At 37.8% G+C, this 144179-nt stretch overlaps 3 protein-coding genes, 1 long non-coding RNA gene and 2 pseudogenes across 5 annotated transcripts; 5 read left to right on the plus strand and 1 right to left on the minus strand.

The window, feature by feature from the left end:
* Nucleotides 1-1120: 1120 nt before the first annotated feature.
* Nucleotides 1121-105679, minus strand: LOC129765452 (TWiK family of potassium channels protein 18-like). Its single transcript, XM_055765801.1, is given in 7 exon segments — nt 1121-2828; nt 36552-36681; nt 37840-37936; nt 44196-44352; nt 49602-50242; nt 104195-104375; nt 105090-105679. Coding segments are annotated over 5 exon segments (1647 nt in total). The 5' UTR covers nt 49777-50242; nt 104195-104375; nt 105090-105679; the 3' UTR covers nt 1121-1740.
* On the plus strand, nt 25080-44451 carry LOC129765456 (uncharacterized). 2 transcript variants are annotated; one of them, XR_008741436.1, is made up of 3 exons: nt 25080-25236; nt 43956-44051; nt 44212-44451. It is a non-coding gene; the product is annotated as an uncharacterized LOC129765456 (long non-coding RNA). The 2 variants fall into 2 exon arrangements; XR_008741437.1 differs by having other exon boundaries at nt 43956-44035.
* LOC129765453 (uncharacterized) lies at nt 52898-59658 on the plus strand. Its single transcript, XM_055765802.1, has 2 exons — nt 52898-53132; nt 57801-59658. Exon 2 carries the CDS (start codon nt 57834-57836, stop codon nt 58893-58895), a length of 1062 nt encoding a protein of 353 aa, XP_055621777.1. The 5' UTR covers nt 52898-53132; nt 57801-57833; the 3' UTR covers nt 58896-59658.
* On the plus strand, nt 77515-82725 carry LOC129766280 (uncharacterized). Its single transcript, XM_055766799.1, has one exon. It carries the CDS (start codon nt 77515-77517, stop codon nt 82723-82725), a length of 5211 nt encoding a protein of 1736 aa, XP_055622774.1.
* Nucleotides 97181-97257, plus strand: LOC129772296 (U4 spliceosomal RNA; annotated as a pseudogene).
* On the plus strand, nt 100829-100905 carry LOC129772297 (U4 spliceosomal RNA; annotated as a pseudogene).
* Nucleotides 105680-144179: the final 38500 nt, after the last annotated feature.

A 144179-nucleotide genomic window follows, 5' to 3' on the forward strand; every position in this document is an offset into this window, starting at 1 on the left:
TTCAGACTATTTGACATATTTAATTGACTTGAACCGTTGTCACGTCAAAAAATAGAGCATTTTTTTACATATCAGATGAACCTGATTCCAAACATGTTTATATTTGGCTTTCTCTTAACAAACAATGAGGGTCAACAAACCACAAAATTTGGCTATGATCGGACCACAAATAGCGAAGAAGTTGTCACGTCACGAAAAGTATACGATCTATTCCAGCGTGACGTGACAACATTTTGACTCACTACAAACAATTTTTTCAAGTTTTTATGTATAAATCACACAAAATTCAACGATGTTACAGGAAAATTGAGAAATTTTCCTACAGGAATCATCAGTTGGAGAATATTTATAGTTAGATTGGCTTGTTATCAATCAAATACTTTTGAGATGTGACAGCACCCAAATTTTTACAGTTTCGAACTGTTGAACATTAATGATTGATTTAATTAATTACAGTTCAAATCTAACAAAAAAAATTATATATAGCTTGCAATGATACGATTAAATTCATATTTAATATACTTCATTCATTTTGTGACGTAACAACGCCTTGTGGAGACTGTTCTACTCACAGAGCGCGTTGTTACGTCACAAAATTCATGCCGATTTTCGCAAGGTTCTTGCAAGTTTTTTTTTTTAAACTGAATATACATGACTTCCATCTTTTGTGGACAAATCATAGATCAAAGTTCATTTGTATGCTTTGAAACGGAACTGGAAATATAACATTGATGTTCAACGGTCGTAAATCGCAAAAAGTCAGGTGTTGTCACGTCACAAAAGTATTGCCAGTCCAACTGCGAATTAAACTATAAAATATTCTTGCCCTTTAGAAACACAATGATCTCGTCGGGCTCGTATCGGCTCTGTGGAGGGCTAACACAATTGTACAAATGGTATCACTTTCGTTGAAAAAAAACTATCCTATAGATACCTCGTCTTGCTCTAACCTCTCCCTAATCACAATAAAAAGCAAGGACAATAGAAAGTGCAGTTTGAACTATTTGCGCAAACGGATGTTTTTGCAAAGAAAAAAATAGAACCAAAGAAGCTGTATCGATTTGGGGTTCTCGGATATTGGATTGAAAATAACCTTTATTTATTCAAGGAAATTGTTCTCGACTATTTTATTTTATTTTTTTTTCATTCATACTGTATTCAGGATATCTTTCTTTCAGATCGTAACTTTTGAGTTTTTTTCTTGCCAACTTGGAAGTATCTGTTTTACATTGATCGATCTCACGGCATCTATCAACTGAACATAACGGAAAATGTTACACTTCCATATTTTCAGTTGACTGTTTCTATTTCGTTTATACATAATTTGTTCCGCCATTTCGTGTTATCTACATAATAAAATCGACAGAGATATCAAAACACCATGAACGATTTTATATTACTTAGAAAAAAAAATTAAAAAATGAAAGTTTTCTCGAATATATTTTTACGGTTATATTAATTGAATACACTTGTTTACAAATTTTCTTGCTCACAAAAAGATTGCTGCTCCATATTCTGGTACTCGTATCGCAGGGATCGTAGAGATTGCAGGTTCTTTCCATATTGCGATGTTCCTATTTTCGCTACAGAGTCTGCGAGCGAATTATCAAATACCTATCCTCAGAGGTGAAACGGGTTGATAGATGGAAAAGAACTTGTAGGAGACCGATGTAAAGTCTACTGTCAGACTTTGATTATCTCCCCGGGGCATTGAATAGTGTCGTCTCAGGAGCCCTCTCGTCACATGAACACATCGTTGGCGAGTGTTGACTTCCTTGGCGTCGTCGGTAATCCGTGAGGGCACTTGGATTCGTCCTCGAATGTTACCATTTTTTCTCGTGGCTTCGGTATCGTAATCATTGTAGAGCTGCCTGCATGTGTTACCATGCTACGTTTGGCTGGCGGGAGTGCCAAATCGCCCACGCCAGATAAGTTGAATTCGCTCACGCTCCTTGGTACAAAATATTCCACATGATTCTCCATTATGCCTGTTGATCGGCGAGCGGGCGTGTTTCGCTGGAACGCACTCGAACGTCGTGGTAATGAGTTATATTCGTTAGGTAGGATATCGCTAGGCCTTTGTCATGATTTTATTGGAGTCATTGCTACCGATACTAGTGCCACGTCTTCCGTAGTGGAAGGAAGTGATTCCGCCGTAGCAAATTTCTTCAGCCAAACTATCAATTCGGTTTGTATGAGGCTGAAGCACATCGCTACCACTGCCATTCCCACCACGATGTATGCCGAGGCAGCATACTGTGCGACGTTTCCTGTTGGCATTAGATCACCAAAGCCAATGGTACCGAGGGAGGTAAAGCAGAAGTATAAGCTCTCCAGAACTCCCCAGGGTTGGATTTTATGAAACAGAACGGCGCCCAGTGTTACGTAACAAATCAGTATCATAATACAGATTGAAATTGGTACGACTGATTGATTATGTTTGCCCGCATTGCCTCCTGTGGATGTGCCCCCTCCACCGCCCACGACACTGCCCACGCTGCTGCCACTCATCCCGTATCCCTGTGGTTCATGTATTCCACTCCATGTCTGATGATAATTGGCGCTTGGCTGTTGGGTCCGCTTTTGCAACTCGGAACTGGAAGATTTACTGTTTATTGCAGAGTTGCCGCTCAAGCTGGAACTCGTACTAGCGCTATTTGATGACGAGTGTGACGATGGTCGAATGCGGCGAAATAGGCAGCGCATGATTCCGGAGAGACCTTCTCCCATCGCCGAGAGGTACAGTAAAATAATCGGAATGCCAAACAAAGCATAAATTAACGCCGCTATTCTACCCCATTGCGTGCGCGGAGAGATACCACCATATCCTGCAAAAAAAGAAGAAAAATAGAGAAAAGGGTTTTACATATGCTAAAAAAAATGGCAAAAGCTTTTTCACGTTTTCAGTTTAATATGGTATCCTCATTAAAGTAAACCGAGATCCCAGTGGAGGAGGGAAGTTATTTGTTGTTGTTCTGCGTGCCAGGAAGGCCACTTAACTAGAAAAAAATATGATTTTTACAAAGCGTTTTATCCCGGTGGAGTTTATTCCGTTTTAATTGATCGAGAGCACTAGTAAAATTTTCGATGATTACTATAGATGTTTTTTTTCTTATGAATTTTCATTAGAGAGAATCCTTTATTTGCACCTAACAAATGAAGAGTTTTCCCGCGAATCTTTATGTATAGTATGGGGTGTTGTAAGTAAGCTTACTTACTTCTTCTGCAGGAGCATTGAACCACTGCGATCATTAGTTTGATCTATTGTGGGGGAAAGGCGTGCCATAGTGATTTTGAACGAAATTTAATAAAAACTACGAGATAAACGAGATAAAAACAAGAGATGGCTCAGATTCGTCAGCTTTGCTAAAAATGGCAACTCCATTTGTTGATAACCCTGATTTCATGTACTTGGGAGATTTTCGAGGGTCAAAAATCGAAACTTTGAGCGTTTTGAGGCACCGACTAAGCTTAAATTTTGCACAAATCACTTTTTTTTGCAGGTTCTGATAGAGTTATTTTTATCCTTTATAAATTAATCGTGTATGGTTTTATTCAAATTTTATTTCTAACTATCATCGTTCCAGATTCGTTCCTATGATTCAGCAGGTGGCTCTAAAAGTTATTTCTCTGCTCTCGCCCAATTTAGAAGCATCAACACCGACAAAGATATCTCATGAGTTCTTCATATGCTGTTCAAAATCTTCAAAGTAAATTAGGTTGTTTTAGTTTGTTTTGTTCAACTCAATAATCAATAACTAAACGTAGTTTAAAAAGCAGTTAAATAGGTTTGGTCATCGAGTCGTTCAAAGATCATTACCATGTTTGGTTTCGTTCGTAGCTGAAATTATTTAGGTTGCGTTTAACGACAGATTCCAGTGAGGGCCATCATGTTGCAGACGAATTTAGTAATGTGAATGAATTGTGCTTCAAAAATTCCCAAATTGAGTTAATCTCATTTGCTCACTTTGGGCTGGGCGAAAGATAACTCCAAATGTGTGAAACGCAATGGGTTTTCTAACAAGGACTAGACCGATTTTAATCTATGTTAGGGAAACACCTTGCGGTCTACACAAAATGGAAAATGTAATAGAAACAGTGATGCCAACCTTCCTGATTTTTCAGGATTTCCCACACTTTTAGGCACGCTCCCTGATATCCTGACGAACACTCAATTTATCCTGGTTTTTCTGAAATCATCCTGGTTTTTCCTGATTTTTGTACTCTTTACATTATTCGTAATAAATATACTGGTTTCCATGCCAAAGTTTTCCCTCTCGCTTCATCAGCTTTTAACTATTTTAGTTATGGATATTTTTTCTACGTTCAATTTTTGTTTTATTGTTCAAAGATTGAAGAATAAATAATGATACAATAGATAGTAAAAATATTTTTTGTTTTATTTTTACGGAGCTCGAAAAAACGTTCAAAGTTCGTGTCTCTATGCGAGAATACCCCCTTAAGTTAAATTCTCTAGACGCAAAGCTGTACTTAACTCCACAGTCAATATAAAAAGATTTTATATGTAATTTGTTCGTCTGATTCAAAGTAGGATCAACTTTAATGATGGGACTATGGTAAATATATCTAGAACCGTACAAAATATAATAATAATTAGGAAAAATTAAACAAGTCTTCCACTGCTGATATGCTTTCCTCATTTGTTGATTAAAGATTCATTCCAAAGCATGGATGATGAATTCAGTGAAAATTTGAATATCGATTTATCTGCAATTGACTGTAGGTTCAATCAATATGTTAGGCGAAACATTAGCATTTCCGCTTATGCGAGGATTTATACCATGTTTCTTTTACATATCCGGTCTTCGCCCGAAGGGAGATATACTCTGTTTCTGGTGGTATTTAGAATGGACTCTGTATTATGAGCTACTAGCAAGCAACCTGATTCTCACATGTATGGCTCGCAGCAGTTTTCAACGAAGAAACAAACATGTTCTGGGAGAATAGAATATTTAAGACGTGTGAAAGATTGTGGAACAGAATTATGAATATATAATTAAATTATAATGCTTTGATGTTTTTGTTGTCCCAAAAATCGACATTAACTTTTCAGACAACCCAACATGAGCTATCCTGATTTATCCTGATTTTTATTTTCATTCCTGATTTTTTAAAATTATACTTGGCAACCCTGAATAGAAATTAGAAGCTCTGTTTTCATCATATTTTCAACGCTATTTTAACGTAGTAACTATTGGTAATTTTATAATTATAATGCAATAGATTGTTAGGGAGTGTAGAAACTGATTGATATAAAAATATCGTGAATCCATTATGAAATGTCTGAACAAAACAATCTCAAAACTAGACAATGCTCGTGACGCGATCGATATCAATTTTTTTCAATTTTTACTTTTTATATGTGCCCGAAAACGCAATCCTACGTCAAAAAGTATTGATGGTTAGGATATTTTCACTCCTAAAATCAAGCACTTTCAAAGCATGATTTTTCACGACAGTAATACTAAAATTCACATTCACTGTGATTTAGTATGAAAAAGATAAACAGTGTTATTTATTTATTGAAACACTAACCAATGACACCGATTTGTATATCTTTTCGTCTCAGATCGAACACGAGGAAGCAGCACTTCACACTACATATGAATGGCAAAAAAAGAAATTATTCTTAAAGGAATATTAAATAAGAGGGGCTTAGAATGAAAGGGGTGTAAGTGATTTGATCGATTTCTCTACATCGACTCTCTCTTTTGGTCATAACTTAGCTGCAAATACATTCCTAGTTGTATTTGACAATGTGGACGATAGGTCAGAACCTCATCTATCGGATTATATAGCAAACTTAAATTGGAACGTTTTTGCAGTTGAGTTATTGACTGAATAAAAAGTTGATGAAGAGAAATCGATCAAGTCACTCACACCTCTTGCATTCTAAGCCCCTCATAAAATAGGTGAGAAGCGGAAAAATATTATTGACATGAATTTATAATGTTCTTTTAAAAAATCTGTATATTCTGTATGAAACTCAAAAAATCTGTAACTACCAGAGCTTGGAAACATTGAGCTTGTTAAATAATATTGAAAATAGAATTTTATCAGTGTATCGCAGTTAATTTGTTGTCGATGCTGCTGTCATTCATTCTCCCCACTCTAAACCCTTATGGTCCCTCAAAACTAGCTGACCCGACGAACTTCGTCCCGCCCAAAATATTTTTTTTTGATTTGAATACTTTCAAACATCCACGTTTTCTTACTAAGTGAACGTTAGTGAGTCCAATCACTGAAATCTTCATTAATTGACTACCCTTTGACCTTTTACAATTTCCTTTTACTATAAATTGTCTAGTACTTCTACAAAAATTCGTCCTTATAATATAAAATTATTTTCAGACAAAATTCTCGTTCAAGATTCTTCAAGCATTTGGAAATAACATGTTTCTCCGTTGCATGGAATATTACAAAATGAAGACAGCTCATATCGGACCATTTCTTCCTCGGGTTTGGGGCACACCAACACATTTGACCTTCCATTTTTGTTCATATAGATAGAAGATATAGGAATGCGTTATTCCGTCTGAAAATCCTTTTACACTTTCGAACAAAAATTAATTTCGTTAGCGCCAACATCAAATGGACTAACAACGCTTAGCTAATTGTAATGGGAATTCAATTTTCTGAATTTTCCGATTTTTCTCTCCGCCATATTGATCTACGGGAAGAGACGAATACAACGAAATATACATGACTCAAATTGAACCATTCCTTCCTCGGGTTTTGCGCTTACCAACACAGTTGACCTTCCATTTTTATTTATAGAAGAGAAAAAAGAGAGATCTAAATCTCTAGATTCCTCCCTTGTTCTTGTCAGGGGGCTCACGTGAAGGTGGTCTTTTATTGACTTCCACTGAAAAAGCGAATGCGTTGGCATCGTTGACCCATATGAGCAAGCTGTCGCTGAAGAGGTTGTCATGGTTAATCAATCTAGCAATTTAATTTCGAAGGAATCAATAATCACAGCTGATGTCACTGACCAAATCTTTGAAGGACATGAAGGACCCTGGTTTCGACAACACCTTCAATATCGAGCTCAAGCACCATCCATATACTCACTAGAGATACCAATATTATACAGCGGAATAAGTCGCTGTCCAAGATGGCACCAATGGTGCTCTTGGACATTGAAAAGGCCTTCGATAATGTGTGGAACGTTGGTCTGGTGTAGAAGCTGCATCGATTCCATCTTCCAATGTATCTTATTGAGATTATCTGAAATTATCTCTCTTAGGATTTCTTAGATCTTAGGACTTTTCGAGTATCCCTGCATAATGTATGCTCAGAGCATTTCTATATACAGGGTTTTCCAACTTTAAATTCCGAAAGTAAATTGAAATAAAACACACTTAGAATTCGAATTTCGATTAAACTTTTATTTCAAATTAAAGTTTGGTTTATGCCATTATCTGTGAAATACAACATCATTCAAATGTCCACCTAGGGCTTCCTCGCACGCCTTGATCCGGAACAGGTAATTTTCGATGACTTTTCGGCACATATGGGGCGGTATCTCGGTCATAACTTCACGAATGTTGTCTTTCAAATGTTCACGAGTTTGCGGAGAGTTGGCATAGACACGGTCTTTCGCATAACCCCACAAAAAAAGTCTAACGCGTTCAAATCGCATGATCTGGACGGCCAATTGGCATCACCAAAACGCGAAATTATGCGTCCCTCAAATTTCGTTCGCAATATGGCCATGTTCGGTCGTGTTGTGTGGCACGTGGCGCCGTCCTGCTGAAACCACATGTCATCCGTATCCATATCTTCAATTTGTGGCAAAAAAAAATCGGTTAACATGCGGCCATAGCGCTCACCATTCACAGTTACCGTCTCGCCGTGCTCATTTTCAAAGAAATACGGCCCGATGACTCCACCAGACCATAATGCGCACCAAACAGTGACTTTTGGCGGATGCAATGGCCTCTCAACAATCACGTGTGGATTTTCTGAGCCCCATATACGGAAATTTTGGGTGTTCACATAGCCACCGAGCTCGAAATGTGCCTCATCGCTGAAGAAAATTTGATGCGAAAATTCAGCATTTTGCTGCTGTTGTTCGTTCGTAACATTCAATATTAAAAGATTCATATCATATTTTGCTGTAACGTGCATTTCATAATACAATTTCTTTATCTAGAATAAAGATGCAAAGCATAAGCTGTTCACTTAACTCGTAAGAACCTTGTATGAAACAACCATGAACCTTGATGGGAGGCGATCTGGCGTAGTGGTAACATCCGTATTTCTCACGTTAAAGGTCACGAGTCCGATTCTCACTCCCGACATTTTTCCAAAAATGGAAGTAAAGTGACGAACCAGCCTAAAGTGTTGAAAGTCACTATAAAAAATCATTTTCAATACAGTGTATGGTCAACAAGGCTCCCAGTGAAGCTTTTTTAATTATGTTAGTTGAATTCTCATTGTGCATGCTGCATGTTACCGTTGGAATGGAATCATTCTTTGTACCTTAATAGTTTTTTTAAAATTATAGATGAATGTATGAGCATTCTGATGTCAGTTTGCATGATTATCTATCTTGTCAACGTTTTCAACTTTGGAAATTAGAGTTCACAGTTTCAACTCATCCGAACAATTTAATAATAAACAAAGCTAGATTTTTTTTCTCAACGCTCACAAAGCAGCATTCTCGCGATTAGAAGCAAGTGTGAATGTTTCGCTGGGAATTACAAGTGACGACAAGTACAATTTCATTAAGATTATCCATAGGTTATGCACAGACTCCGTTAATTGTGAGTACGAAAAGGAATCCTTTACGAACAACTTTCGCTTTGTTTCGTTCACAGCAAGCGCGTGGATGTGAAATAGTGTTTCAAAATTAAATGAAAACAATTCCGCTATCTTGCACATCTTTCTGTCGGGTTACATTTGTTTTCAATTATTCCATATTCTCTGCCAGAGCGACCCCTTCTGAACTTGTCAGACAAACCATGGTTTTCAAACCAACAAATGCGGAAGCAGTCGGAACGTTGGAATCCTCTCTTTGATATTCTTACAGTATGTGTGGGAATGCTGCTGTGCCGTAAAAAAAGCTATAAGGACTGAAAAAGCTTGGAGGTGAAGATGTGTGTAATATGCTGCTTTCACAATCGTCTCTCATTTACGACGTTCCCCGGGAAACATGAAAGCGGTGCCGTCGCTTTATAACAAGGTGAAATTGCAAACACAACACTACCGAATGTTAGCGTAAATAATCCCGTAATTCAGGGATTTTGAAAAATAGCTTCACTTCTGTAACACTACATGGGGAAACTGGCGTAATTTAGGGAACAATCTCCGAGAAAGGAATGGCTTTTTGCAACTTTGATTGTGATCAAACTGCTAGGTTTTTGAAAAGGACACGTATAACCTTATGAAACATCTGCAGAGCTTATCGAATGAAATTTATCACCTTATAATCAATTTATCAACATGATCGAAAATACCGTGAATATTCTATAATATTATAAACGATATGCACAATCATGAATAACTGACCCCTTCCGCGTCATAACCAGAAACAATTTCGAAACTAAAAAACAAAAATTGCTGTTAAGCTTGTTCCGTCCCTTGAGTCAGAGTCATTTTTGGTTGAGGATATTCTCTTCACATACTGAAACATTTATTCCTCCATATCGTTTTTGACGTAGGACTACGTCTTTCATTTATATACTGGGGTGTAAGTTCAATCTTTCAAAAACAAAATCGTTACGCCGGAGAACGAGATTTTGAGCGTTAATGGCTCCTAAACAACTGAACGAAATAGTATGATAAACACTTCATTCGAAAGATAAAATGTCTACGCGTTATATACTTGTTACATTTTGATCCAAAAATTTGTTTCAATAGCCCTAAAATTGCTTTCAAAACATGCTATTGAAATCACACCAATCGGTATATAAGCGAGTGTCGCTCGGGAATCCACTCAGTTATAATTGCGCAACGATTGAGGTACGATCGCTGGAATGGATGGATGTTTCTCTAACACAGACTTCAAAACCATGGAGCCAGGGGAACTCGGCATTGCAGAATAGATGTAAGCAACGGGTACTTTTGTACTCGCTTGCGTTTCTGGAAATCGGAATGCTTCCACAACACAGACTTCAAAACCATGGAGCCAGGGGAAATTGGCATAGCAAATTAGATGCAGGTAGCGGGTACTTTTGTACTCGTTTGCGTTTCTGCAAATTGAAATGTTTCCCTCACACAGACTTCAAAATCATGAAGCCTGGGAAAATCGGCATTGCAAAATAGATGTGAGCGGCGGGTACTTTTGTACTCGGATTGACTATGGATGATTATATATGGTATGATCGAAGTGGATATTATATTACATCACATTTATAAAAGCAGCGTTATAAAATTATTTGTTTACGAATGCTGCAATCGATCGTCGTTATTGGGAAGTTGGAATTGTTGGGAAGGGGGTCTTATTTTCGCTGTGTAATTCCGAGGAGGAATCCATTCGTTCTCAAGCATTAATAATCCTGCTCCGGATCAACTATGATTCCAAGTGTCGCGGCTTGGGGAGTGGGTACTATTTGCGCTGAGCATTTCCGAGGAGGAATCGATTCCCCCTTTGAACGTTAATAATTCTTTTCCGGCTAAACGAAGTGGTATGATAATGAAAATATGTGTGGTATGATGAAAATATTGCTTTCAATGTTTCATTGGATTTGATTAATTTTTCGCTTCTAAATAGATGAGTTACAAAAATTACATGACTTGTTCCGCGAATTCTTCCAGTATGAAACAACTCTATCCAGGTTGAATTTCATTTTCCCAGAGAAGATCACCTAATTAGCTTCCACATCAGTTTTTGGAGCCGCAACTTTGGAGATGGAATTTTGATAGTTTTGGGAGTTTTTACATCAACACGAATGAACACTCAGAAGTACAACGAAATACCTCAGAATCATTTGCTGTGGTTTTTGTAGCGAAATCACAGGTAATTTGGCATCTATTCCTATAATTCGGACGGACATGGAATAGTTAAAAAAAATATGGGCTTCTGTTTCTAGCCTGGTCAGCTTGTTTACTAAGTGATCAAAACCCAATCGAGAGTTCAGGAAGTGATCGTACGAAGACTAGATGCAGCCAACAAACAGTATGAGAGTTTTAAAGAGCTCAAACGATCAGTATAATGGCTAATTCAAAAGTAGCGAGACTAAATCATGGTTTGGACCACCTTGAGGTTCACTTTTCAAGCACATCTGACGATAGGGGTTTGAGTTGTTCAGCTGTGGTGGCTTCAAAACCATTTCTGTTATCCATCTGGGACAGCTATGTCCGACCGGAACACAGTATCTTCATCCTTATGGTATGAATGGTATGAATTATGCTTATGGTTATGGCATGGTTATGGGTATGAATTAGGGTCAAGGGGAAATGGAAGTGTGGATTGAAGTCAGTTGAATGAAGATTTGTATTCATTAGTCGAATCAGTTAAAATAACCACTGACTGGACTAGTTCACCAGTCATCCTCGCTAGTCAACGCTAGTCAATTCATTTTCTAGTCAAGTCACTTTTTGTTGGCAGCGACTGCCGAAGTAGTTCTAGTCGAAGCGTAGCTGCTGAGAGTAGAGTCGGTCCTCATTTCCTCATCACCTCATCACCTTCGAAGAATTCGGGCCCTGGTTGCCAGTAACACATTGCGGTCTGCATGAGTGCAAATTTTGTCTTAAGTGGGATACTGTTGTCTATGATTCTACACATACAATTTATTCTGTTTTGAACAGCGTTAGAGAGGGGAGACATGCCAAAAGTTAATTACCCAGAAGGAGCGGCTGAAGGTGCTGTTGCAAAAAAAAAAAACTTTCTGGCGAAACGCAAGGTCGTGGTCATACTGAATAACGAGTCCTACTTGACGGTGGGCGGTAACGTCTAGCAGGGGATCGGGTACTACACGTCACCCTCGTCCTCCAAGCGATGGCAAAGAAATTCATCTCCCACTCAAAGTTCCTGAAGAAGGTCTCTCTGTTGCTGACGATCAGCGAGGAGGGAAAATGGAAAAATGGCTTGCGGTGTATGGGGAAATATACAGTACTAAGTGCCTGCCGTTAGTTTCCGTCTTCACCAAGTAGTATCACGCGAAGGAGGATGTGGTCTTTTGTCTCGGCCCAGATCACTGGAGGAGATGGACCGACTGAAGATACACGTTGTACCGAAGACCTCCAAAGCTTCTAACATCCCCCATCTGGGACTGATGAAATTGAAATCTGGGCCCACTTCAAACGAATGATCTACTCCAATAATTTCGTGGCTGATACCCCACAATGTTGTCGACATACATCTTTTCATCGGCCATGGCCACAATTTGCAGGTGTTGTTCAGATGTCAATCTACGCATGATGAAATAGAAAATCAAATATACAAAACAAGTGACAAGTTGATGTTCAATTCAATGCTGATTTGAGAATATGTGTAAAAATATGTTATTTAATAAAATAACTCTACAACCTTTTCATCTTTTGTCCAACAACAAACAATTATAATGTAGTACGATACGATAAGTTAACCCCCTCATTGAGAAATAGATGCCGAACATTTTAACAAACTTTTCGATAACAAGCGAAGCGGAAGGTAAATGGATAAATAGCTTGAGCTAAAATCGAATGTTCAAAACGAGATTGAGTTCGGCAGGCTCTGCCTGCTATCTCATATTGATGACACATTCTCGGGCATGACCAGCTGGGTGATTGAGTTGTTCGGTGTCACCTGCTGGGGAAATGGGAAATGCCATGTGTGAGCTGGAAATATCCCGAGGCGGTATTTTTCTTGCTAAAATATGTTCACTGCCGGTGATCTACTGGTCCATAGCGGCTCATAAGGTATGTTACCACCATGTGCTGCTGATCGCTACAGTTAGTGCGTTTATGAACTGGCTGCCGAAGATAACTTTTCGGAAGCGGAATGTTGATTAAAATTTAATTCAATTCTCATTGGCTTTCCCCCTTTGCAATCAACCCCACTCATGCGCTCTGTAAGCCATCTTCTGCCTGACGGCGCATATGGTTGGGTATTTCGGAAAGCACTGAAAATTCTAACATTCACATGGGTTACCGTGGCCAACCGCAACTCTAAATGTTGTTTTAGTTTGCTGCTGCCTTATCGAGATGAAAATGTCGTTAGCAGTTGGTTATAAATTTTTGTAACGTCACCAAAAAAAATCACTCAATCGTTCCGATGTACGGATGATTTATTTTAAAGGGTAACACCATCATGAGATTGTCGTAAAATCGATTTCGATAAAATGCTATTGTAAATGTTCTGAACGTTCCATTTGAATCTGAATGTTTAGACCTACACCAACTACAGAATGATAATAAGTGGAAGTATGTACGTCATGAGGATGGCAAAAAACTTGAAAGCAAAAGTTACCACTTCTGAAAGTTGTAGCTCACAACAACTTTGCTACCGTTTGTTCACCCTAATACAGAATAATGAATCCACTGCATGTCCACGGTTCCCTGAAACGTGGAAGTCACTTTCAAATACTGCAGATAGGAGTGCAAACGAACTATGGCTATTAATCTTCCAATTTAATTAGGAACAATAGTACTTTTGTGCATCGAAGATCTACTTGAGTATAGAGGGGTAACGGTAGAACATGTGATTATTGTTGGTAATCGCATCTTAGACTGCAAACTAATATCGAGACGAAAGTTTGCTGTTAAAACACCTATTCAAGCTGTTTCATTCAAATTACTGTCCCCGTGAAGATATAGTGCAGTTGTTTCAATTTACGCGAAGCAAGAAGATGCGTTAAATTTTTGGTTTAGGGAAATTTATCTGAAAAGTTTATTTTCGATTCCCGTGCGACCTCATCAACCACTCTCCCAAAATGTTAAAAGTGGATTTCTTGATTAAAAGTTTTTATTATACCGTTTGTTCTCTTATTTGCCACCCGCGTTTTTCGTTTCCCACCAATGATCCTGTCGTAATAACAGAGGCAGACTCCCACATGTGAATTTCATTTTCATTCATTTTGTGCTCTTGATTAAGTTGTGGCAAATTGTTTCAATACTGTGAGTGAATTGAAGACTGAAATAACGGTTAGTATTGAATAGAATTTCAAGCGTTGGTGAGATATTTGAAAGATACAGACTGTGATAGCCAATTAAGTTGGCCAGATGTCAAAACCATTCTTTCATTTGTTTATAATTCTCTAGTGAATTTCTACTTTCGTCTACTATGAATTAGACCGGTTAGTTCTAAAGTACCCGTAGTTTGAGTACAGATTCACAGATTTCACAGATTCGCAGAGTAGAGTGATTTTATATTGAATTTGGATTTTCAAGTTTTCAGTAGAATCCATATTTCGAAAAATGGATCAAAATATACACTTTATTTCACTTTTTATGATAGTGTTGTGAGGGGCAAAAGTTCGCATTGGCCTTTTTGAAACTTTCAAGCCTGAAAATCTTGCAATACTTTATTCGTCCAACACGTTATTTCACCAGCAGCTACAAACAAGATACATTTCATAATAGTAGCGGAAATTTTGATCTAATTTATTCAATTTTCGCAAAAACGACTAGAATACTTAATAACTAGAAAGTCCAAAAATACAGTGTCAAAAATTCCGTCATTCTATAGTAGTATATAGTGCGTATTCGTTTTTGTGGAAAACTCCAAGAGTGTTTTTTTGTAGAAATCAGATTAGTTTAAAAATTGCTTGTGGGGCAAAAGTTCGCACCGTTTTGCCGCTAAAGTCATCTATCCGCCATTCCATGCCAAACCGATATAGCTCTCAGCTTTTCATTCAAATTGATAGTTTTGTCCCTTATCGAAAAATATTATTCCCGTATTTTTATTTTTTCATTAGGATGCACAGTTTTCCATATTAGAGTGGTCCAAAATTTTCTCTTTTTCCTTCAAAAAAATGATTTTTTTTCAAATATCTATAATTTTTGTACAACTAGACTAGTTCGGCTAGTCATTTTCATATATGTCACAAAAAGTATAAAAAATCGAGGTACCCAAAAATATCATTCTTTTCTACCTGTATCCGAGAATAAAGTAGCAGCAAAGTTGTATTCCAGTGTTGAAAAAAATCATTTTCGCTAAGCTCAAGTGCTTAGATTTTCGGGCAAGGTTGCATCGAAAACCTATATATTCCAAACGAGTATCAAAATGACAGATCCAGACAACCAGTGAATATGAGCAAATGAACTTTTGTTCTTCAATATGTTTTGAAGTTTATTTTCCACCCGGTGTCATATCCATCTTGATTATTGAAGATGTCATATTTTAACTTCATTTTAGCCAAATGAATATCAGGTGTTGTTTACTTTTAACCTGAGGCAGCTGTGTGCTGTGGGTTTATATTTAGTTCGGGTTATACTGCTGCCTTTCCCAATCAAAGCAGGCAACAGTAAGATTATGATATGTAATCCATTTGACCATCGAGTTTAGAAGTAATTGTTTATCAATTGTAATACGGCGTTTATGGATCGTGTGCGGTATTTTGCTTGTGACTATCCAAATGTTTTATGAGCCCTTGCTTCTTTACAGCTGTCGGATGCTGGGCTCGGAAATGCCTGATGAAATTCCCGATGTCGCAAATCACTTGGCGGTAGCTACAACCAATCGTTGTATCCATTCTGCATATTTCTTCGTTACCGTCTCGCCAAATAAAATTCTGACGATTTCTTGCAAAGTTCGTTTCATCGAACTCTGTCATTTTTTATCTCTAAATGATCCAACCTGACTATTTTTCATTTTTGAATTTTGACTCAAACTCACTGCCAGAACGAATATCGTTTCGAATGTGATGAATATCAATTTGTTGCTTTTGATATTCAAAATAAAAATAACAGCGAAGTTATGAACCCCACTCAATGCCGCAATGAACTCGTTTGATATTGTTATCAATATAATGAGTGCAGTGTGTTCTAAGCTGGGAAAATGTCATTTGAACTGAAATAAAATCATATTCGTTTCTCGTGAATATTTCGTGAATATCAGACAAACGAAACACAAACTTCTGCATAACTCGAAGTTTTTGGGTATGAGAAATGTTTCTATAATGGTATGACACCCCTCCCTCCTCTGGAATGGAGAGGGGGTCCCATAAAAATATTACATATATTTCAACCAAAAATATTCCAACCAAACATGACAATTGAAAATTTTCGGAAAACTCTGAAGGAGGAAGGGAAAATTCGGAAAATTATATTCCCATATGTTCTACAATTACAAAGTGACAAGTTCTGTTAGTCCATTTTATGTTTGCGCTAGCGAAATTGATCTTTATCGAAACTGGAAATGGATTTTAATGTGATGAAACGCACTCCTATATCTTCTTCGATCTGTACCAAAAAATGGGTCGCCGGATGTGTTGATAAGAGCAGAACTCGAGGAAGGAATTGTCCGATTTAGGGCTGTCTTTATTCTATCATATTTTCTATATAAAACATTTATTCCATGTAACAGAGAAACATGTTATTTGCGAGTGGTTGAAAACTCTTGAACTAGAATTATGTCTGAAAATAATCTGATATTATAATGATGAGTTTTGTTAGAAATACTAGGAATTTTATAGTAAAAGGTAAATTCAACGGAGTCGAATGGAAGATAATTAAAGTTGTTTCCGTAAATAAAAAAAGAGAACTATTTTTTTCTCAGAGTATATTTTTTCACGTTTGAACATCAATGCTTTATAACTCTTTCTAAGACACTGTTTCGGTACGACTCATAGTTTTTGAGATATAAATGATGAAAGATTACTCCCACTAAAATCGATACACTCTATTGAAAAGTTACACTTGAGTCAAAATATTCCCAATTGCTATGGAAAACTCATATTTACTCCAACCTAAACGGAACACAAACTTTCGTTCGAATCAAAAATACTCATGTTTTGTCATTTGTCGATTTCAAATATTGAAAAATATTCCAAGTACAGCGAAAAAAAAATTTTTTCGTGGGTGGCAATATAGCTGCCACGCCCTTATGAAGGGTCAAGTTTAAGAGTGCGCTGGAAGATGATGACTTTATATCATATTCAGCTAAATTAAATAAACGAAAGAAAAAAGGCGACCGATCGGTTAATATTTCTGTATGGCGAGTTTATTAATAAGGGATTCTACATTTATAAACATCGATAGAGGAAAATCAGAGAATGTTGAATTGTTCGACTTGATGTTGGATTTTCAATTTTTTCTTTTTTTCAGTTTACTATAGAAAATATTAATAAATAATGGTTCCGGATTCTTTCTACCACTATAACTACTACAATCCCTTCGATGTTCAGATCAGTTCATTTACCAACCTTTTTTTCCAAGGTCACCATTTAGAGCAGTGGTGGCCACCTTGCGGCCCTTCAGCGTTATTTATGCGGCCCGCAGCCTGATTTGAAAAAAAAATCATATGCGCGAAATTAAGAATATAGTTGAAAATGCTTCCATACAATTGAATAAAAATAACTTTGTGATTGTGTCCAATTTCTGACACAATTTCTCAAAAAGCTGTGACTTGTGAAACAATTTATTAGTACATTTATCAATAAGTTGTACAAGAAGTCACAACTTTTTAAGAAATTGTGTCATAATGTTCATAATGTTCATAATAATGAAATTGAAAAGCCGTCAAAATGGCTCGCTTAGGCAATCTAGTGTAAATCATGCTGATAATTATTGACTACGTCTTTCAGGAAGGGTGCCAAATCAGAAAACAGGTCAAGTTTTTATGAAATAAAGTTAACGTTAATAACTTTTTTCACTGTGAACTAATTCTCATGATTTGCATACCAATCGAATCGGAAACTCTCTAAGATTTTTTTGATATGCTATACATTACAACTCGCTGATCTCTAAACGGTTTAAATTCATGAAAACTGGAAGAACTTCCTTTTTTCCCATACATTTGTTCTGCCGATTCGTGTGCTAACCCTGCCCGTATTTTGAATGCTTAAAACTCGAGCATTACTTAATAGATCGGAAAGATGTTTTCATCAGTTGACAAGAAAAATTTCTCCGCGTTTATCACAATTATAAAATGTTATTTTTTATGAGATGAACAATTGAATAACTGTAAAATGTCAAGCGTTATCTAAACGCCCTAACTGTCATGTTTTGATTGGCTCGATTTACGGTTTCCCCAACACAGACTTCTAATTCGATGTACCTGGGGGAATCCGCTTTGCAAATATACATGTAAGTAGGGGGTATTTTTGTTCCCATAGAGCTGTGTTTCCCTAACACGGACTTCAAAATCAATGTGCCTGGGGGAATCCGCTTTGTCAAAACATGCAAGTCGGAGGTATTTTTTTCAAACTGAGCTGAGTTTTATTGTGCCTGGGGGAATCTGATTTGCAAATACATGCAAGTCGGGGGTATTTTTGGTGTTGAGTACTTTTGTACTCGCTTGTCGTTGTGCAGACCGGAATATGTTTCCTTAAAACGTACTTTTAAACTGAGAAGCTTGGGAAAATCGTCATTTCAGATACTAGAGGTGAATGAACTTTCGCGGTTCGAAAACAACGTAAACATGAGATGTGCAATAATTTCAGAGGGAAATGTAAAATACAATGATCGTTTGAAAATTCTTCCGTTCACATATTTTTGTAGTCCTAGGCATCATATCAAACGTAAAAGGACGTTCATCAAATTTATTTGTAACGAAGAACATAATATATTCCAAAAACTTCGATGCATTCTGAAATAATATTCGAAGTGGTAAACAAGTGGATTACATAATATAATTGCGTAGTTCTACGTCCAAAATATGCGGTCGTGTCCTAGATACAACCCCTTACAATTTTTTTTTCGTTTTCTTTTCTGTTTTTTCCGTGCTAATTCGACTTTTTCACGTTTTCGCACATAAATTCGTGCAAGTAACGGTAGTTGCGAGTTAACGTCAAACGATCCGAAGAATTACGAACGTACTCATACCATGAAATTTTACATTTGAATTGTATGTCTGGGGTAAATGAGCGAGTAGCCAAAAACTTTGAAGTGGCTCGGTTGCGAGTAGCTTCATACATGCGAATTAAATGTCAAATTTTGTGGTATGGGTATGTTCGTAATTCTTCGGATCGTTTGGCGTTTACTCGCAACCGAGTAACTGACTACGTATAGACCCGACTTAACTGCTGGAAACTTTTTCAAGAGTCTTATGAGAGAGAACGGGATGTACGTACGTGTGAGTACATAAGAGAGATAACGTTTGGGAGAAAAACCATTCGTTCTCTCGCCATTAGAGGGCAGTCGAAATCATTCGCCATTTAAGTGACTATTGACAATCGCTTTTTTTATCGCTGTGGTGTGTGTTGTGTAAATTGCAGCAAAATGGAAGCCTGTCTTGGTAAAAAAAGAAAAGTGGCTGACGAAGGACGTGCATTCCATGGAAAATTGTCTGAAATATATTTTTTTACGTATATAAATCAGAAAATGGATTTGATTTGTAATGAAGCTGCTGCTGTTTTGGAGGTTCGAAACGAAACGAAAATATGAGACAAGTTGGATAAGTTTGTTGCCACATCCAGTGCAGGAAAATTGAGTAAGTTAGGAGCGAAAATTTTTTGGTTGAAAATTTGAAATAACGAGCTGCCGACTATGTATTTTATTCAGTGATGATAGATGAGAGAAGGATTTCGAAGTTACCAAGGAATTGGCTTGTCTTTTTCCTATGAATGTAGGTTTCGAGGATGTCTTGAAGGATATCGTACAAAACTTCAATCATGCTCATTTTAATACTTCTTTGTTTGAATTCACAATTATTTGTGAGCATTTGTTTCAGTTATGAAAGAAGTGAAATCAAAGTCAAGGAACAAAATCACTGGGAGTCATTCGGAAAACACACTTCGCATCACTATCTTTAACACTCAAGCTTAGATAAAATAGCTTAAGAAAAGTAGTTCGAGTGAAATTAGGGACGAAAGACCATCGGACTAAAGTCTCTTAAAAAATGAAAACTGAAACTGAAACAGTTGTCGATGTCCCCTTTCGCTCTCACAAAGTTTCGTGGTCCTATCAGTACTTGTTACTTGCCTAGCAACGATAAAATTCGGTCTGTACGAGATGCGTGTGGCAACTGTCACGTTTTTTAAGTGCGGGAAAACAGCTAAACAGATTTACGAACTGTTCAAACCGTTTTCTATCAATGAACGATTCTTATTCCGTACACTACAACAGTACAAAGAAACAGGTGATGTGGGCGATAGGCCCAAATAGAGTCCGAGGTCGGTATGGCTGCCCAATATTATCAACGAGGGCAGTCCGAAAAGTACTTAGCCTACAAAAAAAATTGGAAAAGTGGCGATTTATTTCTCAACATAGTCTCCTTCTAGCTCGATGCACTTGACCCAGCGATGCTCCATTTTCTTTAATCCATCTGAAAAACACGTTTTCCATTTTTTCCATTTATCTAAAACCCGTTTACGAGAATGTACTACATGATAAGTAATCTCTTTTGCGATACTGACACCATCGGGCGATGAGGCTAAGTACTTATCGGACCGCAATCCTCTTCGCAAACGAAAGCGTTCATCAGCCGAAATGAATTGGATAAATTGATTGGTGCATACATCGATGTCATTTGATGTCCAGATTGGAGCGAATATGTTTGGAACGATACAAAAAATTCCCAGAACGTTAAAAAACGAGACTAGCAACAAACCTATCAGACTTCATCTCCGCAAATGATTGGTTATTTGCCGATCCATCGGATTATTCACTTTGGGTTAAGCTGAAGGTGTATGTTTGTGGACGTTATCTCATTTTGTTCTCGAGTTATGAACTTTACATGTATAGAACTAAATGTTTTTCAATTCAAAATAAAAAGTGAGTAAAAAAAGTTCAAGTTAAATACGTATATTATACCGTTCTGAATCATATTTCGGACGCTTAAGGCATATCATGCAGAAAACAGATCTAAGCTTTATGCACAGATATTATTTGGTTGATATTTTTAATAAATTAGTTCAATATGCTATTAAGCTTTCTACTTTGGTACCTATTTGATTGAAAATAAAAAAATCATCGAATAAAATGCTTTTCAAATGAAGCGAATAAGAATCAAACTTCGGACACTAAATCAAATTATTACATTGAACTTGATTATATTTTATAGTCAACTGCGAAACACTTACCAAGCAATCACATTAAACTGTTAACGATGATGAGAACTGATGAAACACGGGAGAAATTTAAATATTTATGAACGGTTAAATTCTACGTGCTCGCGCGAAGCACAAACGATAATGAGTAGTGCTATGAGATTTTTGCCGATTATGTTATGATTCAAATGTAGTTCTCATATGAAATGATAGTGAAACCAAGGGATTACTCTAAAGAAGCAAATGTGATATTAATTTTATAGTTATATCATCAGTGCATTAAGCATTTCAAGATATTAGAACATAGTGTCCGAAATATAATGTTGTCCGAAATATGATTCGGAACGGTACATTTCATTATAAAAAGTAGTGAGAAAAAAATCATTGCGGCTCGCGGGTACAATGAAAAATTCTAATTTGCCTGGCCACCACTGATTTGAAATTCGAAGTAGGCTGGTGGCGTCGACAGTAACCGCTGCGGAAAAACAATTCACCTCCAGTTTAAACCCAAGAACTCAGCTCTCACCACTGAAAAAATACCTTCTTCACATCCGGCTTGAAATGCGCTGAGCTTTGACGCCACCTTTATTTCAGAAACAATTCATCAAGAAAATTAGGTCTGAAAAACCCTCCATTATTCAAAACACATTACATTACATCAAGAAATCTCAACACAATCTTAAATTCAAGGAACTTCTCTTCCAGCAAAAAAATATACAAATCAATTCGCTTTTGATTACTCCAGATATTATTTTAGAATGCATCAAAAGTTCCGATGGGTTTGCGTGGTGTTGAAGAAGCAGTTGAAGATGTGTGATTCATGATTTATTCTTGTTAAATGAGATTCGCCAATGCGCATTAGTATGAATCGCGAATTTTCTTTTCTTGCTAGATATAGTGCGACCCGAGACGATTACATCTCTCACCACCGTTATCTATTTTACAACGAATAAAATAAATAACTCGTACGTGTGATACAACCAATCTGTTCATGATGATATGAGAACCGACGCGGTACGCTCTAATTAATATTTCTCTCTTGCTTTGCTTCTGTCTGTCAGTGCAAGCTCTGCACTATGCTTACTAGGTGCAAAGTCTAAGAGTTCTGAGGTGAAAAATTGTGCATGTCCTATCAATAAATAAAAATTGATGTTGGCCAGGGCGAGCACAACATTTATAGTGCTTTTACGGCCATTTGGCGACATGTATCAACCGCAAACACCGATAGACTTTCAAGCATGTTTATATAGATATGTGAATTCAGTAATATTTATTGATTGTTGCGATTTCAATAGTTTGTTTTTCGAAGAAAATTTCGAGCTATGGAAAAAAACATCACCCATACATCTTTTATCATTCGATAGCGATTATCATTCCTCTTCTTCAGCCAACAATGTGATATTTACGCTCAAATCCTTGCATCCCAAACGTAAGACTCAGATGCTGGTGCATAAATACAGAAGCACTCTCGACCAGGCGGCATGAAAATCGACACGGTGCATCCACCGAACGGAATTGCACCATTGCGTGCGATAGATATTTTCCATTCTTCCTCTGTATCGAGCAACCAGCCGTTTCTTGCTGTCAGTATTAACGCCGTTTAACATCAGCATTAACCCTCCTGTACTCGCGTGCAAAATCATAACACGTATACTCGAGCACGGTGTCACAGACCGAAAATTGAACTTCTCTGTAATGTTGCCATTGTGTATTTTTCAGGCTTAATTGGCTTTTATTTGAAAAAGAGGGTATGATTAAATGAAAAAGCTCCAAAAAAATATGTTTGCTTTGACTTTATTATGTTTTAATAGTCATCTAATTCAGCCTCCTCTAAACAGAGTAATTTTTGGTACTCCAACACAAATAACGAAATTCGAATTTTTCACTGTTATTAATTAAAAGTAAGCAACTGAATATAATTCATGGAAGTATAAAGAGCTATAAAATAACACAAAAATGTATTAATCGATTGTGGTTTCAATGGAGTAAGAATCAGAATATAGCATAACTGCATGTTAGAAACAAACATATTTTCTACATTTCATGCAGTTGTTGTGTGTTTTTCGGGTCTTTTATCGAAGAGAAGAATGTATTCTGGAATATAAAGTTTGCATATTTCTAATATTCTTTGTCTTTGTATTCTTGGTAAACTAAGAGTTAATGCCTTTTTTTAGATGGGGCTTAAAAAGATGATACAAAAGGATTTCTAGGGACTTCCTTTTCTTTTACTTGTTTTCTTGTCGATATTGTTTATTATGAAAAAATTTCCCCGAAACTGTAACTGTTAAAAATTTCCATAAGCCACCGATTAGTTTATATTTTACTGTTTACAATTCTTCCACAAGTGAAATTCTTTCACAAGTGTTTATATGTATGACCATTATATTTAGCGAATAACTATACGAAGGTCAAACATTTATATTTTGCTTTTGAACGTATGAATCTAACGACGAATAGTTAATATATGGATCCGTTCAATTCAGTTACAAAAGGGACTAAATAAAGTAATAATAGTCCGGTAATGATCTTATGTATTGTATTCAATAAATATTCCACGTCACTAACATTAATTTATACATTTCATTCAACAATATTCTAGAATATAAAAAAGGCACTTGTCCAAAAAAGTTACTCCTATACTCGCGTTGGTGTCTCAGACCGAAAGTGTGAAAAAAGTGACACAAGTCCCCTTCTTACCAACACATGCGATACACTAAACGATGACGAACGACGAATAACGAAGCTAGAGAGAATCGCAAAGTCGTAGTGTTGATATTTTCTGAGAAATGGACCAAACCATGAACATTATTTATTTCTCGGTCTGACAGACCAATGCGCGAGTATAGGAGTGTTAAGAACGACTCCAACGAATCTCTGACTAGAAAAATGATTGGAAACAAGCGACGCTTGAATTGCCATATTTTCGCTATCTAAATCGTTCGTAGAACGAACGCTGCATTTGCTATTTCTATTTCATAAAAACATGCCCTGTTTTCTGATTTGGATAAATACGGAGTCCTACGTCAAAAAATGATAATGATTGCTGAGGTTTTCGTTGTTGTTACATTCTCAAAATACAGTAGAACCCCGATTATCCGTGGAATAGTCGGGCTAGCTCACCGCGAATAACGAAAATCGCAGATAACGCAATGAAGGACTAAAAATAAGTTCCAAAAAAAGATATTTCAGCATGAAAACTATGTTTTATCAATACATAGATCATTAAATTATCCACTTACAATGTCGTTTACACCTGTGGTCAAATAATGTTAAAGGCATGACCATAACCAAAGAGCACGAGTCTATCATTCACTGACAAATTCCGGGAATGCCAACGAGCGGATTATTCGCGACAGCGAATTCCATAGTAAATCTGTCGCGAATAATCCGCTCGCGGATAATCGGGGTTCCACTGTAGTTCAAGAAATGGTGCTAAAGATGGGTCAACTAGAAGAGTTCGCTGGGCCACATGCGGCTCGCGGGACGGATGTTGAATATAGCCGATTCATGTCCGGTATAACATCTTCATTGAATTGCATTACGGAGATTAGCGTTCTTCGGGGAACACCAAGGGCATCTCATCATCACTGTGAGATCTAACATCTAGACTTTTACCCTTTGGGGCCAAACGGGATTTAACGGGTTATGGTAAGGACAAATTTGAGCATGAACCAGAAAGAAGAATTTCGAAAAGGATAATGAAAAATGATCTGTGTATGATGAAAAAAATAAAAATGTTATGCCGTGATTTCATTAGTAAAACCGGCATCGTGAAGTTTTACTGTATACGAATGATAGGAAAAAATAAGACACAGAAACACATCAATTGCGGGGCTTCGTTTCGATTTATTTGATCCCTAGTACTGGAGTTTTTTTTTGCTCTATTCAATTGAACCCGGAAACTGCTTTTACAGTGCTCAATCTCATTATGCATTAGCAATCCTGTCGCTCGATTTCATTGCGTTCGTTAGTTGGGAATTGAACAGCACGCATTGCGTATCGATTTTCACCCTCATCGCAAATGGTTCCTAGGTAGGAACCAGCAGGAATTGTAGTTGCTGCGTATCCTGTTGTGGCATTTGCTAGGCCTAGGCTGCTGTGCGTGTACATGAAAAACGGATGTGGACGCCCAACTGTGGTATTAGAGCTGTATTATATGTTAATTGTGTTCATTCATATGGGCGTATTTGCGACCTTTTTTCGAATAAAGTATCATGCGGGACTTTCGGTTTTGCAGCTAGTATAATTTATGCAGTGGCTTGGGTTGAAATTCGAAAAACTATTAACTCGCAAAGCAATTGTGTTCTATTTTTTCACTGAATAATTGTGGTCTGTCGCTTTTAAATGAGAAAGGGGAATGGTTTATAGAGAGATTTTCTCATGTGTTATTTGTTTTTGAAAAAGGGAAACTGATCGATTTCTTGCATAAAACTATCATTAGTTTTTGGAATTTATTATGGCTCAGTAGAAAACCAATTTCGATTTGAATAGATAGATTATGTTATTCTTCAATTAACGTTTTTGTTTTTTGAATACGATAGATGACTCTTTGAGGTAAGAATAGTTGAGATTGCGCAATTCTACTTCCAAATCAAATAGAGCCCCGAAAGCAAGGAACATTTATCATTTTAATATTTTTTGAAATGGTCTAATTTTCTAGTGAACGAACAAATGAAAGACTACAAGTATGCTTTTGACATTCTCGCATGAGAGCTACAGTCACCGTTAGTACCGACAAGGTGAAATAAAATGTCAAATGGCGTGAGTTGTACAAGAGATCTTAATTTCGCGTTGAAATCTTATTAGCTGAAGTAATTTTCAAGTAGTGTTCTGTGACAGCGAACTGTACTTTCTATTTATTTGCTGCCATACGCCTCCTCACTCGGAGAGAATCATGTCAAGTGACAGGGAAGACAATCGCGGACGCAAAACTACTGGCGAAAGGTCTAATTCAGCACGGCCGAGTGGGCCATGATGATCTTCCATAATTAATTTCTTTGCTATATCGTGTGTATTGTATTCCTGTAACGAGAAGAGAGTTGAAAGGTACGTGACTGTTGGCACCCACGGCAAAATTTGTTGCTTCGCACCCCCTACAATATACCTTATCGTCATGTGGGTGCGGAAGGTGGAAGGAACAACGCTACAGCCATTATCTTACTTGTTGTGTGTGTGTCTCGTACGAGGCAACTAGATATAAACAGCTTATAGAGGATGCTAGATATTGCTCCTTCATGCTTTCCGTTTCATTTGTAATGCTGCAGCGCGTTTCAGTACTTGTTCGCTCTTCGTCATTTTTTCTGCTTTTTCAATAGCGAGATATTTGTATCCATTGACGAAAAAATTGAAATAAAAGTGTTGCTGCCATGGGCGATAGCTTGGAAATTAACTCCTATCTGTGTGATTCTTTTTTTGCCGACGATTATTCTTTCGATTACTAACATGTTTGTATCTTTAAACTTGCTACAATTAAGGCATGTATATTATGCAAAGTTCCGATAAAAGTCATGCAAATTCTAATGTAAAGAAAAGATGAGATGCCTTTATTGCCAATAAAAATATAGACATACTAGCTGACCCGGCGAACTTCGTCCTACCTAAAATAGATTTTTGATATGAAAACATACGAACGATTTACGATCATGGACTCAATCCTAGAACTATTTATTGATTGGTCGTTTTAGAATTTTTCCTGTGATAATCCATCACCATTTACGCTTCACACCAACGCAACATTAATAACAATTCCGTCAACTCGAATTTCAATGGGACCAACATCGCCTTCAACGATGTTACTTCAGGACATATGAGAATTCAATTTTTCGAATTTTCCAATTTTAGCGATCAATTATAATTTATTTAAAACAGGGATGGCTTGGCAGTACTGCGGGCTACCTGTAATTTAAAAAAATAGACGGTGATGTGCCAATACAGTAACTTTTCATTTTAGGGAAATGTTTTCTAAAAAAAGAGTGCTCTCGTTAAACAGGAATATTTCAAGAAAAGAAAACTACATGTCAGATTAAATTTTCTGCAATAGCTACGCAGGCGACCAGTCACCTGTAGTCGGCACTTTAGCCACTCTTGAAAATCTTAGATATAGGATCGTGTTATTCCACTTGAAAATCCATAACCATTTCCGAACCAACATGAATTTCATATGAAATGAAAACATCAAATGGAAGAGCAACGCTTATCACGATGAAATTGTAGTACATATGGAAATTCAACTTTCCGAATTTTCCCATTTTCCTTCTAAGTTTTCCGAAAAAAATCTATTTTTCTCTCCTTAACATTGATCTATGGGCAGATACAAATACAAAATAAAATAAAGACGGCTCAAATCGGTCTATTCCTTCCTCGAATTTTGCGCTTGGTATCACATTTGTTGAATCTTTATTATTCACTAGTTGACCCGACGAACTTCGTCCCGTCCAAAATAGATTTTTTTTTATTTGAATACTTTCAAACATCCACGTTTTCTTACTAAGTGAACGTTAGTGAGTCCAATCACTGAACTCATCATTGATTGATTACCCTTTGACCCTTTACAATTTCCTTTTACTATAAATTGTCTAGTACTTTATTTGTATCCATTGACGAAAAAATTGAAATAAAAGTGTTGCTGCCATGGGCGATAGCTTGGAAATTAACTCCTATCTGTGTGATTCTTTTTTTGCCGACGATTATTCTTTCGATTACTAACATGTTTGTATCTTTAAACTTGCTACAATTAAGGCATGTATATTATGCAAAGTTCCGATAAAAGTCATGCAAATTCTAATGTAAAGAAAAGATGAGATGCCTTTATTGCCAATAAAAATATAGACATACTAGCTGACCCGGCGAACTTCGTCCTACCTAAAATAGATTTTTGATATGAAAACATACGAACGATTTACGATCATGGACTCAATCCTAGAACTATTTATTGATTGGTCGTTTTAGAATTTTTCCTGTGATAATCCATCACCATTTACGCTTCACACCAACGCAACATTAATAACAATTCCGTCAACTCGAATTTCAATGGGACCAACATCGCCTTCAACGATGTTACTTCAGGACATATGAGAATTCAATTTTTCGAATTTTCCAATTTTAGCGATCAATTATAATTTATTTAAAACAGGGATGGCTTGGCAGTACTGCGGGCTACCTGTAATTTAAAAAAATAGACGGTGATGTGCCAATACAGTAACTTTTCATTTTAGGGAAATGTTTTCTAAAAAAAGAGTGCTCTCGTTAAACAGGAATATTTCAAGAAAAGAAAACTACATGTCAGATTAAATTTTCTGCAATAGCTACGCAGGCGACCAGTCACCTGTAGTCGGCACTTTAGCCACTCTTGAAAATCTTAGATATAGGATCGTGTTATTCCACTTGAAAATCCATAACCATTTCCGAACCAACATGAATTTCATATGAAATGAAAACATCAAATGGAAGAGCAACGCTTATCACGATGAAATTGTAGTACATATGGAAATTCAACTTTCCGAATTTTCCCATTTTCCTTCTAAGTTTTCCGAAAAAAATCTATTTTTCTCTCCTTAACATTGATCTATGGGCAGATACAAATACAAAATAAAATAAAGACGGCTCAAATCGGTCTATTCCTTCCTCGAATTTTGCGCTTGGTATCACATTTGTTGAATCTTTATTATTCACTAGTTGACCCGACGAACTTCGTCCCGTCCAAAATAGATTTTTTTTTATTTGAATACTTTCAAACATCCACGTTTTCTTACTAAGTGAACGTTAGTGAGTCCAATCACTGAACTCATCATTGATTGATTACCCTTTGACCCTTTACAATTTCCTTTTACTATAAATTGTCTAGTACTTCTATAAAAAATCGTCCATATAATATAAAATTATCTTCAGACACAATTCTCGTTCAAGATTCTTCAAGCATTTGGAAATAACATGTTTCTTCGTCCATGCAACGAAGAAACATGTTATTTACATGTTTGATACAGAGAATATTACAAAATAAAGACAGCTCAAATCGGACTATTCCTTCCTCGGGTTTAGGGCACACCAACACATCTGGCCTTCCATTTTTGTTTATATAGATAGAAGATATAGGAATGCGTTATTCCGACTGAAAATCGTTTTTCACTTTCGAACAAAAATCAATTTCGTTAGCGCCAACATCAAATGGACTAACAACGCTTAGAACAAATGGGAATTAAGTTTTCCGAATTTTCCGATTTTTCTCTCCGCTATATTGATCTACGGGAAGAGACGAATACAAAGAAATATAGATGACTCAAATTGAACCATTCCTTCCTCGGGTTTTGCGCTTACCAACACATTAGGCCTTCCCTTTTTGTTTATATAGATATAAGATATGGAATTGCGTTATTTCGCCTGAAAATCCATTTCCACTTACGAACAAAGACAATTTCGATAATCCATTTCCACTTACGAACAAAGATCAATTTCGATAGCGCAAATATCGAATGGGCTAACAACGCTTATTATGATGTAATTTTCGAACATGTGGAAATTCAATTTTCCGAATTTTCCGACCTTCCTTCAGGATTTTCCGATTTTTCTCTCCACTATATTAATCTACGGGAAGAGACGAATACAACAGAATAAAGAAGGCTAAAATCGGACCATCTCTTCTTCGGGTTTTCCGCTTACCAACATATTTTGCCCTAATATTTTTTTTATATAGATATAAGGCATGGAAATGCGTTATTTCGCCAGATAATCCATTTCCACTCACGAACAAAGATCAATTTCGATAGCGCAAACATCGAATGGACTAACAACGCTTATTATGATGTAATTTTCGAACATGTTCAATTTTCCGAATTTTCCGACCTTCCTTCAGGATATTCCGAAAATTTTTCGATTTTTCTCTCCACTATATTGATCTACGGGAAAAGACGAATACAACAAACTACAGGAGGCTAAAATCGGACCATTCCTTCTTCTGGGTTTCCGCTTACCAACAGATTTTGCCTTACATTTTTATTTATATAGATATGGATATGAAATGATTAGCAGACACAATTTTTGTTCAAGATCTTACGCGATCTGCAGAAAATGTTGAAGAGTAAACCTTTTACACACAACACTTATTTGATAAGTTAGAGTTAATTTTAATATGTGATTTTGGTTTCAAAAACGTGCTTATTCCATCTGAAAATCCATTACCATTTTCACGAATACATGCTATAATATCATGAAAATGAATTGTGTTTTGACATGACAATAACAAAGACTGTGTCGGAGTCTCGCAAGAGAATGTATTCCTTCTTGAACCGCTTCTGTTGATTGTGTCGTAGGAATCGCATTCGCGTACATGTCGGCCATAAATTGTTGACACAGCTCTTGACAACGTAGAACGAAGTTCTCATGGCAGGACCTTGTCGCTAAATACTTGTGCAATATCCGTCTTGTTCTTTCAGAACAGCTGGAGGATTTTTCGTCAAAGAAATTTCTGCTGATTTGCACATTGGTCACACATATTTTAGAGCTTGTCACTCAGAATACATTCAAGGCGTGTTGCTTGGCATAAAAATCTCAACAAAAGTGACGCAAGTGATACTACGTTGAGTCGGCGAACGTTGGTAGCATTGAGAAAGACAATGGAGAGTGTCTTATGAACGGTGTGTGTCTTACCACATGCTCTCCAGTTGATATTGGTGTGCAATCCGTGTGATTTGATGAATTTCAATAATTCAGTGTGCTCATTCAATAAGGCTTCCTACTCGTCGGTGATCGGCGCTTCAGGCTAATTGAGATTACTTGGACATATGTGGATGGAAGATCGATGAAGCAGACGTAGCGTCATTTTCATTAACCAAGGTAAATGAATTCGTTTTGTTTGAAAAACGAGCGGCGGATGAATGTATTAATTAGACATTGTTTATAAAAATATTTAAATCACGATGAAAAAATAGGGGATGGGGGTTAGAGAGTGAAAATTTGTGGGTATGTATGTTTTGATGTCAAATTAAAAAAAAAATATTCAGAAAAAAATCTTTTTTTCTACATAGAGTCACACTAATGGGTACTGAATAAACGGTAATCGGTGTCCTAGCGGTATCATATAGAGTTTACTGTCAATTATCATGCCTAACAAATTTTTTGCGCTTTATTTCATTGAAATCGGTCGAGCCGTCTCGGAGGAGTTCGGCCACGAGCATCGCGACACGAGATTTTTATATATATAGACATTAGGGTGCCGATGAATGTATGATAAAAAATTGACCCTAAAATTTCAAAAAGCTACCCTATACAAAATGTTCATCACCTCGAAAAAACACCCTATGCCAAAATTCAGCTTAATCGGGCTTAAGGGAGAGTGGCGCAAAGCGGTCAAAGTTTGAGTTTTTTGAAAATCAAAAAATCACCCAAGGGGGGAGTAAAGGAAATCGGGGTTTTCGAAAAAATAAATTGATGCCAAATGTCTTAAAATGGCATGAAACGTCGAGTTCTAGTGTCATTCTAGTGTCATCTTCAAAAAAAAACTTTCGAGATGACACTAGGTCTCGACGTTTCATGCAATTTTAAGACATTTGGGATATATTTTTTTTCGAAAACCCGGATTTTCTTTACTCTCCCCTTGGGTGATTTTTCGATTTTCAAGAAACTCAACCTTTAACCGCTTTGCGCCACTTTCCCTTAAGCCCGATTGAGCTGATATTTTTATAGGGTGTTTTTTCGAGGTGGTGAATATTTTTTAGGGAGTAACTTTTTGAAATTTGAGATGACCATTTTCATTGTCACCCTAATAGACATATACGGATGAAAAAATGTGGAATCGGACGCAAAAAAGTATAGATAACTGGTCTCTGTTTATATAAAACTTGGTGACCCGGTGAACTTCGTCCCACCCAAAATTATTGTTTTGAAATGAATTCTTTAGAACAAATTTCTAAACTTTTTTTTTTTATCTGTATTATAGTGAGTTTCAACTCATTTTGGCGGGTTCGTCACTTGTACTTCCATATTTTTGGAAGAATGTCGGGAGTGAGAATTGAACTCGTGACCTTCAGCGTGAGAGGCATGGATGTTACCACTACGCCAGATCGCCTCCAAATTTCTAAACTTTTTCTCATCATAACATTGTTCTATTGACAGAATACAACAAATACAAAAAAATGAAGACGGCCTAAAAGGGACCTTTCCTTCTTTGGATTCTGCGATTAGCAACACATTTGGTCTTCCTTTTTTATTTATATAGATAGAAATGCGTTATTCCACTTGAAAATCCATTTCCACCTTCAAACAAAGATCAATTTCGTTAGCGCAAACATCGAATGGACTAACAACGTTTATCATGATGTTATTTTCGAACATATGGGTATTCAATTTACCGAATTTTCCGAACTTCATTCAGAGTTTTCCGAAAGTTTTCCGATTTTTCTTTCCATTATATTGATCTATGGGTCAAGATAAATACAGCAAAATAAAGACTACTCAAATCGAACGATTCCTTCCTCGGGTTTCGCGCTTAGCAACACATTTGGCCTTACATTTTTATTTATATAGATAGATATAGAAGATAGAAGATATAGGAGTGCGTTACTTCACCTGAAAATCCATTTCCACATTCAAACAAAGATCAATTTCGATAGCGCAAACATTGAATGGGAATTTTAAAATATATGGGAAATAAATTTTCCTAATTTTTCGACCTTCCTTTAGAGTTTTCCGAAAATTTTCCGATTTTCCTCTCCATAAGCTTACATTTTTATTTATATAGATTAGTTCCAGTTAGACTTTCTTCTTCCTAGTTACTGCAGCGTATCTGGTGCTAAGAAACTAATGACAGGGTTAGAAAAAAAGTGGAATTCAAGACATGAGAAAAAATGTGCACACTCATATTGAAAACCCAACGAGGTCAGGAGGAATGATTGCCAATGCTGTAAAATTTCTTCGACTGTAAATACCGTGCTCAAACGTTACCGGGTCACATTGGCGTTGAATCGGACAAACCAAATCAAACATAGAAGTGAAACATATGACCAGCAATTATGTACGGAGATCATCATGGGAGTCCGAAATATTCCTGAAAGCTCCAGATGTGATTCGACGAAAAGGTTCACTGTGGCGTACAGTACTGTTCAACGAATCTGTATCCGAGAAGGATTTCAGTCGTACCATGTCAGCGTACATTCCAACGGGACACTGAAACAGAACCTGGTTGCCAAAATCCGTGCAAGGAAAATATACGACCATGTTCTGACCAAGTACAACGGTTTAGTTTTGAAGGACGATGAAACATAATAGGAGTACCGGTAAGTTTCTTGTTTTTTTTTTCAAAAATTAATGCTTTATTCTACAAAAATGGCACGGAGGTCCCCTGTAATGGTTTCATTCGATCTTAGCAACTCATAGTACACCACACCCAGCTGGTCCTATCAAACAGACAGCATAACCTTCTGGTCTTGAATATCCCGCGCGACCGTCGATGTTGATGCATGGTCGGGGTATCCAAACGTTTCCCGACGTTTAGGATTGTCCGAATGGACCCACTTTTCATTGCCAGTAACGATTCGATGCAAAAAAAAACCCTTTCTTTTATGCCGTTGGAGCAGTTGTTCGCACGTGAAAAAACGACGTTTGACGTCTCGTGGCTTCAATTCATACGGCACCCAATGTCCTATCCTTCGGATCATTCCCATTGTTTTTAAACGATCGAATATGGTTTGCTGAGCTACTCCAAGTGTATTTGCAAGTTCTTGTTGCGTTTGTGACGGATCATGATCGAGTAAAGCCTCCAATACTTCATCTTCAAACTTTTTTGGCGGAACATTCTTCGTCTTCCAAGTCAAAATTACCACTTTTAAACCATACAAACCACGTCTGACACGTTCTCTCAGTTGGAGCATGGTCACCATAAACTTCCACCAAAATGCGATGGCTTTCCGCAGCGTTTTTCTTCATATTAAAGTAATGAAGTCCCCGCAAATACACTCTCGTTGGTACGAAATTCGAAGTGGCAAAAACTACTACATTTTGACATATACTGAAAAAGACGCGCAATGACAGTAGTCTTCCAACGAATGTCTGGAAATTTGATTCACTGGAATAATAATCAAGTTATGTCATCTGTCACCGAAGTCACATCTCCCATACAAATGAAACACAAATTTCTGCATAACTCGAGCATTAATCAAGTAAACGAAACCAAATTTAGCATGTGGAGGTTTTAGGGTGTAATAATTGTTTGTATGGTGGTTAGACACTCCACCCCCTCTCTAGGGTGGAGCTGCCATACAAATGAAAGACAAATTTCTGCATAACTCGAAAACTAATCAAGCAAATGGAGCCAAATTTGGGATGTGAGGGTATTTGGGTACGAGAAATGTTTCTGTGATGGTATGAGACCCCTCCCTTATCTGGAATGGAGAGGGGGTTCCATAAAAATAATACTCATATTCCAACCAAACCCAACCAAACAACTAAACCAGACAATTTAAAATTTCCGGAAAACTCTGAAGGAAAATGGGAAAATTCAATTCGCATGTGACCTACAATTATATATTATCAAGCGTTGTTAGTTCTATTGATGTTTGCGGTAACGAAATTGATCTTCGTTCGAAAGTGGAAATGGATTTTAATGTGGCAAAACTCGCTCCTATGTCGTCTTCTATTTATATAAATAAAAATGGATCGCCGAATGTGTTGATAAAACCAAAACTCGAGAAAGAAATTGTCCGATTTAGGGCTGTCTTCATTTTATCATATTTGCTGTATCAAACATTTATTCCATGTAACAGAGAAATATGTTATTTGCAATTGGATGAAAAATCTTGCACGAGAATTGTGTCTCAAAATTATTTGATATTATAATGATGAGTTTTGGTCGAAGCACTGAATTTTATAGTATAAAATAATTTTAAAGGGTAGATTAGAAGATCAATGAACGCGCGCTTAGTAAGAAAACGTGGATATGATAACCAAAAATAAATTTTGGGCGGAACGAAGTTTGCCGGGTCAGCTAGTTATAGATAAAAATAGTATTTCTCCTTCATTGCCACGTTGTCCGGACATTGTTTATAGGAGGTCAGGTGATGTACATTAAGCATCCTATGACCATTAGTGCTCTCTTGGGAAGTTCGTGTAGGTGCTGTAGTGAACTGATCTCATTAGGTGCTAAGTTTTGCTTATTTATAGGAAAGGGAAAGGAGAATGGGCGCGTGCAGGAAGTGAAGCGGGCATCTAAGGAAGACATACATATCTTAAGATCGCGACTACTCAAGCTATCATAATCTGATATGCGTGAGTATACCCTTTCGAACAAAATCAGCAGCCAGTTAAATTCTTTATTAGCATTTTTACATTACCAAACAACATGCTCGACATCATGATATTCTGGACCAACATTACATAAATTGTTAGTAGCAAGACCTACACGATAAAAACTTGAATTGAGCACGAATTGATTGGACAACATACAATACAACAACTGATAAATGCCTATTACCGGCAAATAGAAAATAATTCATAATACGCATTAACATTGTGAACTAACGCCAGAATGTAGGTAAAAAGATTGTTTGTTGCGTCAGAGTGGAAAGCGAAAGGTTAGTGCAATCGGAAAAACATACCCACTTTAATCGTCAAATTGTTTAACTTTTTTACTATATTTTCGGTTCATGTTTCAAGCAAAAAATTGCTGGATAAATTCCCTGTCTAATGGTATATAATACAACATATGTCGCATTAACGATTTTGACTAATATGCGTTTGAAAACTCTTAATGAATCGTTTCATTTTTCGTAGAGTGACCCCCTATATAGAAATCAAAGGCATAGTCCTATGTCAAAACATTTTGGACTAGCTGAATGAAAAATCATCTACCATCATGATGGTAACAGGGGAAATTGCTTGAATTAAAGTACGAACGCTTCAAATGTTAACCCCAATCGTCAGATCATGCTCCCTCCTTCATCTGTTCTGAACAATTCTCACATGGAAAGCGTTTTACTTGAAATGATAAACTCATTGCAATAGTAGATGGACATTTTAATGTCTTCTAGAAAATCGTTTTAGAGGTGGGATACATAACTTGGAGAATAACTGGCAAAAGTGTATTGAACTTGAAGGAGAACATACTGACGAATAAAGCAATTTTGAATCATAATAATAGTTTCTAAATTTTCGCTCAGCGAGCTATTCAACCAGCCTAGTACCTACTGTTCATATCAATAGGCAATAAATTATTAACTAAATTTATTTTATATCAATATCATATAACTTGTTCTTGAGGTATATTTCAGATCAACTCAAGGGTAGCTTGGTTAGAAATGGCTTTAACATTTTTTTGAAGTTTTTTTCTGGGAAGTGTAAAGAAGGGTACCATAAAAGCCGTTGTTTTTTTCTGGGTTGAACAATATAATCAACATACCACGAACAATCTGATTATTCCCTTATCATCGCTTCGCTTTCGCATATTCTAAAATTTTACAGTGAACCTACCGATAGTGGTGATGAGAGTCAGTGAATATAAAAAGGCTGAGGCGTATGTCCATTTGTATGGTTTGGTATTGTTCTGGACACTCGTAGCTTGTTGCGATCTGGATGCCCGTACCGCTCTCAAGATGGTGTCCTGAAAAAAAATGAATGTTTGAGAATGGGACGAAATTCGGTATGTATAGTGTTCTATCGTAACGGTTGAATCGTTTGGATGATATGGATAGCGTCGAAGTGGGAGATAAATTTATTGGAAAATTCCCCTTCTGTTCGTGGCAACATTGGATATGGTTGTTAACATTAGCTATAAAAAAAATAGGTCTGGCCATCGATTCTGGTTTCTCCCATTTTTTCTTGCTCTGCGGTCTTACATTTCGTCTTTGGATTAAGTTTATTGTTACTGTATATATGGATTATATAAAAAAGGCAGAGTTGAGTGAAATCATAGCATTTGTTATGTAGATAGCAATAAGGCTAAAAACTAGTAAATTTTGGCCGACAGAGGCGAAGTAGGGCAAACCAGTTAAAATTTATCGCGGTGAAACGGTCTCGTACGTAATTGTGAAAGGATTACATATTTTATGGACAGTAAAAATTATTTTATTTCATAAGTCATCACCAAGAAACCACTGTGTTTGTATGAATATTACTTGTATTATTACAGTAATACAGTACCGGATACTAAACCAAAATATTGGAAAATGTTCGGTAATTTGGCACATTATCATCTAAATTCGACATTGTGGAATCGTGAGTTATCGGGTAATGCAATTTGTACGACGTCTCTGTTGCACGTAAGACTTCTTATTTCTGACGTGCTATCTCGTATTAACATTAACACAACATTCAAGTGCAGCTTTAGAGATAGTTATCTTTATTATGGGAGCATCACTGGAGCATAACCTAGAATTTATTTTTATATCGAAATCGTGTTCAGGAAATAAAACACTGCAGTCCATGGGCGTATCATCGCCATTGGAGTACATTTCCAAAATTTTACGGTCATTCACATACTAATGATAGTGAGTCTTTGCGTGCAGAAAAAAAAACAAGGACATGGTAAGAGGACGAAAGCAATTGGGGAACAGAACGAAATGGACGGTCTAATAAAGAAATGAAGCCATTACCGGAAAGGAAATGGAAGGTGCTACGTGTTTTCTCCCTCGAGAGCAATTCACATCCATATATCCATATGATTCTTTACAGTATCCGGTTGAGGCTCAGTGTCCACCCGGAGTATGGTGGGAGCGCAAAATGAGATGTGGATTGTAGGTTAGATGTATTAAAATAGTACCTGGAAATGTTGCACTTCCTGGGCTGCTAGTCGCGTCCAGTTTTCCTTATATAATATATTAAGGTCCTCTGTGATGGACCATAGTCGATCTACAGTTCTGCAAAAAAGGGAAAGAATCGTTTGTAGAATAACATATTTCTTTTAAAAAATCTTGTTGTTGTGGTAAATATTCAAAATATATAGGGTTTAGCTGTTGTCAGAATTTATTAATATTATGTTTCGAGAAAGTGTGTTATCGTTGCTTTGCGGTTATTCGGTAGTCGATTCAACGATCCATCGTGTTAAGGATAATACATAACTAAAGGAGTTTAAAGGCACCCGTGGCAGAGTGGTTAGCGTCTGACATTATCATGCCGGGTGTTCGGGTTCGATTCCCGTTCTGGCCGGAGGATTTTTCGTCAGAGGAATTTCCTTCGACTTACATAGGGGTTTTCGAAAATTCGATGAATTGCCAAAATGGCGGCCAATTTTAATAAAAATAAGTTATTTTTCATGAAAAATAGCTGTTTGGAAGCTCATAAAAAATCGAAAAAATGGGATATAAAAAACAGCTATGTAGCGTTTTAGATAACTCATTTTAACATGTTGAAAAAAAATTAAGCCAAATCGGTTGAGTACATCCTGAGAAACATGGTTTCGAGAAAAATGCGTTTAAAGATTCGTACAGCATTACACCCATACCTCGCTATACGACCGCTCTTCATACGGCATTTCGCTATAACTTCAATTCAGACACGTTTTCGATTTATGGCCTAAAATGTTTCGTTATAACGGCAAAAAAAATTGAGGATTGATTCAAAATCACTTTTGTACAGAAGTGAAAAAATTATTGCGAGACAATGACTCAAGTAACAAAAAAATTAGGTATGTATACATATATATATATATTCCATGTAATATGAAGTTGTTTTATTTTTGTTTATAGAATATTGTTGGTTATTATGTATGTATGTTGTATGTAATTTTGATTCACACAAATGAAAATAAAAAGATAAAATGCATTTGGAATGATAAATCATGTTACATATTCAACAAATTTGGAACCGATCTGATTAAATTTGTATGAATTTGTATTAGAATAATTGATTCCTGATAGGGCTTTTCGCTTTGCGGCCAAATTTCGTGGGACGTATCTAGGCCGTAAAGCGAGGTATAGGTGTACTACAGGGTGGGCCATTTAAAGTGGAAGGATTTGTTTTTGCAATAGCAAAGTAAAGAGGTGGAATTTTTAAAATTTTGTTTTGAAATTCATTTATTTTGGTCCAAGGAGATTTGTTCTAACTACTTTTTGATTATGATATCTCGTAAATGACCGCCTCTGGCCTTGACCGCAAAATGTGCCCTTTTTTCGGTATTTTCCATCACTTTGCCCAATGTTTCGGCCGATATGGCAGCAATTTCTTGTCGGATATTGTCTTTCAGCGCAGCCAGGGTCCTTGGTTTACCAGTGTATACCTTGGATTTTAAATATCTCCATAAAAAAAAGTCAGGAGGCGTCAAATCAGGTGATCTCGGTGGCCAGTCATAATCGCCGTTTTTCGATATTAATCTTCCGGGGAACATTTCGCGCAATAATTTGGTCGTGGCAGCCGCTGTATGGCATGTAGCGCCGTCCTGTTGGAACCAGTAATTGTCCAATTCATTTTCACGAACATATGGCAATAAAAAATCGGTTATCATTGTCCGATAACGCTCCCCATTCACGGTTACCATTGCTCCATTTTCGTTTTCAAAAAAGTACGGACCGATGACTTTATCGGCATAAATGCCACACCACACAGTAACTTTTTGGTCGTAAAGAGGTTGCGTTTCGATGAATTGAGGGTTTTCAGTAGCATAAAACCGACAATTTTGTTTATTCACTCCTCAATTCAAGTTGAAATGCGCCTCATCAGACATTATGATTTTTTGCCAAAAGCCACAATTGAGAAGTTATTTTGAATGTACAGCTGAACAATTTCAGCGCGTTGTTTAGGTGTGTATTGTTCCATGGTTAAAATTGTACTGAAATGACGCTTCCAACGCGGTATGACACTTGTTAATCTGACATCTCTATCAAAAGTTATGGGGTTGTCAGATGCTTCCACTTTAAATGGCCCACCCTGTATATCCCATGAGATGACCTCATACTTTTGGCAGTAAATTTCCAACGAAACCAAATATATCAAATCCTTTTAGGACAACATTCCTGAGGGCATAAGCTTCCCAAAAATGCAAAACAAAAAAAAAACGAATTTTCCGACCCTCCAGACCGGGGTCCCCCCTTAACCATTCATGACAAATGACAATTGCATAATAATACGAAACAAAAACATATCGCTTTCAGGTGAAATTGGTGATGTTATTAATGGATTACAATTTTTTGAAAAACTTTTTTTTTATAGGATTAATAACTGTGGGTAAGAACTGCGTCACATTTACAGACAGTTACCCGAACGACAGCTACTCGAAAGACATCCTCCGGATTTCTACTCATCCAAATGTAACAAATACTCAAATGTGACAGGTACCCGAATGGAACATCTACTCGAATGAACATTTACCCGAATGCAACATATACCCGAATGCAACTCTCCAATCTTGTAAATAGAGAATAAAGTCCACTAGTACTAACAATCCAATTATTTCCACTTCATATCCCATCTATTAACCCCGAGTAAGCCACGGGTAATTTCGCCAAAGAAATTTCCTTCGACTTGCACTGTGGTCACGGGTATTCAAGAGCTTGCCCCTCGGAATACATTCATGGCGTGTTATTTGGCTTACGAAATCTCAACTAAGTATTAATAAATGACGCTAGTTAATGCATACGTTGAGACGGCAAAAGTTCCACAGGGAACGTTAACAGCATTCAAGAAGAAGCCACGGGTAAACGGCTCCTACCGATACTAACAAAATGCCTTCTAGAATCTTCTAGTCGCCTTTTGTCTCAATTTCCGGTAATATTCCTCATAACGTAATACTTACAGCTATATTTAATTAGAAAGTATTTTTATATTTAATCCTGATAATGTTTCGGATATCGTAACTAATGCACCAGGAAAGCGTATGTCGTCCGACGCTTGCTAACGCTCGATCGGATCTAACCAAAGGATCGTCTCTATGTTTTAAACTGACTGGGCAATCGGAGGAACAGAGGTTTGCTTGCGAGAAACCGCCGCTTCCGACGGTGGGTCGGCGGCCGAGTCGAATCCCCATCCTCGTTAGATTTCATCACGAAATAGTAGATTCATGGTAAAATGTCGCTGCGGTGGCGTAAGTAAAAAAAGCATGTTTTTGATTTTAATCCTGGGCTATTCTCTCGTTCTAAATGTTTTAATTGGAATCAATGAACGTAAATATCTTAATTCAATAATTACGAAAATTATTCCTCCTTTGACATTTTTTGTCGGGTGGTGTTCAACTGATTTTGATTTATCATCTGGATTATTAACAAAATTTAATTTCATTTTAATGTTTCTTTTTTTTCATTCGGGATTGTTTACTATCCGGGTAAAGGTTCTATCCATATAAATCGTATTCCAGTGACATTTTTTCTCGTAAATGCTTAAGTGCCATTTTTTTCTTACCAATTCTTTCCACATTTTCATGGCATTTACGTTTATATTTTTTATGTTAAAATTACCTTCTTAATTTTCGAAATACTCCATTACCCGTGTTCATTTCTGAATGATCTCTTAGCCATAAAGAGCAATATGGTAAGGAAAGAAGACGGAATGTTAATTGTGTCTCCATTAATTTCTAGAAATGATACAGCAAAGTCTCCAGCATCATTTTCGAATTTCCTCATTACAATTTTTCAGTTAACTTCGTATTTTGGTGATCTCACGTCTTGTTTCAATCTAATCTTATTTATCAATGGGAGATTCAACAAAACTCATAATCTGATTTGTCGGACGTTTTTCCTTCTTCATTCAAACGTTACATTCGGGTAAATGTCGCATTCGGGCATTTATCACATTCGGGTATTTGTAGCATTCGAATAAATGCCCATTCAGGTAAATGTGTTTCGGTTGTATGGTATTCGGGTGAATGTGATACAACCGATATAAATCATGGTTTTAATTCTTTGTGGTCGTTTGTCTGCTCTCAGCCACCACAGCAAGAAACCATGCTAATCACGAATCAATACGGTGCTCCTATGAGTAATAGATAACGGTACTCAGTATCAAACAAAGTAGTCACTCATACAAGACAATGTACGGTGCGTTGAATGCATAGGAATCAAAAATCATAACAGCAGAATTTAACCATTGTAACACTTTGGTGTGATGGAAAAGATTGTTCATAACTACTGTTTGCATCAATTGCTCATGTCATTTAAATAATTGCATAAGTGTCTCAAGCGACAAAATCTTTGTGCATCTAAAGTGAAAAGTTCTGATCATTTCGTCTCATATTCAACGGGTAATAAACATAAAATTATGTACTCATTATGCTTCATATGATTTATTCATGGAGACTGTTTAGACACGAAGATTTCACACGAAGACGAATATAATTTTTATACAAAAACATCACATTAAAATGATATCACAAAAAAATAAAAGAAATGTTTATTTTTCATAATCTTGTATATATCACTGCTTATTCAAGCGAAAATAATCCAGACTAGTACGACACCCATGCCCAAATTTAATACGACCGCAAAGGGTTAATTAGAAAAAAATAGTTGGTAGTGTTCCACACCAAATTCCTTTTACATTTACACGTTAACAGTCGACATTACCGGCCTCTTGAAACAAATTCTGCTTGAAGACGAAAATTAAATTGACGGCTATGTCCATCCATATCATCTCGGAACCACTCAAAAACTTTTAGATGGACAATTATTAACCAATACCTCCTGTGATTCAACTTTTTGGCAGCGTTACGATTTTTAAAACAAGTTGCAATATTGACAGATTTTTTAATTCTGTCCCGATCGATGCGTATACAGGGTGGTTCAATGAAACTCTTTTGTTCAAAATGGATGATTTCAATATTGATGGATTAGAGCAGGGGTTTTCGAATGGTGCTCCGCGCAAATTTAGTGCTCCAAGAAGTTATTTAGCAAATGCGCCCACTTGAAACCCCTCCTTGAAAAAAAAAATTTCATTTTATTTCACTGGGCACTGGGCATAGTAATAGACCTTGTCCACTTTGTGTCAGATGTCGTGTTTTATGCGACGCGCAACAGAAATTGAGTTGTTCCAGTTGAGTTGGGTCAATGTGAACACGATTTGTTTTATTGAATAAAAAAAAGCAGGTCTTCCGTCAAATATTTCCGCTATAAAAAATGCTCTGTCATAAAAAAAATCTGAAAACCCCGGGATTAGAGGATTCTACTTTTTGTACGTTAAGTTCTAGTGTGATATTTTTTTGAGTATGACGAAGGCATTCAAGGCCCAAAGTCCTTTGAAGCTGTTGAGACCGATAATGGCACATACTTTTGTTCTTTCACATACTTCTGTGAGATTTCTTTATAAACTAGTAGGGCAAGGTTGTTTTATCGCTCAAATATATTCCCCGAACTCGAAACTCTCAAATTATCACATGGTCGGGGTTCTGCCAAAACGAACCAAGTGTCATTCTGTTCAAATTTGAGTTACATACACCATTGGATGCAGAAAATATTAATCTATCGACTGTAAAATGAACATGTCATTCGGACTTTTGACAACGGCTCCAAAAATTTGTGTAGCAGACTGTAAAAAAAACGAAATTGCATTCAACCAAAGCGAAACATAAACCCACAATATGGCATTGGACGATAGTGATCGTTTTCTTCAAGAAGGCAGATCCGAATCTTTAACAGATTTTTTCTGTTTCGGACAGCTCCTAGAACAAAGAGAACGAAGTTTTGCGTGTCTAGCAACAACATAATTTTGTTTTTTTCTTATTTCTAATGGTTCTGAATCAAAAATTGACGACGATGTGTGCTTACAGCATGAAAGGGAGTATTATGTTTGACACCCTGTTTGTAACACGTGAGTGGTAAAATGATAGATTTGATCCGACACAGTCAATTAGTGGGAGCCCAAACTTATAATTGAAATATCTCAAAATAATGCATTTGACTCTTGGTTCGTTTTGGCATAACCCCGACCACATGTTCTGTTTCTTTCTATTTTCAGGAAAACTTGTAGCTCAAAGCTTTTATTTCTAGTGGTTGAGTAAGAAATTGAATAACAAAATCTCATCGCGCTGATATGAGGTAATAAATCATTAAGGTATGAACAATTAATTATTTTGATATATTCTAAAAAAACGGCTAAAACATTTCGGTTAACTCAATAAAATAATGAAGAAATAGAAACTCAATAACTGGAGAATTAATATTTGAATTAATTATAATTCTAAGTAAGCATACTTACTTTATTCTTATTTCAGAACTAACTACATCGTGTCTAGGATATGGTTTAGACGCAGCAACCGAACTTTCGATTATGTCACCGTCGTCGGCGTCTCCTTCCAATGTCACGAACAGCACGGAGCCAACCGCCGTGTATGCGAGGACCAATATAAGTACACCTATTCATTGATGATAACAAGAAAACGAAACGTTTTATAGCTATATAGTAGAATTGTCGTCAGAAAAGTTTACATTTGATGAGAAATAGAAAATTTGTATTAAGCAGTAGTACATACATATATTTTTTTAATTTAAAATGTGAAAAAAATTAAAAGTGAGAAGAAAGGTAGAAATTCATATCTAGCTGACCCTGCGAACTTCGTCCATAATTTTTATTTTCATTTAAATAATTTCGGGCACTCAAGTTCCCACAGAAATTATTTTTCTGTACATGTTCTGTATTCGTGGTATATAATTTCTTTTTAGGCATATAAACTTGATGTAGACTAAGACGCATCAAGCCTGATACTGACTGTTCGAATCCGTTGCTTCGTTCTCGAGTTAAATCCTGAGGAACGGACACAAAATCATTTTTGTTTATATAGCTCCGGAAGATGCACAAAATCTTTCGAGGAAAATCATGTAATGATGCATAATTTGGGAAAATGAATAGGAACGTCAATATCAAGGCACGACGCGGTATCTAAACATAACAGTAACGTAACGAGCGAACGCATACGACGAAGTTTGATGGTGGATGCGAAAATATTTGGCCATAAAGATTGAACACGTCAAATTTTTAAATGTATCGAGTAAACAGTTTAATGCTTATTGTATAATTTGTTTGATTGCTTCAGTTTTATTCTTTACTTTACTTTCTTACTTTTATTTGGAAGTTTAATTCATGTTTCGTCTGAACTCTCGTCGCTTCGATTTGCCCTTCTCAATCGATTAGTTTTCCTCAACGCCATCGACGTTGTACCGTTGGTCGAATATTGTATATAACAGTAGTAAACACTATATCATAATAATAGTGACATGTGAAATGAAATGGGTGAACCTTTCAATTGAAAGCTGTGAGCGCCCTTTCAGTACGCGTAGAGGCTATACCCATTGTTATGAGTTGAACTAATTTAATTAATACCCTTTCTCACCCATTTTTGAATTTTTGTACATGAAATGTAACGCTTAATTTCATTTTGACGTCCGCACGTTTCGTAAAAAAAATATTCGCTTGGCGCCGGCAGCGCTGATTCGGATTACTTGAGTTGTCGCCGCCCGTTCTTGACCTTATCGGAAAATTATAAATTGTTAGGTTTTGTTAATCTCATCATTAGTTTTCATAAGTTCTCAACCCTGTTCCCCTACTTTCGTGAAATTTCGGAAATATACATACGTAAATATTACAAACCTGTCCAAATTCACACCCACTATATGTTCATGCGGGTAATCGTCGAAAAAATGTTCTACTTTTCGGTCTGTTTCAATTTGAATTTTTTTTTACTCGATTATATACAGTCTTCGATTTCTTTTCCCTGTATATAATCGAATCCTGTATATAATCGAGTCAAAACAAATTTTTATTCGTTTCTATGCATATATTTTCATTCATTGAAAATAAAAGAATAATTTATTTTTTGATTCATCCCCTCAAGTCACCAAACACCTTTCTCATATGAAAATTTTTTTTCCAGAATCTCTCAGAAGGTGATAGATTCTTCTAAAATCCTTCTACGCATATGTTCGAATTGACAATTACACAGTTATAGAACTTTTTTTTTGTTTCGGACTCTGTTGCCTCAAACTGGCTCTACACTGAAGAGTACGCTGCGTAAGCCAATTCGTAAGCTTTCATTTGAAAGATGAAAAATTTAGTTCAGGATATAGTGGTGGAACATCTAAATTAGTAGATTTAAATAACTTTTTGGAAGTCAAAATTTCAAAGTTGATAATTTTTAATGTGTAATTATTGATTTTATCCCAAAAATTTATATTGAACTTGATTGTTTCTATCAATCAAATTAAAGCTCTCAAATTGCTCTACAATTTGTTCCTTGACACCCAACTTCTATCTTTCTTAATTTCGCTGAAATATCGATATAAACAATTCCTGGTGAAAATTCAAGCAAAATCTTCAAAAATCACGATTTTTACCCAACTGTACATATAATATCCACACCAATTCCACCTTAACGTTCAAAGGCTACATTTTTCCTCGAAATAAGTCAGACTTGAAATGTAAAAAATATATTTTTTTCGAAACGTGCATAATCGACTCCAAAATTGTATATAATCGAATCACATATAATCGAGCCTGTATATGATTGAGTCCGACCTGTATTCCTAAACCAGTTAAGTCCAGCGGTTTATCGCTGAGTTTGTCGTGAACACCTATTTCCCTTTACCCTGATAGATCAAAATGAATAAATCGAAAACGACTCTGGCAGATGTGAAAGAAACGATTGAGAAAATCGGCAAACTTTTTTGAATGTATTGCCTTTCATGAATGTGCAGCTACAGATTGCTTGTCAAACGAGGAACTATCTTGAGAGCTTCGACCTTTTTTCCGATCGAATATTTGAAAAAAGTATATGTTTTGAATGTGCTTTTAATTATGGGCGGTTCTTACATGTGAGACAAAAAAATAATATATAAAAAGTGAACATGTATGAACCAAATTAATAAACTAAAAATAATGGAAGACGAAAAAGATTAACTGATTATAGAGTAAAGGGTGTGTCACATCAAATTGCATCACGGAAAAAACGCTGTAGAAATTTTATTTTTAGGAATTATATCTTCAGCTTTCGCTTATAATCAGATAAGAGTGTATAGATCACGTTGGCCATGCTTCACTGTCAATTTTTCGTAAATATGGAAAAATGTCGTCGAACGAAAAAGAGCGTCGTGAATTAATCCTGTGCACTCATTTCGAGAATCCGGAGTTGTCACATCGGGACATCGGTAAGATGCTGGGAATCGTCCAATCCACGATCAGCAGAGTACTAAAACGATACTTCGAGAACCTAACCATCGACCGGAAGGTGAAGAACGGCAAAAATGGATGCTCTGTCAGTGAAAAAGATCACAAGCGCGTAGTTAAGCAGTTTAGACGTGATCCGAGAAGTTCGGTCCGGGATGTCGCCAATAAGCTGAATTTGTCAAGTTCATTCGTCCAGCGGACCAAGCAGCGGGAGGGCCTACGTGCATACAAGGTTCAGAAGGCTCCTAACCGCGACGAAAGGCAAAACATGGTGGGGAAGACGCGAGCCCGGAAGCTGTACACCGAAATGCTGACGAAGCCGCATTGCCTGGTAATGGACGACGAAACCTACGTCAAAGCGGACTTTCGTCAGCTGCCGGGCCTGTTGCTCTTCTCCGCAGAGGACAAATTCAGGGTTCCGGAGGAGATTCGCAAGCAGAAACTATCCAAGTTTGCCAAAAAGTACATGGTGTGGCAAGCGATCTGCTCTTGCGGAAAGCGGAGCGCCCCCTTCGTGATGACCGGCACGGTAAACGGGCAGGTTTACCTTAAGGAGTGCCTACAGAAGCGCTTACTACCACTATTGAAGCAGCACGAGGGCCCGACCATCTTCTGGCCGGATCTCGCTTCGTGCCACTTTTCAAAGGACGTGTTGGAGTGGTACGAAGCCAACGGGGTCACCTTCGTGCCAAAGGAAATGAACCCGCCCAACGCGCCGGAGCTTCGCCCAATAGAGAAATATTGGGCGATTATGAAGCAGGACCTCCGGAAGAACCCAAAAGTTGTCAAATCGGAGGCGGACTTCAAGAGAAAATGGATTTCTGTTCAAAAAAAACTACAACCTGACGTTGTACAGAACCTTATGGACGGGGTAAAGAGGAAGGTGCGAGCATACGGGCTTGGGCTCGAAGTATGAATAAAAAGAAAATGCCAAAAGTTGTTTAATAGTTTTTATTTTACTGTCTAAAATTTTCAAAAGGATCGGTCTACTGGGCGAATTTCTACAGCGTTTTTTCCGTGATGCAATTTGATGTGACACACCCTTTAATTCCAAATGAAATCGACAAATGACAAAACATAAGTATTTTTGATTCGAATGAAAGTATGTATTCCGTTTGAATTAGAGGGAATATGAGTTTTCCACAGCAATTGGGAATTTTTTGACTAAAGCGTAACTTTTGAAAAGGGCGTATCGATTTGAGTAAGAGAAATCTTTGATAATTTATATATCAAAAACTATGAGTCGTACCGAAATAGTGTCTTAGAAAGAGTTATAGAGTATTGATAATACAAATATTTTTTTAAATATCTCGAGAATGGCTACATTTAGAAGGAGATTGATAAAAACCTTTTTTGTTTTAAATAACATCAGGATTCATAATTTGTGATTAAAAATTACTGCTAACATACAAAAACTCGAAGTTTCGAATACTCCTAAAAATTCGATGTTCCACAAAGTTTGTCAAAAATAGTTTTACCATCTTGAGCCCATTTTTCGAATTTTCTACATGACTTCTATTTTATATGAAAAAATTGAAAAAAAATATTAAGAAATACATATTTTTTGATATCGCAAATTAAAATTTTATTTTGTAAATAAAAAAAAGAGTACTAATTTTTCTTCTCAGTGTATATATTTTTTAAACTAAGCCAACAATACTCTATAACTCTTTCTAAAACACTAATTCGGTACGACTCATATTTTTTGGGATATAAATTATCAAAGATTTCTCTTACTCAAATCGATATGCCCTTTTCAAAAGTTACGCTTGAGTCAAAAAATGAACCATGATGATGTATTTGGAAAAGACAATAAATTAGAATTTTTTTTAAATATTTCGAGAATGTCTACATTTAGAAGGAGATTGAATATAACCTTTTTTGTTTTAAATCACATCAGGATTCATAATTTGTGGCTAAAAATGATTGTTAACATACAAAAATTCAAAGTTTCAAAAATTCCTAAAAATTCGATGTTTCACAAAGTTTGTCAAAAAAAGTTTTACCATCTTGGGACCATTTTTTAAATTTTCTGCATGACTTCTATTTTGTATGAAAAAAAAAAAATTTATTCTGGATATTGCAAATTGAATTTTTATTTTATAAATAAAAAAAAGAGTACTATTTTTTTCTCAGTGTACATTTTTTTCATATTCAACAATCAATACTCTATAACTCTTTCTAAGACACTATTCCGGTACGACTGATAGTTTTTGAGATATAAATTATCAAAGATTTCTATTACTAAAATCGATACGCCCTTTTCAAAAGTTACGCATGAGTCAAAAAATTCCCAATTGATGTGAAAAACTCATATTTCCTCTCACCCAAACGGAATACACACTTTCATTGGAATCAAAAATACAAGTTTTCAAAATCTGCATTTTTAGGACGATTTCATTTGGAATTGCTGTATATCTGATTGCAATCGTGGTTCCAACTTACCGAACGCAGAGAAGCATTGCGACTTTGGAGCTCTGCGGCATCCACATAGGGTCACCGGTTCATTTTTGTCCACTTTTGATAAGGAGGTTGAGAAACACAGCGAGGGGCTTTGTGGTCTAGATGAAGTGTTACTACCGATAAAGTTAGGAACTTGGAGAGGTGACTTTGTGTTCATATTTGTCTGTGTAAGGTTTGGAACGAATTTTGGTTTCCGATTGCTTATGTTCTTCTGCCGAATTCACTCTTTTTCACGTTGTTTCTTCTAATCCTTCGTGCGACACGAATTATGTCGCGCCTGCAGGTGTAGGAAAAAAAGCGCACCGAAGGTCTTATCAGAGCAACATGTCCAATTCGATTAAATCAGCTGCATAACCCAATTACCACTAACTACTTTATATTCACAACCTCTCGTTTTCTGATGCGCTTGCTGATGAGTTCGGTAAAGCCGACGTTGTTGTTTCAGTTCAAATTTGGAATGACTCATCCTTCCGGTTTTTTCAGTTGCTCGAGCACACGGATAGAACGGGTGCGGTGACTAATTTCAATCTGCTCCCATTCGCTGATGAACCTTGTTCATACTAGTTAGCCGTCTATCTGCTTTGAATAATCATATTTGAAGCTGCAGCACCGATTCGAATGATCTGTGGAAAAGTAATAGAAAAGAACGGAGAGAAAATAAAAAATAATTAGTTGCTATGGTTTGTGTGAACAAAATTGTAGAATTATTTTTCCTATTAGGAACACAATATGATATGTTTCACGAATAAATCATTTACATAGATTAATATGTCTTGGCTTGCGCTTTTATGCCGTAACGAAACTTGATCACTAATATATAGAGGTTCAGAATTTAAGTAAAAGCTAATTGTGGTCTCGATGGGGTTTTTTCCCTATTAATGTTTGACGTGTGCTATTGAATGGAACTTAATTTTTGGTACATAATTTTCGACAAGAATCACAATTGATGTAATTTTTCTTTATATACGATTACATATACGATTGTTTAGTTGCCGGACAATATGGATTGTAAAGTGGCAAATCTGAAATCAAACAAATCACATGGTGAATGGCTCCATGTTCGAAAGCTGTAAAAATACAGCGCTATGTTCTCTGAGCCAAGAAACCCCTGTACACCATTATTTTTATGGACGACTACACATTGCATGCCAAATTAAATCTAAGGTATTCATTATTGATTCATCTCGTGCTGTTAGCGTTCCACAGTTCCACCCTCGTTTTGTTTTTCTTCACTGCATCGAAAACATTCCTACATCCATGCGAAAACACATATTTTTCATTTCCTCGGCTACAGAATGTAGACAAATATTTGTCCATCTTTCAGCGTGGAATAATAATAAAAGGTTTTGATTTCAAAGCGTGCCTCCGTTCGAATAAACATCGTATCCATTCAAAGTGTCAAGTCGCTTACTGGACTTACTGGACAACTGAAATTCATCTCTGGTAGATCATCAGTCAACCTGATTAATGATGTTTTGCAATTTTACGGACCGTTGTTATAAATTTTATATGTTACCAGTTACGTAGGTAAATTGTGTTCAAGATTTCTGGCTTTGAGTTTTTGTATCTAATTAGTTTTCCAATAGTTTTATTGTAATGTAATAATTTGTAGCAAATAATATTGTTTTCACTATCTCCAGAAGTGGAACATCCGATAATAACGGTCCATTTTCACTTCAAGTCAACTATTTTCTCTTGCTTTCATGTCAATGTTTGTTAATGATGCTGGTTTATTTGAAAATCATGTCTAAGGAGATTCATATTAAACAAATATTTAGGTTTGACATTATTAGACGTGCTATTTGACATGAAACTTTCAGTTGAGTACTAATGATGCAAATTATATCTCGTTGGGAAAACAAAGTCACTCTAGGAACATCGTTCAAGAACCAGAAGAGATTTAAAGTTAGAAATCATCAATACAATATGATTATTTGTGATATTCTAAACACCATCAATGAGAGCGAAATTTATGTGTTAACATCATCATCATCATCATCATTCGTGCTCTACTCACGATTGTAGTTTTAATTTTAGCTAATGAGTAATAGTTCCATTTCAAGAGAAAGTATTAACTTCATGTCATATTCATCCCATATTGCAGTTTGCCATCTTTCGGCTGTGAAATGCTTTCTTCTCCCACAAGACAGAAAGATCTGAAGTCGACCGCTGGCTGCATCTAACCCACCACATGACGGTAATGTTCCGTGCTTCGGAACCACAACCCCGTTACGGGATACATGTTATTTCCACAGAAGAGTTACTAAGCAATTTCTCACTCCTTATCGCAAATGTAGCAGCCGAAAAATACCACACCGTATGGCACGAAATTACTCCATGCTCTAGTTTCATCTGCTTCAAGCAAGCAAGTGCAAGGATATGTATAAAGGAGGGTAAATAAGTCTGTGGGATACAGTTTGAAACAAAAAGTAGATATCTATCAATATTGAATGATACACAATATGTCATGCTAGTAACCTCTCACGAATATACAACCAAACATGAGTGGATCATTCAGATACTTGTATGAATGACAGTACTCACTTGTGTTACTCTAAATGATTAAACAAAGAGAGGAACGAAGACTGTTGATTGCATATCCGAGCTGTACCAAACATCGCACACCATTTTCGAAGCCTGCATACAAGTTTGAACCGCATATATCGTCCCGTCCTACTATAACGCTGCACAGACAAGTGCAGAGCGATAAATGATACACGAAAAATAATGTCATCATTCGGTCACCATTTGCGAAGAGTAGCGAATGGGAAAAGAGCTAAAACGAGGGAGTTTTTGTTTCTTACTGGAGCGATGTTATATTCATATAGACTTTGCGGTCTATATGAATATATTGTATATATATATATATATATATATATATATATATATATATATATATATATATATATATATATATATATATATATATATATATATATTTAAAACCGAAACATCAGTCACTAACAAAGAAACATCACTCATATCGCACATCCAGCCGGACCCGATACCAAGGAAAGCGGAGACATCACTTTCTCGAGCATCGATCGTTCCCACAGCATCAGCACTTCAAGCCATACCAGCATCAACCCATAAACATAAGGAAGCGTACGAGAATAAACTCATAAATTATCCCGTCGCCCGATCGTCCGATCGGTCCTGAACAAACAACCATTGTTCTCCATCTAGCAACGCAGTTTAAGTCAGCATAATTCTAAGTGAGGAATAGGTTTCCCTCGAACATAGGAATGAGAATAAAGTTAGTTCTAGTTTAGCTCTTCCAGCAATAAGTTGTATTTTTTTAAAAAGATGAAAGAAATCCCGTAAAGTTTATCTGGCGCAGTCGTGTGGATCGGTTTCCGTCTAAGTGTTCGAAGTTTAAAAAATTTCCGCCTAAGTGCCACCGCGAGTGAATATTGTGTTGCAGTGATTTTTTTTAACATCAAAGAACACAGTGCGAGGAACCATCGACCACTAACGGAAAATCTCGAACGGACATCGAGATTGGAAGGACGCGTAAGTAAATAGTTTAAGTATTAATAATAATCGCGGACTTTGATTCTAACATCGAAGAGAAGTCACGCCAAAACAATAAACCTTTACTAATTCAGAGCGTTTAGCCCCCACCAGTGGTAAGCGACACGCTGACATATCACATAATCTTAAGTAATATTAACATAAAACCAACAAAAACTAAATCAAAAGAAAAAAGTGAAATAAAATAATACAGTTTAAGAGTGTTGAAAAATTTCAGTGTTTAAATTTTAAAAGTTTTTATTTTTTACAAAAAGTTCATAATTTAATTTGATCAAACATGGATCATTTTGAACAACAAATTGCTCATTTAAGGCAAGAAATAGAAGATAGGGATGATGTTATTCACCAGCTTCGACTGGAAGCTCAATGTGCAACAGCCGCTCAGCTAGCACAAGCAGCTGGCGTTAATATTGTCCCGGGCGCACATTTAGTTGCCCCAGCAGGAGCAGAAAACGCTCAAAATCATCAAGCTAGGGAAACAGAAGAAATTTTGAAATCGTTACAAACTCCTCAGATCATTCGGGATTTACCTTGTTTTGATGGTAATCCTGTAAAATTGCATTCATTTATTAGAGCAATCGACAAACTTATTCCTTTAATAAAACGTGCTCAAAATTCTCCTATACATGGCGTATATGCATACGATCAAAAATCATCGGCGATGCAGATAATATTTTAGAAATTTACGGTACTCCTGTTGAATGGAATGAAATTAAAAACACCCTCATAACTCATTATAGCGATAAACGAGATGAGGTTAGTTTGACTAGAGATCTTTTCAAAGTCTATCAAACAACAACTGTTGAGGAATTTTACTCGAAAGTATCGCATGTACTTTCTCTATTGGTCAATTTATTGAACATAAATGAGCCAAATGCAGCCGTACGAATAGCAAAAACCCAATTTTATCAAGACATGGGTTTAAAAGTATTCCTATCAGGATTGAAAGATCCTTTAGGCCCTATAATTAGAGCACAATCTCCTAAAACAATGAAGGAAGCATTGAGATTATGCTTAGAGGAAAATAATTATAACTATGGACGTACAAAGTCATTCAATTCATCTGTTCCACCACCAATCCCTTCGAAAAATGTGTTAGTACAAAAACAAATGATTCCTTTCACACCAAAACCAAATGCAAATGTCTATCAACCTAGACCACAATTTCCAAATAAACTATTTCCATATAAACCTAATCCATTTAACTTCCCAAGACCACAAAACTCATTCCGACCTTTCCAACCAAACCCATTTGCCAACAAAAACGCTTTCGCACCTAAGCCTACACCACAGCCAAAACCAGTTCCCATGGAAATAGATCTTTCCATACGATCAAGACAAGTCAATTATATGAACCGTAATTTCCGTCCAAATTACCATATGGAAGAATATGATCCAAATGAAATACTTTTCCCGGAGGACGATCCATCTTTTCAGTTTCCAGAGTCCATCTATAACATTACAAACCAAGAAAATTTAGAAGTTAAAGCAACTCAAGAAAAACCAGAATCTGAATCAGTTGATGATCTAAATTTTCAAGTGGTCGGCGAATCGGACCAAGTCACATGAATAATTTTATACCGTATATAACAGTTAAAACAAATAAAGGATTTCTAAAATTATTAATAGATTCAGGAAGTAATCGGAATTACATATCAAAAAAACATGTTAATTTACAAAATTGTAAGTACACTACCCCTTCAACTGTTCGAAATGTTGCAGGTTCACATATAGTTAATCAGTATGTTCAATTCAATCCTTTTCCTAATATCCCTGGAACGGAAAAACTAAATTTTCTTATTTTTGATTTCCACCCTTTTTTCGATGGCCTTATTGGTTACGAATCCCTGAAAAACTTAAAAGCAGACATTTTAACGGCGAGCAATGAACTCAAACTTCCAAAAGGACAAATTAAAATGCTCAGGAAATATCCCGACATTTCTTCAGTACACCTTAATTCACAAGAATCTAAAATTCTTCATTTCCCAACAAAAAAAGACAATGGTGACTTTTTGCTTGACGATGATTTCTACATTTCCACTCACGTAAGCATTCCTTCAGGTTTATACAAAGTAGAAGATAATTTCATTCATGTGATATTGACCAATCATGCAAACGAACCTTGCGATGTTAGTTTGAAAACAATCTTTCCTATTGAAGAACTTAATAATTTCGAATTGCAAATCCCAGAATATGGAACATCTGCCATTAAGAAATCTCTTTTCGATCAAATCAGCTTGTTATTGATTATAGAAAATTGAATGAGAAAACAATTGATGATCGTTATCCCATTCCAAATATTACAGATATTTTAAATAAATTAGGACGTTGTATGTATTTTACAACTCTTGATCTTGCTTCTGGCTTCCATCAAGTAGAAATCGATAAAGCCGATATTCCTAAAACTGCTTTTAGTGTTGAAAACGGCCATTATGAATTCTTGAGAATGCCGTTTGGACTTAAAAATGCACCATCTACGTTTCAACGTGTTATGGATAATGTTCTGAGAGAACATTTTGGTGTCATCTGTTTAGTTTACATGGACGATATAATTGTTTTTTCGACAAGTCTTACTGAACATTTGGATAATCTCAATAAAATCTTCACAACTTTGCAAAAACACAATCTGAAGATACAATTGGACAAAAGTGAGTTCCTGCGTAAAGAAGTAGGTTTTCTAGGTCACATTGTAACTCCAGAAGGTGTAAAACCAAATCCAGATAAAATTGAAATTATAAAAAATGGCTATTACCCTCTAATGAAAAAGAACTACGAGGATTTCTAGGTATCGTAGGTTATTATCGAAAATTTATTTTGCAAAAATCGCAAAACCTCTAACAAACGCTCTTCGTAAAAATGAAAACATAGTACACTCAAAAGAATTCATTGCCTCTTTCGAAAAATGCAAAGAAATCTTAATAGGGAGTAACATATTGCAATACCCTGATTTCTCAAAACCTTTTATACTAACCACGGACGCTTCAAACTTTGCCATAGGCGCTGTTCTATCACAAGGTACCATTGGTAGTGATAAGCCAATTGCCTTCGCCTCTCGAACATTGAACAAATCGGAAGAAAAATACTCTGCAATAGAAAAGGAATTACTTGCAGTAGTATGGGCTTGTAAATATTTTCGACCATATCTTTACGGTAGAAAATTTTCATTGTACACAGATCACAAACCTTTAACTTATGGTTTAAATTTAAAGGATACTAATAATCGGTTGGTACATTGGCGACTTTCTCTCAGCGAATTTGATTACGACATTCATTACCGTCCAGGAAAACAAAATGTTGTAGCTGACAGCCTTTCAAGAATTAAAAATGAACTGAACTTTAATGAAGAAGATGACGACGCATCATCTGATAATGTAACAGTACACTCAGCTGATACAGACGATTCCGAATTCATTAAATGTACAGAGAAACCTTTGAATGCATTCAACAATCAAATTGTTTTAAAAATTGGACCTGATGAAGAAAATATTTATGAAGAAATTTTTCCTAGAGTATTCCGAAGAACTATTACCAAACTTACTTTTTGTGTTCCAGTACTTTTTAACATGTTCAAAAACTACATGGATCCGAGACGTATAAACTGCATTCACTGTCCCGAAAAACTCATCAATACAATCCAACACACTTACAGAAATTACTTTAATAGAACAAAAACATTTAAAGTCTTCATCACTCAAAAAATATTAATTGATCTAAAAACTGCTGAAGAACAACATGCAAAAATAGAACAAACACATAGCAATGCTCATAGAGGAATCTGGGAGAACCAACAGCAGATTTCAAATAAATTCTATTTTCCTAAAATGAAATATGATCGTCATCCATATAAAATTACACTTGGCTCTACACCTAACCCTCAAAAACCAATGGATATCGTTCATATCGATATATTCATTATCCCTAACGAACTGTTCCTTACAGCAGTAGATAAATTCACCCGCTATGGAATGTTAATACCGATAAAATCCAGAAACATCGTTGATGTCCGGAAAGGTCTTACAAAACTTTTTGCAACTTTTGGTACCCCAAAACAAATAGTATGCGACAATGAACCCGCCATAAAATCAGTCGAAATCAGAGGACTTTTACAAGATCTAAATGTCGATATGTTTTTCACACCTCCGAACCATAGTAAGTCAAATGGTATAGTCGAAAGATTCCATTCCACCCTGGCTGAAATCTTTCGATGCCTGAAATCAAAATTTAATGACATTTCTCAAAAAGAATTATTTAGAATAGCTTGTACCCAATACAATAATTCAGTACATTTCGCAATAAAAATGAAACCGCGTGAAGCTTTCTATGGAGTAAAAGACGGAGAGGAAAGACCTCTTGACATAGACAAACTGATTGAAAATAGAAACAAGATTTATGATGAAATCATATTAGCTCATCAGAAAACAAAAAATAAAGCTTTAGATTACCATAATAAGCATAGAGAACCTGATCCCACTTTCGAAGAAGGACAAATAAAATACAACAAGGTTCAAGGAATAAAAAAGAAAACAAAATAAAAGTATTCACCAGTCATAGTCGTAGAAAACAAAGGAAGAATACTTGTTGACGACTCTGGCCGGGAAATACATAAAGAAAATTTAAAAAGAATATAACACCTTTTTCTCATTTCAGAAAGAAGAATCTATTCACCACTGACCTGATGAGATGAAGAAACATACCGGAACCTTCCTCTACCTCATTATATCTACATTCCTTACCATATCATATCCTCAAACCATTCAAATAAGCGAAATAACCAACAACGCAGGAGCGTTGATTCTTGAAAAGGGGGAGGGTAGAATAATAGCTGGCTACAGTAGAATTTTACATATAATCGAATTAACACAATTTGAAGTCTCAATAAAATTCATAGAAAATGTAATATCAATTCTCCCAAATACAAATGGTCCTTTCTCTGTATTAATAAAAGCAACATTAATCGATGTAAAACACCTTTATAATAATTTGCAACCCAGAAATATCAGAAGTAAAAGGTCAATCAATTTTCTAGGCAGTGTAATCAAATTAGTAACAGGAAACTTAGATGCAAACGACCTACAAATAATTAATTCGAATATGGAGAATTTGAAAACAACCGAAGAAAACCTTGTAAAACAAAACAATAATCAATTGAAAATAAATACCAGATTTGAAGACAGAATAAATTTTATAAACGATCAGTTCAGAAGCCAGCACAATTTATTAAAAGAATTATCATTACAGAATAACTACTTGCTTACCGAAGACGAAAAAATTTCCATTATCTTCAATTTGTACACATTGTTCGACATACTCAATTCCATAGAAAATGCAATAGTGTTAGCAAAACTCAATATTGTTAGTAGATTTATCCTCACTCAGAAAGAGTTAGAAATGATAGCTCAGGAAATCCAAAGTGACGGGTTGAACATCCAGAATTTAGACGACGCCTACAGCTACTTATCTCCAACTGTGTTCTACCGAGGATCATCTTTAATAATATGTGCGAATATCCCGAGATTGATACCGACCCACTTCAAGAAACTCAGCGTTGAACCATTACCATACAATAATCGAACCATCAAGATAAACTATAAAAACGTACTCCAACATGACAGCACAATTTTTGCCATCCGAACAAATTGCGAAGAACACAATGACGTTACTTTATGCGAGAGAAAACAATTAACAGATATCAGCAACGATCAATGCGAAAGTCGATTGATCCAAGGACAAACAGGCAAGTGACAGAAAAATACCCATCAACAGAAGTCATTCAGCTATCACATGGAACACTGCTAGTAAAAGCTATATCTGGAAATGCATCAATAAATAGCACCTGTGGAACACATCATAAAACCCTTAGAGGAATTTTCCAAATCACATTCCATAATTGTTCAATATACGTCAACAACGAGCTCTATGAAAACTACGAAATAGAATTTCATCATCCGATAATACTACCGCTACAACCACACAAAATTCAAACATTGCATATCGAACGTCACGTAAATTTATCAGAGCTGCAAGAACTTCACATTGAAAACAGAGAACATCTAAAAACATTAGACCTCAACCACCGCATAGGATTCGGCATCATCAGCACAACGATAATCATTATGATGATTGGTTCAACTTTATATTTCATTAAACGTCAACTGAAATCAATAAACAAACAAAATTGCTCGGGACGAGCAAAACTTGAGGGGGGACGAGTTAAAACCGAAACATCAGTCACTAACAAAGAAACATCACTCATATCGCACATCCAGCCGGACCCGATACCAAGGAAAGCGGAGACATCACTTTCTCGAGCATCGATCGTTCCCACAGCATCAGCACTTCAAGCCATGCCAGCATCAACCCATAAACATCAGGAAGCGTACGAGAATAAACTCATAAATTATCCCGTCGCCCGATCGTCCGATCGGTCCTGAACAAACAACCATTGTTCTCCATCTAGCAACCCAGTTTAAGTCAGCATAATTCTAAGTGAGGAATAGGTTTCCCTCGAACATAGGAATGAGAATAAAGTTAGTTCTAGTTTAGCTCTTCCAGCAATAAGTTGTATTTTTTTAAAAAGATGAAAGAAATCCCGTAAAGTTTATCTTATATATATATATATATATATATATATATATATATATATATTATTATATATATTGAATATATTGGAAAAGTGTGTACCGTGATCTTCAAAATGAAGGTAACAACTACGTCAGTACGTAGATTAGTTAACCCTCACATGTAATCGTTCTGTATTTTAGATACTGAATAACAAAAGAGCTACGAATTTTATTTTGTAAGGCGCCTAAATTTAAAATTTCCAATCATACGGTATTAAATGCAGTAAAATGAAAAAAAAAGGTATTTACGTATTAACTCAGTGCAGGGCAATTTTTTAATAAGTTACTTTTTTTATAATTATTTATAAAATTTGTTCTGAAGTCAATGTAATGCGGGCGAAGTCCCCATTTTACGAGGATAAGGAACTGAGCAAGTGGGCCTCTCGCAAGCAAACCTGTATTCCACCGATTGCCCGGTTAGTTTGAAACATAGGAGGCGATCCTTTAGTTAGGTCCGACCGAGCGTTAGTGAGCGTCCTTGGTAAGGCGTGATAAGATATTTTTGAGAATATTCTCCCCAAACCATAAAGGTCCCATCACCAAAGCTGCGGGTTCAAAAACTAATGTAGAAGGTAATCCCATGGGTTTCACTATTGCAGGAATTTTGGAACTTTACAGGCGGCAGTCTGATGGTTTGAGGAAAATCTTTTCCAAAGGCCAGGTTCAGATAGCTTTTCATCAATATGAATTCACACTCAAAAGTGCAATGAAATACATCGAAATCATTTACTTCTGTTTTTGCATCAAAAACAGCGTGATAATTGGGTAATTTGGCATCAATTCAAAAAATCCGAAAAGTCATGGTATGGCTTAATGTATAGAACTTATAAGAAGAGGTCGTACGAATAGCAGATGCAGCTTACAAGCAGAATAAATGGTTTGGCGAACGAGATACACACTAAAACATGGTAATTTTTTTTAAATGTTTCGCGCCTGGACACAACAATAAAATTCAAAAGGCCAGTCTTGTAAATGAAAATAGTTATTGTATTCTATACTATATACCTCAATACAACCGACTTCGTATATTTATATAGTTATGAACGCAGTGTATTATGTAATGATGAATTGATTGGTGTTCAAACCGGACCAAGTAACATTATTATGATTCCGAGCATATCGAGTTTAGATTTTGAAGCTGTGTAGTTTTAGTAGCTTTCAATCATTCTCTCCTATTGTGTTTTACAATTCTTAGTTATTCTTAACAAGGTCGCGTAAATATAGATTGTGTCACATTTACCTGAAAGAAAGTTATCCGAACGACAGCTACCCGAAAGACATTCAACCGAATTCCAATCACCCGAATGTAATAAATACCTAAACGCGACAGGTACACGAATGGAACATTTACCCGAATGAACATTTTTCCGAAAGTAACATTTACCTTTACCATAACATTTATCCGAATGTGTCGTTCTAAGCCTATACAAAAAAAATGGTTCCATGGCTTTGAACAGCATTTCAATTACAAAAAATAATCGATTAGTATGTAGGTATTTTCAAGCACAATTCTTTATTTTCTTAAAAAATATGTTTCAAAGGCAAACTCCACAATTGAGGACTCGGAAGCCATTCTTCACAAGAGGAATTGATTACATTTTGCGTGACTTTAATGGTGATTAATTGCAGTTTTGTTCGAACCCGATGACATCAAATAACCTTCATGTTCTTCATGTTCAACAACACATTTCTGATCAGAAGTTCACACGGTTTTTTTATTTACGTCTTCTCGAGCAATTTCTTCACCACTTCACTCATTTCTTTCGTCTATTCTTTCATTTGCATCGATCATCATAGCGTTTGAATCTGTTTGAATGAATATCATGACACATAATTCGATGTACAGAGACAATAGTTTTTGTGTGATTTTTTAATGTGATTTTTTGTGCAATTATCCAGTCTCATGCTTTGTTTTGCTTGTTTTGATATATAGCTAGAAGCTTATTGAAGACAGCAAAAGGTTGATTTTATGATCTACGCAATTGAGCAGACCGCTTATTAATGTTTTTGCACTAAGAGATAGCTTAATTTATTAGCTACCACTTACCATCGTTTTCATTCAATTTGGTGTAACTTTTTTGGCAATAAATTCGATTTAAAGCAAGTATGTTTGGAAGTTGTTTTCAATTTCAATTAAAAAACCCAATAAAATACAAAAATATGTGAACTTTTCTACAGTATTACTTTGACAATAGGACATACATTGTGATAGAGGACGAAACTCATTCGATTGAGCCTCCTTCAGGAAAGTAACAGTCGGGGGAATTGAGTGTTCGAAAAATCGAACGTTGGTCAAAACGAACAAGTTTTTCTGCTGAATCAACACCAACACATCTTACCTCCGCAGCGCACTTCGATTTGTTCATTTTGGAAGACGGAAGGTTTTTCATTTATTCTTGCGTTTTCAATTGTGAATGTTTGCAAATATCGATTATTTTGCAAATATTATTGAAAACCTGTATGATTTTTTGTCCGTAATAACCGTAGGTTATGGCGGCTCGTAGAATTTTGTGTGTGGGGGAGCTGGAGGGAATGATCAGTACGCGTAACGAGGATTCTAATGAGATTGTTGATGTGAATGTTCTTCCGCCATACCGAATAATAACCTCCCAACCCTCTATGCCATCGTTTTTTCGTATTATTTTGGTACTTTGCAGGTTATGGAAAATGTTCATTTTTTCGAGAAATGGATAATAGCGAAGAAATAATTTTTAAGCATTTACATTTCTCCACAACCCACAATAAAAAAATGCATATGCTTTCGTTTGAAAGAAATACCCTGACAGTAATAAGTTAAAATTACATGAAATAAGAAATTCCACATTTCACCTTAGGTGGATTAATTTGGGTTTTTACTTAGAGACATCCATTCTCCTGTGCTCGTTCTTCCCGGAATGTAAAATTGATGCATTTATGAATACCGTATATTTGCTAATTGAAGTGACTTTTTGTTCGTAGTATGTTTGTACTTGCCAAAAAAAAGTGCGGGTTTCGGCCAATGTTCGATTTTTCGAACAGTCATTTCCAGGAAAATGGAAGATGAGAAAAAAAATAATTCTTGAACATTGGTGTTCCTTTAGCGTTAATAATCGAAATTGCACCAATGGCTTTCGTCAGAAAAATAATTTTTACAGCTTGGTCGTTCATGGGTTAAAGTAAAAAAAACATAACGTATGTTCAATTTTTAAATTTCAGAATAATTGACGTCCAAGTTTCACTCTTTCACGATCCTAGGCCATTACTACAGGGTTTTCCATTTCGGGCTTCCGAAAGTATACAGCCTTGCGCTGACAACCGTTTGACATAGCTGTCAACCAAAGCGTCATATCGTTAGTTGAATGTCTGCCATTTTACAATATGGATCGTTTTAGCATCGCACAACGTGTTAACTTTGTTAAATTATACTATAAAAATGATGAAAAACTGGCAAATGTTTTTCGAGCATTACGGACGGACGTCATGGACGGCCTACAGAGCCACAATCGCTAATGTAGTGCGTAAATTCGAACAAACTGGATCCGTAGCGGATATTGTAAAACCAGTGCATCATCGTAATGTGCGTTCGACCGAAAATATTGCTGCTGTTGCTGCCAGTGTGGAGAATGACCCGAATGTTTTGATTCCACGGCGTGCTCAGCAATTGGGCTTATCAACCACATCATTGTGGCGAATTTTGCATTTGGACTTGCACCTACATCCATATAAAGTCCAACTGGTACAAAAATTAGAGCGTGGTGACCATGGAATGCGTCGGACATACGTCGATTGGGTGAACGAACAACAGCAGCAAAATGCTGAATTTTCGCATCAAATTTTCTTCAGCGATGAGGCACATTTTGAGCTCGGTGGCTATGTGAACACCCAAAATTTCCGTATATGGGGCTCAGAAAATCCACAAGTGATTGTTGAGAGGCCATTGCATCCGCCAAAAGTCACTGTTTGGTGCGCATTATGGTCTGGTGGAGTCATCGGGCCGTATTTCTTTGAAAATGAGCACGGCGAGACGGTAACTGTGAATGGTGAGCGCTATGGCCGCATGTTAACCGATTTTTTTTGCCACAAATTGAAGATATGGATACGGATGACATGTGGTTTCAGCAGGACGACGCCACGTGCCACACAACACGACCGAACATGGCCATATTGCGAACGAAATTTGAGGGACGCATAATTTCGCGTTTTGGAGATGCCAATTGGCCGTCCTGATCATGCGATTTGAACCCGTTAGACTTTTTTTGTGGGGTTATGCGAAAGACCGTGTCTATGCCAACTCTCCGCAAACTCTTGAACATTTGAAAGGCAACATTCGTGAAGTTATGACCGAGATACCGCCCCATATGTGCCGAAAAGTCATCGAAAATTACCTGTTCCGGATCAAGGTGTGCGAGGAAGTCCTAGGTGGACATTTGAATGATGTTGTATTTCACACATAATGGCATAAACCAAACTTTAATTTGAAATAAAGTTTCATCGAAATTTGAATTCTAATTGTGTTTTATTTCAATTTACTTTCGGAATTTAAAGTTGGAAAACCCTGTATAAGATTCATTTCAAAACATAAATTGTGTTATGACACGAAAGCCACACCCTTTAGTGGTAAAGTGTCACAAATCAATGAAAAAAAAAATAATAACAATAATAAATTGTAGTTTTTTCAAAACTGACAGCGCGAAAACAACAAGGATGCATTCAAATTTTCCACACCCGTTAAATCCTTCCATTAAATGCAATATATTGGTCATGACATGATTTCTAATAGCAACAAGTTCCAACGTTCAGCTAAAAGCACATCGACGTTCAGCTAAAAGTACATCTACAGCTACACGAAAACGAAAACGCAACATGTCCCAAGGTACAACAGGAATACAAAAGGAAATCGAACGGAATCATTAGGGTTTGAGATATTATTATTCTAGGGGGACCCTTTTTTTATGCGGGTCCTATCTGTCGTGACCAGGTTCGCAATACTTAGAGGCCATCTTGGTGTATTTTTCTTTTAGCTCGGGAGACACCTCTCGCTCCAGAAATCGTACACAGAATGAACTCGATACAATGCATTATCCAACATCTTACAGTTGTAGTTTTTTTTGAACAGAAATCCATTTTCTCTTGAAGTCCGCTTCCGATTTGACAACTTTTGGGTTCTACCGGAGGACCTGCTTCATAATCGCCCAATATTTCTCTATTGGGCGAAGCTCCGACGCGTTGGGCGGATTCATTTCCTTTGGCACGAAGGTTACCCCGTTGGCTTCGTACCACTCCAACACGTCCTTTGAATAGTGGCACGAAGCGAGATCCGGCCAGAAGATGGTCGGGCCCTCATGCTGCTTCAATAGTGGTATTAAGCGCTTCTGTAGGCACTCCTTAAGGTAAACCTGCCCGTTTACCGTGCTGGTCATCACGAAGGGGGCGCTCCGCTTTCCGCAAGAGCAGATCGCTTGTCACACCATGTACTTTTTGGCAAACTTGGATAGTTTCTGCTTGCGAATCTCCTCCGGAATGCTGAATTTGTCGTCTGCGGAGAAGAACAACAGGCCCGGCAGCTGACGAAAGTCCGCTTTGACGTAGGTTACGTCGCGACCCTTCATGACCTCTGACCTCTGAATGCTTTCTCACTCCTTCGTGTTTCCCCTTCAAACAATTTGGACCGATTCGTATACTTAAACGGAAGTCGTTGGAATGCTTCGGATCAACGAGCATTGACGAACAGTAGGAGATGGCCATCGGCTCCTTGTTGCGCTCGACAACTCCTACTGCTGTTAGTTCATCTAGTCGTTGGCCGACCTGGCACTGTGACGGAAATGTTCATAAAAATGACGAGACACAATCACATAGAACTTCTCTAAAAATACCTGCCGATCATTCGACACGTACAAGAATATCAATTCCCTGCTGAACATTCCATTATCCTTCACTGTACTGAACATTCGCAATCAACCGATCAAATACAAATCCGCTGACTGTGTTGACTTTGCACTGAAATTGATCAATCCTGGCACTCGAATCAATCGAAATCATGGTTCATTCCTGCAACACTAGCATTCACGACACCGTTATCACCTTGCGTACATATCGCAAAAATTTCAGTGTTCGAGCTGCACAAGTTGCAAACCTATTGAAGTTCACCTGGATGGGCCGAATGGCAAAGAATAATGAAATTATCAAACATATCCGCGAAGTAATTCCTTCAAACATATCCGCTTAATTGAATTTTAAAATACCGAGTGCAAGAAAACTTAATTCAAGTGAGAGATTCGGACTCAGTTCCATGACATGACAGGTCTCTCAGTGTTCTCCTTGTAGATATTGCATTTGGTTTGGTGTTGACTACCGCTACTTTTGACGATTCACTTAATCGCTTCCAGGAATCAGACAGTTGACTGGACACACTCTCAGTAAACGACCCTTGACGCCGCAATTGATACAGAACGTTTCGATTAAAAAACATAGTTCAACAGGATGGCAGGTGGTGCTGTTTCGCCGCGTCGGATTTATATTTTTTTTTCTTTGTACCTTACACATCAATTCTTCGGGTTCATACATATTTTCATTCGTTGTTAACGGCCATTTTGTGATTGCGGTGTACCATAGCAAATGCAGTTTCTTAAAAGGCTTTCCCATTTTTTTTTGCCATTTTCTCTTCCTGTTAGGCTTATCTTGTTTTTTTGCCTTCTATGCTATGCTGGTGAAACTGCTCTCTTTCGGCTTACCTCAATTTTTTTTGCCGACTACGATCTTGGCTTACCATTTTTTTTTGCCAACCTGTATTTTTTTATTAAACACAAAAATTGTTTATCTCATGCTCGTAAAAAAACTGCACCGCAATCATAACCGTGTCACATTTTCACTATTTAATTTCATTTCCTTCCTATACTTACTTCAGAGGAGCGTCGACCACGCCATTGTCGTGACCAGGTTCGCAATACTTAGAGGCCATCTTGGTGTATTTTTCTTTTAGCTCGGGAGACACCTCTCGCTCCAGAAATCGTACACAGAATGAACTCGATACAATGCATTATCCAACATCTTAATTGGAGAATCCCAATATCTACATTTCAATTCTCTCTCTGGCCTCTCATACTCTTGAAGTGATGCCATATTCATTTGCGTTTTCCGACACTGTTATGTAAAGTGCACCAGAACTGGGTTGATTTTAGTGCAAATTAAATGAATCGATAATTAAAACATAGCATATAGATGTATATATTCTCATGCCTGCTTTATATCCCACACTATCCACTGCATAAGAAAAGTATTTTTCAAATTGTGTACCGAACACTACGTTTTAAAGCTACTGGCGAAGTTTTATACGATTTGCTTTGTTTTGTACGATTTGTTTTATGCGATTCCTCGCACAAACTAAGCTTGCCTGTAATGTGAAAAAATGCATAAGTAAGCATTGTACAGGGAAACTTCGATATAACGTACATTTTACTTTCAAAATTGTACGTTGTATCGAATTGTACGTTATATCGAAGTATAATAAAGAATTCAAAAACGTAGCTCATATCAAGGTGAAGATGGAACGAAGCCATTGTAGTAGTATAGGTGAAACCACGTGTTTTCAAGGGGTAATAGTGTTTGTGAGTGAGCAAAGCATACCGTTTGTTTTGGTTTTGGTACGTAAATAGATCAATTTATTTATCAGACTGTGTGGTGCTTACCTGACACGAGTCTTGGAATACATTTGAAAAAAAAAAAAATAACAATTTAATATTGAATTTGAATTTTCAAGCTCATAATGCAAATCTTGAGAAACGCAGAACTCTTAAATCATTCAGCGCATTTATTTTATATACATACCTGTCGATGGCAAACATTCGGTATTAACAAGTTCTTCCGCACAGTAACTCGATGTTGATGATTCCTTAATATTTTCCTTCGTTGATCGTATTTTTTCACATATTTACGTTGGAGAGCTTTATTCCCTCTCTTCGTTGGCCGACACATTTTGATTGAATGTAATACTTTTCTGTTTACTATTTTTGATAGCAGAGGCAGCCGTGGCAGTGTTCCGAGCTCTGCAATACAATTTCCTTAACCAATGTTAAAGTTGTTAAAACTTACATTATAGACTTTTTAAACGTGAAAATAATACTTGTATTTATATCAACACAAATATATTTTATTGATTTTCATGACATGAAACGCTATGGCTCAAGAATAACATTTTATTGGGTGGTTTTTAAAGCAGTTTCGATGATGTTGTCTGGCATCAGTGTCGAAAAATAACGATGCCTTCACCAATACAGAAAAACCATTGCGGAAAGTTGAAAATGAAAATTTAACTTTCAGAGTACTAGCGAGTTTTCCGACGTTTTTCATTATACATTGCGACGGCAGATGAAAATTTAATATCTTGTGAGAGTCGATTAGAGTTTAGTTGATATTACTTGATGGGAAGTGTGCAAAAACGTTAACTGTTTCGCAAAATTATTGAATTGTTTTGCATATCGGACGAGGGGTGAGAGAGGGAGATGAAAGAAGTGAGCGCCATTGTGGCAGCCATTTTGTGGCTTCCTTCCTTAATTTATCACCACCTTAATGTATTGCGATACTGTTTGGGTAGAGTTAGTAAATAATGATGAAAAAATCCAACTAGAAGGTGAAGCCAACCTTTCATATGATGTTTCCCTTCATACTGTTGATTGAGGGTAAATAGATCAAATGACCGCTTGTTGTTTTTTAAATCTTTCTCCTTGTTACAGTGCCCTTCACCCGATGTTTGGGAGATTTGTTGGTAGTTGGTAGTCATATAATTTTCGTTCAGAATAAAAAAAATATTTTTTAGAAAAATGAATTTCAATATTTAAAATACATTTTTTATATTATTTCTTGTATTTTTTCTATGAAAGATTAAATTAGTTCCTATATTTCATTCTCTGACTAAATGGTGAAGGTCTTGAAGTTCTTAAAATATTTTTATCGAAAAAAGTTAAAAGAGCTAAAAATTAAAAAAAAAATCAAACTTAAATCTATAAGAACTACAGAATTTTGGTCAAACAATGGAAATTGTTCAATATAGGAAATTGTTCAAGCTTTCATTAAAAAATCGCAAACATTTTTTTTGCCACCACTGTTTGTATAATCTAACACAAGAAATGTTCCACTGGTTCCAAATGTTCAGGTTGCAGCATTGTGGGAAACAGCGAAAACCTCGAGGAAAGGCAGCACAATTCCATGTAAAATTTAGAAAGGTAATTTGTATGGATCCGTAGAACTCGTTTTTCCTCATGGAAATTCTCCGGACTCTAGCAGAGTCATGAACCTGCTGGCTGGGTGTTTGTTGCTACACACGGATTTCCTCCACTCCACTTCGGTTATTGAGGAAGGAAGGATGATAAATGCTTTCTGCTTCACAGCGGATAGTCCATCTTCTAACTTTCAGTCGTATGGAAACTGTTTTCCCTTTTGTTTTGTAATATGAGAATGGGCTGTGGACGAATATTTCGGAATCCAGTGTGTGCACGTATGGTTTAAAAATGGTCACAGCAATTATTTTTCACGGATGAGAGACTAATATAGCAGAAACGTCGGCGGGATATATGAAAGTCGCTTCTATAATTTACTGTGAATATTTTAAATACCTGTTGGTCGCATTTGGCTATTAGACTGGATGAGAACTGTTCGCAGCTCTGACGTCCGGAAAAATGGAGATGCGAGTTATGTATTATCTTGTTGATCAGCCGCTATTTCATTTAGATGAAATGTGATACTGTCAGAGGTGCAATTGAGCTTTAAGTATTTCGTATTTCATGCACTGTATTTCCAACTAACGTTTCGTTCTATGAAAAAAACTACATTTTCCAACTTTAAATAGGTGTTGGTGTCTCATGTTGATTTGCTCTTTCAAGTGTTGATTCCACCATAAAACTCACGAGTGCAGAGTTTCTTTTAATAATCCTGAGCTTCATAATAAAAAAAACGAGTTTGGAAGATTTACGTCCCTTCGTGGAATCTTATAATAACGACAGGATTTTACGACCAGAGTCGAAAGATTCGGTGGTGAATCCGCTGAGATATTAAGTGAGTAATACCACCAGATACTTACGAATGATAAAAGCATGCCGGTGAAACTTACACTGGGTGGTAATAAATTCTGCAGTAAATTGATCCCCTTTGCAATTCATACATTTCCTATCGTGATACCGGGATATTTTCTGCACATGCATTCAAGCTCGAGTATCATCAGCAGCACATGGTACAATGCGAGGAAAGAAAAATCTTCGACGTTTGGATGGATGCTGGTTACCGATAGCAGAGAAAACGCGAGCGATCCGGCCTGTGATTTAGAAAACAGAGTAGCAATATGGATGGTGCTGCTGTCAATGATGATGTTCGCAAATCGCGGAATGAAAATGCTAACGAACTGATTGATAATGGGAGTATACCGAGATCGTCGTTGAATTATTGGTTGTTTTTATTCGAAACAAGCAACCGTAGAAAACCAACTGCACGATAGTGTGTTAGGCAGGCACGCTAGTCAAACAGGTAACGAACAGCGGTAATTGATGATGTGTGGTATGCGATGTGAAGGGAACTCGGAATTATTAGTGTAACATCACGCAAGGATCGTTCAAGGATCGTATGGGAAATGGAACCCGAAAGCAAAACTAACGAGCACTCCCTCCCTCTAGGAAATCAATATTAAATATAAATCACGACAGGGATGAGTGTTCCGAAAACAATCGGTCCAATTCAGCTTTACAGCTTTAACTGTGGGGAGCATGGTTGCCATGATAAAACCTGTGTTTTAGTCTCTAAAATTATTTTTATTTTAGTTTTCTCAGAAAATCTGCATTGAAATCTGTATTAAATTTATAAGTCAAAATTAAAGTATAAGCTTAGCTTCAGTATCATTAAATGACATAGTTATTATGCATTCGACGATGTTGATGGTATCTTCGTAGATCTTATAGATGTGATAAAATTACAATGTTTCATTGAGGTTTAATGGAAGTTAACATAATTAACAGGACATGTTTGTTTACATTGCATTGTTACACAGCAGCTTTGTTATAACAAATACAATAACATAATCAGGTAACAATCCCAAAATGAGAGAACTTTCAACGCATGAAAATTTTTTCCTAAAGTTGTTTTGAACCCATATGTTTGGGATCCGGACAAGTTCTGATAGAATTTCCTCGTTCTAAACAAATTAATCGGACATGTTTTATTTAGATTTTTATTTTTCTGCTCTTGCATAGATCAAATGCTGTTAAAAAAACTTTAGTCGTTATTGAACCTCTCTAGGTTGCATTCAACGACGGATTCCAGTGAGAGCCATCTTCAGTATTTTCAATGGTTTGAGCCCCAATATTTTTTGGCCCTTTGGTTATCGTTAAGCTATATACATGAACACTGCAATGCGTTTTCCTAACACTGGCTAGATCGATTTTCTCTATTTTCAACGCATTTTAACATATAACTATTGAAAATTTTATAATTATATTACAATTGGTGGATCACACCATTGAGGAATATGGCGGTTCCTTCGGCTGAAGAAGGCCAGGATGATAGCTCATGATTTTTGGAATGTGGAATTAAAGAACACTAGGATAACTTCTAAAACACTCGGTTGATTTTATTCTCGCGATCTTGCACATTCAAGGGTTGGAAAAGGAATGGTGTATATTGGCAGGAATCGGTTTGTATGCACATATTTATTTGTGTGCGATCGGCTTGTGTTATGCTGTGTATCGAATTACTGTGCTGGTTGTGGATGTGTCATACATTGCATTTTGAATGGGAGGAAAGGATTTGCATAGGGATAAGGATAGGGTTAAATAAAGAGAATCTATTTTCACACTTGCTCAATATTCGCGCTGGTCGCAAACAACAATATATTGTTAGGAAGTGTCCAAATCGACTGGGGCTAATATATGAAATCCTCAAACAGAAAATCGCTCGAAATTGGATAATTTCCGTGACGCGACCGATATCTGGTTTTTTAATTTGTACTCGCTATATGTTCCCGCAAACGTAATCCTACGTCAACTGGCACCGTTGATTCTTTTGAATATTTCCAATACCAAGAGCAAGACACTTTCAAAGAAAAATGGATTTTGACGACAGTATGAGCGATTTTATAAAATTCACATTCACTGCGCTGAAGAAATAAAAAGATAACCAGTGTTATTTCATTTTAACGCCAATGAGACAGACTTTTGCATATTTTCGCGTTCGCATCGAAAATGAGAAAGCAGGACACCACGTTATATATGAATGCCGAAATGATTCCCATTCAGGCAAATGTTATATGAACAAAATTGGTGAGACAAGATGAAATACTATTATCATTATTATCATCATTGATATCATATCCTATTTGTCGTACCAAGTCTTGTTGATATTCGTTGTTTATGTTTTGCTTTGTATCTTCGTGCAAACAAGTGATATAAATCTGTATTTTGTTCGTGAGCTTCTGTTATTAAGTGCTTATGATAAAGTTGTTGAAGTTTTCGTCCTCTCAGTGCAATTCGTCATAAGCTCAAGCTACGTGAATTATATTGTTTTCGTTGTTAGACGATTGTTTATATCTGCATTCATCAACTAAATTTGTACACCAGCGCCATCTGTTCACGAGTTTTAATACTAGTGCGTTGCATGCAACATTGTCACCGCGCAGAGGATTGCATCGAATTTACAGTGATATTCCGATTTTTGAATCAGAATCACATAAAACAGTTGATTGGTTAAATTAGCTTTTTTTTTGAATATAACAAAACTCACTCACCGCAATGTCTTCAGTTTGCCATGCTTGTGCTATCGATGCTACGGATAATCAAGTCGTGTGTCAGGGGTTTTGTAACGCAATTTTTCATCCGAAATGTAGTGGTATTAATCCTCACATTATGGATGAAGTTTTGAAAAGTAGCCAGCTTTTTTGGTTGTGCCATTCATGTTCTAAGCTCATGAAGGACATGCGTCTGCGAAACACTGTACGTTCGGCATATGAGACCGGTCAAGAACAACTGATTGGAAAGCACAACGAAATCGTAGAATCTTTGAAATCAGAAATCTTAACCGAGCTTAAGGCGGAAATTAAATTAAATTTTACTGCCCTTATAAACTCGAGATCGCTCACGCCGAAATCCGTGAGACGTCCATCAATTGTCCCTGAGGTAGAAGCAGCGGAACTCTTCGCTACATTTTTTGAGAGTGTGTTCAGCAAAGTGTCGCCCGTTTGTCGTCGCAATTGCTTTGCTCACATACCATCATATGACATCACATTTCCAGTTCTTCAGTTCTCCTCTGAAGATGTGAAAAAAGAATTTAAGGAACTTGACACCAAGAAAGCATCGAGTGCAGATGGAATATCTCCCTTGCTTCTCAAAAACTGCTCTTCCACCTTGGCGGGGCCCATCGCTCTTATATTCAACCGCTCTCTGCGCGATCGATCATTCCCGGCTGCATGGAAACGTGCCTGTATTGTTCCGATCCATAAATCCGGAAACTGCGTTTATGTCAGCAATTATCGTGGAATATCAATACTGAGTTGTTTGAGCAAGGTCTTCGAAAAGTTAGTACACAAGGTGTTGTACAACGTGTCATCTTTGATCATCTCCGATAGCCAGCATGGCTTCATGAAACATCGGAGTACCACGACTAAACTCATGTGTTACGTCACCGCTCTATCTCGTGAAATAGAGCTCAGGCGACAAGTAGATTCGGTGTACATTGATTTCTCGAAGGCATTCGACACTGTTCCGCATATTACTGTTATCAACAAAATGAAGCACATGGGCTTTCCCGATTGGTTTATGGAGTGGTTATGGTCGTACTTGACGGATCGTTCCGCGTACGTAATGGTTAATTATACAAAATCTAGACCATTCAGTATCACGTCTGGCGTACCTCAGGGTAGCGTTCTTGGCCCTCTGATCTTCAACCTCTTTGTCAATGACCTGTCTTCACTGCTCTCTTCTTCTAAGCTTTCTTATGCCGACGATCTGAAATTTTATCGGTGCATCACCTCGCCCCTGGATCATGTCGCCTTGCAAGAAGATATAAACACAGTGCTGACATGGTGTGGCGATAACGGCATGCAGGTCAATAGTAATAAGTGTAAGATCATATCCTGATGGGGAGGTGTGTGGGTTATGCAAAGTTTTCGGAACAAATTTGACACTTTTAGCTGATTAAAAATAACAGAGAATGTTGTCTAGAAAATACGCTCTACTGGGTTCATGAAAGTCGTACAATATCAGAAGAACACGATGCCACAAAATCACATGAAATTCCGCAAATCTTACCATAATTCTAAAGATTTTCTCGGTGACAGGAAGTAAGATAAGATACGATAAGATCTGTTCGAAAGTGAAGACATTTTATAGCATTACACCGAGTACATGGGTCTTCAAGGTTCTCCCTTAGTTTTGGCCAGATTAACCGATCACAAGAAAAAACAAAATTTCATTTTCTAAGAGCATCATTGGTGGGCAAATGGAAGAATGAAACTTTTTACACAATATTGCCAATGAAACTGCTAATAGAACGAGGTAAGTTATTAGGCGTGGTGCACAAATTACGATACGCTAAAAATCCGGATTTTCGAAGCGCTCGCAGCTAATTGACATCGTCAGCTTCAACTTAAACTTTTTATATTATAGGGGAAGACGGAGGAAGATGGACACCCGGGGTAAGATGGCCACTATCTAGATTATTCAAACAATCAACTATTGGACAGTTATAATACATTATTTTAGTGTAATGCATTACCCTAAATTATGTATAACCATTTTGGCGTGTGTATAAGTGAAACGTTATAACAGAACATCAAAAATAAACTTTTCATACGGCGACGAGCACCGATTTTTTAATGATTGCATCAAAAAGTTTAAGAAACTCCAATAAATTCTATACAAGGTTTATTCGCTGCTTTGACAAAAAAAAATCTACAATGGTATCAAAAGAGCCAGAATCAGGTTTTTCATGGTGCTCTAGAAAATGTACTGTAATTTTGCAAATATTGCAATGAGTTCTAATGTTAGCAGGTAAATCTTGTGAATCCACAAAACCTCTGTGATTGTTTCATATTGACACGCTTTTCATAGTCGATCGAAAAAAATGTTGTAGTAAATTAGAGGAACACTTCATCGTAACGTGTCAACCTGTCGTTCTGGTTCGATGGTCGATGCCCGATGCCTGGTATGTTTTGTTCTGCTTCGAAGCGACCTGGTTCTTCTAGCCGTATAGGGGGAAAAAGCAAGCGTCAAGAAAAGAGGTTTTTCAATCGAATGCCCATTTTGAAGAACTTTCGATGCAAAGCAATTTGCTACGACAAAATTGGACGTGAGCGAAGATCATTTGGCAGTACAATGTGGACAGGAAAACAAAATCAGCTCAAAGAATTTTCGTACTTGTATCAGCTATGGAGAAAGTTAATTTTTAGCACATGTTATGGCATCCCGATTTATTACATTAAATGAACTGAAAAATAACAGAAAATGTTCTACTCCCCAATAAATGTATATCATTTGTATAATATATATGCTAGAGCCAATATGAGCGAACGAAACAGGAGACACAGGAGACACAGGAGACCACAGCTCTTTACCATGACTTTCATATCAAATTTGCATTTTTGCATTACATGCTCTGCAATATGGCTTGAACACTTGTGCTAAGAATAAAGGTGCAAGCGCGGATCTTTTCACCCTTAAGGTTTGATTCATTTAGAATCCGGAACCATTGTTCATTTTATAGCAGCGATCCTAGTAGGCGTATCTTAAATCTGTTGACAGCAAACTGTTTGGAAAACTTCACTGATTCGTTTTATTTTAAAAATGTTTTGTAGAATGGATGCCGAGGTCAGATAGAATCGCTAGAATCGCGAAATCGCTAAAGGTGCCAAAATCGACAGTGTATGATGTGCTGAAACGTTTTCGTGAACGTGCAGCTGTTGTTCGGATAAATCAGAGGACGCGTCTTAGTGGAACATACGATCGCTGAAGGTATGGAGAATGAGATAATTCACGCAAACCCGGTACTCTCGGACTACGACATCACCACAAACACAACTCAAAAAAGTATCCTCTGGAAAATCCATAAGCGAGAAGGTTATCGTAATTTCTGTGCCTGCAAGTAACTGAACATGACACTGAAGTAAAATCTGGTGGTCAAAAGACGCGCTCGAAAGTTGAACTATAAGGTTTTGACGAAGTACGAAGGATGCATGCTGATAGATGACGAAACGTACGTGAAAATGGATTTTAGACAGCGCCCAGGCCTGAAATTCTATAAGGTCATTGCTAAAGGAGACGTTCCCAGCTAATTTAAGTTCGTTTTAGCTGGTAATTTTGCCATGAAGTTCTTGATTTGGCAAGGAATCTACAACCGTGAAAAAAACACAAAGGTTTTCGTTACGAACAAGACAATAGACTTGAAAATTTATAGGGGAAAGTGCCTGCAGAAACGTCCGTTGAAGTTTTGGTCTTTTGGCAAGCTGCCACTATAATCGAGAGGTGCTTGAGTGGTACAGTGACAATGGGATCGAATACCTTGAAAAAGACCTCAATCCTCCCAATTACCCCTAATTCCGCCCAATAGAAAAATTTTGGGCAATTGTCAAGCGGAATTAATGAAGGGTTCTAAAGTGACTCGGAATGTTGTAAACACGAAGAGATCGTGAAATAAAATGGCCGATGAGGTTGACCAACAGAGAATCCAACCTTTGATGGAGGGTATCTGAGGTACGAAAATTCATTAAAACTGTAAAGGAATATTTTTTAAATATTTTTTTCTGAAACAATAAATTATCTGTATTTTTAAATAAAAGCATTTGTTGTACCGTTAATCAATCCCCTTAATCAATGGTTTTGTGATTCCGGATTCTAAATGAATCTTAAATCTTTAATCAACAGTATGAAGGGAAACATCAGGAGATTTTTTTTCATCATTGGAACTATTTGTAACTAACGTATGTGTTCGCGACGAACGCGACCCGAGCCAGCTGCAGACGAACAGGGGGAGAACGATGATGCAATCGGAAGAAACGAAGATGTAATCGGCTGCACTCGTCGATGCAGTCGTACACACATACATAGCGAGAAGTGTAGTTTTAAGTTTTTCTTTTTCTTATTCTGTTAGTGCGTAAGGATGTGTAGATTTAAGTTTTTCCTCATTCTGTTGGTGACAATTAAAGGAGTAGGATCTTAAATTGAAATTGCCTTATTTTGAAGAAGTGTCCCAGTGAAGCAGCAGCAGTGAAATCCAATCTGGTCAACAGGGCGACCAACGTAATTTCCATCCTCCGTTGTCTTGTGAGTCACCGGGCGACAAACAAGCAACGAACGTGTTCGATCCTGTCGTCCTTTTGCCAGCATCGTGTTGTGCAGCGGTTAATGGCGTGTTTTAGCCGCTGAAATTTCTCTGCTGGTTCTGCTGTGTGCCGCTAAAAGTTAGGGTGAAAATTGACTTTATTTCGTGTTGTTTTACGGCGAATGTGCGCCGTGGTCCTTCGACGAGTCAGAGCAAGCTGCGATCTGAGTGTGCGATCGTCAGCGACTTTGTGTTGTGTTGAGACAAAACATTTGGTCCTTCGAACCGGATAATTACCAGTGTGATACGTGTATTCGCGATTATTAAAGGATTTGAGTGTGATACATCCTTCCGCGATTAATAAAGTGTGAGCCTTCATACGCAGTGTGAACTTCCGAACAGTGTTATTTTGAAGTTTTGAACATTTGAGTTGTGTTAGCGAAAGTGTTGCCATTTGAGAGCAATTGAGAGAAACCATGGAGCAATTTAAACAATTAGTTTACCAGAGAGGCCGAGTGCAGGCGCGAGTATCGGTGATTATCAACAAGCTAAGTGATGCGATAGAGCAAAACGATAATACCAACTTATCGCAGTTAAAAGCGTATGAGAAGAAGCTAGAGTTGCATTATGCGGAGTATATGGCGAAACATGATTTGATCATGGCTCAGTGTCCCAGTTTTGGGAAAACAGAAGACCAGGACGAAAAGTTGGATGAGTTTGACATCATTCATACTGATGCTTTGGAGAAGCTCAATCATCTGTTGGATTTCTTTCGTGCCGATCCAACACATAACAACCGTAGATCTCCTCAAGTTATTGTTACCCAACAACCTCTGAAGACGCCGATTCCGACATTCGACGGAAAGTATGAAGCGTGGCCAAAGTTCAAGGCGCTGTTTAATGATTTGGTAGGTAAGTGTGGTGATTCCGATGCAACAAAACTGCAATACCTTGACAAAGCGTTAATTGGTGAAGCTTCCGGCATCCTGGATGCCAGAATCATTAACGACAACAACTATCAACAAGCGTGGCAGTTGTTAGAGGAGCGGTTTGAGAACCCGCGAGTGATCATCGACACCCACATTTCCGGTTTATTGTCGATGAAACCAATATCTAAGCAGTGCTGGAAAGAACTGAGAAACTTGATCGACAATTGCAATCGTCATGTAGAGGGGCTGCGATTTATGGAGCAAAGCGTCGATGGGACAGCTGGTCTTATCGTTGTGAAGCTGCTGACATCTTGCCTCGATGGAGAAACGAGAAAGCAGTGGGAACAAACTTTGGAACATGGGGAACTTCCGAACTTTGATGAATCCCTAAAGTTTCTCAGGAATTATTGTCAGGTCCTCGAAAGGTGTGAGATAGATAAGACGTCCTCTTCAAACGTAGCCAAAAAACTTCCTAAGTCGGGGAAGCCCAGCTGGTCACCGAGAACATCTCATCCAGCGACATCCGTTCCATCAGATAGCGTGTGTGACGTGTGCACAGGGTCGCACCTTAATTACAAGTGTCCTTCTTTCCTGAAAATGAATGTTGGTCAGCGTGTCAGCAAGGTGAAGCAAATTGGGATGTGTTTCAACTGTCTTCGTAAAGGCCATCAAATTCGAGACTGTCCTTCAGATAAGTCATGCTCGAAGTGTGGTAAAAAGCACCACACAATGTTGCACTTTGAGCGCGAATTTTGTACCGAACCTAAGTCGCAAAGTTCAAATACTTCGGAAAAGACAGCATCAGTGTCAGCTATTCCCGAAAGTCCAGTGTCTACAGCATGTTCCAGCATTCAACGACCAACAAAACAAGTTCTTTTGATGACTGCGTTGGTGAGTGTAGCATCAAAAAGTGGGAAAATATTTAAGCTACGTGCCCTTCTCGATTCCGGGTCTCAAGTTAACCTGGTATCTGAGTCTGCTATTCACTTACTGGCGCTTCCAAAGTATCCTGCGAACGTTCCAGTTATTGGTGTAGGTGGTGCCAAGTCTAGAATCCTACATCATGTGATTATGCGCCTATTTTCCGACTATACTGGGTTCCAAAGTGACGTGGACTGTTTAGTGACAAGAAAAGTGACAGGAAAAGTTCCTTCTGCTCCAGTTGACATTTCTGAATGGAATATTCCGCCAGGTATTGTGTTAGCCGATCCAATGTTTAATGAGCCAAGAGATGTGGATCTGTTGATCGGGGCCGAACTATTTTTCCAAATTTTGAGACAAAATCAACTGAAATTGGCCGAAGGTCTTCCAAGCTTGTACGAGACACAATTTGGATGGGTTTTTGCTGGTGCTCTCAAGTACGAGACCGAAGCTGTTAACGTGTTGTGTGCCACCAATGAGGATCCGTTGTTGAAAGAGATTCAAAGGTTTTTCGTGCAAGAAGAGCTTTTTGAGGAGAAAATGCCAACTAGTGAAGAACAACAGATAGAAGACCATTTTTGCAGAACGTATCGTCGTGATGAAGATGGTCGATTTGTGGTCCAATTACCTTTCCGCGAATCCATTAACCAACTAGGTAATTCCAGATCTTTAGCGATGAAGAGATTCCTGTCAAGTGAAAAGCGCCTAACCAATGATACAATTATGAAAGAGATGTACCAAACTTTCATCAAGGAATACCAGGACCTTGGCCATTGCCACGAGATTCACGAGGAGAACGATCCACCAGGACAGCAGAATTATTATTTTCCACATCATGCTGTACTCAAACCTTCAAGTACCAGCACAAAGCTACGTGTGGTATTTGATGGTAAGGCGAAGTCAAATGGATTATCCTTGAATGAAGTGCTAATGATCGGTCCCAAAATCCAAAACGATTTATTTGCCATACTACTGCGTTTCCGGAAACACATTTATGCATTTTCAGCAGATGTTGAGAAAATGTATAGGCAGGTGAAGATCGATCCAAAACAAACGAGATACCAAAGAATTTTCTGGCGTGACCAGCCCGCAGAAAAAATAAAAGTGTTAGAGTTGTCAACGGTAACCTATGGGACATCTCCTTCGTCGTTCTTAGCAGTGAGATCAATGGTTCAGCTGGCACGAGATGAGAGTAGAAACTTTCCTGCAGCTGCCGAAGTGATATTGGAAGACTGTTATATGGACGATATTCTGAGTGGTGCTTCAACGCTATCATCTGCGAAGCAATTGCGATGTGAAATTGAGCAACTTATGATGAACGGAAAGTTTCCTATTCGGAAGTGGTGTTCTAACAACAACGAGGTGCTCGATGGTGTTCCTGATCAAGATCGTGAGAAATTAGTGCACATAAAAGATTCTGGAGCGAGTGAAACGATTCGAACTTTAGGTGTTCTTTGGAATCCGAAAACTGACCAGTTCCTGTTTTGTAGAAGTCCGGAAACGATGCAATCCGATGCGAAAGTGACAAAAAGACATGTTCTATCCCAAATTGCCAAACTGTTTGACCCGCTCGGGCTCATATCACCAGTAATAGTGTCAGCCAAGTCCATTATGCAGCAATTGTGGGCTGCTGGGTTAGGATGGGATGAGGCCCTCGAAGGTGAGATGTTGAAAAGATGGATCGTGTTCCATCAGTCACTACCGCAGTTGAACGAGATACAAATTCCGAGATGTGTCGTAATCTCTGACGCTCATCGCATTGAAATTCATGGCTTTTCCGATGCGTCGTGCACTGCTTATGGCGCTTGTGTGTTTTTACGTTGTGTTCAAACGGAGGGGATAGTGTTAGTTAGACTACTGTGTAGCAAGTCCAGAGTTAGTCCTTTGCGTCGTCTTACTATGCCTAGACTTGAGCTGTGTGGCGCATTGTTATTGGCAAGATTGATCAACCTAGTGATACCTATTTTGAAAATAAAAGTGCATGATGTCAAGTTGTGGTCGGATAGTCAGATAGTGCTTGCGTGGATAAAAAAGGATCCCAATCAACTTCAAACCTACGTGAGAAATCGAGTTATAGAGATATATGGACTTACTAACGATTATGAGTGGAAGTATGTAAGATCTGAAAATAATCCAGCAGATCTGGTTTCCAGAGGCTGTCATCCAGAAAGTTTACGACGTTCTGACATGTGGTGGAATGGTCCGCCGTTTTTGCAAGCTACCAACTACGAAATTCTGGAGACACCAATATTACAAGATGACGAATTACCAGAAATGAGAAGACCGACTGTTAGTAATCCAGTGGTAAATTTTGAAGATGAACCAATATTTGAGCGGTGCGGCACGTTTTCAAAATTGCAACGTGTTTTGGCACAGGTGGTGAGATTCACTCGACTACTATGTATGGCGAAGGAAGAGCGAAACAAATCCCAATACATTTCTGTACAAGATATGCGGGATGCGATGGGATATATAGTACGAGTACTTCAGAATACTGCGCTAAATGAAGAGATCCAGTGTATTCAGAGAAATAAGTTACCCAAGCGACTTGCAAATCTTCAACCTTTTGTGGACGAGAAAGGATTTCTACGCGTCGGCGGACGTATACAAAATTCTAAATTACCGTACGATGCCAAACATCAATTGCTTCTTCCACATAATCATCGGGTGACGGAGATGCTGATTCGACAATATCATGAGGAGAGACTTCACGAGGGACCATCCGGTTTGCTGGCAGCGATAAGACAAAAATTCTGGTTTGTAAAAGCTCGTTCTGTTATTCGAAAAGTGACACGCAGCTGCGTGAAGTGTTTTAGGGCCAATCCGAGAGCAGTGCAGCCATTAATGGGAAATTTACCAGAGGAACGTGTGACGTTAGCTGCAGCTTTCGAGCTCACCGGTGTGGACTATGCTGGTCCTGTTATAGTGAAAGAGGGAAGATACAAGCCGAAACATATTAAGGCGTACATCGGATTGTTTGTGTGCCTCACGACGAAAGTTACTCATCTCGAGTTGGTTTCGGATCTAACGACCGAAGCTTTTCTTGCCGCTTTGGATCGATTTATCAACCGACGTGGAATGGTTCGTAAAATTCTGTCGGACAATGCAACCAATTTTGTTGGCGCTGCTAAGGAGTTACACCAATTATTCGTGATGTTCCGTGAAGAAACTTCAAAGACTAGAATTGACGATTTTCTACTTAAACGTGAGATAGAATGGAAATTCATTCCGCCTAGAACCCCTAACTTTGGCGGATTGTGGGAGGCAAGTGTCAAAGTGGTCAAACGTCATCTACATCGTACGTTAGGCAGCGCAATTTTGACGTTCGAAGAGTTCGGTACCGTTTTAACGCATATCGAAGCTATAGTGAATTCCAGACCACTTTATGCGTTATCTGATGATCCCAACGAAACACTTCCGATAACTCCAGCTCATCTGATGTTCGGTAAACCGTTGGAGCCAGTTTTGAAACCATCGTATTCTGATATAGCAGTGAACCGTTTATCCCGACATCAGTATTTAAATCATTTACGTGATAGATTTTGGACAAAGTGGTCCCGTGATTATTTGTCGACGCTACAGTCAAGAGCTAAATGGACCGAAGGTGAGCCGAATATGAAAATGGATACTGTTGTGTTAATTATAGAAGATAATCAACCCGTTCAATCATGGAGATTGGGTAAGATTGTTGCACTTTACCCGGGAGGAGATAATGTGGTCCGAGTCGTTGATGTAAAGACATCGACAGGAGTTTTCCGACGATCTATCCGGAAGTTAGCACCACTTCCTATATCTGATAACGATAACGGAGAGACGAAGGTTTCCGATTTGGAATGATATTCCAACCGGCGGGAGTATGTTCGCGACGAACGCGACCCGAGCCAGCTGCAGACGAACAGGGGGAGAACGATGATGCAATCGGAAGAAACGAAGATGTAATCGGCTGCACTCGTCGATGCAGTCGTACACACATACATAGCGAGAAGTGTAGTTTTAAGTTTTTTTTTTCTTATTCTGTTAGTGCGTAAGGATGTGTAGATTTAAGTTTTTCCTCATTCTGTTGGTGACAATTAAAGGAGTAGGATCTTAAATTGAAATTGCCTTATTTTGAAGAAGTGTCCCAGTGAAGCAGCAGCAGTGAAATCCAATCTGGTCAACAGGGCGACCAACGTAATTTCCATCCTCCGTTGTCTTGTGAGTCACCGGGCGACAAACAAGCAACGAACGTGTTCGATCCTGTCGTCCTTTTGCCAGCATCGTGTTGTGCAGCGGTTAATGGCGTGTTTTAGCCGCTGAAATTTCTCTGCTGGTTCTGCTGTGTGCCGCTAAAAGTTAGGGTGAAAATTGACTTTATTTCGTGTTGTTTTACGGCGAATGTGCGCCGTGGTCCTTCGACGAGTTAGAGCAAGCTGCGATCTGAGTGTGCGATCGTCAGCGACTTTGTGTTGTGTTGAGACAAAACAGTATGCGTAAAAAAATTTACTTATTTCGGATGGCAATGAAGAAAAACTGAGATAAAATTTTGTTGTTTTTAAAAGTCATAAGTTAGGGTTGTTTGAAAATGAAAAAGTTTGAGTTTCATTTTTACCTGACGCATTTTGAATATTTAAGAACCATAACGAATTGCACAACACTTTTTTTGACAGTCCTGCAGGTTAGGCACAACTATTTACAACCCAGAATCAAACAATGAACGGTTACCCCACAGCCACATATCATGATATTGCTCCATTTATGGGTTCTTTGAAGTTGTGCTAAGAATAATCAATTGATAATTAGTCTAATAACATATCGTATCAGGATCTGTAATCTTTTCACACACGAAGTACCAGGATTAGATATCTTATGGCGCCAAAATTTGCTCAACGGATAATAGCTCCATTGTTCAGCAGGCAAACAATACAAACTTGACATATATTACTCGCTCGTTGCCAGCGCTGCCCTACACAATGCTGCTATGCTCTTTTATGTATGTACACCAAGAGATGCTGTATCCTTTCTTTTCTGCCTACAAGCCCTTCTATCTATTCATGTTAGTCCTATACATAAATGAAGCACTTTATAGATTGACCGAGCAGTTGTGCTGTGTCCAAGGTTGCATACTCAGCATCCAGTAGGGAAACACGGGGTGATTTGGACCACCCTTTTATCTCATCTCTTTCTATTGTTGAGCCGTATGTATCTAACTTAAAAAAACTTTGGTAAAATTTCAAAACGGTAGCATGAACACAGCAAGCATTTTGACTGTCAGAAAATGTGAATTTTTCGATCGTGGTTTTAAGTTTTTTTTTCCGCTGGAAAAAACAATGGAACTGGAACAATTTAATGCAGCGAAACTATATGTTTGATAACAATGAATGAAATTAATTGCATTTTAATTTTTGCTTGTTGTGTGGGGTGACATGGACACGTTTCTGTGGGGTTAGTTGGTCCTACAAGTTTGAGGCTTTTCTCTGGTCTAATTGAAACCGCTGAATTTCAAAAGAGAGGTTAGGCAGACAACGTTGGAGGAAGGAGGAGCTTGAAAGAACAACGCTGGCCATCAAGGACGGGTTTTTAACCAAGCTTCAAAAGTGTTTGAAAATGCTCGAACAACAGTAAAAAGATTCATGCAGAATTCGAAATTGCAATGTCCATAAATCATCTCTTTTATTTTATGATATATTTGGTAATTTGAAGCTTGATATAATGATTCAACATTTTTGATTGAGAGAAAACAAGGGTAGTTCAGTGTACAATGTGACATTTTTTTTTATTTAGACCGTATTGGTTTGGAAATATTAGGCAATTTGCTTAGGGAGTCCAAATTCCCCCCATTTCCCCTACTGGCGAGTGGTGAAAGAACAAGTCACACGATGAACTTCGTAAGTACACATTCATATTGCACTAGAATTGCAAAAATGACTTTTTCTTGGAACAACGTTGTGAGTTGGGATAAAATGTTTGATTGTTTTTTTTCTATTTCAGTCAAATATCAGAAAAACATGGACCATTATTAAAGAATTAAACTTGATGAAACAACCAGATAAATGAGATGTTGGTTGCTCTTCGTCGAATACTTCGAAATGTTGCCCCCGCGCGTTTAGGTGTAATTTGCCGCGATGGAAGAAACACATTTCCAAGCATTTCAAACCTGCTCTGTACATCTGCTTACGGTAATTCAAGACTATCTTCTTCCATTATTTTAAGTTTTGAGAGCAAAATTCTGACAGAAAGATGATCTGGAGAAAAACCGCCTTCAGTTTCATCCCTATTGTAGCTTGAAATCTCCTGTGTCTCATATTACCGTGTTTTCAGCGAGTCTTCAGTATTGTACCAAGAGTTGGTTTTGAAATTTGGCGTGCTTTCGCATTCTTTCAAATGCCGCAACATACATTCGGTTTATGGCACTTCTGCTTTCGGGTTTGGCTGTTTTTGTCTGCTCATTCTCGTTTGATAAAATTTCTTCATTATATTGAGGAATTTTTAGAAACGTTCATGTGTTATGACTGTATGTATGTGTATGTGTCAATCTTGAAACCGTGAGTGCTCTGCTCTCCGGTTCTTGGAACGGCGAAATGCTTTCGGGTCATCCCGAAATGATGACTTTTGTTTCCTCCTTTCGTTGCTCCCTCCACACAGCTGCTGCTGATGGTGCTTAGTCGAACGTCGTGTAGCGAGAGAAAAAGTTTTCCTTTGTTGAAAACTCCTGAAAATTCTCGTTGAAGAAATTTAATACCGATTGTATATGCGTATATACCGTCGTACCGTGTTTTTGGTAACCGTCCAGCAAAACAAGAGTGCACCCAACTTTCGTTATGCATTCGTTCTTCTTGTATTTATCATTCTGGGTTGTTGCGGTGAGCTGATTTAATTTTCGGCTAGATGAATTGGCATTCAAGGTTTTATCCGACCTATGGTGACGACCGGCAAGAATTGACTCGTTTGTTGGGAATGCGGTTAATTTACTCCCTAAGCAATTTTAATACAGCTGCTAATCATATTTAATTGAATTGAATGGAGTATTGGGCGGAATTTCCTTTTAACTTCTGCTTCCGGAATTGTTTTCAACCTTTAGCTGTGAAGCTTTTACTGTCGAGGCTGGTATTTTAATTTTTTTACGTAGGACTACGTCTAACCGGAAGATATAGGGGGTGAAATGGAAATCTAGGCACTGAACAAGTAGGAAAAAATGCAAGATTTGGAACGCTTATAACTCGAGCATTTCTCAATAGATCGCAAAGGTTTTTGCATCAATTGATAGGAAATATATCTACGCATCTATTATAATGAATAACATTTCATTTTTCTTGAGATAAATAATTGAATAATTGTGAAATATCAAGTATTGTCAAAATGCACTATGTGCCCATTTTTGATTGGTCCATTTTGTGCTCCTCAAATCGAACCGACCAAAACGGGCAACCAGAGCAGCAGCGAAATAGAATGAACCACGATTGGAAAGGAAAAAGAAAAAAATGAACGAAACATTGGTCGCAGTCTCACACATGCGTAATTCTCGAGCCAGCCAGTCAGCTTAAAAATCCCCGCTCCGCTGCCGTAACGATCATTCTCATTCAAACCGTACACCACATCGGTTCGCATCACAACACATCAACAAACCAACCCAAGCAGCCATGTCTGGACATGGTAAAGGAGGAAAAGTGAAGGGAAAGGCAAAATCCGGCTCGAACCATGTTGATCTGGAGTTCCCCGCAAGGGTAGCTAGGCCGAGCGCGTTAGTACCAGTGCACCAGTCCACCTAGCCGGCGTTATATAGTTTCGGCCGCCGAAGTGATCGAGTTAGCTGGTAAAGCTGCTCACGACGATAAGAAAACCCGCATTCGGAACAGAACACATTCGGTTCGGTGGACATCAAGACAACAGGCAGTTGCAGCGAGTGGCGAGTGGCAAACGCAATCGCAAAACGGCATCAGGTAGCAGAAGAAAAAAGTTTGTTCTTTATACACACTGCTTTGGTGGCAAATCCAGAACAAGGCGTCATCGAGGGAGTTCGAAATGGTTTTTTTTTCAAAACCACGAGTACTAAGTTTTCTAAATTTGAACCATTCCATAAAACAAGGCGCTTTTCAGGGCCATTAAACCTTCCAAAAAAGAGTTTAGGAAATACAGTTCAATGCTTTCTAAAACAATATCCAAAATAATAATAAAACTCAAATTGATTTTTTCATAATTTGTTTGCCAGGATATGATGAGTATGTGAATTTGGCAGTTGTTCTGAGCTTATTGATTTTCACCAATTCTTAAATTGCTTCTAGATTGAAAGTACAGTAATTTACACTTATCTCGACATTTAGCTAATTGGTCGGACCAGTAATGCGACATATTTAGTTGGACATTTTTGTAAACATAGAGTTCGGGGTCCAAATTATGACCCCACATTGAAGGTCGACACTGTACCACTGTCATCGCAAATGTTCAATTACAGGTTAAAATTACCTCCAATCCGATACTGAGTGGTGGTAATGCGACGTGCCATTGAATGTAATTTACTGTAAAATATGTCACAAGCTGGATGGGAAGAAATTTTCCAACTGTGAAAGCTGTGGCGAGTGGCAAATGCAATCGCTAAACAGCAAGGTTTAGCCGAACAAGATGGGGATATCGAGTGATAACAAAACAATAAACTCTTTAGATTGAAGATAATTTTGTGATCCTGAAAAGGACCCTTTTTAGCCTGCATTTGAATCCAACGAGCGAACAAATCGTAATGAATGTATTTTGTTGCCATCGCTCCCTTTTAACGCTCATTCGTTCGTCTCGTTGGACTCGCCCCTCTGGCTGAGTCTGCCGATTTGTCTCTATCCTGTGAGTGTGTACCGCTAGAGTATAAAACACGCGGACCCCAAAAAAATATCTTATTTTCTTTCAAACCGTAAACCCGTGTGGTTGTACGGCATCGGCATCGTGGACGTAACAAAGGAGGATAATCAGAAAACCCGCATCAAGAACAGAGCAGCTTCGGTTCGGCGCTCATCAAGGCAACAATTAGTTTCAGTGAGTGGCAAAGTGTTTCTCCGGCACGTCGCATGAAATGTAATTTACTGAACAACATGTCACAAGCTGGATGGGAAGAAATTTTCCAACTGTGAAAGCTGTGGCGAGTGGCAAACGCAATAGCTAAACAGGAAGGTTTAACCGAACAAGATGGGAATATCGAGTGATAACAAAAACACAACACCAAAGGTTCTTTTCAGAACCATCAACATATTCATGAAGAGTAAACAGTAAACTAATCCATTTTTAAGGTAGATAGGTAGGTATTCACGTAGGAGAAGAAAATAAAACAATATATTTAAAATATATATTTAACAAAAGCTATCCCCTTTGTATAGTCCTACGTCACTCCGGTTATGTCCCCGACATTACCCACCCGTCTTTTTGTGTTTTTATTTTTGTTCGGGCACATTAATCGTTCGTATTAATCATCAAAGAATGTTTTTCCGACTTGCACTGGTACACGCATTTTCTCGATATTGCCACTCAGAACACAATCAAGACTTGTTATTGGACATAGAGATATCGATAAAGCAATGATTCAGTGTAAGAAAAATTACATTGAGATTGTGAAATTCACTACGAACGTTAGTGCCATATGGAGAATACGGAGAAACTTTCAGAATACAGGATATATTATCCGAATCACGTAATAAACAACACTGTGGACATATTGAGATCAACTTGGAAGTTTTCCACGATTGAGACACTTTTTGGATTACAAAATAGTCTGTGAGGCGATTAATCCTACGAGGAACTCCAACAACACGTTGTGATGTTTATGTTTATTGCGCCACTAGTGATTAAAAGTTGAATAACGTCAGAGTGCAATGTAATTCAATTTTAAGGAACTATAATAATCGATGGCGCCCTCGGAGTGAACTTGCTCCACAGTTTCCATGTTTATTCATAATTATCGCATCACTCCGTATTTGCAATCCTCTTCATTTTTATTGGCTGAAAACGTACTAGAATCTGCCGTGCTTCGTTAATGTATTTTAATTTATGTGTCAACTTTGTCCGTCTTGGCAGTAAGCAGCGTCATAATAATAATAATAATTCCAACCCCTCGGCAATGAATAGAACGACAGCAGGAGATGGTAGAATGGCACCAGAAGTGATATAATTGAATTGAATTCTGCTGTCCTTTTTGTTTGCCTCAGCTGAACTCAGTTTAATTGGAAAACGTTGCTTTTTTAAATGGCTGAAATGCCGTTTCAATATAAATCATGATGTATAATTTTATTTTACTGCTCGAATGAATTATGAAGCAACAACTGCGTTGACGCTCGGCCCTGAATTTATAAACAAGATATGTTGATTAGGTATGTGGATTTGTTACTGAAAATCGTGCTACGAGGGCTGCACTTTATGTATCCGGAACGATTTTTTGTTCACTAAGAATTGTTTTATTATTTCTTTACGTTTGAACCAGATTATTTCATTCATTTTAGAATGTACATTTCAGCTTTCATAACCGAGTCACAAATGTCGTTATGAGTGTTACCTTGCTTTTCTGACGAAGGATTTTCTCATCGAAGAATGTTTCGCCGACATGGTATCGAGTATCTCTGAGCCACTCAATATAAGTTCAAGAAAATGGTGATAGGTTGTATCTGATACACGACAGCATAGTTGAGGTAGGACTACGAAACGATATACATTACATGTTGATATTGAATTTCTTAAAAAAAATCGTCGAAGTCGCAGTCAACCGCTAGCAGCATTAAAAAGGTTATCTAGGTTGCATTTTCAGCTAACCCAAAAATACTACATGGGCTGAAAAGTTCTGGGATGTTTAATGAAAACAATCGTTTTTTGGGCAAAGCTGTATTTATTCTTCAACATAGTTTTCTTCGAGTGCAATACACTTGGTATAGCGAGTTTCCAACATTTTTCATTCTCTTTCTGTAGTACGAAACGTCTAAGTCTTCGAAATATGCCTCAGTGCCACTCTGCAAACTCCTTTTTGGGTTTGCATGGTTTAGGATCCACGTTTCATCCATGTCACAAAACGTCGAAAGAAGTCGCTTCAACGCTACGTCAAACCGGTCAAACGGTCAGTAAAGGTGGCACCTATCGCGCGGATAGCTTTTTCATGCTCAAAATGTCGTGCAAAATGTATCCCACTCGCTCTTCTGAATTGCCTACGGCCCCAGCTAACTCGCGTAACTTCACTCTACGATCGTTCAAAACCAGTCGATGCACTTGTTTTAGGATTTCTGGATTCGTGGCTTCTTTTGGTCTTCCAGAGCGAGGTACATCTGCGTGCTCGTACGGCCCATTTGGAATTCACTAAACCACCGATAACTGTTTTTTTACATTCGACAAAAAAATTAGAGGAACAGAGTGCGAAGTCGGAAATTTTAAGTGATTTTTGACATGCGGTAACTTCGTGGAAAATCAATACATATCGATGGGATTTACATCATTTTGGAAGCTACAACTTTCAGGTATTAGAATATTTTAGGTGGATATTTTTTATCTTGGTGTGTGTAGGTTAGGGTGCCAATGAAAATGGTCATCTCGAATTTCTAAAAGTTACTCCATAAAAAATGTTCACCACCTCAAAAAAACACCCTATGCAAAATATCAGCTCAATCGGACTTCAGGGAGAGAGACGCAAAGCGGTCAAAGATTGAAATTTTTGAGAATCGAAAAACCACCCAAGAAGTAAAGAAGTAAAGGAAATCAAGGGTTTCGAAAAAAAATCGGGATCTAGTGTCATCTCGAATTTTTTTTTGTCAAAAATCGTCACTCTGGTACTTAGTTTTATTTCGGAATACGAAACGAAGTATGGTTTTGGGTGCCAATAAAAATAGCTCTCTCGATTTTTCATTCGGAACTTGCTACGAAATGTTGGAAGGAGTTAGCAATATGGTCGGACACCCATACATCAACGAATTCCTGAAAAAACCTTTATTGTTACTCATTAGGTCCCACCGGGGTCCCGTCATGTTTTAGTCGGATTTTGCGAGTTACCACTACAGCAAGAATGCGCAACAGTGGCATCGCGATAACCGAGTAAAACCACCCAAACTGCCCGGAATTCCGCGCCCAATCGAAATGTATGAAGGTATCTTTAAAATTAAACTGATGAAAATGCTACTTCAATGAACCGATACTGGGAAAAAGCAGCCGATGAACTTAAGTTCTTGCGTATCGAGTCGGAAGTTTGAATTTTCATTCGAGTGGATTGAAAATCACAGGCTCCATATTGTATCTTTAAACTACAATAAATACAGGAAATTTTCTTCTAATAGAGCTTTGTTCTAAATTAGATAGATTCTGGGATATATCCGGCACGCTTCCAGCCTTTTCTAATTTGGCAGGGCCTTATGAAGAAGGAAAGAAATGATTGCTCAGGAAGAACAATGGAGTGTTTAACCCTCCTGTACTTGCGCGCAAAATCATAACTCGTATACTCGCGGACGGTGTCACAGATTGTGCGTGTCTCTGTAGTATTGCTATTGTGTAACTTTAGGCGTTATTGGTGTTTATTTAAAAAAAGACGGGTGGGTAATGTCGGGGACATAACCGGAGTGACGTAGGACTATACAAAGGGGATAGCTTTTGTTAAATATATATTTTAAATATATTGTTTTATTTTCTTCTCCTACGTGAATACCTACCTATCTACCTTAAAAATGGATTAGTTTACTGTTTACTCTTCATGAATATGTTGATGGTTCTGAAAAGAACCTTTGGTGTTGTGTTTTTGTTATCACTCGATATTCCCATCTTGTTCGGTTAAACCTTCCTGTTTAGCTATTGCGTTTGCCACTCGCCACAGCTTTCACAGTTGGAAAATTTCTTCCCATCCAGCTTGTGACATGTTGTTCAGTAAATTACATTTGATGCGACGTGCCGGAGAAACACTTTGCCACTCACTGAAACTAATTGTTGCCTTGATGAGCGCCGAACCGAAGCTGCTCTGTTCTTGATGCGGGTTTTCTGATTATCCTCCTTTGTTACGTCCACGATGCCGATGCCGTACAACCACACGGGTTTACGGTTTGAAAGAAAATAAGATATTTTTTTGGGGTCCGCGTGTTTTATACTCTAGCGGTACACACTCACAGGATAGAGACAAATCGGCAGACTCAGCCAGAGGGGCGAGTCCAACGAGACGAACGAATGAGCGTTAAAAGGGAGCGATGGCAACAAAATACATTCATTACGATTTGTTCGCTCGTTGGATTCAAATGCAGGCTAAAAAGGGTCCTTTTCAGGATCACAAAATTATCTTCAATCTAAAGAGTTTATTGTTTTGTTATCACTCGATATCCCCATCTTGTTCGGCTAAACCTTGCTGTTTAGCGATTGCATTTGCCACTCGCCACAGCTTTCACAGTTGGAAAATTTCTTCCCATCCAGCTTGTGACATATTTTACAGTAAATTACATTCAATGGCACGTCGCATTACCACCACTCAGTATCGGATTTGAGGTAATTTTAACCTGTAATTGAACATTTGCGATGACAGTGGTACAGTGTCGACCTTCAATGTGGGGTCATAATTTGGACCCCGAACTCTATGTTTACAAAAATGTCCAACTAAATATGTCGCATTACTGGTCCGACCAATTAGCTAAATGTCGAGATAAGTGTAAATTACTGTACTTTCAATCTAGAAGCAATTTAAGAATTGGTGAAAATCAATAAGCTCAGAACAACTGCCAAATTCACATACTCATCATATCCTGGCAAACAAATTATGAAAAAATCAATTTGAGTTTTATTATTATTTTGGATATTGTTTTAGAAAGCATTGAACTGTATTTCCTAAACTCTTTTTTGGAAGGTTTAATGGCCCTGAAAAGCGCCTTGTTTTATGGAATGGTTCAAATTTAGAAAACTTAGTACTCGTGGTTTTGAAAAAAAACCATTTCGAACTCCCTCGATGACGCCTTGTTCTGGATTTGCCACCAAAGCAGTGTGTATAAAGAACAAACTTTTTTCTTCTGCTACCTGATGCCGTTTTGCGATTGCGTTTGCCACTCGCCACTCGCTGCAACTGCCTGTTGTCTTGATGTCCACCGAATCGAATGTGTTCTGTTCCGAATGCGGGTTTTCTTATCGTCGCGAGCAGCTTTACCAGCTAACTCGATCACTTCGGCGGCCGAAACTATATAACGCCGGCTAGGTGGACTGGTGCACTGGTACTAACGCGCTCGGCCTAGCTACCCTTGCGGGGAACTCCAGATCAACACGGTTCGAGCCGGATTTTGCCTTTCCCTTCACTTTTCCTCCTTTACCATGTCCAGACATGGCTGCTTGGGTTGGTTTGTTGATGTGTTGTGATGCGAACCGATGTGGTGTACGGTTTGAATGAGAATGATCGTTACGGCAGCGGAGCGGGGATTTTTAAGCTGACTGGCTGGCTCGAGAATTACGCATGTGTGAGACTGCGACCAATGTTTCGTTCATTTTTTTCTTTTTCCTTTCCAATCGTGGTTCATTCTATTTCGCTGCTGCTCTGGTTGCCCGTTTTGGTCGGTTCGATTTGACGAGCACAAAATGGACCAATCAAAAATGGGCACATAGTGCATTTTGACAATGCTTGATATTTCACAATTATTCAATTATTTATCTCAAGAAAAATGAAATGTTATTCGTTATGATAGATGCGTAGATATATTTCCTATCAATTGATGCAAAAACCTTTGCGATCTATTGAGAAATGCTCGAGTTATAAGCGTTCCAAATCTTGCATTTTTTCCTACTTGTTCAGTGCCTAGATTTCCATTTCACCCCCTATATCTTCCGGTTAGACGTAGTCCTACGTCAAAAAAAAAGTTATAATTGAATGAGAAAAACTTCAGAAAATATTTTTTCTTCAGCTTCATTCAGTTCAAAAAGCCATTTAATTGAGCCTCCTCAAAATAAAATTATTGATTCTCGGTCTGTGAGACCATATGCACGAGTATAGGAGGCTCAAAATATGATGTGCTATGCAAAGTAAAGAAGAATGTTGTCCACGTCGGAATGACTTTTTGACGTGGGACTACGTCTAACCGGAGTATATGGGGGGTAAAATGAAAACATAAACACAGTACATGTAAAAAATAATGAAAGATTCCGAATGCTTATAACTCGAACATTTCTTACTGTATCGGAAAGATGTTTTCATCAATTGATAGGGAATATTTCTACGCATCTATCACAATTAATAAAATGTTATTTTTCATTAGATAAACAATTGAATAACTGTAAAATGTTAAGCGTTGTCTAAACGTCCTAACTACCTCGTTTTGATGGACCCGATTTACGGTTTCCCAAACACAGCCATCATAACCAAGCAGCCTTGGGGAAATCGGCATTGCAAATACATGAAAGTATGGGGATTTTTGTTCTCATCGAAATGTGTTCCTTAACACAGACTTCAAAACCAAGCAGTGTTGGAGAAATCGGCATTGCAAACACATGCAAGTCGGGAGTATTTTTGTTCCGACTGAAATGTGTTTCCCTAACACAGACTTCAAATCCATGGAGCGTGGGGAAATTGACATTGCAAATTCATGCAGGTCGGGGGTATTTTTGTTTCGACTTAAATGTGTTTCCCTAACACAGACTTTAAATCCAAGGAGCGTGGGGAAATCGGTTTTGCAAATAAATGCAAACTGCGAGTATTTCCTCACCCGCATGTTTTTTTTGCACTCCGAAATGTGTTTTCCTAACACGGATTAGAAAAACGGGTACGAACACAACGCTTTTGCTCGGTTATTCATGATTGCATTGAAGGAGATGCCTTCATATCTTCTACTCCCGGAATTTCTGGCACTGAGTGCCTGAAGTTCATCAAATCAAGCAAATTCGTGGTTCGAGAAGTACGTGCACATGAGAAATGCAAACTTCAGAGGGAAATGTAAAATAAAATAATCGTTCCGTTCACATATTTTGTCCTAGGCATCATACCAAACGTGTAAAGACTGTCATCAACTTTACTTGTAACGATGCACATAATGTATTACAATGCATGAATTGGCCTCACAAGGTAAATACACTCGGCAAAAAAAATTAGAGGAACAAAGTGCGAAGTCGGAAATTTTGAGTGATTTTTGACATACTGTAACTTCGTGAAAAATCAAAGCATATCGATGGGATGTGCATCATTTTGAAGCTACAACTTTCAGGTATTAGAATATGTTACGTATATATTTTTATCTTGGTGTGTGTAGGTGTAGTTGGCAAAAATATCGGGAAGAAACGAAAAACGATTTTTCTATGTATTTTCAAGAATATTCTGGACTAACAAAATTTTTCTAACCAACTCAATACCAAATACAATTAACCTCATCAACCAGCTTTCATTTAGTTTCAAGAACGTTCCTGTAGGACCTTTCTACACAGAGATATTTCAGTTTGAATGAAAAATTACCTCTCGACTTCGATGATGAATAATTCAATAAACAAACATCGCATCGCAAATCGAAAGGCAGTTTTAAAAACTCCAATAAATTCTGCACAAGGATAATTTGTTACTATGACGAAAAAAAAAATATTTAAATTTTTCGCATCGATTTCAAAAAAGTGCCAAAAATAGAATTTTTATAGTGCTTTACAAATTCCACTGTAGTTCTGCAAATATCGCAGTAAGTTCCAATGTTTGCAGGCAAATTTTTAGCCTAGTGTATTCCCTAATCATCCATGAACGTTTCATATTGATACGTTCAGCCGTTTTTTCTAGCCGATTTTTCAAAGTTTGGAGTAAATTAGAGGTGCATTGTATCGCAAATCGTATCAGAAGAACAAAATCCTAGGCAACTCTCAGAATGAATCATTCGTAACTTGCGTAACTTGTTTTCATGCGTTTCTAGGTGCAGGGAAACTTCGATATAACGTACCCTCGTTATAACGTACCCTCGATATAACGTGACTCGATATAACGTACATTTTACCTCGATATAACGTACATTTTACCTCGATATAACGTACATATTTCCAAAGTGTAAAGGAAATTTTTGACGTAGGACTACGTCTTTCATTTCTATAATGGGGTGTAAGTTCAAAGTTTCAAAAACGAAAGCGTTACGCCAGACACCGAGATTTTGAGCGTTAATAGCTCCTAAACAACTGAACGAAATGGTATGATAAACACTTCATTCGAAAGATAAAATGTCTACGCGCTCTATACTTAATTACTTTTTAATCCAAAAACTTGTTTCAATAGCCTCAAAAATGCTATTAAAACAGGCTATTGAAACCACACCAATCGGTATAAAAGCGAGTGTCGCTCGGAAATCCACTCAGTTATGATTGCGCAACGATCGAGATACCATCGCTGGAACGAATGGATGTTTCTCTAACACAGACTTCAAAACCATGGAGCCTGGGGAAATCGGCCTTGCAAAATAGTTGTAAGCAGCGGGTACTTTTGTACTCGTTTGCATTTCTGTAAATCGGAATGTTTCCATATCACATACTTCAAAACCATGGAGCCTGGGGAAACTGGCATTGCAAATGAGATGCAATCAACGGGTACTTTTGTACTCGTTTGCGTTTTTGCAAATCGGAATGTTTCCCTTACACAGACATCAAAACCATGGAGCCTGGGAAAATCGGCCTTGCAAAATAGATATAAGCAGCGGGTACTTTTGTACTCGCTCGCATTTCTGCAAATCTGAATGTTTCTCTAACACAGACTTCAAAACCATGGAGCTTGGGTAAACTGGCATCGGTCTTGCAAAATGATACAAGCAGCGGATACTTTTGTACTCGCTTGCATTTCTGCAAATCGGAATATTTCCCTAGCACAGACTTCAAAACCATGGAGCCTACGGAAACTGATATTGCAAATGAGATGCAATCAACGGGTAATTTTGGACTCGTTTGCGTTTCTTCAAATCGGAATGTATCCCTAACACGGATTTCAAAACCATGAAGCGAGTACTTCTGTACTCTACTATACTTTGTTTGCAAACCGGAATGTATTTTCCCAACACAGATTCCGAAACCAATAAGTTGGGAAAATCGGCATTGCAGATCTCGACAGTACTTTTATACTCCCATGCATTTTTACACTTCGGAAATGGTTTTGCTAACACGGTCTACAAAAGCGGGTACAAATGCAACGCTTTGGCTCGGTTATTCAAGACTGCATATCACTTCATGTCACTGGCTCACTGAACTTTTGAGCATACCGTTTGATGATTTGATGATAAGTATTTGCTGCGATAACCACTACCATTATGCATGATTTGACCTGAATTGGAATTTGTTTGCAATTGAATTCGTAAATTGTTTCATTCATTCACTAGTTTAATCAATAATTTATTCAATACATACGAAAGATAGCTCTACGCAGCGGCGATATCGTACCCAATGAAGAACATCCGAGGTGCGATTATTGCTAATTGAAAAAACACAAATGATTACTAAGCCAACGGCAGTCCTACGTCAACCATGCGGTTATATCATAGGTATAACCCATCCATAGTTTTTTCATTTTTTTTCTGATAGAACAATGAATTACCTGTATTGTGACGCTAAAACAAGTTTTGTACCTTCAATAAATCCCGAAATACAGCTGGTTTTGTGATTCCGGATTCTAAATGAATCAAGCTTTAATCAACAGTACGAAGGAAAACATCATGAGAAAGGCTGGCTTCGTCTTCTGATTGAAGTTATTCATTAATTTTACTAAATCAGCAACACAATAATGTATTATAGACTACGTTTGTGAGTACTTTATTATGCTTCGATATAACGTACAATTCGATACAACGTACAATTTTGAAAGTGAAATGTACGTTATATCGAAGTTTACTTGTACAAATATTGCAAAGAGTGATGATACTTACACATATTCATACGCATTTCCACACATACACGCACTCATCACCCACAAACTCATAAAGACGATAGTTACATATCGTTCATTCTGAGAGTCGCGTAGGATTTTGTACTTCTGATACGATTTGTGATTAAATGATCCTCTAATTTACTTCAAACTTTCAAAAATCGGCTAGAAAAAACGGCTGAACGTATCAATATAAAAAATTCACGGATGTTTAGGGAATACACTAGGCTAAAAATTTGCCTGTAAACATTGGAACTTACTGCAATATTTGCAGAACTACAGTAGATTTTGTAAAGCACTATAAAAATCCTGCTTTTGGCACTTTTTTGAAATCGATGCAAAAAATTTAAATAATTTTGTTTTCGTCAAAGTAGCAAATCATTTCTATGCAGAAATTATTGGAGTTTTCAAAACTGCTTTCCGATTTGCGATGCAATGTTTGTTTATTGAATTATTCATTATCAAAGACGGAGGAATAATTTTTCATTCAAACTGAAATATCTCTGTGTGGGAAAGTCCTATAGGAACGTTCTTGGAACCAAATAAAAGCTGGTTCATAAGGTTAATTGAATTTGCTGTTGAGTTGGTTAGCAAAAAATTGTGTTAGTCCAGAATATTCTTGAAAAAACAATGAAAAATCGAGTTTTCGTTTCTTCCCGATATTGTTGCCGACTGCACCTACACACACCAAGATAAAAATAGCTTCGTGAAATATTCTAATACCTGAAAGTTATAGCTTCAAAATGATGTGTATTCCATCGATATGCGTTGATTTTTCACGAAGTTACAGCATGTCAAAAGACACATAAAATTTTCGACTTCGCACTCTGTTCCTCTAATTTTTTTTGGGTGTATATTGAATTCAATTGAATTCAATCAAAAATTTTATCAATACAAACAAATGATTGCTAAGCTAAGCAAGTCCCACGTCAAATTCATAGCTATCATAGCTATAACCCACACATTTTTCACCGATATTTTGACTCTTTATCTTTTTTGTTTCATCAAAACCTTACCGATGGTAAGGTCATACCACGATATCGAGCATATTGTCTGGTCGTGTATCCGGTTCCATGCATGCTGTTATAAGGCAAACATTGTCGAAATATTGAACTCCCGGCCCCGTCAGGTTGACGCCATATGAGCCTTAATAAAAATATATATTTTGGATAAAAAAAAACCTTACCGATATATACCTGAATTTATGATTCTGAAACCTTAATGTCAAGAGCATCAATTTACGTTCATCTATAAGCTTCTATAAAATTGAATGCTATGAATTCTTATGTTTCTGGCACATAAAACAGGTTTTCTTGATACAATGGAAGCCTGAAGAAAAGCGAAACATTGTATCGCAAGCCTCACCCCTGTTTGATTTTCCAGCTTGTCAATGTGGATAAATTTCGTAGCTCCGCTCCGAAGAGATCGTTCGCTTACAAACCGGGAAGCAGTTCTTATCGAAAGAAGCGGTAGTAAAGCAGCAATAAATAGTTTCGATTTTTCTGCACAACCCCAAAATGTTTCATTCTCCCGTTTACCACGCTAAAAAGAGTAAATTGTTTTCGTGATAAGTTTGGAGTAAATTAGAGGTGCATTGTATCGCAAATCGTATCAGAAGAACAAAATCCTAGGCAACTCTCAGAATGAATCATTCGTAACTTGCGTAACTTGTTTTCATGCGTTTCTAGGTGCAGGGAAACTTCGATATAACGTACCCTCGTTATAACGTACCCTCGATATAACGTGACTCGATATAACGTACATTTTACCTCGATATAACGTACATATTTCCAAAGTGTAAAGGAAATTTTTGACGTAGGACTACGTCTTTCATTTCTATAATGGGGTGTAAGTTCAAAGTTTCAAAAACGAAAGCGTTACGCCAGACACCGAGATTTTGAGCGTTAATAGCTCCTAAACAACTGAACGAAATGGTATGATAAACACTTCATTCGAAAGATAAAATGTCTACGCGCTCTATACTTAATTACTTTTTAATCCAAAAACTTGTTTCAATAGCCTCAAAAATGCTATTAAAACAGGCTATTGAAACCACACCAATCGGTATAAAAGCGAGTGTCGCTCGGAAATCCACTCAGTTATGATTGCGCAACGATCGAGATACCATCGCTGGAACGAATGGATGTTTCTCTAACACAGACTTCAAAACCATGGAGCCTGGGGAAATCGGCCTTGCAAAATAGTTGTAAGCAGCGGGTACTTTTGTACTCGTTTGCATTTCTGTAAATCGGAATGTTTCCATATCACATACTTCAAAACCATGGAGCCTGGGGAAACTGGCATTGCAAATGAGATGCAATCAACGGGTACTTTTGTACTCGTTTGCGTTTTTGCAAATCGGAATGTTTCCCTTACACAGACATCAAAACCATGGAGCCTGGGAAAATCGGCCTTGCAAAATAGATATAAGCAGCGGGTACTTTTGTACTCGCTCGCATTTCTGCAAATCTGAATGTTTCTCTAACACAGACTTCAAAACCATGGAGCTTGGGTAAACTGGCATCGGTCTTGCAAAATGATACAAGCAGCGGATACTTTTGTACTCGCTTGCATTTCTGCAAATCGGAATATTTCCCTAGCACAGACTTCAAAACCATGGAGCCTACGGAAACTGATATTGCAAATGAGATGCAATCAACGGGTAATTTTGGACTCGTTTGCGTTTCTTCAAATCGGAATGTATCCCTAACACGGATTTCAAAACCATGAAGCGAGTACTTCTGTACTCTACTATACTTTGTTTGCAAACCGGAATGTATTTTCCCAACACAGATTCCGAAACCAATAAGTTGGGAAAATCGGCATTGCAGATCTCGACAGTACTTTTATACTCCCATGCATTTTTACACTTCGGAAATGGTTTTGCTAACACGGTCTACAAAAGCGGGTACAAATGCAACGCTTTGGCTCGGTTATTCAAGACTGCATATCACTTCATGTCACTGGCTCACTGAACTTTTGAGCATACCGTTTGATGATTTGATGATAAGTATTTGCTGCGATAACCACTACCATTATGCATGATTTGACCTGAATTGGAATTTGTTTGCAATTGAATTCGTAAATTGTTTCATTCATTCACTAGTTTAATCAATAATTTATTCAATACATACGAAAGATAGCTCTACGCAGCGGCGATATCGTACCCAATGAAGAACATCCGAGGTGCGATTATTGCTAATTGAAAAAACACAAATGATTACTAAGCCAACGGCAGTCCTACGTCAACCATGCGGTTATATCATAGGTATAACCCATCCATAGTTTTTTCATTTTTTTTCTGATAGAACAATGAATTACCTGTATTGTGACGCTAAAACAAGTTTTGTACCTTCAATAAATCCCGAAATACAGCTGGTTTTGTGATTCCGGATTCTAAATGAATCAAGCTTTAATCAACAGTACGAAGGAAAACATCATGAGAAAGGCTGGCTTCGTCTTCTGATTGAAGTTATTCATTAATTTTACTAAATCAGCAACACAATAATGTATTATAGACTACGTTTGTGAGTACTTTATTATGCTTCGATATAACGTACAATTCGATACAACGTACAATTTTGAAAGTGAAATGTACGTTATATCGAAGTTTACTTGTACAAATATTGCAAAGAGTGATGATACTTACACATATTCATACGCATTTCCACACATACACGCACTCATCACCCACAAACTCATAAAGACGATAGTTACATATCGTTCATTCTGAGAGTCGCGTAGGATTTTGTACTTCTGATACGATTTGTGATTAAATGATCCTCTAATTTACTTCAAACTTTCAAAAATCGGCTAGAAAAAACGGCTGAACGTATCAATATAAAAAATTCACGGATGTTTAGGGAATACACTAGGCTAAAAATTTGCCTGTAAACATTGGAACTTACTGCAATATTTGCAGAACTACAGTAGATTTTGTAAAGCACTATAAAAATCCTGCTTTTGGCACTTTTTTGAAATCGATGCAAAAAATTTAAATAATTTTGTTTTCGTCAAAGTAGCAAATCATTTCTATGCAGAAATTATTGGAGTTTTCAAAACTGCTTTCCGATTTGCGATGCAATGTTTGTTTATTGAATTATTCATTATCAAAGACGGAGGAATAATTTTTCATTCAAACTGAAATATCTCTGTGTGGGAAAGTCCTATAGGAACGTTCTTGGAACCAAATAAAAGCTGGTTCATAAGGTTAATTGAATTTGCTGTTGAGTTGGTTAGCAAAAAATTGTGTTAGTCCAGAATATTCTTGAAAAAACAATGAAAAATCGAGTTTTCGTTTCTTCCCGATATTGTTGCCGACTGCACCTACACACACCAAGATAAAAATAGCTTCGTGAAATATTCTAATACCTGAAAGTTATAGCTTCAAAATGATGTGTATTCCATCGATATGCGTTGATTTTTCACGAAGTTACAGCATGTCAAAAGACACATAAAATTTTCGACTTCGCACTCTGTTCCTCTAATTTTTTTTGGGTGTATATTGAATTCAATTGAATTCAATCAAAAATTTTATCAATACAAACAAATGATTGCTAAGCTAAGCAAGTCCCACGTCAAATTCATAGCTATCATAGCTATAACCCACACATTTTTCACCGATATTTTGACTCTTTATCTTTTTTGTTTCATCAAAACCTTACCGATGGTAAGGTCATACCACGATATCGAGCATATTGTCTGGTCGTGTATCCGGTTCCATGCATGCTGTTATAAGGCAAACATTGTCGAAATATTGAACTCCCGGCCCCGTCAGGTTGACGCCATATGAGCCTTAATAAAAATATATATTTTGGATAAAAAAAAACCTTACCGATATATACCTGAATTTATGATTCTGAAACCTTAATGTCAAGAGCATCAATTTACGTTCATCTATAAGCTTCTATAAAATTGAATGCTATGAATTCTTATGTTTCTGGCACATAAAACAGGTTTTCTTGATACAATGGAAGCCTGAAGAAAAGCGAAACATTGTATCGCAAGCCTCACCCCTGTTTGATTTTCCAGCTTGTCAATGTGGATAAATTTCGTAGCTCCGCTCCGAAGAGATCGTTCGCTTACAAACCGGGAAGCAGTTCTTATCGAAAGAAGCGGTAGTAAAGCAGCAATAAATAGTTTCGATTTTTCTGCACAACCCCAAAATGTTTCATTCTCCCGTTTACCACGCTAAAAAGAGTAAATTGTTTTCGTGATATCGATCCAACACACACAGTGATGCAATTTTTTTCGTTTCTACAAAACCACGACCCTTTTTAGATCCACTTTCACTAAACGGCTATTTCAAAATGTTAGATGCATTATTAAGTAATATCCGAAATGATAAAAATCATTTTTTTATAATTTCGTGCCGGGGAGAGAGCTTGTGTTAATTTAGGAGTGTTTTTGGGCATACTATTGACTTTTCCGGTCGATCATTCAATTGTTCCGGACATTGTTTCCGGGTTCAAAGTAATGTCGAAGTGAAGCTCGTTTTAAGGTGGTAATCTGTATGAAGAAGATTTTTTTTTATTACGATGAGTGCTGTGTTCGTCGGTTGAATACTGATGCTGAAATTTGTTTAGATGCGCACAACTCATTCGGTTCTAATTTGCTTCCTATCGGATGTGATAAACAGTCGCATTGAACAAAATATTTTATTAGTCCTACATTCACAATGTGATCGTGTCCTGGAGCCTGGATCTTCTAATTTGTAGTAGTGTGTTTATTTTATTCGTCACACGTAACGAAATCAAGCTCCGCAAAGATAACTGGATGTTTCTGACAAGAAGAAATATCGATTATATCCTTGTTCCCCTTCTGAATAGCAAGTCCGCAGATCACAAAATAGTTAATCACAACACCTAACGTATGAACACAATCAGGGAAAAACATTTATACTTGAAGTTTACTTGTTATTTTCACCGTTACAGTATAACAAGTCGAAAAGAATACACTTTGTTTTGATCGTCTAAGGATATTAATTCATTGCTTAAGTTTTCCGTTATGGTGTTAGCTTCCCGTTCCTGATATTTTGATATATATTGACTAGCTCTCAGGAATCTGTTTTGTTGTTAATGTGTAATATGTAAATAGATCTAGACAGATCATTCCGTAACTCGATAGATGAATACGAAAATCTATGGAAAGCATAAAGCTTGCATCGCAATGTTGTAGTAAGTAGATAGATTATTGGATGAATCAAACAACAAATACACAAATTAAGCAATCCATTGAAAAACGTCATCTATCATCATCAACATAAAATTTATCCGCTTGCTTTCACACAAGATGTATCATAAAAACAACTATTCATCTTAATGATCCAGCGCACTTAATTCCGACCATGAAGCTGCTGGTGCATTAGGAACTGTTATACGGAAAATAACTCGGCAATAAATTTTCATGTAATACAGCCGTCGACATGCCGTTCCGGTTTGATATATAGATATGCAAGTGTGTAGGTGGATGAGAAGACAAAAAGTGAGCCATTACATAGCTTCTTACCTTTGGAAACAGTTCCGGAAGCTTGCGCTTTTATCGCTCTTCCGGGGCAGAATTGATATAATCCTTGACGCCACGAATTAATACCGTGAAAAACGCAGTTTCCTCCGTGCCACCTACCCGGTTAGGCTAGGCCTTGATGCTGCCCGCGTTCATTTGAATGGCTGCTCCTTGTTCCGAGAATCTGCGATAGAAAAGAAACCAAGAAAGGAAGGAAGAACCATTGAGCAAAAATGATTTATGGTGATTTATTCTGCGTGAAGCTCTTTTTATGGATAGCAGAGATGGACGATTGAACCACCTCTGATTTTCTTTTCCCATAAAGAACCCCACATAACTGTGCTTCCGTAGGCGATGGGAAGCAAAAATGTGACCTAACTTTCTCACTCTGTGGGTTTGCCAAATTTCTTTCCCTTTGGATTTCTTTTAACAATTCATATAACTTGCACAAAATATAGCTCGGTTTATCATATAAATTTGTTACACTATAAGAAGTATATCTGATATTTTGTTGGGGTGTACATGAAAAATCCTAATCACTTTGTCAACATAAAAAATCGATTTACAAATCAAATTGAATCAATTCCTCATACAAATTTTACACTCTTATGGTGGTTCGTTTTCGTGAAGAACAAAAACATCAAATTGTCATGTTTTCGCAGTGAAGTAAAGCAGAGAATCTCCTCAGCTCACATTTCCCCTGTTTCGACTATGTTGCTGCTCCAATTACTCTGTACTCTCTACGAATCACAAAAAACGCATTGGTGTCAGTCTCGTTGTCGGTATCGATTTTTCCGTTTCTATTACACCAGAAATTTAGTTTCGGTAAAGTTAGAGTATCACTTCCCCACCATTCTGATTTAATATGGTTGATATAAATACATCCAGTATTGCGTACCGATTTTCTGAGATTTTCCCACATGCCATTTCTTCACTGAATGATAACGATATTTTATTCGATATATTATTTTCTCGGCACTTTTCATCGTTTTTTTCGGCTTGCGTACGGAATCATTCCGATAAATATGGGAAAGCGGAAGACTCTACCACTGATAAAGAAAGATACTAGGTGGGGGGAAAAAACGAATCCGGAGAATCAATCGTACAATGTTGATTTATGTTCGTTTTGCAGAAAGATGCTATGCTTTCAATATTTCATGTTTCGCCTGTCATGACGTTGCCAGCATATCGTACTTCAGAGCAAGAGCGGAGAAGATACTGGCTGCTCTCTGGACCTTTGCTTCATGTCTATATGCTTCGTTACTCAGCTACTGCTAGGACTATCGAACTCATCGTACACACATGTACCGTCACTCAAAGAGTGTAGAGTGTTGATGAAGTTTGCACTTGATTGGATATCAATTTATTCAATATTTACTCAGCAGCAGAGCGCATCATGTACAGCCCGTTTCGTATAATAGCTAAGGAAGTACATGAGATGATTCCTTCCGGGTCTCCGGCGAGGCTGAATGTGTGCTATTTTTGATGCGTAAAAATTATATGGTCTTCACCCTAATATTACCCTTTCGAAATTGGACAATTGGGCGAAATAGTTTGAAATGTGCTCTCATTCTTGCAGGTTTCGGCATCGAATCTGTACACCTTAACCTTATCCTTGTCAGGTCAGTTGATTATACGAGAAATCTGATAAGGTGGGACGAAACATGAACATAGAAAGGATTGTTTTATGAAGGATAAACAATAATAAATGACTTCAAATGGTCATACTCTGATATGATTATATATTCAAGATGAATTTGCTTTCGATTTAGCCGAGTCAAATGATAAGATGAGGCAGTATTTTTGCAATATACAATACAAAAATTTGTGTATCCAAGTGTATGCGTACGAGAACTGAGTCTAGAGATCAAGACCTCACTTTTCAATTACGTCAAGTGGATGCTGGTTTTATTCTATTCCGCATCTTCTTAGCGTAGATGAACATCTAGCTGATATTTGCTATTCGTTTCTTTTCTGTAGAAACTCATGATACGATTATAACAATGGATGAAAAATAGCGAATTGGTGATTGCAATAAAATAAGCAAATGGGAAAAACTTTTAAAAAATACGAACATGATTCCGATTTGAATTCATGCAAAGAAAACCGAAATGGTCGTATTTTCTAGAAAGCACGAACCCGCCCGATTCCAGCTTCACCTATCCGGCAAAACGATCAGGCACTCGATATTTTTCAAATACCTTGGAGTATATTTTGACTCTAAATGTACCTGGGGAATACACATTGCGTATTTGAAACAGAAATGCCAGCAAAGAATCAATTTTCTCCAAACAATAACCGGAACATGGTGGGGTGCCCATCCAGGAGACCTCATTCAGTTGTACAAAACAACGATATTATCAGTGTTAGAATATGGCAGTTTTTGCTTCCGATCAGCTACCAGGATTCATATTCTCAAGCTGGAGAGGATGCAATATCGTTGCTTGTTGCCATGTTGCCATGGGGTGTTTGTATTCGACACATACGATGAGTCTCGAAGTCTCTTCGGTTCACACAATTATCTTACAGATTTCTCATCCGTTGCAAGATCATGAATCCATTGGTGATTGATAACTTCGAAAATCTACTGCAACTGACTCCTCAGTCAAGTTTTATGTCTTTATACCATCAGTACCTTACCCACAACATACACCCTTCACTGGCATCTTCAACAAACTTTGCTTCCCACACTTTACTTTTACAATTCCTCTGTCATTTTTTATCTGTCCATGCCACAAAAAATCCATGAAACAACAGATCATCTACGCTCCAATGTTATTCCGTCGATATTTTCGGAAAAATGTGGGAAAGTTGGATCTGATAAAATTTCTTTACTGATGGTTCACACATAAACGGGTCCACTGGCTTCGGCATCTTCAATGAAAATTCCAGTGCCTCTTTCAAACTCAAAGATCTTTGTTCCGTGTATGTCGCTGAAATGCACCCGTGGCCGAGTGGTTAGCGTCTCACATTATCATGCCGGGTGTTCGGGTTCGATTCCCGTTCCGGCCGGGGGATTTTTCGTCAAAGAAATTTCCTTCGACTTGCACTGTGGTCACGCGTATTCAAGAGCTTGCCCCTCGGAATACATTCAAGGCGTGTTATTTGGCTTGAGAAATCTCAACCAAGTGTTAATAAATGACGCTAGTTAATACATACGTTGAGACGGCAAAAGTTCCACAAGGGAACGTTAACGCCATTCAAGAAGAAGAAGATGTCGCTGAAATGGGTGTGATATACTATGCTCTAGGGATCATTGAAATACTACCCATCGACCATTATTTTATTTTTTCAGACAGTCTCAGCTCAATAGAAGCAATCCGCTCAATGAAAGTTGATAAACGCTCATTTTATTTCCTAACAAGAATAAGACATCTATTGAGAGTTTTGGTCGAAAAATTATTCATGATTACCTTAACATGAGTTCCCTCTCATTGCTCGATTCCGGGGAATGAGAATGCGGACTCACTAGCTAAGGTGGGCGCTTCAGAAGGCACACTTTTTGCAAGACAAATTGCTTATAACGATTTTTTCCACATTCCTCGTCAGCACACACTCGTAAGTTGGCAGCGCATGTGGAGTGATTTCATTCGCGTGATATCTCGGCTTATGTCCAATCACTACAACCTAAACGCGCCTCTTTATCTCATTGGGCTCGCAGCAAACAATCTTTGTGATTGTGGCGATGGCTACTACGACATCGATCTTATTGTCTGGTCGTGTATCCGGTTCCATGCTGCTCGCTCTCAGCTCTCTAGTGCACTGAGAGCACAAGGCAGACAATCGGATATACCCGTCCGGGATATCTTAGGTAGCTGTGATCTTGATCTTCTGCTCCATCTATACCTGTTCCTCAGAAACGCTGATGTCAACTTGTAATGATGTTTCCTTCGTTGTATCCCTGTTTCATATCTCTCCTATCCGATCTATAAACTTTTGCTTAGTCGCGGCAATACATACACACGCTCTTTACAGATACACGGGCCGAAGGTTGTGCAGTTCACTGATCATTCAACAAGAGCCAAAGGTTGTACCGCTCATGACAACTCTACACGAGCTGATGATTGTGCCGGCTAGTGACCATTCTATCCTGGATCCCTCGAGTCGAGAAGACGCACCACGCTAGATATGGGGTAATTTGTTTTTCTTCTTATTTCTGATGTTTAGGCATTCAAGAATATACACTAGAAATGACGTTTTCGAAAATCCCTTTATTTACCGATTTATGGCCATTTTAGTGATAAGGTTTCAAACCTGGTACGGCCATAATAATTAACTTAAAGGGTTAGAAGATAGATAAACAAATAATGATATAATAGATAGTAAAAATATTCTTTGTTTTTTTTCGGAGCTCGAAAGAACGCTCAAATTCGTGCCTCTACACTACATAGAATTCTCCCTTAAGCGATGTCTGCTTACTGTCCATTACAACACGTGCTTCATCATCTCGGCTCAGGAAACACTCCACTTTCGGACTCAGAATCGAAGTTAGGGGCGCGTGAATTTATCCAGGAATAAAAATGGAATTTTGTTTCGTAATGATCACGGCTACCTCCCTCCCCCCTATGTCACATTAAGTGGCGAAACCTCGACCCCCTCCCCACGCTACTCGCGTTGTGTAATTTGTGCACGAGGCCTTATCAGAAACACGCATTCGAAAGTTGTACAGTAAGGTTCTAAAAAGGTACTAAGGTTGCCTACTTATGTATGTCCTATCGTACAGGCAAATTGATTTTGGACAGTTTCCGGAGAGAAAAAATATTGCGTTATGGTTCGAGAAAATGACTCCAGCTGATTTTGCTGAGGATAGTCCAGACTTTTCTCCTCGAGCATGTAGAATCGATTCTCGATGCGTTTCGGTGACACCTTGATATTCACATGAGCTTATCCTTATCCTATCAAATACAGGGTCTTTCAGATTAAACGCTAACGAAAAAAAAAATCGAATAGCTCCTTATAAAAAATTTTTTTCGCTCCGTCGATGGTAACAGTGCATTTCCCACTTCGAGACAATGATCGGATGGTTTTTAGTGTCAAGATGTACAATTTACAAGAACGGGTATTTTTAGTGAAATCGTAATAGTCGAGCAACCGAAGCCTTAATGAAACTTTATCCTCTTATGTATTACTCTCAAGGGGATCAGACGGACCTCCCTCTAAACCTCGATCCCTGGTCTGGAGCCACGGGGATCCTTGAGGTTGGGCTTTCAAGGCCTCTTTTTTGGTGGCAGGCTCGAGCTTGAGGTCTTTAGCTCTCAGGGTCGGCTCTCCTCGTGATCGAGGTGATTTAGCGTGTCAAGGGCTCGGATTATTATCAATATAAAACAGGCAAGTTAATTTTTTATCGTTTATTGTTACCTAAATACAATGGCGGCGGTGTGGGTGTGTAGTGTGTAGATGCCCGGCCGGCTGCTGTTGCTGTACCCGGTGGCGTGATATCGATGTCCTGACGATGGCTCTTCTCGGGTTGACGGTGGCAGGATTACGAAGGCTTTCCTGCAGACCAGCTCAAGTAAGCTGATTTTCAATGCTCGGTGTTCTAGGCACGTGGTTCACCGGAGTTTTCCCGTGATTTAGACAACGGGCCCTATCAAAGAGGAAGATTTAAGGCTACTGGCTATGCTAGGTGCTCAGGTTTATTCACCTAGAACCTTTTTAAATCATACCTGATTCTTAGCAATGCTTCGAGTCACACTTGCTGAACTATTGTTCACTATTGTTCAACAGTATTCTTTTATAGCACTGTAGAATATAATACTTAACTTAGTGCTTCCTCAATAGAATTCAACCAGGAAATGGTAACCTCTTCCTATCACTCCTACCAAGTAGCTTTTTACAATTTTCTTCCTCTTTATCCGTCAGCTTTTTATTTCCTTTTTAACCATCTATATTCCCTTTTCGATGTTCTTTTCGTGTATCAGGGACTGCAGCTTTCAGAAGGTAAGTATGTGTGTTGTGTATGTTGTGTGTTGTACTAAAATGTTTATCTATTGTACATATATAGTTCTGTTTCAGAGCGTTATCATTATGTTCATACATATAAACTAGCGCCTACAAAACGAAACAGTAACATATTGTGAGAATTTCAACATTTCTCGTCGTCGATTACTTTCTCTGAGGGTACGTGAAGGACCGTTCCTATGTTAATAAGCCACAAAATTTGGAGGATCTTAAAGAAGAAATAACTTTGAAATTTATGAGAAAAAGTTTGAGCGCTCAAAAAAAAAACCATAAAAAGCTAGGGCCTCGTTTGGTTGGACACCTCAAGCTTATCAAAATATCTTTCATTTGCACTGAAGACACCGTAAACCGGTTGGAACCTAAGGGTTGAATGAAGAATATGGGTCTAACATTTTTCTGCAAAGAACGAATATAAATGATTTGAGTAAAATTCGAGTTTTTTTCCAGAAGATTCTTTCTCCATTTTCCATGAAATAAAAGTTATTCGAAGATGATCAACAATGACGAGAGTCCGCTAGTTGATTCTAACTGCTCCTACCTTAACCCCGAGTTAACCTCTTGCCATATTATTTTATCAAAATTTGAGCGTTTTGATGCACCCCTAAATTTTGTCCGATTGAGCTGAAACTTTGCACAGATAATTATCTTGGTAAACAAAATATACATGGTCAGTTCTCTAAATTCAATGATGATTTTTTTTGCCACTCAGACTATGTTCCAGAAGGTCGATTTTAAGCCAAAAATATTTTTTTTCGAGATAACAACAGATCTTGACGTTTCATGCATTTTTTAGTCATTTGGCATCGAAAAAAAATCGATTCTATTGAAAACCCCGATGTCCTTTACTCCCCCCTTGGGTGATTTTTCGATTTTCAGAAAACTTAAATTTTGACATCTGCGACAATAGTAAGTAAAGTCCGAATGAGCTAATATTTTGCAGAGAGTATTTTGTCGTCCAAATCAACATTTCGCAGTGAGTCCCATATGAAAAATCGATATGACTATTTTCATTGGCTCCCTAAACCATACGTTTTGCCTCGTGTTCCGAAAAAACAACAAAGTCCCAGAGCGTCGATTTTTGACAAATAAAATATTTCAAGATCTCGACGTTTCATGCAATTTGAAGACATTTGGCATCAAAATTTTTTTTTCGAAAACCCCGATTTCCTTTAATCCTATTTGGGTGATTTTTCGGTTTTCAAAAAACTCAAACTATGACCGCTATGCGGCACTAGTAAATGAAGTCCGATTGAGCTGATATTTTGCATATGGTAGTTTTTCGTGGGAACCAACATTTTTAATTAACTTTCATTGGCACTCTAATGTTTATATTACCCGCATCGAAAAAAAAAGTTCTATTTTTTGGTGTGTTTAAATTTCAGAAAAAAACATTGAAAAACATTTTTTTGTAAAACATTTGGCCGATTATTTTGTAAAAAACAGTATTTTGAATTGTAAGAAACTGCATTCATGTTTTAGGAAACATGAGAGTCCAAAGCTACAATCGAAGTTCTTCTTAACATGTCCGTGTTAAGCCATGTTATCATTCGTGCAGCTGATCGTGATTCATTCAATCAGTTGTGCCGCTTCAACTTTCAAAGCCGCCTTTAACACGTTGAGCCCCACGTCGGTCCCTAGAGGCGGACGTTGAGCCTCTAGGGCCTCTTTTGTAGGAAAGCGATAACTGACCGGAACTGACAGTTACCGAATAAGAAATAATAATAATAAATATATACGGTTTGTTTTCGAATGTTTTACAAAACGTGACTGCTTTCTAGTCGAATTTCTGACCATTTTTTTATTTATGTAATAATTGTATTTGGGAGTTGGGACCGACACTGATATTGTGCAAACGCTATTGTTGCGGGCTGAATGATAAGTACCGCATAGAAAATTGGGGGCACAATATGTTAAATACTGGTATTTTTGGATTGCGGGACCATCGGAGTTGGAATGAATTAATGTCATAAAAAATCGTCACTGCAGAGAATGGCTTAAGGTTCGCGATGGCGGCAGACGAGGAATATTTCGACCAAAAGGAAAATTATCCAGAAGAATAATTGAGATTTTCATTTCATTCCATAACTCGTTGCTACTGAAGATATTTGTGTGTTCCGGGAATCTATCAAGTGAAAATCATCGATTTCTACGACAAGATGAGCTAAAGTTTGTCGCCGAAAGCCTTCAAACATCCTAATGAGTAATGTGGGAAACTATGATGAATGAGTCACAACAACATTATTTGGAAATGTTCGAAAGAACTCTGCACAACAATTTTTCGTATGTTTCTTTCCTTTTTGGCGGATGTGCACGGATGTACAGGAGAGTTTACTTTTTTGCTTTCATGGCAATGTTCTCATCAAAAGTTTTCCTCTAGATCCAGGTATAAGTTTTTATGTTGCAGAATCGTGTGTAACCTAATCAATTTTTAATGGTGGAAAAATGGGAAGTAATGGACGCGACAAGACAAACTATTTTTGCTTCGATGTTATCGTACTGACACAGGTACATGCAACTTTTATGCGATGAACAGTGAACATTATATCAGAAGGTATTAATTATACCAGTAATTGAGTTTTTAATTTGTTCTCATACGGACTAACTTGTTTTTCTAGCGATATAAAGTACGCTTTGCTTACCTTTTAACATGTTCGTATTTTCAGGTACATCATAATCATTATAAGATCCATGCGTATATTTAGCCAAATTTACAACTGATGTTTATGATACTAGTTCTACAGGGTGGGCCATTTAAAGTGGAAGGATTTGTTTTTGCAATAGCAAAGTAAAGAAGTGGAATTTAAATTTTTTTTTTGAAATTCATTTATTTTGGTCCAAGGAGATTTGTTCTAACTACTTTTTGATTTTGATATCTCGTAAATGACCGCCTCTGGCCTTGACCGCAAAATGTGCCCTTTTTTCGGCATTTTCCATCACTTTGCCCAATGTTTCGGCCGATATGGCAGCAATTTCTTGTCGGATATTGTCTTTCAGCGCAGCCAGGGTCCTTGGTTTACCAGTGTATACCTTGGATTTTAAATATCCCCATAAAAAAGTCAGGAGGCGTCAAATCAGGTGATCTCGGTGGCCAGTCATAATCGCCGTTATGACTTGTTATTATGTTATGTTTTCGATATTAATCTTCCGGGGAACATGCTTCCACTTTAAATGGCCCACCCTGTATATTAGGTATAGTAACTTGTGTGCTTTCTCATGAAATCTGATTTATTTTAAAATCTCAATTAACTCCGTCGCTTTGAAGAATGAAATTCGCGACCGAAAAATAGAACATTTGTTTTGATATCATTGCAATAAAAGAGTTATTTCTGATAAATATCGTGGTGTGAATTTAATTATACACAGTGAAGGGCATCGCTAGGAATACGCACTGATTTGGCAAAATCTCTGTTTAATGATAGGCTCTTAAATAAGCCTTCCGTGTTTACGTTTCGCACATAAAACGTTATCATTCGCTTGGTTGTCACCTATCAGAAGATCTGCATTTCACGACTTTTGACATTTGAGAGAGTTTTATAATAGTTAATGTTGTGACGAAATGTTATTCGGTATATCGTAATAAGTGGATGGGGCATTGTGGGTTCAGTTTAGCTTAATACCAATTTTAAAGTGTTGCTGGGTATTAGCTGTATTGGAGTGGATACGTGAACATTTTCAATGTTTCATCCCTCAAGGAAAAAAACTCGTTATAATAATTGGAGGGTGGCTTGACGGGCATCATTAATAACAACAAACCTGACGTGAATTTATATGTATATTTACGCGGAAACTGTTGGCTGCTTCTGCCCAAATTTATATTTTTAGATTTTGAACTTTTTTCATTTCACTTCCATTAGCCTCTTTAAATTGGAGGATAAAGCCCGATTAAGTTTCTTGAGTGACATCGCTCGGAATTTGTTTCGCAAGACATCTTAACGGGCTTTCGGGGGGTATCAAATTGCGGGGTGGTTGAATGAGACGTAAAAGAAAGACGAATACATAATTTTATGTTACTTGAATTTCTTGCGACTCATAACAATTCACGCACCCGCAAAAAATGTAGCCGTGCCACACCGAGTTTTTGTTCGAAATTGGTGGGTATACTTCGGCATTATACAATTCAGGCTGGTACCAACATTTTACAGAATACAAACAATACAAAATACAAAAAATACAAAATTTTCTCGCTTTGTACTGGTACAAGCTTCTAGTACAGCTAGTTAAGTTATATATATTCTGTAGTTATAATTGCGGCAATTCTCAGAATAAGATTTATGATTCATCAATTTTTCATCGTACTCATATGATAATTCAAATCAAGTTTTATTGTATTTTATATGTGGAACAACAGTGTGGGAGGAATATTACGATTTAGAAGACAACATGAGGAGGCACACATCGACCATACGTGTTATTTGAGTTATTTACTGTTTTATTTGAAGCACACGGCCACGAACCTGTACAAAATCGTTGTCAATAAAACTCTCGGAACGCTTTCCGTGCTTCATGTTATTTCTACTATTTCAGCATTGTCTAGAGCCTGTAAGCTGTGGAGAAAATGAACCGTTCGATAGTAATAATGTAGCAAGTACATACTCGTGCGTATGCACAATATTTATGACCGGGATTACAGTCAGCGTCTGCCGCAATATGCGAAAGTCACGCACTTTTCAAATAAACAATCCGCCGGAACGTCTTGTCCCGCAACCGATCCGGTTACCATCATCATATGTATACTACAAAGAGACTTCCCACGCAGATGAAAGCATGGCGAAACTCGATGTTTATTACATTGGGGTTGCGATCCATTTCCCAGTTTCCTTATACCTACATGTAGAAGTGTTCAAGCCAGGTGAAACAAATGTTTTCCTAGATGCTCAAATAGCACGTAGACGGTCTCTCTGCGTTTTTGAATGGAACGGCGGTATTCCATCATTCAACACGGACAAAGCGCCGAAGAATAAGAAAAAAAAACAGGATTCTCTTTCAATGTCAAAGGAAAATTAAGCAAAGTAAGTTATATCGTTCGCTTTTGTACTGAAAATAGAATTACAAAAGGTAACGTATAGCACAGGTAGAGGGTGAAAAATTCGTGTTAAATACCAACGTCGAAAATAGGTATACCTCTTCCCCGAGAACAAAAATAAACATGAGAGACATAAGCTCATAGCTTGGCCTGGTAACCCGACTTCAATAACTCACTGTTGCGTACGCATAAAACACAGGAGCGACCTGCTTAAGGTGCCGGGAGGAATATTTTTAGTCAAGCACGACATAAAGCACACCTGCGAAAGGTATGCGTTTCTTACACGGAGACTTTTCCTGACTCAGCAACTACGTTCGGGTTTCGTAACGGAGGTGGAATTGAAATGAACGAGAGTCACAATTTGATAATCGTAATTATATTTTACGTGGGCTGGCGGAGAACCAGGATTTCAGGGATCGGAACATGTTTTGTTCAGGATATGCTAAAATGTTAAACGTCTATGAGAAAGGGGTAATCAAGAGTTCCGAGATTATTTACATTTTGAGGCTTACTTGGGTGCCTCGATGCTCACATATGTCAGCCTATATTTGGGTAACGAATATTATCATCTGTTGCGCTGTTGTAAAGCAAAATAATCCTTTAAACATATCGTAGAGCGTGAGTAAACGATCGGTGAGTCGTATTTAGAATGTTTGGTGCTGAATTCATGGGAATGGAATTGCGATTTAATTAACTGTGATTCAGCGAACACCTTTCAGTTAGTAAGGAATCATAACTGATAGAAAAAGGTAATATAGAAACTAAAAATATATCAACTATAATCACATTACTCATGCATTAGTGACTGTTATTGGACGGGTAGTAGCACTCTCGCCATACAAATTGGCAGTTGTTGCGCTACCTTCATCATTATTCAATCAGTCATCGTGGTATTTCAGTAATACACTGCAGTTCACAACTATAGAACCACTCTTTGTTTCTGAGTTTCCAGAGATATGTAAGAAGTCGGATGAATTGAAGTATATAGTGTAGGACATAACTACATACACTACACTATTTGTCGTACCAAGGGCCTGATTCTCGAATACACTCCACGGTGGAAACGAAATAAACGGCACGCCATTGAACTACGTTTTACGAGTTAGTGAAGTGTCGAAGATAATAATGAGTTTTCAGGCAGAATGAGCACTTTTCAAATAAAAAATCATTAATGAAAATTAAATTAGTCGTATCAAACTGGTATTCAATGTGAGTGGAAAACTTTGTTTTCTTCATGTGATATAATAATCTCATACAAAAATTTTATCTGAAGATAATTTGCTATTATAATGATAAGTTCAGTGGGAAACTAATCTCGTATCCAGATGTCGACACCGTACCGTTGTCATCGCGGATACGTTTCATTCCGTTTCCACCGTGAAGTGTATTCGAAGTGTATTCGAGAATCAGGCCCCAAGTCTTGTTGATATTCGTTGTTTATGTTTTGCTTTGTATCTTCGTGCAAACAAGTGATATAAATCTGTATTTTGTTCGTGAGCTTCTGTTATTAAGTGCTTATGGTAAAGTTGTTGAAGTTTTCGACCTCTCAGTGCAATTCGTCATAAACTCAAGCTACGTGAATGATATCGGGCCTGATTCTCGAATACACTTCGAATACACTTCACGGTGGAAACGAAATAAACGGCACGCCATTGAACTACGTTTTACGAGTTAGTGAAGTGTCGAAGATAATGATGAGTTTTCAGGCAGAATGAGCACTTTTCAAATGAAAAATCATTAATGAAAATTAACTTCTTCGTATCAAACTGGTATTCAATGTGAGTGGAAAACTTTGTTTTCTTCATGTGATATAATAATCTCATACAAAAATTTCATCTGAAGATAATTTGATATTATAATGATAATGTTAGTGGGAAACTAATCTCGCATCCAGATGTCGACACCGTACCGTTGTCATCGCGAATGCGTTTCATTCCGTTTCCACTGTGAAGTGTATTCGTAGTGTATTCGAGAATCAGGACCTTTGTTTCCACCGTGAAGTGTATTCGAGAATCAGGCCCATTGTGTTTTCGTTGTTAGAGGATTGTTTATATCTGCCTTCGTCTACTAAATTTGTACACCAGCGCCATCTGCTCTCGAGTTTTAATACTACCATTGTCACCGCGCAGAGGATTGCATCGAATTTACAGTGATATTCCGATTTTTGAATCAGAATCACAAAATAGTTGATTGGTTAAATTACCTTTTTTTTTTTTGAATATAACAAAACTCACTCACCGCAATGTCTTCAGTTAGCCATGCTTGTGCTATCGATGTTACGGAAAATCAAGTCGTGTGTCAGGGGTTTTGTAACGCAATTTTTCATCCGAAATGTAAGGGTATTAATCCTCACATTATGAATGAGGTTTTGAAAAGTGGCCAGCTTTTTTGGTTGTGCCATTCATGTTCTAAGCTCATGTAGGACATGCGTCTGCGAAACACTGTACGTTCTGCATATGAGACCGGTCAAGAACAACTGCTTGGAAAGCACAACGAAATCGTAGAATCTTTGAAGAAAAGAAATCTTAACCGAGCTGAAGGCGGAAATTAAATTAAATTTTGCTGCCCTTAGAAACTCGAGCTCGCTCACGCCGAAAACCGTGAGACGTCCACGAGTTGTCCCAGCGTCTGTCGGGAGTCGTCGTCTGTTTGGTCCAAACAATGAGAGCAGACATAATAAAACTACATTGATAGCAGGAACAGGTAGTTCTGTGTCTCCCTCTTTGGGCGTATCAACCGTGCCAGCTAATACACAAAAATTTTGGCTGTACCTGTCGAGAATTTCTCCAAATGTTTCAGTCGAACAAGTCGCAGCACTTGCAAAACAACGATTAGATAGTAATGACATAGAGGTTATTAAACTCGTTGCCAAGGGACGCGATGTTAACACTTTGTCCTTCATCTCATTCAAAGTCGGCATGAACATCGAACTGAGAATGAAAGCGCTCTGCACATCGACGTGGCCCAGAGGAGTACTCTTTCGAGAGTTCTCGGATAATCGCTCAACTGAAAAATTTTGGGAACCAAATGGAACTCCGAAGCAAAAACCTTTGCACACTACAAACGGCGCAGCAATGGATCTTTCCATGTCCCCTATGCGAGTCAACGTGAGGGAATGAAATCGTCGCAAATCTGCCAACATTCACAACTGACATACCACGATCAGGCTAGCAACAACCCGGAATGCAAATCGTTTCGCACTATGGAAGACCCTTTTGTTACCGATACAGTCGCGCGATATGGTGTATTTGGTCGAAGTCGTTCCGGCCCTGTGAGCGGTTCTAATGAAAGGGTCTTCCAGCCTGCCCTATCAGGCAAGTACGACAATTATAGTACGCATTTAGTGTTTGACGCAGACCTACCTTTTAGCCTAAATGACGACCAAATCAATAACATGACCGTATCTCGAACTGACTCCACCCACATGCTGGAACCGGGACGCTCTACACAAAGCAGTAAGGAAGTCTCCGATCCCTCTGACCCAGTCCCGCCTTCCATCGAATCTATTTTTCAAAGTCGCCCCGGTCCTGCGGTCGGATGTGGTGAGGAGGTTTTCCGACCTGTTCGACAGGGCAAGTACAATTCAACCACTGAAATTCGCAGTCTGATGTGACTTCACGTTTCAGTAACGGTAGCGCAACTCTCTTTTTCAGTGACCGTAAATCAACAACGCTTTTAAAACCACAAGCTTCGACATCTTCAACAACTCCACAAAACATGACGCACTCATCCCGGGACGCAACGATTTCTAGCAATTTGGGAGCCCCTTATCCTACCATCCCAGTCGAGCCTATGCTTCAACTGACCAGCAGTCGTCCCGGTCCTTGTTTGGGTATGGAGACGGGGACTTCCACACTAACGCCACAGGCAAGTACCCGTCCGATGTTCGTATGCCGTTGATTTTTGTATCGGATACCTCAAACGATTTCAGCAGACCGTCAGCATGTATTGATCCTTCGTCATCATCAGTTTGGACACCGCAAAGCTTCTCGGAGTCGACCGATCATCTTTTCTCGGTGTATTACCAGAATGTGAGAGGTTTACGCACCAAAATTGTTCAGCTACGTTTACTGCTGCTGAGCTGCGATTACGACGTGCTTGTTCTTACCGAAACGTGGTTTCGAGCCGATATTAATGACGCAGAAATAACATCTGCATACACACTTTTCCGATGCGACCGTAGTAGTCTAACCAGTAATTCTACTATGAGAGGAGGAGTGCTGATAGCGGTGAAAAAGTACCTGAATTATGAACTTGTTCCTCTACCGAATTGCGATCGTCTTGAACAAGTCGCAGTTCGTGTGAAAACTGCACATCGCTCGATGTATATCGTGGCCATCTGTCTCCCACCGTGCTCCTGTCCGGATTTGTATTCCACTCACGCAAACGCAGTGCAATGCATAGCAGATCGTTCTTCTGGGCCGATATCATCATATCGGTCGGCGACTTCAACCTCCCTCATCTCCGGTGGCAGTTTGACGATGCCGTGAATGGTTACATTCCATCAAACGTTTCATCTGAGGCCGAGCAATCTCTTATAGAAAACATGTTTGCCACTGGCTTCCAACAAATCTGCAATTTCGTGAACACAAATAAGAGGCTGCTGGATTTAGTGTTTGTTAACCGACCAGATGAATTAGATCTCTTAGCACCATCCACTCCATTTTTAACTGTGGACAATCACCATCCACCTTTTATTATATTGCTCGAAGAAAACGTGAACGACTCAGGCACACCTGAAGACTGCAATGAAAATGTGTCGTACAATTTTCAAGCCTGTGATTTCGACCGATTGAACGACACACTCACCAACATTGACTGGGACGGTATAATGAGCGACGGAACTGCGTATGAATTACTTTCGACTTTCTACGACAAGTTGAATAAAGTATTAACTGAACACGTACCTCGGAAAAGCTAGCGGCGAGCTTGCGTTATTGGCAAACCATGGTGGACTCCTAAGCTGCGACATCTACGCAACGCCCTCAGGAAAGCACACAGAGGATTCTTCCGAACAAAATCTGAGAGCGCAACAATCTTCGAGAAGTGGAAACAAGTTATAGAGAACTTCTTCTGTTGTCATACGAAAACTATATTTCTATGGTACAATCGAATATGAAACTAAATCCTCAACTCTTCTGGGACTTTGTGAGAACACGGAGATCATCTACTCGCGTTCCATTCAATGTGAAATACGGGGAATCTGATGCAAGCTCGAATGTAGAAGCAGCGAAACTTTTCGCTACATTTTTTGAGAGTGTGTTCAGCAAAGTGTCGCCCGTTTGTCGTCGCAAATGCTTTGCTCACATACCATCATATGACATCACATTTCCAGTTGTTCAGTTCTCCTCTGAAAATGTGAAAAAAGAATTTAAGGAACTTGACACCAAGAAACCATCGAGTGCAGATGGAATATCTCCCTTGCTTCTCAAGAACTGCTCTTCCACCTTGGCGGGGCCCATCGCTCTTATAATCAACCGCTCTCTGCGCGACCGATCATTCCCGGCTGCATGGAAACGTGCCTGTATTGTTCCGATCCATAAATCCGGAAACTACTTTTATGTCAGCAATTATCGTGGAATATCACGATAATTGCTGACATAATATGAGTTGTATGCGCAAGGTCTTCGAAAAGTTAGTACACAAGGTGTTGTACAACGTGTCATCTTTGATCATCTCCGATAGCCAGCATGGCTTCATGAAACATCGGAGTACCACGACTAACCTCATGTGTTACGTCACCCCTCTATCTCGTGAAATAGAGCTCAGGCGACAAGTAGATTCGGTGTACATTGATTTCTCGAAGGCATTCGACACTGTTCCGCATATTATTGTTATCAACAAAATGAAGCACATGGGCTTTCCCGATTGGTTTATGGAGTGGTTATGGTCGTACTTGATGGATCGTTCCGAGTACGTAATGGTTAATTATACAAAATCTAGACCATTCAGTATCACGTCTGGCGTACCTCATGGGTACGCCAGTATGGGTAGCGTCCTTGGCCCTCTGATCTTCAATCTCTTTGTCAATGACCTGTCTTCACTGCTCTCTTTTTCTAAGCTTTCTTTTGCCGACGATTTGAAATTTTATCGGTGCATCACCTCGCCCCTAGATCATGTCGCCTTGCAAGAAGATATAAACACAGTGCTGACATGATGTGGCGATAACGGCTTTCAGGTCAATAGTAAGAAGTGTAAGATCATATCCTTCAGTCACCGTTACAACGTTGCTTATCACGAATATTTTATGGACGCGGACTCACTTGACCGGGTCAAATCTATCTGTGATTTAGGAGTGACCATTGACGCCCAACTCAGGTTCAACGAACACGTAGGAATCACAACCGCTGAAGCTTTTGCTACTCTTGGATTTATCCGCCGGCACGCCTCCGGTTTCACCGATATACACGCTTTGAAGTCGATCTACTGTTCTTTGGTGCGCAGTATACTGGAGTATGCTGCTACTGTCTGGTGCCCATACTACACATCGCACATAATCAGTATTGAACGCATACAGAGGAAGTTCATACAGTTTGCACTACGTCAACTTCCATGGAATGATTCTATCGATCTTCCTCTATATTCCGACCGTTGCCAACTGATCGACTTGGAGACCTTATCCAGCAGGAGGGTCAATATGCAGCGCTTATTCGTCTTCGACTTGCTACGAGGCAATATTGACTGTTCTGAACTTCTGGAACAAATCTCGTTCTATGTTCCACCTCGACGTTTCTGGAGTTCGTCTCTGTTGGCACTTCCCCGTCAGAGAACCAACTACGGCTACAACAATCCGTTCGACTCGTGTCTTCGTGCGTTTGATAAAATCAGTGACGAATTTGATCTGAATATGTCCAAAAACACATTTAAAATTAAGATAAAGAATATTGTATAGATTACTAACCATTATTCTATAGACTGAATAATGGTTAGTAATCTAGGTTAGTCTAGGACGAAGACGGTGTTAAATAAATATAACAACTATCTTCATTTAAAATACTGGCCGTTTGAACATTATTGTTGTGTTCAGGCGCGAAACATTCAAAAAACAAAAATCCCAGTGTTTCATAACTATAGAACCAGATGGGAAAACTCACACTCCTTTACAAAATTAACGTCAATTTCACATAAATTACAATAAGTTCCTAATTCGTATGTCATGTTTAGTTCTCAATCAATTTGAATAATCCATTCGGGGTGGCCAAGCTGCGTCATATTGTATCATGTGTATCTCGTTCTACACAGAAGATACCGCTCGTTTAAGCTCTTCGAATCACTCATACTGCTTGTAAGCTGCATCTACTATTCGTACAATCACTCCTCATAAGTTCCTAATTGAGTTTTGATCTGGTAAATAAACTGACCAGTCCAGGATCTGAAGCCTCTATTCAATAAACCATGCCTTGACTTTCCGGATGCTACGAATTGATGCCAAATTACCCAATTAGCACGGTGTTTTTGATCCAAAAACAGAAGTAAACGATTCTGTACTTCATTGCACTTCTGACTGTACATTGGTGTTGATGAAAAGCTATCTGAACCAGGCCGTTTTGAAAATATGTTCCTCAAACAAACAAATGGGTTATTTAAATTGATTGAGAACTGAAGATGACTTACGGATTAGGAACTTATTGTAATTTATGTGAAATTGACGTAATTTTGTAAAGGAGTGAGAGTTTTCCCATCTGGTTCTATAGTTATGAAACACTGGAATTTTTGTTCTTTGAATGTTTCGCGCCTGAACACAACAATAATGTTCAAACGGCCAGTATTTAAAATGAAGATAGTTGTTATGTCCTACACTGTATACTTCAATTCATCCGACTTCTTACATATCTCTGGAAACTCAGAAAAAATAAGTTGTTTTATAGTTGTGAAACGCAGTGTATTGGAGCTGTGAACGGGGAAGTGAATTTGGTAAATTGGGGTTACGGTTGGTGTTGATTCGGCAAAAAGGAGATGAACTGAAATCAGATGAAAAGATGCAAACATTTTAGATCGATCTTATACAGAAGGTTCACAAATTTCTGCTATTAATGGATGCGGCCAATGTGAATTGCAAAAAAAGTGCAGTTTTTGCGAGGCTTGATTCACGCAGAAGACATTTTTAAATCTTTATTTTCTCTGGGACATCTTCAAACTTTTCAGATAATTTGAACCAATCTGTGTGGTTGTTGAACGCAGAATCAAAGCTGTGATGTTTTTCATTTGAGGAGAAGATAATCATCTTTTTATTTTTCATCAAGGATAACAACCTTTTCGATCGTGTCATTCTCAACTTCCTTTACCATTTCATGATCAAGTGGCGCTTCATTTTGGCTCTGAAGGATGCATTCAATATTTCTTGGATGTTTCCGGTCAAACAGTAAATTGGCAATCATTTGTTAGCCGTAAATTTTCACAATTACAACGAATAACGGCCAATCAGATTTAACAAAAAGGTCTGCTTTACCAAAGTATTTCGAAGGCTGTCGCTTTCTTTTTTCTATGACAACCTTTCGATTGATCTATTAATGACAATCGCACAGTTGAGATGTCATGCGACACATATAGTTACTATCGTGTACTGTACACGGCTACTTTTTTATATGCATGTAGAGGAGGTGGGGGTAAAACGGACACGTTAAGAAGAACTTCAATTGTATCTTTAGAAAGTCATGTTTCCCAAAGCTTTGATGCAGTTTCTTGCAATTCAACATACACCCATACCTCGCTCTACGGCCTAGTTACGTTCCACGAAACTTGGGCGCAAAGCGAAAACCCGTATAAGGAATCAATTGTTCTAATACAAATTCATAAAAAAATACAAATTCATACTAATTCATTTGGATCGGTTCCATATTTATAAAATATGTAACATGGTTTATCAATCAAAATGGATTTAATCTTTTTATTTCGTTTGAATCAAAAATACACACATAACAAGTTAATACATTGATTTACACGATAAAATACCCAAAACAATGTTTATCGTGTAAATCAACATTTCGCTCGAAGTTCCATATGAAAAATCAGGATGATCAATTTCATTGGCATCCTAAATCATACGTTTTGCCTCCTATTCCGAAAAAAGACTCAAAAGTCTCAGAGTCGATTTTTGACAATTTTTTTTGGAGATTACAGTAGATTTCGACGTTTCATGCAATTATAAGACATTTGGCATCAAAAATAAATTCGAAAATACAATATTCATCGACATCGAAAAAAAGTTTTTTGCCGTTATAACGAATCATTTTAGGCCGTAAATCGAAAACGTGCCTTAATTGAAGATGGCCGTTATAGCGAAATGCCGTATAGCGAGGTATAGGTGTACTGTTTTTCTACCTAATTGGCCAAATAATTTACAAAAAAGGGCTTTTCAATGTTTTTTACTAAAATTAAAACACACAAAAAAGTAGATCATTTTTTTCGATGCGGGTAATATGGACATATAGTGGGGGGAATATGAACAGGTTTGGAATATATGAAGCGTAGAGGTTTATCGATTGGGAGAGGAATAATTTTATTCAACCAAGGTCCGAGCTCATCATGAATGTTCGTTTAATGATGAAAATTTTATTAATCCACCTATAAGTGATATCGTGCTTTTCAGCAGTATAAACGGACAGACCCTCAACAATTTTGCTTTTGGTCCAGTCAGCTTCTAAACAGTCCACGTTTAGCGATTAGATTCCCATTTATAGCGGCAGCGCATTCCTTACGAATAGATTAAACAGACTTTTCACAGTCCATCTCACTCCTAAGGCAACTGTCCGTTTTACCCCACCAGTACAATTATTTCAATAATATAACCATCAACGAAATACAACCACCAGCGAAATATAACCATCAGCGAACTGAATTTTGTTATTAAACCACTCAAAATGCTTAATAACGAAGCAACTAAAATTACATCCACACGCGGGATCACGTATGATTTTCGGTTTTTGTTTCCCTTTTCCACTTTTTATCAGTATGCATTGCCATAGATTGCCTTAAATACTATAGAATAACATGTAGAAGGTGTTCTCAATAACAGAAATCTGAAATTTAAAATGTAACTATACAAATCAACCACCTGTCCATATTACCCCCACTGTCCGTATTACCCGCGGTTCCCCTACATTGTTCATTCGTCTACGAAAGCATCAGTTGTTCAGTTGTTGTCTCCACGTAGGTATTAGAGGAAGGGTGGTAAAGACGAACACCCTAAGTAAAAGTTGATTTTTTTCGTGAATTTCACATTTAGGGGGCAAGAAACGTTTCTATGGTGAGCAGACACTCCTCCCCCTTCTCTAAGGGGGAGCTGCCATTCAAATGAAACACAAATTTCTGCATAACTCGAAAACCAATCAAGCAAATGAAGCCAAATTTGGCATCTGAAGGTTTTAGGGAACAAGAAAAGTTTCTATGGTGAGCAGACACTCCTCCCCCCTCTCTAAGGGGAGGCTGCCATACAAATGAAACACAAATTTCTGCATTACTCGAGAACTAATCAAGCAAATCAGGCCAAATTTGGCATGTAGAGGTTTCTATCGTGAATCAACACTCCCCCCACCACCTCACTAAGGGGGAGGTGGGACTACCATACAGATGAAGCATAAGTTTCTGCATAACTCAAGAACCAATCAAGCAAATGGAACCAATTTCGGTATATGGAAGTTGTAGGGGGCAATACACGTTTCTATAGTGGTTTGACACTCCTCACCACTCCCTAAGGAGGGCTGCATTACTCGAGAATCAATCACGCAAACGGAACCAAATTTGGGATGTGAGGGTTTTTGGGTACGATAATTGTTTCTATGATGGTATGACACCCCTCCGTCCTCTGGAATGGAGGAGTGGTTCCAAAAATTAAAACACATATTTCAATCAAACATATTCCAACCAAACATGATAATTGAAAATTTTCGGAAAACTCTGAAGAAAATGGGAAAATTTGCAAAAATTCTATTCGCATATGTTCTACAATTTCATAGTGACAAGCGTTGTTAGTCCATTTGATGTTTGCACTAACGAAATTGATCTTTGTTCGAAAGTGGAAATTGCTTTTAATGTGATAAAACTCACTTCTATAGCTTCTTCTATCTATATAAATAAAAATGGATCGCCGAATGTGTTGATAAGAGCAAACTCGAGGAAGGAATTGACCGATTTAGGGCTGTCTTCATTCTATCATATTTCTGTATACAACATTTATTCCATGTAACGGAAACATGTTATTTGCAAGTGGTTGGAAAATCTTGAACAAGAATTGTGTCTGAAAATAATCCCCTTATCAAAATATTATAATGACGAGTTTTGGTAGAAGTACTAGGAATTTTATAGTAAAAGGTAAACTTGAAGGGTAGATTAGAAGACCAATCAATGAACAGTTCTGCGATTGGACCCATGAACGTGCGTTTAGTAAGAAAACGTGAATGTGATAACGAAAAATAAATTTTGGGTGGGACGATGTTTGCCGGGTCAGCTAGTTTAAAATAAAAATGTGATTTATCAATTCCCAGAATAAAGCACAGGAGAAAACGACTGCAACAAAAACAACCTCCCAGGTTTGCGTGTGAGACACCGCCGTTTCCGACGGCGGGTCGGTGGTGGACTTAGATCGCGTCATCTTGGCGGCTTGGGCCGCCTTAATTCCTTATCCTTACGAAATGGGGACTATGTTTCCATTACATTGACCTTAGAATAAATTTCGAAAAACGAAAACGAGAGAATAAATTTATAATAGAAATGTGAGGCATTTATACACATGTTTTTTCCGCGCCACAATATTTCTAGCCTAGTACACTATTTCTAAGTGGTGGTTTCTGTTGCAGTTGTTTACTGCAGCGATTTATTCCTGTCACAGATTCATCAATTATGCAGGGGTGTCCGTTTTTCCCGACCTTCCCCTATTTGCGTAAATTTATTAGTGCTTTAGTTGTGATTTTACTTACTTATTGTTGCTGCCTCCACGTTGGGAGCATGGTGCCTTCGTTAGAAGCTTCCATGGGCCTTCCTCGGCTCTCGCCTTGACCCGTGTCCAGGTCAAATTTGGGTCGACTTCTCTCATCTCGTTTGTGAGGCTCCGTCGCCAGGAACCTCTGGGCCTGCCTCTGCTGCGATGTCCTTGCGGGATCCAGTCAAGTGCTTGTTTGCTAAATCCAGTTGTCTGACCACCATATTATATACCTCAGGCATCGGTTCACGAAGGCCTGAAGTTTCCACGCTTTTTCTGTTGATACGCCCCACGTCTCACATGCGTAAAGCAGCGCTGATTTTACTTTGGAATTGAAGATCCGGATTTTTGTTTGGTGACTGATTTGATTTGACCTCCATGTTTTCCTCAGACACGCAAAGGCAGCCTTCGCCTCCTTGATCCGTGCGCTTATGTTGATGTTGGTCCCGCCGTCTGACGCAATCTGTCTATCAAGATATTGGAAACTGAATCTGGAAGGCGTGACCATGTTCACATCCAGAGCTTTCGTCTTGCTGACATTCATTTCCAGAATTTCAGAATTTCTTCAGTGATATAGTACAAATAAAAAAAAATTCATGCAATTCACTATTTTTCATTGAAACATAACGGTTGTTCTTCAAAAAAAATCAATGAATGTTGGCAAAATAGCCGTGCTCAGCCGTACGGCGCAACTTGGTGGAGATGCTCTTACAAGAGCACTTCACGGCACTGACATCCATCTTCCGGATGCAATTCCGGATTCTCGTGGTCAGCTGCTTGGTGTCCATGGCCCGTTAATTATTCTTATACGCCAGGGCATTGATGGAGCCGAGAAAAATCTCGATCGGGTGACACTGGGATTGTTGGTCAGATTCCGTTCCTTGGGTAGGTACGGTATTTGTTTTTCCTCGAGGTACGCCAACGTGTATTCTAGAAACTTAGTCTTCTTCCGACAGACGATGCCCTCCTGCTTGAGGGTTCTGTGGATGTAAGGTCAGTGTCACGCAAACTCGTACCGACCTTGTTGTCGAACAGCTTTTCCAGAGATTCTTTCTACTTTTTCGTTATGATCTTCGCCAGACGGTCACTACCGGTCTTCCGCTCTACGTTCCGGGGTACCAGGATCCGGAAACAGTGCTCACCGGCACATTTTCGTCCCGAAAGTGGTCTACTATAAACTTTTTTCCTTGACATTCACGCGTTTCGAAGAACCTTACAACGCGCTCGCGGAGTGCTTGTTGTTTCGACGCCATACTTGATCGAACTGATAGAACCCGAGCGAAAAGAAACGAGCGTTTCCCAGAGAGCAATTCTCTCGGTGAGAAAAAAATTACGCTCTTTACTTTTTTTACAGAAAGGTATTGAAATCATTCTCATTTTTTATTGAACACTCGTTTGTAGCTACTCTTGATGCAAGGAGTTGTTTTTTGACGAAGAGCTATGTTTTCCAATGTACTGAGTACTGAATCAGCAGTATGTTTCCATGAAATATTTTCGACGTTTATAACTATTTCATTACTAATCGAAACTAATATTCTCTAATGTACATATTACGACTCTATAACCATTGTTCCGTGGTTTTGAATATCAAAAATTTAAAGCCTTCCCATTTTTTTTCTTACATTTGTTCTATGCTTACTTGTCCGTGCTGTCAATAACGAGCAGCAATTGTATCAGATAAGTAAAAATAAGGGGTAATTGATCTTTGTAGTTAAATGCCTCTATAATAAAAAAAATAAATCTATTAGGTACGACCATACCTCATTTATACAGGCCTTTTTGAAGGATTTTATTACAATATCGGAACTAGATTCACACAAATCAATCGCAAAAATAAGAAAATTGCACAAAAATGAAATAACAAATGAGAAATCGCACGAACAAGGATCGCACAAAAACAGGTTTGCCTGTATACCGACGGCATAGTAAAACTATTTGGAAACTCAATACCAACGTACTTCTATAACAAATTGATCTGGAACGTACTGTCGATTAGCCGGGTGAATTGTTCCATTCAATTTCGATCGTCTTCGTCTCGTTACGCGAATTATTCCTTCATTTTTTCTTGAATTAGTTTGTCACAGGCATGGTGTTCAAGGAATGAAGATAACCTCATAATCTTTACTGCCGTAGATACACCAACATAGGTTCATTACATGGTTCATGTAACTTTACTTCAATCATTTCAAGTGGAATGGTAAGATTTATATTATCGATTACGATCAGCAGCTGAGGTTTCGCTTTTTCATAGATGGTCACACTGCCCATGATTGCATAGGAGACGTAATCGACAACACCATTAGTGTTGGGAAAACGCGTTTTAGTTGTTTTTTGGTCTACAAACATAACCATGCAAATTTCCGATGAAATTATCTGTCCAGTTGATGAATATTATCGGCAAAAAGAGGGCCTAGGTGATTTTGCGGATTAAAACATATTTTTTCCATTTCGAAAACGCTTGCGTCTATTTATACGGACAATCAATTGCTTCAATGAACATTTGTCCGCATAGCTAGACGTAATCACCAGGATGCTCTGTTTGTAGCGTTAGTATTTACAATTCCGATAATAGTCAAAACTTCTCCGGCGGTAGTTTCAGTTGTTATCGGATAGAATCAAAAAGGTTTGGATGAAATTTAGTGAAATGTCTTGAAAAGGTGCTTCTTTCCTGAAGAATACTCTGGGATATGATAAGAACAGCAGGTTAGTGTTTTTTCAATTAATTGAATTTGTAAAGGCAATCTGCAATGTTGGTAATTTTAGCAACATGATTTACCGATATCACGATCAATCGCATAAGGATGATGTAGTGACTTACTCCAACGGTATGAGTAACTGCAGAGTAAGTGGAATAATTCAATGCTGAATCCGAGGAGTTATAATGCTAAGAACCAATATTATTTTAATTTTACCACTGATCTTATTGTTTCATTATCTACTCGAAGATTCAAATGCAGAAATTTAGGTAATTATAACATTAAAAAACACATTTTTGTTCATCGTGTACAGAAAATAGTAATTATATGAGCAGCGCTTCAATGGTTTTTTATATTCATCTATTAGGAAACACTAAGTAATAAAACACCATCGTGACATACATGTTTGAACTCTACAAAGAATGTGATTCAAATGTAGATTTAGCCTATAGCACATAATACTGCCAATTGTTGATTTTCGAACGATGTATGAAAGCTATATGGAACTACGTCTGTTATGCGGATAAACAGTGATTTTTCGGAAACGTTTTTTCAAAATTGCTCAAATGTTTTCGAACAAAAAAATGGGTGGATTATATCTAAGATATAACCGCAAGGTTGACGTGGGACTACCTTAGCTTACCAATCATATGTTTGTATTGATTATATTTTTGATTGAATGAAACAATTTCCGATTGAATCCAATATATTTGCTTTGTGAGTAAAACGATTATATGATGCCATGTAAGGTCAATTCATGCATTGTGATAGATTACGTTCTTCATTACAATTAAACTTAGGACTGTCATCCTTTTACGTTGGGTATGATGGCATCTTGGTTTTGAAGTCTTTGTTAGGCAAACACATTTCAGTCGGAACAAAAATGCCCCCGACTTACATGCAAAGATGCCAACCTTCCTGATTTTTCAGGATTTCCCAGAATTTTTAGCACGCTCCCTGATATCCTGATGAACACTTAATTTATACTGATTTTTCTGAAATGACCCTAATTTTTCCTGATTTTTGTACTCTGCCTTATTCGTAATAACTATACTGGTTTCCATGCCAAAGTTTTCTGTTATGATAGTTCTCCGCATTTGCGAATATATAGTTCGAACGCGTTTGTATATATTTCACATTAAGTTTAAGTAACTTTGTACTTAACTTTATTTATGTCTACCCTCAATTGTTTGTTGGCTTCCCAAAACAGTGCTAGAAAATTCTACGAAACCAGATTGTCTGACGAATTTATGATATAACAAAGAGATTAAGTGTGAGGAACAACATTGTTTATTGAGAATCATAGGTATGTAGATGTATCTCTTCTCTTGGATGGCACTAATGTTCCCAGTGGAACTTTGGCCTTCTCAATTTAAGTATTACTTGCGTCATTTTTATTAGTAGTACTTAGTTGTAATTTCTATGTCGAAAAACATGCCTTGAATTTATTCTAGAGTGGCAAGCTCCAGAATATGCGTGACCACAGGCAAGTCGGAAGAAATTTCTTTGACGAATAATCCCCCGGCCAGAACGGGAATCAAACCCGAACCCCCGGTATGATAATGTGGGACGCTAACCACTCGGCCACGGGAGCACGCCTAAATGTATCCCCAGAGTTAATAATGTAAGGATACTTTTCAGAGTGTAAAACTACTCAAGAGAAAGTTGATGAATACACAGTCAATATAAAAAGATTTTATATGTAATTTGTTCGTCTGATTCAAAGTAGAATCAACTTAGAGCCGTACTAAATGTCATAAAAATTAGGAAAAACTCAACTAGTCGTTCACTCTTGACATGCTTTCTCATTTGTAGAGTAATGATTAATTCCGAAGCTATGATGATGAATTCAGTGAAAATTTGAATATTGATTTCTCTGCAATTGACTGTAGTGATGCTATAGATTTTTCGGAAAAAAATATAAACGATCAAAAAGTCAGGCGAAACACTAGCCTTTCGCTTATGCGAGGATTTATACCATGTTTATTAATTCTTTTACATATCCGGTCTTCGCCCAAATGAAGATATATTCTGTTTCTTGTGGGATTTGAAATAGATTCTGTATTATGAGCTACTACCAAGCAATCTGTTTCTCACATGTATGGCTGGCAGCAGTTTTCGACGAGGAAGCAAACATGTTCTGAGGGATTTATCCAGATTTTTATTTTCATTCTTCCTGATTTTTAAAAATTATGGTTGGCAACCCTGGTTACATGTATTTGCAATGCCAATTTCCCCATGCTTCATGGATTTGAAGTCTGTGTTAGGGAACACATTTCCGTCGGAACAAAAATACCCCAAACTTTCAGGTATTTGCAATGCAGATTTCCCCAAGGCTGCTTGGTTTAGATGGCTGTGTTGGGGAAACCGTAAATCGGGCCAATCAAAACAAGGCAGTTATGGTGTTTAGATAACGCTTAAAATTTTACAGTTATTCAATTGTGTCTCTAATGAAAAATAACATTTTATTAATTGCGATATAAGCGTAGAAATATTCCCTATCAATTCATGCAAACATCTTTCCGATCCAGTAAGAAATGATCGAGTAATAAGCATTCGGAATCTTTCATTTTCTCCTGCATGTTCTGTGTTTAGGTGTTCATTTTACCCCCCATATACTCCGGTTAGACGTAGTCCCACGTCAAAATGTTTCTTTGCATGTTGAGCAAACGTAGTAGAATGCGAAACAGCGAAAAAGTCGTTTTTGTTCATTTTGCCGTTTACGTCTCCTATACGAACATGAGCAGCACAGACAATACTCGAAAGGTATCGGGTGATAAGATCATCAAAACACAGACTTTGTCCATGTAGAACAATATTTTTCCTGTTTGCGCATCGTCCAATTTCAGCTTCCTTTAATTCTCCACGTCAACTCCTCTCTCTCTTCGAATCCGACGCGGGCAACGTTTAGGCCTTGTTTTCACTGCAGCGGGGCGTCAGCGTGGCTTGGGCGGGGCGTGTGATGCTTACGATTAATCGTGTGTGTTTTTACCGATGTGTTCACACCAGGCTGACGTGTCGTGAGCGTGGTTTTGGCGTGTGGCTGGCGTGCAAACGAAAACACTTCACGCCGGCGATATTTGTACTTCTCCGCTTCTCTCTTGCATATGTTTGTAGTGACATAATTTTAATTTTTCGCGTTTTTTTTTGTTTTTACGTTTTTCACTGTCCGATTTTTGTCCCGGTTCGTCCAACGATGTTGGAATATTCAAAAATAAACCAATTTTCATTCTTTCATTCAAAAATACACATAGACAATTTGTATAAAACACGCCGAAGATACGCTGCTGGCGAGGTGCAATGTGAGTGAATTAAAATGTCGTTGCGAGAAGTGAACACGCCCCGCTCACGCCACGTTGACGCCCCGCTGCAGTGAGAACATGTCCTTACTGTTCGTGATAGACAGAGCGGCAATATCCACCTTTGATACCGAGTTCTACTCCTTCTCGATTGAAGTGATAGTGCATCTTCATCGAGCAATGCGGTGGTTTTAATATTGGAACGAAATTCGTACAGTTTGACCCGAGCTATACGGAACAACAAAGAGATGGTAGTGTCAAAATCCACTGATTTAGGTTGGGATCAATGTTGAAAAAAATCATCTTCACTAAGCTCAAATGCCTAGATATTCGGGCTAGGTTGCATCGAAAACCTATATATTCAAAACGAAAATCAAAATGCAGATCCAGACAACCAGTGAATCTGAGCAAATGAACTTTTGTTCTTCAATATGTTTTGAAGTTCATTTTTCCATCCAGTGTCATTTTCGTCTTGATTATTGAAGACGTTGGAATTGAATTTCATTTTAGCTAAGTGAATATCAGCTGTTTCTGGTGTCGCTTAGCACTTGACGGTAGCTATAACTGTTGCATCCGTTCTGCATATTCCGTTGTTACCGTCTCGTCTTTGTTGCTTTTGATATTCAAAGTATAAATAACAGCGAAGTTATGAACTCCACTCATGGCTGCATTCATTCATTATAGCAAATTTGTTCATGCATCACCGATATGAACAAAATGAACTCGTTTGTTACTGTCACCAATATAATGAGGGCAGTGTGTTTCAAGCTGAGAAAAAGTCATTTACGCTGAAACAAAATCATATTCGTTACTCGTAAATATATTACCAAAGAAGTGTGTGGCCTGGCGTTGTCCTGATGGAAGACAATGCGGCCTCTGTTTATCAAAGATGGCCTCTTCTTCATGAGTGCTACCTTCAAGCGGTCCAGTTGTTGGCAGTACAGGTCCGAATTGAGCGTTTGGCCATAGGGAAGCAGCTCATAATAGATTATTCCTTGACAATCCCACCAAACACACAGCAGAACCTTCCTGGCCGTTAATGAGGGCTTGGCCACCGTTTGAGCCGCTTCAGCGGGCTTCGACCACGACCGTTTGCGCTTCACGTTGTCGTAAGTGACCCACTTTTCATCGCCAGTAACCATCCGCTTCAGAAACGGGTCGATTTTGTTGCGATTCAGCAGCGATTCACATGCGTCGATACAGTCAAAGATGTTTTTTTGCGTCAACGTGTGTGGCACCTATACATCGAGCTTCTTTGTGAATCCAAGCTTCTTCAAATGGTTAATAACGGTTTGATGACTTATCCCCAGCTCTTGGCCGATGCTACGGCTGCTACTATGCCGGTCTTTCTCGGCTAATTCAGCGATTTTGCCGCAATTTTCGACGACAGGCCTTCCGGAGCGTGGCGCATCTTCGACGACCTCTACACCAGAACGAAAACATTGGAACTATCGTTGTGCGGTGGAAATGGAAACTGTATCGGGTCCATAAACTGCACAAATTTTATTGGCAGCTTGAGATGCATTTTTGCCTTTATCATAGTAGTACTGTAAAATATGTCGGATTTTCTCTTTATTTTGCTCCATATTTGCGACACTATAACTCACGAACGACTTAACCAAACAAAACACTGTCAAGGACTACATTATAGCGCGCAAAAATACCTTTCCAACAAGCTATAGTATGACTCGATACAATGAATACACCTATAACTACGCGCTTACAACGACACCTCGCGGAAATACCGCAGGACTTTTTTGACAGCCTAATATGTTGATATTCTAAGACACTGCTTGGGATCGCTCTTCTTAAATATTCCTGTTAAACTTAGTCTCACGTTAATAATTTATTTCGGGTTTGCGAAATCCTTTCAATCTGTATAATCTCTTATTATGTTTATGTGACGTGCTTGATGTGCATGTGCTTACATGATTATGTCTTCGTTCAGTTAACAACTTCTATGTGTTGACAATGCAGTTGACACTATTCATTATGAAATTTGGCACTCATTATGAATACTTTCGATCATATTTACATAATTATTATTTTTCACATGTAGTTCAATTCATTTTTTGGTGTTGTTTACCGTTGGCAGTTCCATAACTCAGTACTTTCTCCTCGAGAGTATTTTATGCTAAGCTTATCGCCTGTTTCCCATATTGTACTCCCAGGGGCAACAAGTGTGTATCGTATTCTCCGGTGTAATATGATTGGAAATGGTGCAATACCATACAATTTATTAGGCTCAAAGTTAAACGGTGCAAAAAATTTAATAGGATGATATTTTATGAAACAATTGAGGTTCATAAAAAAATCTTTTTTTTCATTTCCTCATTCACGCGAGTGCAGACCAGAAATCCGTAACAATCAATGCGCTTTGCTACAAGCGCGTGTCTTCTGAAAGTGACAGTTTGATCTGCAGTGAAGCCGTGATGGTGAAGTGTGGCTTCGTTTTTCATTAAGCCCTGTTATTACTGCCGCTGTGATGCTGATGCTGATGGTGGTGGAAAACGAACGAAGAACGCTTACCCGATGCAATAAAACAAATGAGGAGAACTTATCGTTCAAGACAAAGGGTAAATATAATAACGACCGGATAGTGCTGCCGTTCCGAACAGGTACCACACAGATAAACATCATCGATGATGGTTCTATTTATACTACAGGATTCGCATTGCAGATAATCTGACGACAACAGATACTATTTTGCAGTGCTAGACTAATTTCAGTACTGCTGATTTTTGTATGTGCAGCTAACCGTTATTTCATTCGCATTTAGTTTAATGAGCAGTCCGATTTGTTATTTATTTTGAATATTTAGTTTCGGTTTGAACGCGAAACAGAACTTAATCGAAATTGTTTGGTTGTATTGAGTCAACATTGAATGTTAACGATTTGTAAACTTGGCTTGCTGTCGTTGTATCAATCTATAGATTCGTAATGACAGGTAATTCTTATAGAGTCAGATACAGGGTCCGAAAACTTCGAAGATGAAAAATGAAAATCGGCTCTCCTATCAGTAGCTTCGCTTCGACTAGGACTACTTCGGCATTCGCCGTCAACATGCTTTGAACTGACTAGCGTTAAGAGCGAGGATGATTGATGCACTATCCTAGCAAATGGTTATTCTAATGAATACAAATCTGCCTCCTCACTCAACCTTACTTCAATCCATACATACGGCTAGAGTCACGATGTAATTCATGTAGCCGTCTTACCCCTAGGTGTGACCTTGCTTTTCCTGGCATGATTTTAGTAGCATCATTTTTCAATTTATCATATAATATTATGAAATAAAAAGTGAACCTTCTGAAAATCAACGTTATTGAGGAAAACAATTGCGAGGCATAGAATGAAAGGGGAGTAAGTGATTTGATCGATTTCTCATCATCAACTCACTCTTTTGGTTATAACTTGACTGCAAACTCATTCCCAGCTCTATTTGACAATCTGGAATATACGTCAGAACCTCATCTATCGAATTCTAAGCAAACTCAAATTAGAACGTTTTTGCAGTTGATTTATTAATCGAAGAAAAAGTTGACGAAGAGAAATCGATCAAGTCACTTACACCCCTTGCATTCTAAGCCCCTCAAGTATAATTCAATGCTTCAATTTTGTGTACATGGCGTTTGATTGTACTCTAGGCTTAGGGTGGCCGTTTTAAGCCGCCGTCCCCAAAAATCGTGAGGAATTACGAACTTACATTCAATCGCAAATTGTTATTGATTGCGAAAGTAAGGTCAAAAAATTGTAAGGGGTTGTATCTATGATACGACCGCATATTTTCGACGTAGCACTACGCAATTATATTATGCATTCCACTTGTTTACCACTTCGAATATTATTTCAGAATGCATCGAAATTTTTGTAATAGATTATGTTCTTCTTTACAAATAAATTTGATGAACGTCCTTTTACGTTTGATATGATGCCTAGGACTACCAAAATATGTGAACGGAAGAACTGTCAAACGATTATTGTATTTTACCTTTCCCTCTGAAATTATTGCACATCTCATGTTTACGTAGTTTTCGAACCGCGAAAGTTCATTCACCTCTAGTATCTGAAATGACAATATTCCTAGGCTTCTCAGTTTAAAAGTACGTTTTAGAGAAACGTATTCCGGTCTGCACAATGACAGGCGAGTACAAAAGTAATTAACACCAAAAAATACCCCTGACTTGCATGTATTTGCAAAGCAGATTCCCCCAGGCACATTAATTTTGAAGTCCGTGTTTGCGAAACACAGCTCGGAGGGAACAAAAATGCCCCCGATTTGCACGTATATTTGGATTCCACATGTACATCGATTTTGAAGTCTGTGTTGGGGAAACCGTAAATCGGGCCAATCAAAACTTGACATTTAGGGCGCTTGACATTTCATAGTTATTCAACTGTTCATCTCATGAAAAATAATATTTTATTAATTGTGATAAACGCGTGGAAATATTTCCTATCAATTGATGCAAACATCTTTCAGATCTGTTCAGAAATGTTCGAGTTATAAGCATTCGAAATACAGGTAGGGTTAGCACACAAATCGACTGAACAAATATATGGGAAAAAAGGATGTTCTTCTAGTTTTCATGAATTTAAACCATTTAGAGATTAGCGAAATGTAATGTATAGCATATCAAATTTCCGATTCGATTGGTATGTAAATAATGAGAATTCGTTCACGTGGAGGCGATCTGGCGTAGTTGTAACATCCATGCCTCTCACGCTAAAGGTCACGAGTTCAATTCTCACTCCCGACATTCTTCCAAAAATGAAGGTAAAAGTGACGAACCAGCCGAATGAGTTGAAAAGCACCCTTCAAATACAAATAAAAAAAAAAGAATTCGTTCACAGTGAAAATAGTTATTAACGCTAACTTTATTTCATGAAAACGTGACCTGTTTTCTGCTTTGGCACCCTTCTTGAAAGACGTAGTTCTACGTCAAAAATAATTTCGGAAGAAAACGGGAATGTTCCAAATTATTTTAATCAAAAAATCATTTTAAAAAAAATTTTTTTTCAAAAAAAATGTTCCGGGTCTGCTAATAGTGGACATAAAAATAAATATCAAAACAAATTAACATAATATTGATATACCATGCATCTCTATAAGATAAATTTAAATGGTTGAAAAAAGGAGACGCATGGTATGAAAATAATTATTTTCCCAAACATATATCGAAAACCAGTCTTCAGAAAACAAACGCAGCGCTGCGCTTGAGTTGAATTTTCATCAGCGCGCGCTCAAAGAACACTCGTATTCTCTCTTGGTGCGAAGCGCACAAAATTCATAAGCACGACAGCGCAAAATGTACCCGGCGCAGAACTCAGATACTAAACATTTCTTCTCACTTGCGTGATGCGCGTCTCATTCTATATACACACACACACACACATACAAATCAAATTCTAGCGCTCGCTTTGTCTTCGTTCGTTCAAGCAAAGCATAAAAACAACAGCGCGCCCCAATTTGAACCGTATACGCTTGTGTGAAGAAAAATATCTCAACAGAGAGAGCAATCCAGATTCAAGCGCGCAGCACGGCGCGAATTTCAGAGTAAAACTTAGCTTAAAACTGGACAACCAAACATTTCATCTGTGTTTCGGAGCGTGCTCATTCGCCAGTGCGTGTGTGTGCACAAGGAGTACAAAAATCTTGTTGCACATCAGCACCGAGTTGCATTCTGAAGACTGTCGAAAACGAATAAGAAGCCTTCTGACTTTGTTGCATATATGTAATGTAAAACAAGATCACTTTTCAAAAGCATAAACAACTTTATTGTTTTATTCTCGACGATTCTAGACGACCATATATAGGGTTGGGGAAAAAGAAATGTCGTATTTCTGGTCGAAATTTGACGCTTTATTTAACATACTTAAAATTATCCAATTTAAGTCAAATATGCGCCGTTTTGTTCGCAAACTTGTTGCCATTTAGAAGGCAACTTCATTATCCCTCCCTTATAAAACCACCTCTCCTTATTTGCAAACAACTCAGATAGCCAGTTTTCGCAAGCATCTTTTGAGGCCAACTTAGTATCACCAAGAGCGTCCTGCATGGACCGGAAGAGATGATAATCACTTGGAGCCAGGCCCGGACTATACGGTGGGTGCAATAGGACATCCCATCCGAGCTCCCGTAGCTTCTGGCGGGTCATCAAAGATGTGTGAGGCCGAACGTTGTCCTGGTGGAAAACAACAGCATTCCTATTGATCATTTCTGGCCGCTTCTGGTCAATCGGCTGATTCAAACGGTCAAGTTGCTCACAGTAGAGAACCGAGTTGATGGTCTGGCCATAGTTGAGCAGCTCATAGTGGATGATTCCCTTCCAATCCCACCAAACACACAGCAAAACCTTCCTGGCCGTCAATCCGGGCTTGGCGATGGTTTGGACCGGCTCACCGCGCTTCGACCACGACTTTTTTTGCTTTAGGTTGTCGTACGTGATGTTGTACGTGGGCACGTTGGATTTCCATTATCCACAATTAGCGACTTCATGATATGTCCCACGATTTTATTTTAGTCTTATCAATGCCTTAGACTAATGAAGAAGGGGTGTGATAACTGTTAACTGCTACTTGCCTAATAATTTTCTAGTTTTTAGTACATTATTATGTTGAATCAAATTTTTCGAAAATTTTTTTTTATTAGATTGTCCAATGTTTTTTTGAATTCTATGACGAAAATATAATTGTATTGAAACAGTGTCAGCTTTATGCTGGGAACCTGTAGGTACTGTCAATATGCTGCACATATAGTTTCGAATTTAGGGAGTGACATTTTTAAAATAAGTAAGCTCTATTTCCATTTCAAGTTGAATGTGAGGACATCCGGAGGTTTTACCCAATTCCAATTCGAGACACTCTGTCCACTAAAAGTCGATTCGAATTAGTAGTTCGGAGAAGAGGACTGAAGAGAATTTCAATCCGTCGAATCAAATTCACGCCGTAAAGCAGAAACCATTTCTCGAGAAAACGATTTGAGCTTCGGGGTTTTATGCGTACCTCCGGAATACGCAGTGTGCACAAATTTTGGCTGTCGATTGCTTCTTCCGGGAATAATTCTTATCGTTTGGACGTCGATAACGTTCATGTTGATGTGGTTCGGCCATCCGGCTATGTTTTTGCAATGATGTTAATATTTGCTCTGCATATCATTTTTCTCCAATCATAATGTTTCCCAAAGTTAAAAGATATCGATTCGATCAAAGTCATAGGTATGTTACATGTTCCATGATCACATAATAAACGTCAATGGCGTCACAATGCAACACCATGACAACACCGTTGAACGCTTTTGTATCTCTTTGGGGTACCTGCTGTTGGGTATTTTAATTGAACGCGTTTCCCACTGATTATACCGTAAATGAAAAACTTTCTAATCTGAAGCCATGAGCTAGTCACATTTCTGGGAAAAGGTGTCGGAGAAGAGTGGAAGTTTGCTATGCAGGAACAGCAATATATTAATTTGCATAATTCCATAATTGGAATTGAGCTAATATTATCTTGCGCACAGTTCGGAAGATTTGTTCAGAGACGTTATTTAGTTTGCAATATGGTTATCCCGGTGTATCTCAGTTCTCAGATTTGAAACAAGAATGAAAAACCAGTTCATGCTTCGGGAAAGTTTAGCTAACTTACACATTTGAGCCTTGATATAGAGGAGCAGTAGTTTCCAAGCATACAAATCAGAACGATCTTTCCAATGAATTGAGCACGAACTGGATTTTGCATTGCATTAGTTCTGCAAGAGGAACAGAAGCGTGGTTAAAATGAAATATCCATACGGGATTTCAAATGATAGACATATAAAATTTGTAGAAGTAACGAAACTACGAGTCGCTTCCAATGTACACAAAGCTTTCGTCAAACTAGATGTATTCTAGAAACATCATATCCGAATTTGTTCTGCTTGTATTTTTTCTAATATTGTATGTCAGTTGAATAAATGTGTATAATCAATCAACAACAGTTATGAAAAAGGCATTATTTTTACCACAATTTGACTGCTCGGTACTTGTTTTGGATCTCAATGAATTTTTTTCTTATGTGGCGACCGCAAGAGACTAATTGCGGTCTCCACACGACGATGGATTTGTAACTTCTCCATCCCAGCTCAAGTGCAAATTAGCAATCGGTTTGCCAGAAACATAATTCCATTTCATCTGCAGCCAATATATTAATCATCAATTTGTAGACCCTGAAAACCAGTAATTGGGAGGTAAAACTCTTTTCAAAACGGGGTCTGGTCTGGTAAAATGGTGATTTTTTTCTGCTAAGGGAACGGTTGTCAGGCGTAATTGAATTGTGTGAGTGTTTAGCGTTTTTATCGTTTTCTCTTTCCTTTCAAGAGGAAAAAAGGAAGAAAAGAAATATAAAAAAGTTCCTGCATTTTTTACTAGATTGGCTTAGTTGAATATCTTTCTCTGGTACATTGTGTCGTTTCTAATTCATAATTGACGCTTATAGGGACGATTTATAGCGATTTACTGTCCAAATAAGTTTTGATTTAAAAAATTCGTTGAAAATCTGGAAAACGACTGGAAAACGACTGGAAAACGAATCAATTATTCTGCAATTCAATTATAAACTCGAAAAATTTATATTCGTCGTTGTGGTAATAATGTTTAAACACAAAACAGAATATTATGGGTTCGTTGGTGGCGAGATAAACGCTTTAATTCTCCCAGATACTGATATGCTGGGGTTTGCAGTGCTATTCGAAGTATTTAGGTTGGTTTCCTTTTTAGTAATTTGTTTGCTTTACTCCACGAAATGATTAATGATCTCTACATAACTGCGCGTTTTCTAAGCTATTCAAAATGAGATGTTCCACTGGAATACTCTTTCATCAGGGTTTGTAATGATTATAGCATAAATGCGAAAGTGTGGGGAACAAAAAGTGTTAAATTGTGTTAGATCTCTCTAGAACAAGTTAAAGCTCCCATTTTTAAGTACGCTTATATGTTACTAAACGGACTGTGAGTAGTTCGTGTAAGGAGCCCACGACATAAATGGTCCATCATCGACAATACACACACATCCCATGAACTTAAAAACCATCAATTATATTCAACCTTCTTTTCTCTATGAAAAATGTCGCTCTGTGAGACACCACTAGGAACGAATTGTGCCTTTGTTGAAGCGTTGTCAAATTGCATGATTTAGGGATATAATGTTTCATGTTATTTTATCTTCATCCGAGACGTTCCTGTTCGAATGCTGAAACCCGTAATCCCTATGTAGATAAACTTCCTGCGAGTGTAAAGGGACAGGTAATCGCTTCCTAAAAACATTGATTCGATGGTGATTGATGAGTTTCGGTTGCTGAAGCGAACCGGCTTTCCGACCGACATTTATTATCAGAAATTTCTTCTGTTATTTATGGACGAAGGAAAAAAGGTAAAAAATTGTCAAAGGAAGGTATTTTGCGACCAGTGGCCGTTGAATGGAATTTGATGAAAGTTGTTGTATAGTATAAATTCGGCGAACCTTCAGATTTGAAATGTAACTTCAAAATATATTTGAAATATTTGATAGATTATCTCACTGAAATTAATTTTTTAAATCAAAGCGGTGCAGAATTTATTCATAATTCTGCGTTGCAAATATCATATCAAATTATCCTTGTTCTCTGAATCCATTTTTTTCTACAAATTCTACAAAGAATTTGGGATATCTCGGGAACGGATAGTCATAGAATAGTACATTTATGTATAGAGTGCATGGAGTGTTTGTTGTGACATACGTGAACAGTGTCGCGAAATACTTGAAACATGAAATTGTGCACATTATAGACAATTTTTGCTAAGATCAAACATAAGTGAGCATTATATGAGAACCGAGATTGTAGTTCCCATGGGGATAGATTGATTCTTCAGATTCCCAAGTTCTTACTTGCTGAACAATGTCTGTATAAGCAGCATAATGTTCGCTTCAGCTTCATCCAAGTTACACACGATTGAACAAATTATAATACCAATGTTCAAAAATGATACCAATATCATTCACTAATTGAATCTCTCCCTAGCTAGAGGAAATATCAAGCTATCCCGCTAAATGACTAAATAAATGATGTATACCTCCCACTTTGTGATACTCGGAGACTATGGGGGAAACCCACCCGAGCGTGATAAAAGCCTTCGCCCTGGTATCACACCCTAGAACATGAAGAAAATTGTTTTCTTTTAAATTAAATCAGAAAACGATTGTCGCGCGCGCGTTCTTCCACGCTATCGAAGCCACATCTACCCCTGTGTTGCGAGATGCTGGAACGACTCCGAAATTAAATTTCTGATCAAGTTTCGCACAAATTACCACCCTCGCGCTGTAACACGGCGGCGGCGAATATTCTAGGCTTGAAACATGCCTAGAAGGTAGGAAACAAAATGGAAAGAAAAATGTTTTGGTTTTGTTCCTTCTCTAAGAACGGGCCGCCACTGTTCTTGTACGAAATATGACAGAAAGGATGCTGTTTTTCCCTTAGCTCCCAGCAGCGAAGCTGCTTAGTATTAATATCATTTGCCACATTTTAGGGCGGGGAATCGAAATGGTACCCTTGAAAGTTTTTCTAATGAATCTTGATTTGAGTTAGAAGGAAAATTGTTTGGCGTTGGGTTTTTTCTGGGCGAAAAAAAACCGGTAATATCTTCCGATTTATAACAGAACAGATTTCGGGTTTTCAACTTCTTCAAGTCGCTCGTCCAGAAACATTGGTTGTCTATGCTGCAAAACATTCACGAAGTGAACGTATCGAGTTGACGATAAAATCTGGTCGCTTCTGACACTTTCACACAGCATTTCAACAATATTTGGATATGTGCTAAGAACTTCTCTTTCAACTTTTTCATTGGCATTAATATGGATGACGCATCCGTATGAATTGATCCGTTTGTTGCAAAGAAAAGTTTGAAAAGTGTTTTTTTTTTCAGTATTCGGGTAACGATATGTTCGAAATGTAGATTTAGGGACGATCGATACATGTTCACATCAACCGTTTTGTGTTTGTGTCGTTAGTGGTACGCTTGTGACCCTTCGGGAATGCATGGTTTTCGGAAGCCTAGGTATGGTTCAGAGCAGGTTGAGTGAGAAA

Source organism: Toxorhynchites rutilus, chromosome 2 (assembly GCF_029784135.1).
Source record: "Toxorhynchites rutilus septentrionalis strain SRP chromosome 2, ASM2978413v1, whole genome shotgun sequence".
NCBI lineage: Eukaryota > Metazoa > Arthropoda > Insecta > Diptera > Culicidae > Toxorhynchites > Toxorhynchites rutilus.

Coding starts and splice junctions, on each gene's coding strand:
- LOC129765453 (XM_055765802.1), top strand. CDS start 57,834: ATGAAGAAACATACCGGAACCTTCCTCTACCTCATTATATCTACATTC.
- LOC129766280 (XM_055766799.1), top strand. CDS start 77,515: ATGGAGCAATTTAAACAATTAGTTTACCAGAGAGGCCGAGTGCAGGCG.